This window comes from Protopterus annectens, chromosome 6.part0 (assembly GCF_019279795.1).
Source record: "Protopterus annectens isolate FY-2018-M chromosome 6.part0, PAN1.0, whole genome shotgun sequence".
NCBI classification, from domain to species: Eukaryota; Metazoa; Chordata; order Ceratodontiformes; family Protopteridae; genus Protopterus; species Protopterus annectens.
Genome location: NC_056737.1, coordinates 1,046,831,076 through 1,046,974,143, shown reverse-complemented (window position 1 = coordinate 1,046,974,143; position 143,068 = coordinate 1,046,831,076). Strand labels below are relative to the sequence as shown.

The window sequence follows — 143,068 nt, the reverse complement described above, 5'->3', positions numbered from 1 at the left end:
AGTGGATGTTCCTTTAGCTGGCACCCTAGATGGCCAGATGCATGACAAAACACACACACACACACACACACACACGTGTCTCTTATACACACAGACATTCTGCTTGCTTACACACCAATTCATTCTCTCATGCTCACACACAAGCATAAGACAGTGTTTTCTGCATTCACACAGAGATACATACTGCTATCACGCACGCACTAATTTCTGGATTCAAAACACACACATTCTGCTTTTACGGACACACACTTTTCTACATTTACATATACATATTGCTTTCATCCACGCATTCACTCGCATGCATGCAGACACAAGCACTCTTACACATACATGCATGTACTGTAGCAGGGTAGTTGGACACTGATATCGTACAGCAATTTTACTAAGGAGGCATTGCATACCAAACCCTGACAATAACTAATAATACATTTGCACTAAAAGCCGAAAGACACAACAACATTTGCACAATGCTAAGATAGAGGAGGAGAACAAAAGAAAAAAAAAAGCGGCTTTAAACTTTAGCGGCAGAATTGTGGCCAGATAGTTGTATCCAGTCCAGATAGTTAAATCAACTTACCGAAACAAATATGGAAAAGTATGTATGTTCACCACGTACTTTGCCTGCTATTTTGCTGGTGGAATTACTGGATACAATGCTGTTTTCACTCCTGATGGAAACAGTGGGTGGAATTAAGTTCCGCAACAACTTTTTGAGTAGTTTATAGCAGCTGATAAGCAGATCGGGCTACGTAATGGCGATGTCACAGTGTGGGAGGTTCAGCATGAGAGGGGAACTACTGATTTGACTGTGTCGAAGGTACGTCAGGAAGGTGCAGACCAACTCCACCTGAAAGGATGCGATACCAATGATTGGGGGATGGGCTTTCCTGCCCTACACTAGGGAAAGGCTGAAATGTAGAACTGACATACTTCTTTATCTGTTCACGTAATTGCTGATGGCTGGGACGAGTTAACAGGGAAAGAAAAGGACTCCCGGTTTAGTTACATTGTTGTTGAGCCCGGAGTTTTCCTTTAAGTCCTAGGCTTCAAACCTCAGACACTGTAAGGAGGGAAGAAGAGCTGTCTTACTCCTCAGAGGACTCCCTCTCCTGTTCCTCACAGATCTCCTCTCCCCTGGGATATGGATCGAGGAAGAGTCCATTGAGCCTGACTCCACAGTTGAGGATTTAACCTTTGGGGAAACCATCTGCAAAATGAAAGACCACTTTAAGTGGGAATCCACTAACATAACGGAGGTGCAGAAGATGTTCTATGACTTCATACAAATGGACTCTCCCAGTCCTTCTGCTATCCCTCCTATTCTGCTGGCTTTTCTGGATGCTTTTTCCTCAGCATCCCTCAACCCAGACTACCAACCTCCAGCCCCATGCAGGGCTGACAGATTGTACAAGGTCCCAGAATCAGAGAAATTTCTCCTTAAGTGCCCTCCAGCTGACCCAGCCACTATCTCCATTTCCACTGATAGGGCTTCCAAACTTCTGCCTACTATAACCATTCTTCCAGCTGACAAGGACAGCAAGACAGTGGAATGGCTTGGCAAGAAAATCTACACTTTGGCCACCCTGTCCTTCAGGGCCATAAATTACCAGACTCACATGGCCAAGTACTCCTTAGCCCCATTGGATCAGGTCAATAAGGAATTGGCTGACATCCCAGAATGCACAGCCAAAGCATCCCTATCCTCCCTGCTAGCCAAAACCTCTCAGGGTGAATAGACACTCCATAAGGTGCAGTTATGATGCAGCTGAAGCCTCAGCTAGGTCAGCTGCATCAGGTTCTGCTTTAAGGAGATGCTCTTGGCTACGTCTTCAGCCCCTTCCTGACAACTTCAGGGCTAAGCTTACTGATGCCCCTTTAGATCATTCTGTCCTGTTTGGCTCCAAAGTAGCTGACCTCTTCAAGTCTCTACAGCAAAAGGGCAAAGAAATGCAGGACCTCAAACACCTGCTAGTCATGCCCATCCCTAAGTTCCATAGGAACTACCCTGCCAAAATGCAATTCATTTGGAAACCTTCTCACCCCGTGGCTCCCTCCAGGGCCAGGAGACCTCCTAGGAAACAGCCCCCTCCAGCTAGAGCTTCACCAGCCAGAGGCCTCCCTTTCAAAATAGGGCAGGTAGTGTGTGACTATCTGCCAACCTCTCTACCTTCCCCTTCTACCCCACTACCCCTGTCTGCCCGTCTCTCTCACTTTCTTCCTTTCTCCCTTTGTGGTCCCACATTACCTCAGAAAAATGGGTTCTTTCCGTCATCCAGAATGGTTACCTTATGGCCTGGATCCCCCCCCCCCAGTAGAATTGGACTTTCCACAGCGACCCACCAGTCAGCTGCCCCTCCTGCAACTGGTACTTCAAGCTGTGCTGAAGGCACCATAGAACCAGTGCCTCTGGAATCAAAAGGAAGAGGATTTTACAACAGAATTTTTCTGGTTCCCAAAAAGGATGGACCTTGGAGACCTATGCCAGATCTCTTATGTCTCAACCCTTTCCTAAAAGTGCCTACCTTCTGGATGTTCACTCTCCCCACACTCTTCCCCCTACTCCTGCCTCAAGGGTTCATGGCAACCCTAGATATAAAGGATGCTTATCTGCACATCCCAATAAAACCCAAATTCAAGAAGTACCTGAAGTTTTTGGCAGGCTCATCCGATTTTCAGTTCTGTGCTTTGCCCTTTGGGCTTTCCACTGCACCCACGGTATTCACAAAATGTCTGGCTCCAGTCATCGCTTATTGCAGGATAAAGAGTATCCAAATATTCCCCTACCTAGACGACCTGCTGATTCAGGCAAACAATCAGAAGACCCTCCGTTTTCACACACAGGTCTTTCTGTCCCTCTTGCAGTCTCTAAGATTTCAAATAAATTTCCCAAAATTTCACCTGGAGCCCACTCAGGACATTGTTTTCCTGGGATTCAGGATTTGCACAGACCTCATGAAGGCCTTCCTGCCACCAGGCAAGGTGCTCTCCGTTGACATACCACCTGCTCTGTGTCCTCCTAGCATCGGAACTGACAGCAAAACAGTTCCTGAGACTTCTGGGTTACATGGCAGCCACTATATACCCATGTTCCCTTTAGCAAGACTGCACATGAGGAAACTGCAGTGGCAACTTTCGGTCAGTCTGGACACCACATTCCCATCCCCTGGAATTCAGGGTTCCTCTTCTTTCCTGCTTGAAACAGGAAATTCAGTGGTGGCTGGTACAGGTGGCCAAGAATCCAGGCCTTCCTTTACAACCACACCCACCCACTCAGATCATACATACAGATGCTTCAGATCTGGGCTGGGGAGCAACACTAGGTGCAGGGTTTGTGGCCAAACACAAACTACAGCACATCAGTGTCAGAGAGGTGAGGGTTATCCTCCTGGCTCTATAAGCCTTCCTACCCTGCCTCCAGCAAGGCCCTCTCAAGATGTTCATGGACAACGCCACTGTCCTGTGGTATCTCAGCAAACAGGGAGGGACCAAATCCTACCTCCTATGCAGACTAGCTTTGCTGGTGTGGGAACTGGCCACCTCACAGGGGATTTCCTTGCAGGCATTTTACATCCCCTCTCTTCACAACTCCCAAGCAGATTATCTCAGCAGGACTATCTCAAACAGCCACGAATGGATGCTTCACAGAGATGTATTCCTGGATCTGGTCCACTGGTGGGGTACACCTCAAATAGACCTGTTTGCCTCCTCCACCAACAGGCAACTTCCTGGCTTCTGCAACAGGACACCAGACCCCAAGGCACTGGCAACAGATGCCTTCTCAATTTCTTGGAAGGGGAAATTTCTGTATCCTTCCCCACCCCCTTCCCTTTGATTCAAAGGATGCTGCTGAAAATTCAGCAGGCCACACCAAAAATCTTGCTGGTGACTCCCTGCTGGCCCAAGACAGCACTGGTTCCCCCTTCTTCATTTGTCTAAGGGCAATTACCACAAGTTACCCCTCTCAGTGGACCTCCTCACACAGCACAAGGGATCACAGATACACCCACAGTGTCAGTCACTGCACCTCTCCCTGTGGCTGATGGGATTCTGATCCCCTTTAGTCACCTGTACAATGAGGACATGCTCAATGTCCTGCAGGACGCCAGGAAACCTAACACAAGAAAATCTTACCTCTCAAAGTGGAAAACGTTTTCCATATGGTGTCACAAAAGACAGTTGGACCCACTGGCAAGCGACATCCCTCTTATCCTGTCTTACCTGTGTGAACTATTGCAGGCAGGTCTGGCATAGTCATCCGTAAAAGCAGACTTGTCTGCAATCTCTGACTGTCTCCCTCTGGATCCAGCCCTAGTATCCAGATTTCCTGCCAAACTCTTCCTCAAAGAAGTACTTCACCTGAGACCTCCCAGGAAACTATCCCCTCTTCTGTGGGATCTTAACTATGTAGTGGAAAAACTCACCCTGGCTCCTTCTGAGCCAGCAGACAAAGCCACCCTCTGACCTCAGCCAGGAGAGTCTCAGGGTTACAAGCTCTGATGGCAACACCACCTTTTCTAGTCTTCCACCTTGTCAGGATTACTCTCAGAACTAACCCATCCTTCACACCCAAGATAGCGAATGATCTATCCTTGAACCAGGTCTTACACTTGCCCACCTTTTTACCCAACCCGCAGGGGGAGAGTGAGGGAGTACTTCATTCCCTAGATGTCCACAGACAGCTTAGATTTATCTACATAAAACAAAGTCCATTAGGAAATCAGACCAAATGTTTGACTCCTTCCATCCCAGAGCCCTTGGGAAAGCAGTGACCAAACAGACCATTTCAGCTTGGATCTCCGGGGCCATTTTCTTCTGTTACTTAAATCATGGAAAACCCTTGCAGAGCAATATTAAAGCCCACTCCGCCAGAGCAATGGCCTCTTCTGGAGCCTTTTTTAAGGGGCTAGACAAAAACACAATACTTGAAGCAGCTACTTGGCCCTCAGTGCACACTTTCACCAACCATTACAAGCTGGGCCATATCTCTAGGGCTAGGATGGGATTTGCCAGGGCTATCCTTCACAGATTCCTGGAAACTTCTTCCAGACCACTGCCCCATTCACAGTGAGCTTTGGCACTCACCCACATGTAGAATACTGCAACATTGGAATAGAAGGACATAGAAAAGTTGTGTAAAATCTTACCATAACCATAGATGTCCTTCTCTTCCATGTTGCAATATTCCTTCCCTCCCTCCTTCCCTTCCTGTCAGGTTGTACTTGCTCTTCTGGTTGGCACTGGACGGGCTATGCCATATTAGGACTGGCTTCGACTGGGGCCTTCTGTTCTGAGAGCTGCTACATGCAGACGTCACTTTTATGGCCCACATTCCTGCAGCCATGTCAGATGCACCTTGAGGGACTGAAAAATTTTGGAATACTGGTCAGACGTGTGCTAAAGGAAGAAGGATAAACCCACATGTAGAATACCGCAACATGGAAGAGAAGGACATCTATGATTATGGTAAGATTTTGCACAACTTTTCTTTATTAGGAGAAGGGGGAGAGGGAATTATGCACTTAACTGCTTGTTGGCGGTTGGGTAGGTAGTCTTGAAACCAGAGCAACGAGGGGTTGTTTAGGTTGAGTTCGGCTAAGATAGTAAGTAGTTTGCTGTGGGATACTGTATCAAATGCTTTGGACAGATCAAGGAAGGTAGCAGACAATAGGTTTCCTTGGTTCCTCTATTGATTGACAGTGTTGGTGAAGGATATGAGTGCTGTGGTGGTGCTATGGAATGGGCGAAAGCCGTATTGGGTGTTGATGAGACTGTAAGTAAATGTATCATCAGCTGAGAATGGATAAATTTTTCAAGGACTTTTATACGTGGGATAAGATTGCTATGGGGCAATGGGGATTGGTAAGTTCGGTTGAGGGACCACCTTTGTGTAAGGGTATTATGTAGAAGGTTTTCTAAAGGGTTGGAATTGCATGCTCGTTGATGGATCGATTGATAAGTATCGAGATGGGATACGCTATAGCACTAGTGGCAATTTTGAGGTACTCTGCAAGGAGTTTGTTGATTGCCAAAGTGGTAGGTTTTAGTTTAGTGAGATGCTTGTATATTGTGTTGGTAGGAACTGGTTTGAGAGTGAATGTAGGATATGAGCTTGAGTTGCTGATTGGTTGCGGGAGAGTGCAGGGCTGGCTGTTGCTGGTTAGGTTAAGGATGGAAGAAGTGAAGTAGTTAAATTTGGGTAGCTATCTCTATATTATCTCCTCTGACATTGGGGGAGGGGTAGTGGATTTTCCTGGTTGTAATACTTGGTTCAAAGCTGCCCAGAATTTTTGGGGGTTAGTGGTATCTTTTATTTGTAGCTCTGTGTAGTGATTTTTCTTATCTTGCCTTATCTGTTTTTTTGCTTTATTATGTAGTTTGTAAGACACCAGACAAGTAAAAAGACACCATTTTACACATCAGCGTATTGGAAATGAAGACGGTGCTTTTCACAATTCGTTTTTCTTGATTCCCTACCCCCAGTGCAATAGCTGTCCACTCCAACAACATGGCAGTGGTTTGGTATACCAACAAGCCAGGGAAACTCTGTCCTACCCTCTTTGTCCAACAAGCAAGGGAAACTCTGTCCTACACTCTTTAGCAGGCAGCGAGTAGATGGAAATGTGCTATGTCGACCAACTACTTTCTGACTACAGTCACATACCTGAGGAACTATTTAGTATTAACTAACCATCTGTTTAGTGGACTAGTTCATTTGTTGCTTTCTGTTGTGACATGCATGATGTCTCATTCTATCAGTAATGTAAAAACTGTTCTTTCACAGGGAAACATCTTGCTGCAACCTGTTTGCCTCCTCAGCCAGAACAAAGTCCAAAAACTTCTTTCCTAACACCCATTCCAGGGCTTTTGTTCAGTAAGGGCCCCAGGACTTTCTACACTTTTGTTTCCTGTGTTTCTGATACTTATTCATTAAGTCAAACAACACAAGTCCAGAGTGATTCCCATAAACCCCTTTTTGGCCCTGACAAGTCTGATCCCCCTTGCTCTGGCTTCATTTGTAGGATAAGCCTATCCTCGCTTATTTTTGTAAATATCCTACTTATCCGATCATCTGGCAAGTCTCTCGGTTTATTCATCTATTTGTACTAATGGCCTGAGATGCTAGTCCAGATTCTCAAAAATGCATAAAAGTCCAACAGCAGAAAAAACATGAAAAAGCAAATAGGATACTGTTTTCCATTTTGGCTTGTTGAGTTGCCTAGATCCGTTTACTCCTCCTTTACCATCAGTCTTGGTCTGTTTATCTCACATTTACACAGGCTTCAGCTATTCTTCTGTTAAGGTGCACATTCATCTTATTTGTAATCACCATCAATCCTCAGATGTTGTTTTTAGCTTCTTTGAAATTATGTAAGGCTTTTCTGAAAGGAACACTATACACTGAGGAAAGCTATAAGCTGAAACGGGTCTGGTTCAAATAATAAAATATCTTTGTTTCTATTTCTGCTTCAATCCTTGGTGCTGGCCTTTTTGTTTGTTAATATTCAATAAATCTAGGCCTGCTCCTCCAATTCTGGACGTCTCTCCCGTGGCTGATATTGGTCCGGAGACCATTTTGGACTCGGTAGGTGCACCTTCCACAGGTACCGGTGTGGAGGCCATGAAGGACCCCACTAGCACATCCTCAGGAGATATGCAGGTGTCAATTCCGGATGTAGGGGAGAAACTCTGCTCATTGTAACTGAAGGCCTGTATGGCATTCCACAGATCATTGTCCGAGGAGATGTCCCTTCTAATGTTGTTGAGTGTAGTACAATGTTGGGCCCATCCTCCTTTCACTGCATGGATGTTCCTCAGAAGAAAAAACTGAAAACTAAGCATGCTTCCCCTGCCCCACAGGAACAGCCAGTGGATTGGGACGCTTTTTCCCAATGGCTTTTATATGAGACAATCATCAGCTCTCTCCCTCCCTTCCCCTTCATCCCTCTACGCCACAAAAGAGGATTTCTGAGGAGTTTTCTTCAGTTAAAGAGGATTCTTCTGGAGATGAATCTTTGGCTTATTCTGTCCAAATTTCATCTTCTTTGGGATATGCTTCCCCAGAAAAAGAATTAAATGGAACAGATTCCCCTGGAGAGGATATTTCTTTTGAGGAAACCATTGTAAAAATGAGGGAGTTCTTCAGTCGGGATTGTTCTCGGGATTGTTCTCAGGTGTCAGACATCCAAAAAAGATATGACCTGCTGTAGATGGACTCTTCTTCCTCATCTGCCATACCCCCTGTTCTGCCAGCCTTCCTGGATGCATTCTCTGCAGCTTCTAAGTGCCCTAGCTCTCAACCTCCTGCCCCTAAAAGGCCAGACAGTTTATAGTGCCAGAGGATTCCAAATTTCCATTTAAATGTCCCTCTGCAGTCCCTGCAACTGTTTCACTGTCTGCTTACAAGGCCACCAAGATGCTGCCCTCAACCTCCGTGCTCCCTTCAGACAAGGAGAATAAAGTTATGGATAGACTAGGGGAAATAGTTTATTTATCAGCAACTCTAGCATTCAGAGCTATAAAATACCAGATTCATATGGCTAAGTACTCTTTGGCCCTTCTCTTGGATGCTGGTAAGCTACTTTCAGAGCTACCAGACTCTCCCACTAAGGCTAAGCTATCCTCCATCCTTTTCTCCTCTGCTCAAGTTACATGGCATTCTATAAAGTGTAGCTATGATGCTGTAGAGGCATCAGCCAGAGCAGCTGCAATTGGCTTGGACTTCAACCTTTGCCTGATGTCATTAAGGCAAACATCGTGGATGGCCCCCATGGACAACAAGGCATTATTTGGTACCTCTGCTGCAGAACCGGAAAAAAGTCTAAATTTTCAGATTTGAAGCTCACAAAAAGGGATTCATTGCAGTCAACCTCAACACCGGATCCAAAGCAAAAGAAAAAAGACATAGCGGATCAGATTTCTTCAGATCTGATGCATAAGACTAGTGATCCAGCTATACTCCATCCAGTATTGTTTACCTGCCAAAGACTAGATACTCCCCATCACTAGATCCAGTTCCCTTCAGGGGTCCCTCTCACTTTTTGGAGAGACCTAGATCCACTTCTGGATTTTCCACGAACTCTTCCAGGAGCTTAAAAGAAGAAGATGTGGAGAGGGTGGTGAGAAGAATTATCGTGGCCCAGACTCTGATGGGTGCCCCATCAGCTCCTACCCTTTCGAGTCAGGTGGTTCGATCATCTGCCACACCCCCTCTTCCTGTTCCAACTTTGATGCATCCTGCTGTCTCAGATTTGTCTGGCTCTGTCTGACTCTGATCTACATTTACCTTTGTCCTCTGATTCAACGTTTGCTCTGAGGACTTTGGTTCAGTCAGGCACGAATTGCTGTCGGAGCTGAGGCTTCCCTGTTGGATCCGAGGTGTTGGAGTCAACTCCAAAGTTTTTGGGTCCATCTCTACTCCTCTGAGCCTCAGCATGGGTTAGCTTGGCTCCAGCTTCTGCCTCAGGAGGATTGTGCTCTGAGCTGGGAGGGACAGCTGTCCAGAAGCTTGCCTTTTTGGAGCCGATGTCCTCTCCCTGTCTGGGGAGGTCTGCCTATGAGGCTATGGAGAGAGCGTTGTCTGTCTGAGCTACACAGTTGGTTCCTACCTCCCTGGAGCCTCAGTCTACAACCTTGACATCTTTGAGCTCAGAGTCTCAACCCTTTTTTCCACAGAGGCTACCAGTAGTGAAACCCCCATGCTTTCCAACTGGGTATCCCAACTTATTCTGATATCTCCCCAGAATATCCCATTGAGGAGGTCCCTAAGAAGAAGGCATGCAACAGGAAGCATTTGGACTCCCTAGAGGAGTCTTATCACAGAAGATACAGACTTCAATGAGGGTGAAGGGTCCCCACGGTCACCTCCTGAAGATGTCTTATTTGGAGACATCCTTAAAATCTTAAAACAGGGAGGTGGCTGGATGTCCAGCAACCTTTCGTCCAAGGAGTCTGTATTCCTGGACACTTTCGGTACTGGCCTGTCTACTACCTGGGTGACTCAGCCAGCTGATGAGTTCATTGAGTTGATCTCTCAGCAGGCATGGAAGGATCCTGACACAATTGAACCAATACCTCAGAGACCTGACAGAATTATGGCGCCACTGGACAACAAGCAATTTTGGGGAAAAGGAGTTCCTGTTATGGTGACGGCCACTAAAAAAAACTTGCCAAGGAGAGTTCCACTGTTCATCCCCCCAACAAGGAGTTTCAGGAAATGGACGGGTTTGGAAAGCATGTCTGTGCTGCAGCGACCTTCGCTTTAAGGTCACTGAATTATTTGGCACATTTCACAAGGTTACAGAGGGTTTAATTAAGGAGCTTTCAAATACCCTCTCAGGACCCATTTCTGAGGAAGTACAGTCTGTCACTTCTTAGTTTGCTACCCTGCAATCTATTTCCAATTCGTCCATGAGGCTCATTTCACATGTAGCCAAAGGAACTGCAAGGGCAGCAGGTTCAGGCATTTCCATCAGGAGGCATGCCTGGATGCCCTTATGTGATTTTGCAGAGCCCTTCAAGTCTTCATTTGTCAATCCTCCTTTTGACGGCACGTCTTTGTTTGGCCTGAAAGTGAAGGACACATTATGGAGGTGTGAGGATAGAAAGACCCTGTCTGCCATGGGCGTATGTCTTTTGAAACCTCAAAGATCTTTTTCCAGGAGTCAGTGAGGTAGTCGAAAGGTGTGGTTCAAAAAGTCCCAGGCACCTTTCCAGGACACAGGTAGAGAAGTTCCCTCAGGGGTAGAGGGGGGAACTCTTAATGGTAGATGCCACCCCCATGGCAGAGTTGGCCCACAAAACCAGTGGTCCAAAGATTCATTCTTTGACAGACCCTTCGAGCATTCCTGTAAGGAGGCCTAATTGCTCTCCTCTGAATGCAGTTGGGTGTCTACTATCCTTCCACCAGAGAGCCTGTCTGGAAATAACCGATACTTGGGTGCAGAGGAGTAATTCCAGAGGTTATATAATACCATTTTCCATTCCTCTTCCAATTTCAAGAAAAATCAGCGATGTTCCATCCAGCAGAGGGAACAATTAGCAATTCAGGTACAAAAGCTGCTAAAGAGTCATCCAAGAATCCCAACCAGACCAGTTAAGAGTCCAGATCTTACTCAAAATTTTTTTTTAGTGCCAAGGAAAATGGGACTGGAGACCAATGTTGGATCTCAGCAGCTTGAACAAGTCAGTTTAACACACCAAGTTCCGGAATGTCACGGTTTAGTCCATTCTCTCTTTTCTGAGCAAGGATGACTGGATGTGCTCAATAGACCTTTAGGATGCGTATTATCATATAAAGATGAACAGGCGATCCAGAAGGTATTTACACTTCTGGCTGGTAGTCGGTCATTACCAGTTCAGAGTTCTGCCCTTTGGTCGTACCACAGACCTCAGGGTGTTTACCAAATGTATTGCAGTAGTAACAGCTCACTTGAGACTGCAAGGAATCTGGGTGTTTCCATATCTAGATAACTGTCTCATTACCACCCTGACTAGGCTTTAATTAACAAGAGCAAGAGATCAGGTTCTCCAGACATGTTTTCATCTGGTGATGACCATAAACTACGCAAAGTCTCAACTAGAGCTAACCAAAAATTTGGAGTTTGTAGGAGCACTGTTCAACACAAAGTCAATGATAGCCTCACTCCCTCCTTCAGAGGTTCATACTGTAAGGTCAGAGGTCAGAAAAATAATCTGCATTACCAGGATTTCAGCCCGTTTGGTCCTTCAATTTCTAGGATCCTTGTCAGTGGCTAAAGCAATAGTACCTTTAGCCAGATTTTACTTGAGGATCCTTCAGTGGTTGCTAGCAACACAATGGTCAAGAAGGATCTTGAATGGTGAATTCAAGCAGACCAGGTTCTACTAGGCCCTCCATTCATTCCCCCTCAACCCAAGGCCATAGTGATCACGTACGCTTCCCAGTTGAGGTGGGGTAGGGGCATTTTCTCAGGAAAGCAGTTCAAGGCACTTGGACCCCCGAAGAGGCCAACTTGCATTATCAGTGTCCTAGAGATGCGAGCAATGCTTTGTGTTACTACCCCTTAGGAATGCTGTCCATCTGGGGACCATTGCAGTTAAAATGGACAATATGTGAATAGTTTGGTACATCAACAAACATGGAGGAACAAGATCTTATCTCTTGTGTTGAGAAGCGCTCAGAGTGTGGCAGTGGTACCTGACAAGTGGTCTCGCAGCAGTGTTGGGTGGAAGTGAATACATTTTCTTAAAGATAATCAATGAGCTGCTTTTGTACACATTTTTCTAGTATTTTGGAAATGGGAGACAGAATGGCTATAGGACGGTAGTTTTGAGAGTTCAGTGGAGTGACCTCCCTTGTGAATTGGAATAGTATAAAATTGTTTCCAGATTGTGGGAAAAATAGATTCATGTATACACTGATTAAGTCTATATTATATAAGCGAAAGCAATTCATTGCAAATGCTATATAATCGACCCAGAATCCCCAAAAACCCAAAATGTCGAACACACAGATCAGCGATTTTTTTCCCAGGGAAACAAAATCGCTGATCCGTACCAAAAAAAAAAAAAAATCAAAACACAAAATAAAGTGAGGGGCTCCACCTCCACACCCTCCCATACTTAAATATACCAACTCCAAGATCGCACCACAGTGAAGGAAATGGCAAAGTCACAAAAACGTCCCAGTGATTTTTTTTCCCCTAGGAAAAAAATCGCTGTTCTGTGCTTTCGGTATTTTGCCATTTCGCATAATGATGTTCGACTAAACAGCATTCGCAAATCATTGCATTTGCTAAAATAATAGGGGACCCACACCGATTAATAAGAATAGAGGTAGGGTATGCAAGAGTTGGCGGCAACCTTAAGGAAGTGGGGAGGAAGATTATCAGCAGAGAGAGAGAGCATAGTTTTAATTTGCTAAGTACAGTTTTTATATAGCTAGTGGGAAAAGGCTTAAGTGAGAGAGTGATTTTTGTCTAGAAGGAAGAGGGAGGTCAGGGTGGTTAGAAGAGTTAACAAGAAATGAAACAAAAAAGTCCAAAAACCACAAAATCCAAGAAAACGCTCAGCAAATGGGTTCCTCTCAAAATATTTATTGCAGATAATCCAAATCACATGGAAAGCAAACAAAAACTCCAAGTGACGATTAAGCCACCATAAGCGCTTTCGTTCCCAAAAGTACACATTAACATTGAACTTCATCATATGGCAGCAAAAAGACATCATATCCTTTAAATACATTTGTTGTGTGACATCACTTCCCCCAGAAAGACAGATAAAGAAAAAAAACACAACTCATGCATTTTAAAAGTCAGCAATTATGAATAATCAGACCATAAAAATATATATGTATATATGTATGCATCCTATAAAGCAACATTTTTTTAAAAGTATATGTTAAAAAATGTATAATAGAAAGTAAAAATAAAAAGTTAATAAAAAATACATCCTACAGGCAACATGTGTAGCACTGCCGTTTAAAGCAGCTTAAACAGCACTGTGCCTTGCATTTGCTCAAATAAAACCGGGGGAAAACCAGAATAGAAAACCTATGTTAATCATCTATGCAGTGCTTTTAGTTTTAGTAAACTAGAAATAGAAACACCATCATTGAGACCCAGCCAGCATGTAGCATTCAAACGGAGCTGTTACACTAGCCCCACTTTTTCTAATAAGTACTGCTACACCCCCCCTCTTTCTGAACAAGGTATTATATCCAAAATAAAGAATTTAAATGTGTGGTCTTGGTGTTGTGTAGTATGCCTAGCAAGGGCATTGAATTCAAACTTGTCCCTGATGTTCCTTACATGCTCACTTATTCTGACTTTAAGTTTACGTTCGTTTTTTCCTATATAAAAACAAGGGATTGTATCGCATATTGCACCATGCACACCTTCTCAGTATCACATGAGCCCTTAAATCACAACCTTAATTTAATATTATTGATTTTAACTTCATTATTCTTAAAAATAAAGGGACAAAATTTGCATCTCCCACATTTGTGAGTGAAACCAAATCCTGTACTATTCACATTACACTCCAATATATTCTTTAGATTTCAACCCCTTTTATACACACAAATATGTTTAGCACCTGTGGAACCCCTAATGGCACTATCACTCATTAGAAGTTCCCAGTTTTTAGTCAAAATGTTAAGAACATTTTTGGAGTCATAAGCAAAGGTAGTAAAAAACACACTTTTGATGAACCCTGACTAAAGGCCATATTAAAATTACAAATAGCTTCTGTGGGTGTGGCAGTATGGACCCCACCTGTAACACCCTGATGTGGTGTTGAGTATCAAGATTTGATGGAGAAGTACTGGTCTGTGGATCTAAAATAGGCCGAAAGTGGCCATTCCTTTTTTTTTCAACTACTTCACCCATGATATTTCGGAAAGTGATGTCACACAACAAATGTATTTAAAGGATATGATGTCTTTTTGCTGCCATCTGGTGAAGTTCCATGTTAATGTGTACTTTTGGGGAGGAAAGCGCTTATGGTGGCTTAATCCTCACTTGGTAGAATTTTTGTTTGCTTTCCATGTGATTTGGATTATCTGCAATAAATATTTTTGGAGAGGAACCCGTTTGCTGAGCGTTTTCTTGGATTTTGAGGTTAGAAGACTTGCAGTTTTGAATTAAATTATTGAATCAGTGAAGCAGGAGTTTAATATAGTAGCAGTTTTAAGGGGATTGTTGTTGGGGCAAGGGTTATGTATAGTGTGTTTACCAGGATGGAGGATCTTGTTTATAGTTTTCCAGAATTTTTTCGGGTTGCTGTGGAGGTTTATCAGACAGTTTTGGTGGTAATTTTTCTTGTCCATGTTGACGTGTTTTCATGTGATTTCAAAGTTCTTTATAGGTTTGTAGATGAAAGGGGGGTTTTGAAGATGACCAGTTTTTCCAAGTATTGTCTCTCAGGATCACAAGTAATCAAACAGATTTTGTAAGCCAGGGTGCAAAGTGTGATTTAACTCTAATTTTTCTAAGGCGAGCAAGGGAGTTAAGGATATCAAGAAAAATATGATTGAATTTGTTTACGGCATCATCAAGGGATAAGTGAAAAGGGAAGGACCAGTTAATGGAGGAGATATCTGTTATTAAATTCAACAGGATTGAAATCTGAAAGACAGTCTTCGTATTTATGTGGTTTAATTTGTTAAACAGAATATCTTTGAATGCAGGTTGGAGAGTGATCACTAATGAAATCAGGATTGATTTTTGGGTGGTGGTATAGGTCTGGATTTGATGCAAGGATCCAGTCTAATATAGAGTAAGAGTTATGTAGCTTGCTAAAGTAGGTAGGAGATAAGTTGTGTAAAACCGTGAAGATTAATAGTCATGTTAGGAAAATTAGAGGTAAGGGTTTGGCAATCAGTGTCGACATCCCCTAGTTCAATGGTTTCATTAGTAATGTTGTGTAATCCAGGAAAGAATATGTTCCAAAATGGGAGTATTATTACCTGGGGGAATGTATATATTGACAGTTGTAAGTTTTTTGTGATTATTGAGTTTGCAGTTAAAAGTTAGGAGTTCTGCAGGGAGAAAATTTGAAAGAGTAATGGTCAAAGGGGATAAAATGAGATGATCAGAGAAAATTAAGGCTACTCCACCACCCTTTTTATGAATTCAGTCTAAGCGGATGATGATGTAACCGGGGGGAGGGGGTTCATTATCAGAGATGTGGTATTTGAGCTATATTTCTGTCAAGAGTTATGTCAGGAGAATAATGGGCCATCAAAGCATGGAATTCAAAAACTTTATTAATATGGGGAGAGAGAAGCTCTTTTGTGCAAGAGCTGTGTCTTCAGAAGACTAGGGATTTCAGCAGGTAATTCTGTATATTGTTCAGAGATTAAACAACAGATGCAAAGAAGTCATTTTGTGGTTTTCCTTACAAAGAGCCCAATACAGAATTCAGAAAAAAAAATGGTAGGTAGAAATTCTGTAGGAAGAAGGCTTGAGTGCCATTCAGGGAAAACAAAGTGCACTTATTTTGTTAACTCGGTATTCACCGTTTCTAGAAGATTTGACCAGAATCCTTAAAACAGATTGGTATATAGTTACTGCTGATAATGTCTTAGGAGGTATTCTGAATGTTGTTGTTGTTTGTCTTTCGGCTTTTCCCGGTTAGGGGTTGGCACAGCAGAACTCCGGTCTGCTAATGATTGGCAGTTGGTTTTTATGATGTCAAATTGCCGGACCGATGCCCAACCTTCAACGAAGGCACGCCCATTCAACACATGTCTTTCGAACGCCCACTCGACCGTGGGGAGGACATTCAGACTCCATGCAGAAGGCACTCCCAACCCAAGCAGAGAATCAAACAGGAGAGCCTCTTGCTGTGAGGCAACAATGCTACCGCTGCACCATCGCAGAATTTAGGAGGTATTCTGAATAATGCCCATAAAATCTCCTATAGACATTCCTCAAGTATTGTGGATAGGTATACTCTGGCACTTTGATTGGCTAGCTGAAGATAGATGTCTAGCAAAGGATTACAGAGGTTGTTCTGGTAAATATTTAGATTATACTGTGCACCATATTAGTAATGGTCACCATTTTAAATCCCCTAGAAATTTTGGGATTGAGAAGGTTGTGGTATATGCTTGAAGCTGGCACTGTGATCATTATTATATTGGACAAGACAGCTTGACATGTTAGGTTTAGGGGCAGGAGCAGGAACATATTAGCATTCGTGAGATTGCCTCTCCATTCAGCCCTGTTGTAATTCATTTTAACTAAAACACAATCAGAATGCTGAATTGAGTTTTTATCATATATTGTTGCTGTAATTGAATGTGTACTTAATGCCTCAGACATGTTGTTACTGAAAGAAGCATAATTAATATTTCTTCATGAAATCTTAAGACTGAAGGGCTTGAACAATGAGTATGTAATATTTAGTATGTTTTATTAAGATTCTTATTATGATTATTTATTTATTTATGGTTGTATAGTTGTTCATCTGCTTAAATTTAAGGATATGGAATTGTTTAATTATATAATTGATGGAAGTCCTGTTTGATTGATTCCTCAAGCATTATTTAACTTTGATTTGTAGATCAATTTTTTTGAAGGTGTTGAAGTTGAAATGGTGAAGTGCTAGTTCTGAGTTTTACTGAGCTTAATAAAAGTGATGCTTTCATTCCTAAAGGCTACAGGTCTTTATTTCCAGTGACTATATGAGCCGGCCTGAGCCCAGACCACTTGCTTTATGTACTTAGTCTTAGAAGTACTGGAATATGCATTTATCAGTGCATTAGTGATGCCTGACTTCCTATCCCCTGTTCCTAAGAGCAAGGTCCAGAATTTCTACATATTTTTATACTAAAGCTGTTTAGCTGTTCAGGTGTTGTGTCCCTGGGTTCTAGCGAAAAAACTTATCCAGGTCTGTCCAGTAATGCTGTGCCCGATGACAAAGAGTAGGGTGCTCAACCACTTTGATTAGAAGGTGTTCACCTCTGCTGCCCAGCTTTTAAGGTTTTTAACTAACAGACTCACATGCTTAAGTTTCAAGAGTCCATACTAGCTCAGTTGAAGTCTATAATCGAGGGGATCAGGGGCAGACCTGAAAAGGAGAGATGTATAAGCTGTGCAGCCTCAGAACACAGGTGGCCAAGCACTACATAAATGTGGCTGTAAAGCAGTAGATGCCTCATGCAAGATAGCAGCTTTTTGGGGTGGTGATTTAGTGATATACCTGCCTGAGGACCCAGCCCCTTGTAGGCCATGTGAGGGAGGAACCATTAGGCAAGGATCTTCTCTTCGGATTCCAAGTTGAAATGATGTCAAAGGGCTGGAGGAGAAACGAGAGAAAAACATTCAGTCTTTCAAACAACTCTTTAATTTCCAAGCTCCTGAACATAACAGAAACTACAGGACCAAAGACTGGCCTTTTACTCTAAACAGGAAAATGGTAGATCTCACAAAGGAAGGAGGGTACACAACAGGAAAATATTGCAAGCAGAGCAGAATAAAATATCTGGTTGTCACTCTCTATTCCCTAAATAATCCCTACCCAACTGTTTGACCCTTTTCTTCTTCCACAAGTAGTCTCTTCCCTCATAAAAATAAGGGGTCCTTTGCGCTTCTTTGTGAAGTAATGGGAAGTAATCATTACTGCCTTCCTGTTTTCTTTTTTTTCTTCTTTTGTGAATTATTTCATCCTGGCAGTACTTGCAAGTGGGTGTGATCAGTGTATTACCCTGGTAAACAAATGTAGAATAAAATAAGAACCAATATATCTGCAGAATTTGGATACAGGAGTACACATTTTTAAAGTCCTGTTTTTAAAAATACCCAAATTGTCAGGAATTTCTCTGGGTCCCAAAGAGCAATGTTCCTAGTCCTATGACTTCTAGATGACCTCCTAGTTGAGAGTGCTGTAGAGAGAATGTGCCAAAAGAGGAAGCAAGCATGTCACTTAAGGCTTTGTCTAACAATAAAAAAGAAGCTACTTGGAGACTTGTTTTAGATGCTTCAGGGTTAATCGAGTTCTTAAGCTTTCAAAATGCTTATACTTAAGTGCATTCTGTCTCTTCTGTTCTCTCAGACCATTCTAGTCACCTTGGATCTAAAGAATGCCTACCTTCACATCCCCATTGAAAATGTATTCAGAAGCTTTTTATGATTTGAAGCAAGGAGCTCATTATTAATTTACCTCCATATCCTTTAGTTTGTCTCCTTCACCCAAGATATTCAAAAATGTCTGTTCCCAATAATATTTTTTTGAAGAACCAAGGGCTTTCACATCTGTTTCCTACCCAGCCGACAGCCTAATAGAATCAGTCTCTTTCGAAGAAATATAGTTCGCTCCACACTTCACACTGGCATGTTTCAAAAACCTAGGCATCTCCCTAAACCTGTCACAGAATTGTTTCTAAAGGGGAGGAGTTTGGCCACCTGCGAACGTTTTAGGTGCTGAGCTGCCCAGACCTTGCTTGCCTTTAGTTCTAGAAATACAGAGAGATGGACTGGTTCTATCACATCTAAATTTAATGAAAATAAACCTCTTGGACATGAAAAGTTGACAAAGGTAATGTTTCTTAAGCACCACCCTGTCTTAGCTTTATGATGCTGCACCTTGGCTTATGTTTCTGAATAAAGAGACTGAAAAGACATTTTTTAGGTGGTGTGGCATCTGAGATAACAGGAGATTCCTACTTAGTAAGACTGCATAAGTCGACTGTGTTCTATTTCATTTCACACAAGCTGCACAATATTCAACTACACTGTTGTTCTAGGAAAGCAGAAATTAAATCCTACTGCTGTAGTATCTTGAGGAAACCCAGGCATAAGCAATCAAGAATGCTGATGAATGGATACCCTAAAATCTGTGGCATAAGCTTCTTTGTCTGCAATTTGCAATGTCTGAAGAAGATTACTGTATATACTGTGAGGAAAAGTAGCACATGGTAAGGTCATTTGTGCTCTGACGTTTTGTAAAGTTTGGCTGTCACTCAAATTCTACCATGGAAATAAAGCATGTGTAATCACATGTAAGTATGAAACTATGCAAGTCTCAGATTAGTTGCTAAAGTAATTGTAGCTGTTCCATGTCTTCAGCTTTGTAAACTTTTTAAACAGAGCACACACACGTGCAGCAGAATGAATGCACTCATTACAGCTTGGAATACCAGAGGAGAACATTCTAGCTTCAGTAAGAGAAACTGTGGCTAAGTGGACATACTTGCATTGTAGATAGTTGGAACTAGTGAAAAAAATTGACACTGAGGGAAGTTGAAATTCTCAGTAAATTCATTGCATCTTAATTCCAAAAGTCCTGTCCAGCTGAAATGTCTGCGAGTCTGACAGGCCCTTCCTTGTAGCACACCTAATGCAGTGACAGTACATCTTTCAGTAGGGAACTGACACGAGAACAGAACATTTGGATTAAACTACTGGAAGATGGTACTAGATAAGTCAAGAGATACTGAAGAAAGGGGGGGGGGGCATTTTCAGGTTCTTCACCAGGGAAAATCATAACTCATCTTTTCTGGTGATACTTCTGGACTGCTGCCATTATCAGAAATAGTAAAGACAGAAATGTTAATGGCATCTCAGATGCTGATATATGAGAAGCACCATCAAGGGGTGATGATCTAGTTGTTAACAGAGCAGAAGGACCAGGCACAACTAAGTGTGGACATACAGGAGCCTAATCTAGTCTGTCCTGTGTGAGGGTACTCCTAGCATTATGCAGAGAAAGGTGTATCCTGGATGACTGGAGAATAAACATACTAATGCCAGTGTACATGAACAGAGGAGACTTCCACAGTTGAGGGTTGTGGGCAGTACAGAGGTATCAAATTCCTGTCGCACTGCATGAAAGTTCTGCAGAAGGGTGATTGTTAAACAAATATGCAGAGCAACAGAAAGTAAGATTGGAGATGAGGAGTTTAGGTTCAGATCAGGATGCAGCATAACCGACTTGATATTTGCAGCAAGACAGATACTTGAGAAAAAGCTACAGATGAGGAAAGAGTCCAACTGGGCATTCCTAGAGTTAGAGAAACATATGACAAAGTACCAAGAAAACTGATTTGGGCAGTCCTGCTGTGGTTTAAGTCCCAGAAACATTGTTAGAATTTGTGCAGATTATGTACAAAGACCTAATCACTCAAATACGAACAGTGTTCGGTGTCACAGGGGGATTCCCAGTAGTAGTGGGTGTGCATCAGGGTTCAGTTCTGAGCCCACTTGATGTTCATATCAGTGATGGCCACATTAGCAAACAGGTCAGAGGGGACAGATCAACAAGTTGCTGTATGCAGACAATGTGGCATTACAAGCAGATTGTGAGAAAGAATTTCAGCAAAGGATTGGGGAATGGAAAGCAAAACTGAGGGCACATGGAGTGATACTGAACACAGCTAAGACAGTTGTAATGGCACCAAATGGGGGAAATCAAAAAAAGCTGAGAATTGAGTTAGAAGGAAAAGTAGTGGAACAGGTAAACAGCTTCACGTATTAGAGGTGGCTGAGGATAAAGGAGGTCTGAATGAGGAGGTCAAAGAGATTCAGAAGGGCTGCAGACATCTGTCACAAATCAGCAGGGGTATTGCGTGGCAGAATGTCAGACATGATGAAAATTAATGTGTCGTATGGAAACCTGTGCAGTAAAGGCAGAGTAGTTGTGGAACCTGGAGGTGATTGAGATGACGTGCCTGGGATTGATGGTTGGATTCACACTGTGGGACAGACAAAGAAATGAAGGCATCAGAGCAGAAGCCAAGTAGCTCCAATTACAGAGACTGTTAAAGAGAACGGACTACAGTAGTTTGGGTACATGTGCAGAAAAGCAAAAGACTGGTGATACAGACAGGAAGAAGATGAGGAAATCAGGGCATCCAGCCAAGAGATGGATTGTGTGAGAGAAAACCTGCGACAATCAGGCATGACTGTCAAAGAAGGTTCGAGAGGGGAACCGAATCGAGAGAGACAGTGGCAGTCAATACAGTGTAGAAAATGGGGAAAAATGGGGGGTGATGACTATGACAACAAATTGAGTCTGGTTTAATCAAAATTAAGGTGCTTGATGAAGCTGAAAAGGCTGAAAAAATGGTAACTGTACGACAAAAAGTGTTATCTGCTGCTCAACCCACCAAAGCTTCCCTTACCAGAGCCAGTGACACAGTCTTAACTAGTAGTTTAAGTGACAAGGTGAGATAAGACATTACCGGTGGAACTAAGAATCAAAGCTGAATATGAACTAAGAAAGACATACCTAGAGTTTAAAAGATTCCAGAAGAAATTTTCAGATCTCACAGTCTGCAGTAATAGAAACCTGCAGAATGTGTGACCTGGATGCCACACACACATTGGATGGAATGTCCTGAAGAAGTTTCTCTGAATCTTTATGTATCTTTCATTTTAGGAAGCATCCTTTGTAAGTGCTCTTTGAAGCTGGATACTTCTAAAAGATAAAGAAGTAAGGACTGAATTATTCTTTCTAAAGACATAATTAGTTCAAAGCTGATAATTATGTTTGCAAGGAAGATGAAATAAATAAAAATTGTTGAGAAACAATATTGAGTACAACTTAGAGAAGGATTTCTCATGGACTTCCAGTCAAAGATTTACTGCCAAAGAGGATTTATTTTCTCATACACATTCAAGAGATTTATACATTACCAGTGCACCACATAGGTTCGTTGTTATATACTAGGCTAATGGCCACCAGGGCCTTTATAAATCTAGCCGTGCAATCCAACCCCATTATGTCCCTGTGTATCATGGGTGTCTATTAGGAGGAGATATGCTGTTCAGGAAGTTTCTAGAGGTTTTGCAGGGGGTGGAGGGAGAGGTATATTAGCTTGGACATTACTGTCTACCTCTGTATATCAGAGACATGGGGGCCAGACCCACAGTGAATTTCAGATTTCCCATCCATTGGTCAAGGTTACAGTTAAAATAGGGTTGGGGATGGACTCAGCTTCACGTGATTGATACAGACATTATGAACTGACAAAATTATTAGAAATATAATTCATATTGATACATACATTATGTATTCACACACTTGGCTATAGTAAGGAGATTAGGTGCTCATTTTCTCTTAAGGAATTTCATATGCAGAGTCATCGTTTCTGAGAAGAACTAATTAATTTTTCTCTTTGTTTCATTTTTCTTCTCCGAAGGCTCCAGGTCATGAAGCTGTTTTCATGAATGAACCAAGACTTTCTGATTTCAAGCAGGTCCTTTTACGAGAAGGAATCCAGGCAGAGTTTGTTGGAGGAGTACTTGTCTGCAATAATTTGGTGGCTGTTCGCAGGGTTAGTATTGTGTTGTTTTAGTATTTTAATTTCATACTGTCCGACTGTCAACTTCCATTCTGTTTCCTTTGTTATCCATTATGTTAAGCAGTTGAATGGTTACTCTGCTGGATAAAGTGATCACAGTTTGTAAAACAGCTGGACTACTGCATCTGTATTAGAGGTGAGAGAATCGAAGAGTAAAACAAAGATCGCAGGTAGATCCAATGCAGGTTCAGTAAAACGTGAGGTGTTTAACAAGAAAATGATTGTTTAGATATTAATGTCAAAACAAGATGTATAAATCTCTAATGCCTCGGTTTCTTGCAGATAAACTTTGTAGCAAAAAGCAAACATGATACGAGTCCATGAACAGAAGCATTGTGCTTTGTGGAAGAATGCAGAGTAATTCACAAACATGATATTTATCAGCAATGTGTTCTGAGGTTTAATTTTTCACTCTAGTGTGTCATTTGAATTCAACAGATGCAGTATTTTTTTATCTATATTGCACTGGAACAGGTGACTTGGCACTGCAGTTTTTTTTTTTTTTTTTAAAGATGTTTGCTTGAGTTGTCATTCGTCAATTTTTTTTTAATGATGATGATCATATTATATTTTGGAAGAACATTGTATAAGAGCTTGTCCTGAAAAATGATCAAACATAATGAGAAAATCAGAGCTAAAGGGAAAATAAGGAAGTATTTAGATAATGTGTATGAGTTCAGAAAGGTTGCTGTTCAGGATTTGATAATTGCAGAGCAGAGAAATCTTTAGCACAGTGACTTTAGCAACAGAAAGTAAAAAAAAAAAAGGGTGTCGCCAAACCTAGGGAGCCTATGGCAAGATCCTTCAGAGGTATTAGATATATTTTGAAACTTTTATGGAATTTGGTATAATGCAGAGAAATGTGGAAACCAAAAAAAAAAAACAAAGACACATACGGAAATGTTTATGGAAGCGTTAATTATGCCAAGGTCAGAGAAAGATAAGTCTCAACAATAGCTGAGATAGTAAAACATAAAAAAAAACACTGTGATGTATAATCAATCAACACGGAAGTCTGCAGTGTTTATGTTAGTTTCCTTTATGTTTGTGAGACATTTATAGGGCAGATATTTCCATTTCTGGTCTGTCTTAGATATATTTGTCTTTGGAGACAATATTCACTAGAATTCATCCAGCAGGTTATGCCTGGGGACCAGCGTCCATTAAGTAGAGGAAGATAAAACAGTGCCATCTTGTGTAAAAGTTGTGTGTTTATAATAATAGTAGATTCATAGGACCCTGACCAGTCTTCTTTTATAACCCCACTCTTATCCACTTGCCTGTTTTTCGTTGTCATTATAAAATTTGCTTTTATACCTTTTACCTCCTTCCAGGGTTTCTCCCCTTCTTGTCTCTGCTTTCCATGGGCAAACGGAGATCTAAACAGGAGGATTTTCATGCCCAGAATTGTTGGTGAAGGGAAGGAGTTTAGTGATCCTGATAAATGTTTGCTGCCAAGTAGAGGAAAATAAACTTAGTCATGTATGTTTGTCAGTCCCATCTGTTCAGCTCTATCCCAGTCTAGTGTCATTAGCTCATTCTACCTAATACAGAGAAAACATTTGAGTAGGCCAACCCTCTTAGGCCCTTAACCTGGAATTATCTTCTGTTTCTCCTTTCCACTTTACTTTGTGTTCTGACTGAGTGTGCTTCTCAGCTGATAAGTGTATTTTTGGCACTTCTTAACTGTTCAGAGTTGAATTAAACAATAATTGAATTTAGTTCAGAATACAGTTTGAATAAATTGCTTTAATATTGCTACATACTCGTGTGCTAGCTTGCACTGCACTTGAATAGTTTTTAGTGCTGGTCCAGAAATTGTAGTTTATTGGCTGTTTGAGCACTTTTTTCCATCTCCTTCAACTTTCTGGTTTAAAAGCTCGCATTTGCACTTGTTTCCCACCTTTCCTGTAACTAGTCTAGTCCAGATACAGATTTTATGTATCCAAGACTGTTTGTAAGCTTCTGAGCCCCCCAAGCCTCTCTGTGTTGGAGGGAAGCCTTCTAGCTTGTCAGTGGGAGTGGTAAGCACTAAGTAGCCTATCTACCACAAGAGGAGCAGTTTCTGGCCCAGAAATTGTAATGTATTGGCCGTTTGGGCAGTTTTTTCCATCTCCTTCAACTTTATTGTGTAAAAGCCTGCATTTGCACTTTTCCCGCCTTTCCTGTAACTGGTCTAGTCCAGACACAGATTTGATGTATCCAGGGCTATTTGTAAGCTTCTGAGAGGTGCCAAATCCTGCTCTTCAAATTTTCCCTTAGATCTGCTAGTTCTCTTCTCTCCTGCACTTTTACTAGCTTATAAGACTAGCACTTTACCATACCAGACTTCTTGTAGCAATTATTGTAGCACACAAAAGTGCTACCAGCACTAAACATTCTACAAGGAAACGTCCATCCCTCCAGGCATGTCTAAAGGCCAGTTCACTGTGCTTTCTCCTATTAACCTGGTGAACTTGGGCATCCTGAGGCAATGTAGCAACTGCCTCATGTACACTGACAACCATCTACTCTTACCTCCCAACACTTAGTTGTGAGCGATGCACTTGTATATCCAAATTGGAAGCCATGCACTCTCCAGCCAAGATCAGAATAGCTGGTCAGGAGGAGGAGGTCAACACTTGCACCACACTACATGGAACACATAGCTCTCCAGAACACACACACCAGCACTGCCTTCACATAAAAACACAAACCACACACCCTCCTTCGTGGAGGCTCTCAAAAGTCTACCCAAACTGCAGAGACCTCCAAGGCAGAAACACACTCGATCACAACACAACACTAATCACGAGACACATAACTCTCCTAAACAGTATGGCACTCAACCAAAGCTGCTAAGGCAAAACAGCATGCCCAGTACATTAGTCATAGGTGACTTGATAGTGAGGCACACTGATGTAACATTCACTAGGTTGAATAAGGAGAAAGTAACAGTCAGCTGCCTGTCAGGTGCCAGGATCTGCCATATAACGCATGCACTAAGGTCCTTCAACAACAGGTACAAATATGACTCTGTCAGTGTACATATGGGTATGAATGACCTGAGACGTACCTCCATGGACTACATCAAAAGAGACATGGAGGAGCTCTCGGATTATATAGCCCAGGCGAGTACAACCGTAGCCCTGAGCAGCATCCTACCATCACCCAGAATGATACCGCAGTGCAAGCAGGAAGTGATTGATTTCAACAGTTGGCTAATTTTCTGGTGTGATTCTAAGGGGTTCCAGTATCTGTCTGCCTGGGATGACATGATTGACAGACCTTGATACTTTGCCAGAGATGCCCTGCATCTGTCTCCCCTGGGCTTCTGGATACTGACCAAGGCTCTTGCCACCCCTGTATTGCCTTTTGTAGGTGGTGTTCTAAAGACCAAATTACCACCATAACAGCTATAAACAAATGCAATCTGAGGGTCATGCTGCTCAATGCTAGAAGACTAAATTTCAAAATGCACTCACTCAAAGCACTCCTTAAAATGGAGAACATCGACATTTGTGCTGTAACAGAGGGCCTGGTTCAAGGCAGCAGAAAGCACCCCTGCACTACCAAGCTATAACTCATTCCACATCTTTCAGCCCCAGAACTTGGACCGAAGCTCCAAAGGCAGTGGTGTTTCCATATTCATAAAAGATACACACCTCCATTTTGGTAGCCCAACATAACGTATCAGAGATACTTCAGTGCAGCTAACACTGAGTAAGACAGCGAGTCAGGTCGTAGCCTATTATAGGTCCCCAACCATGTCCCAAGACACTCACTCCGTGTTCCTAAGCACCCTGGAGAATATTAGGGTCCAACCTAACACTCTAATACTGAGCAACTTCATCTACCCCTCCATTAACTGGGAAAACTACTCGTGTACCAATACACTTGCCCAACATTTCCTGTGGCTAACTTAACGGCACCCATGCAAATGGAGAATAGTTGCATGACCGCCGAATCATACACCAGTGCACTGTATGAACACGTTCACAAATGCATGGATCTCGCTATACCCAATAGAACCAAGAAGCTCTCCTCCAAAAAAGGGAAGCCAATCTGGTGGTCCCCTGCCGTAAACAAACTCTACAACAGAAGGAGGAAACTGATGCAGAATAAGGTGAAGTCCCAAGACTGGAAAAACTCCTTTATCAACCTTAACAAAAAGTTCAGATCCCTCATCAAATCCTCTAAAGCTAGCTATGAAAAGAGAATTGCAGCAGATAGTAAAGACAACCACAAGGCCTTCTATAATTGTGTAAAGAACCACCACTGCAGTACCCAGATTTGTTCTGAGGTACTGTACAATGGTACCTCCTATACCGAGCCAACAGATATTGCCAATATACTCACCTACAGATTCATTGCCAACTTTACCCCCCCCCCCCAAAAGGACCAATCGCAAAACTAGTAGACTGCCAGGCACCCAGTATTACTACTGCACAGGTTAAAACAGCACTGCCCAAGATTGCAGCTTCTATTGGATCTGACAATATCTTTGGCTGCGTTCTGCATGAACTACAGAGTGAACTGGCACCTCACCTGTGTGCCCTGTTCAATCACAGCCTCACCTCAAGCTTTTTCCCCACTGAATGGTGCACTGCTATAGTTATCCCTCTCCACAAAGGTGGAATGACTACAGACCCTAAGAACTATCTCCCCATTATCCTGGCAAGTCTGATATGCAAAGCTATGGAGCACATCATCATGGACCTAATAAACAAGGATATAGGGAAGCTCCATATTCTGGATCCCACACAGTTTGGTTTTATGAAGGGTAGATCATGCCTGCTCAACTTGGTCGACTTCTTTGAGTTATTCACCAGAGCTGTAGATGAAAGCAAGGTGGTTCATACAGCCTATCTTGATCTGGCCAAGACCTTTGATATCATTCCTCACTCAGGAATCATAGAAAAAGTCACTAAGCTAGGTGTCAACCCCTATATCACTAGATGGGTTACAAACTGACTCACAGAACCCACAGTGTGAAAGTAGCTGACTCCAAGTCAGACTGCCGACCAGTCACGAGTGGAGTCCCACAGGGATCGGTCCTGGGTTCTCTCCTGTTTGGTGTCTCCTTTGCAGAAGTCCAGGCCAATGCAAAGGGACTCTGGCTGACGGAGTTTGCAGATGATTGCAAGTTGGAAGTCATTATAACTCCCCAAGTTATGTTCACATACTACAGAAAGGCCTCACTGAGACCAGCGACTAGTGTCAAAACCATGAACTTAAGCTCAATGCCAAAAAAATGTGTCGTCATCCCCTTTGGGAAAAACTCAGTTCCCATGAACTACCACATCAGTGGTAGTCCACTGTACACAGAAGGCTTTATAAGAGATCTGGGAACACAGGTTGACAACAACCTCTCTTTTGACCACCACACTGCCACTGTGGTCAGAAAGTCCTTCTATGTGGCACATCTCATTACTAAGGGTTTTGCATCCAGAAAGAAAGAGGTCATTGTCTCCCTCTATTCTTCCCTCATTAGGCCAGGCATCTCGTACAGTGCCCTATTTGGCATGTACCACACACTAGACATCTGCAACAACTGGAAGGCTGCAAAAGTACCTCACAAAGGGGATCCTAGGCCTTAAATACTTGTTCTATATAGACAGACTCAAAAAAAACTCCAGCTATTCTCTGTCTCATATCGTCTACTTGGAGGTGATCTCTGGTTGGCTTACAAAGCCATGTGTGACCCAGCTCTATTAGAAATGCTACATCTAAAGAAATCCCAATCCCTTCGCAACACGCTTCAGAGACCTCAACCTCCTTACCACAAACAGAATGTGCTGGAGGGAAAGGTTCATAACCCAGAGCCTGCCCATGCTATGGAATAGACTTCCCATACATGTCAAACAGAGCATCTCACTGGCCCTCTTCAAGAGAAATCTTGATGAGTGGATGGGAAATAGAAAATTCAGCCCGGCATCACTCCAGTGACTCTACTCGACAGAGGCACTGGAAACTAAGGTCAGGTGGCACGATGCCTGGGTAATCCTATGGGCTAGACATGTAAAGGCTCCAGGGCCATTAGCCTAGTGTACACCTACAAACCTTAAGTGTATAACTGTTAATCTGATGTCAGTCTTCATTTATCTTTGGTGTATGGGACTCTTCCGAAATCTCTCTTGAGCCAAGTGCAATTAAGTCTTTTTTACTTAAATCTTCGTAAAACCTGTCTGGAAATCTTTCCTAAGTCTTTAAGTCTTTTTAATCTACCCGCTCAATATTTTTCCTACTTTGTGTTTTTCTTCTATTATCCCTTTCCTTTTTACACTTCAATGTTCTTTCCTATCATTGCCGGTAGTTTTTTCCTGTTAAAAAAAAAAAAAAAAAAGTTTAGGTTGTTTCTAAGTTTTCTTTCTGTGAATGTGACTCCTGTGAAGCTTTCGTACCTTGTGGGTACCTTTCCTACAGTCTTTGTAGCTCCTGTCCCTTTTTCTCTCTACCTCCTGGTAGTTCTGGAGTGCCATTGTTGGTAGCCCCTCCTCCTTTCCCCTCTTTACTATGTGTGTGGCTCCGTGTGTGTTTGTGCAAGTTTGACTTGGTGTCTAGCTAATGTGGCAGATAAAGGTAAAGGCACTACAGGTTTCAAGCAGTGCCGTGATTGTGGGAGAAAAATGCCCAGTTCAGACTGGCATATGATGTGTGTCTATTGCTTGGGCCCAGTGCACTTGCAAGAGGATTGGGCTGTTTGTCATGCTTTTAGCCACCAAGCCCTCGTAGAAAGAAAGAATAAACTTATCCTTAAAGGACTAATTAAAACAACTTTTGATGAGGCTTTGTCTGGTCAGCCAGAGAAATCAAAGTCCAACATTTCCTCGATCATGGGAAGAAGAGGAGTCTCTCTGTGTCAGTGTCCCCTTTGGCTTTATCGAAGAGATCTAACTCTTCAGTTCCCTTGCACTTAGCGGAACCAAAGCTAAGCACTACAATGGCTATGGTGCTGACTTTGGCACCGATCATGACGACCAGTACCCACCAAAGGTTTCAGTGCCGACAATTATGGGGCCAATGCCCCAGGTGCCAGCCTTTTCCTCAGAGCCGGCCCCTTCCACAATGCCATTGGTATCCTTGGAAACAGAACTATCTTTTATACCCAAGACCAGGTACTCCACCTCAGTGGATCCCTTTGTGGGGCATCTCGCAAGCCCCTTCATAGACAGAACTGAATCCCCATCACCTCTTTCTGTTCGTTCCTCCAGAAGTCTGACAGAAGTCAGTGTTGTGAGGTTGGTGGATTAGCTTCTCGTGGCTAGGAGTCTTACAGGTTCTTCCCAGGTTTCATTCCCTCCTGGAGATGGGACCTTCTCTCCAAGGACGCCACCGGACATTCCTCCTCTAACCACCTCCAAGGCTTTAGAGACCATGACTGTGATCCCCCTGGTTCCAGCCATCTCTGCACTGACAGCTTCTATGCCTTTAGCACCATTGTCTGCCCTGAGTTCCTCACTTCTTTTGGATCCGGAGGACTCCCAGGGTCATAGTTCCGCTGCCAGGTCCAAGGGGCATGGTTCAGCTCTAGTTTTCTCAGAGCCGCCCTTGCTTCATGGAGCCACGGAACGTGTGGGCTCTTCCCCGGCTTCAGTGGTGGTCTCATTGGAGCAGTGTGAGACCATGGTTCCGGTGTTGTCCTTCCTGGTTCTAGGCCCCCTTCCCTCTTCAGGGGGGCCTGCCTTCCATGTCATGGAGAGGGCCTTGATCTCTGCAGGTTCTCAGGTGGTTCCTTCCCTATTGGAGCATTTACCCGGGACTCCCTTTCACGCAGAGCTTCCTCTAACCTCAATGCCCAGACAGGGAGCACCAAAGTTGAAGGATATCTCTGACCAGGAGATTACCTCTTCTGAATCCTCCACAGAGCTTCCCACTGAGAAGGTGCCCAAGAAGAACACATGTAAGAGGAAACTCCTAGATTCCCCAGAGGAATCTGTCACAGAGGACATGGAGTTCGATGAAGTGGAGGATTATTCCAGTCTCCCCCAAAAGATGTCTCCTGTGGAGACATTCTTGAGTTATTAAAGCAGAGGGTGGCTGGAAGCCCAAAGACACTTCCTCAGAGAAGTCTGTGTACCTGCAAGCTTTCAGTGCTTATCCATCTACCTCTTGGGTGACTCTGCCAGCTGATGATCTTATTATGGTGATCACACAGCGGGCATGGAAGGTCCCTGATTCTGTAGAGCCAATACTTTGGAGACCAGACAAAATTCTCATTGTACCAGAGGACCACCGGTTTTTAGCAAAGGGATTAGCAGTAGATGCCATGGTGGTTGTGGCAGCCACAAAGAAGGAACAAGCATAGGAGAGTTTCATTGTTCATCCTCATAACTGAGAGTTCAGGGCAATGGACAGGTTTGGGAAGTGGTTGTGCACTTCATCAACCTTCACCGTATGGTCTTTGAACTTCATGGCACACTTTACTAGACCCCAAAGGGATCTGATCAAGGAGCTGTCAGATACCTTTGCAGGAGCCATGTCTAAGGAGCTACAAGATAAAGTAGCGTCCCAGCTGGCCACCCTGGCATCTATTTCCATCTTGTGCATGAGGCTCCTTGCCCACGCAGCTGAAGTGACGGCTAGGGCAGCGGGTTCCAGCATTGCCATAAGGAGGCACACCTGGATACGCTTGTGTGAGTTTGCGGAGCCATTTAAGTCTTCGTTAGTCAATGCTCCATTTGACGGTTCATCCCTGTTTGGCCCCGAAGTCAGAGAGACCTTGGTCAGGTGTGAAAAAGATGGAAAGACCCTGTCTGCAGTGGACATACATTTTCTGCTCCTCAGTGGTCCTTCTCCAGGAACCAGGGGTGTGGAAAAATGTGGTTCAGGAAATCCCAAGGACCTTTTCAGGACACATGTGGCAGTGGATCCAATCAGGGCAGAGGGGGAAGCTCCACTGGAAGGCGCCAGCCTCACAGCAGAAATGGCCCACAAAATCAGGGTTCCAGGGATTCTTTCTTAGGAAACTGTACCGGCACTCCTGAAGGGAGGGCTCAATTGCTTGCCTCTGAAGGCAGTTGGGGGAAGATTGTCCTTATACCCACTAGTCTGGCAACAAATAACCACCGATACTTGGGTGCGAAGGATCATTACCAGAGGATACTACATTCCCTTCATTCTCACCCCAAGAATAGGCAGAAGAATCTCCAATGTTCCACCTAGTCAGAGGGATCAAGCAGCTCTGGAAATTCAAAAGCTGCTAGAAAAGAGAGTCAGCCAAGAAGTCCCACTATTCCAAATTGGATTATACTCGGGGTTCTTTTTGGTGCCAAAAAAAGACGGGACTGGAGACCAGTTTTGGATCTCAGCCTGTTGAACACGTTTGTTCAGCAGGCAAAATTCCAGATGGGCACAGTTCAGTCTGTTTTACCCTTCCTAGGGAAAGATGATTGGATATGCTCTATAGACCTGCAGGATGCGTATTGCCACATAAAAATGGGCAAGCACTCCAAGAAGGTTCCTCCGCTTTTGGCTAGGAACCAGTCATTATCGGTTCAGAGCTCTGCCCTTTGGTCTCACCACAGTCCCCAGGTGGTTCAGAGCTCTGCCCTTTGGTCTCAACACAGTCCACAGGATATTCACCAAGTGTATGGCAGGAGTAGGAGCTCACTTGAGACCGCATGGATTAAGTGTTTCCATATTTAGATGACTGGCTCGTCACTGCTCCCACCAGGCATCTACTAGAGCAGTCAAGAGATTTTATTCCACACACTTGCACTCGTCTAGGTATTATGGTGAATCACATTGTTTGGCTCAAGAACTGGAGTTTATAGGGGCTTGCCTGAATAGCACCTCTTGCATAGCTTCCCTTCCTTCTCACAGATTGCAAAAGATAAGGTCCCAGGTGGAAGCTGTTCTCTCCAGCGACATGGTACATGCTTTATTAGTTCTACAAGCTTTAGGATCCATGGCAGCAGCCATCACGCTAGTTCTGCTAGCAAGATTTCACATGAAACTTCTGCAGTGGCTTGTAGCATCACAGTGTCCATTCTCAGTCATTGCCTGATGGATCTCATTCGGGTCACCAATCACTGCAAGAAAGACTTATCCTGGTGCATGGAATCAGAGGAAATTCTCTTAGGCCAACCCTTCATTCCTCTTCGGCCCAAGGCCATAGTGACCACGGACGCCTCCCAGATGAGGTGGGGGGACATCTGGGCAGAACAGTCCCCAATAGAGGTCAATTTGGATATCAGTTTTCTGAAGTTGATGGCAGTGCTTTTAATGTTGCAAGCCTTCCAAGCTGCCCTCCCTCTGGGAACAGTTGCGATTCAATCAGAAAATATGTCAGTAGTCTGGTACATCAACAAACAGGGCGGAACAAAGTCTTACCCCCTGTGTTGAGAAGCTCTCAGAGTATGGCAATGGGCGAGCTCTTCTAACCGCTTGCTGATAGCAATACACATCCCGGGGAGCTCAAACGTCATAGTGGACAAGCTGAGCAGATGCATTCTCCTGCCTCAGAAGTGGTCTTTCAATCTCAGAATGGTGAAGGAGATTTTCCATCGCTGGGTCCCGCCTGGCTGCGACCTATTTGCATCACCCCTGAACAACAAGTGAAGCAGCTACTTTGCCCTAATCCCCCCTCAGGGGGAGTCCCTGAGAGATGCTCTCTTTCAAGACTGGCCCTTGGGACTGCTGTATGCCTTCCCCCTGTTCCACTAATACCTGTTTTCTTGAAGAAAGCCATCAGGTTGAAGAGGAAGGTGATCCTCATTGCTCCCTTCTGGCCTCAACAAGTCTGGTTCCCCTTCTTTGGCCTTACCTAATTCACCGTCCATGGACTCTGTAACCAGATCCAGACCTCCTGTCCCATCCACAGGGAGTAATTCACCCAAATCTCCAAAATTTCAATCTTACAGCTTGGTTCCTCCAAATCCGTTGATTGCCAAGCAAGATAACGTGCCCTCCCTGGTCCGAAATATTTTGTTAGCTTCCCATAAGCCTTCCACTAGGAGACTTTACTATAGTAAGTGGAAAAGATTCTTATTTTGGGCACGTGATAATGATATTGACCCTATCTCTGCACCAGTTGAAAAGGTATTGGAATTTTTAGCTATGCTTTTCGAGCAGGGAGTTTCTTCTACTATTAAAGTCCAACTAGCTGCTATTTTCACCTTCCATGACAGCTTCGAAGAGCACTCGTTAATCTCTCATAGATTATGCAAAGTGTTTATGAAAGGAACCTTGAGGTTAAAAAAAACTCCTTATAAGGATCCTGTTGTTCCTTGGGATCTTAATATGGTTCTACAGTCATTGGTGCATTCCCCTTTTGAGCCAACGGCTCGTTGTGACCTGAAGTTCCTTTCATGGAAAACTATTTTTCTGGTAGCCATTATGTCCACCAGAAGAATTTCAAAGATTTAAGCATTGCCTTCAAAACCTTCATTTTTAATTTTTCATAAAGACGGTTTCACTAAGAACCAACCCATCCTTTCTTCCTAAGGTAGTATCTGAAGCAAACATTAATCAATCTATTAATTTACCAGGCTTCTTCCCTAATTTTTTAACAAGGGAGAATATATTTTACAATTGTCAGATGTTCACAGGCAGTTGCATTTTTATCTCCACAGAAAAAAGGACTTTCAAAAGTTAGATCAGTTATTCGTCTCCTTTTCGAGTCCATCCATGGGTAAAATAGCTTCAAGGGTTACTTTATCTGAGTGGTTAAGGGAATGCATAACTTTCATCTGCAATAAGAAAAACATCCAGTTACCTGCACCACTGAGGGCACATTCTACTAGGGTGATAGCCACTTCTGCTGTTTTTCACTCAAAGGCTTTCTGCTGTTTTTCATTCAAAGGCTTTCACGGATGAAATGTATGCAGCAACAGCCTGGTCTACTCCACAAACCTTTATCACTCATTACAAATTGGATCTGGTCTCCAGGGGAAAAGCGTCCTTTGGCTCTATGGTGCTCAGGAATATCCTTCCATAAGGCCTTCCAAAATATAAGGTAGCTGGGGACTCTGTCCCATGCATCAAGGATAAATGAAGATTGACAACATCAGATAAAGAAGTTATATACTCACTATAATGTTCCATCTGTGTTGTCGATCTTTATTTATCTTTGACACCCCAGCCACCTTCCCCCACCTTCAGGCTTCTTGGAGGTATGAGCTCTAGTCCTGGTTATCTGTTATTTTTGTATGACCTTAGACATAGTCTCTACATTTGGAATGCAGTTGTCCTTCCTTTCTCCTTTTATAGCTGCAAACTCAAATCTGAGGTAATCTAAAGAGGGGCATTCTGGGTAGGGACATAGCTTGAGAGATTTTTGGTTATCGCGATCTGTTATAAGAGCCGAACCGGTTCCAAGGGTCTGAACCGAGTCCTGTACGTCAAGGATAAATGGAGATCAACAGCACAGATGGCATGTTATGGTGAGTACATAACTTCTTTTTTTAGGAAACCTGACTTGGCCAAGTAGAATAGATTTCCAATGTGGTGGAAATCTAAGGAGATTTCACCAAGGGCACAAGTGTATATCAAGCTGTTCTCTGGATTTCTGCTTTTTTGCTTTGCATCAGTTAGTGTGTATTTATCTGACATTTCTAGCCTGTTTGGGTGCAGTGCCCCTGTAAAGCAATTTTGAATGAAATGTTACATTTGAGACCACCCCAGAAACCAGTGCCTCTGCCATGGAATCTAAATTTCATTTTAGAAAATTTTGACCGCGGTTCCCTTTGAATTGGCAACTACTGTACATTTGGCAGGTAACTTTTGATATATAGTCTGTCATGTTCAAAATGCCTTACATTTCCTTTCTCAGAGAGGTTGTGGCCCTAAGGACCAGCCTGTTATTTATGCCTAAAGTGGTTTCAGAGGTGGCTCTCAATCAGGCCATCCAGCTTGTAGTTTCTTTCCATACCTCTGAAACAGTGAGAGAGATTCTTTCACCTTTAGGACATGCATGGACAGCTCAGGTCTGCCTTGCTAAATAGGACCACAAATGTTCAGCAGACTGACGAACTTGTTTTGCAGTTTCTTGCTAGGTTAGTAAGGGAGACCTATTTTCAAACAAACTCCTTACAGATGTAGGTTGTATTGCCTTTTGCTATGATCACCATGGAGCAGTTTTAGAAGGATAGTCAATACTACTGCAGCCTTTTTCAGGAATATTTCTATACAAAGCATTTGTAAGGCAAGTGCGTAGACCTCCATTAATGTTTTTTCCTACACTGCAAGCTGGACATCTCCAGATGTTGGGCAGGCTTTGCAACTGAAGTCCTTCAGGACCTTATGCTCCTTATTCCTGAAGTTATGTTGTGGTCTTTGGTTTTATTCCTCAATTTAATTCCTTTTGTTTACTGCCCAAATGGAGGAGGATTTCCATTTCCTCTTCATGGAGGTGCCTTAATTTCCTACTTGTCAGATTTTACTGAAGATTAGGAAGTACTCTAGGGCCCACAGAGTTGGTATATGTAGCACACTTGGTGGTGGCTTTACTATAGTCTCAAAAAATACACATATCAATCAATATCAAATACCCAATTCACAAAAAAACACTGAAAATGGTGTGGACGCCTCTTTTCTTTATATAGTACATCCTAGTGAAGTCTGTGGCACAAGGAGAATGGCTGTTTTTGTGAACATCTGAAAACTTATGACCGGATGGTCAGAAATTTGCCTGTGGCTTAATTCTGTTTGTGAATGAAACACACATCAGCTGTAATCATAAACATCTGTGGTTATGATGAGTATGCTTAAACAGTTGTATGTGGTCACTACTATTCACTGTTGTAATCTTCACTTCTTCAGATATCCTGCAACTGGTCGGTCTTGCAGAGATTTACCATCTACCAGTGCTTTGGCTGAAGTTCTATCAAACAGATGTTAGTGATATAAAAGGTACATCAGCTGCTCCATCTTCAGATCTTTCTTGCCATGCAGTACGAGTTGCATTGTATGCCTTCTAAGGGGAGTGTATTCTCAGTCTGACTTCCTCCAAGGAGTCAGATAAGTATCCCTTATTTTGTACTGTTTGGTTGTTATTTCTAATGTATTTGGAATCTGATACCAGTTCTGAAAAGGTCTGCCTGCTTTGGAGTCTGATACTAGTTCTGAAAAATGTATTGTTTAGGTCAGTAATTGTGTAGTTTGTGGAAAACAAATTCCACACAAAGATTTCCATAGGAAGTGTCTGTTGCCTTAGCTCTAAAACAGCGTGTGTGGACTCCTGTTCATACCACACTTTGTTCATCCCAAGGACAGTCAAGTATCAAAAGGCATCTCTCTCGGAGTTCACTTACAAAAATGGATGCATGCCTAGTTTGGAGCCATCATGGCATTTACTAAGGCCTCTAGGCATCTTCCTCCAAAGAAAAAGTACCCAGAAAAGAGATGAGCATATGCAACCCAAAGGCAGTTTCCTAAAGTCTGCAAACTCCATGCAAGGTGAAATGGTTTCACAGCACCCAAGGCCTTTGGTGAGACTGCTTCAAGGGAACGTATGCCATCAGTTGTTTGCATGTCCTCCCAGACCAACATATCTTTGACCCCTATGGCATACAGAGAACCTTCAGCAGAGGGGGGCACATTGTAATTTCAGGAAGGGAGTGTGCATTCTCCAGGGATTTTTGTTCATGAGGAGGATCCAGGCAGTCACATTAAAATCTTAGTTCCACATTCATGGCTCAAGACATCAGACAGATGTTTCCAGTTGTGAGAGATGCTAGGCATCTAACATTAAACAGGTGCAGCTCAAATGGCCTAGGCTGTATAGTGCTTTACTCAGTCCCCCACCAGAACTTCTGCTTCTGATTTAGTGATCCAGCTGGCTGAAAGCTTCATTTCCTTCATTAATTCTAAGAGGTCTGATCTGAAAACACATTTTGTGTCCGGACCTCCTTCAAAGGAAATAAGGGTGGCTATTCCCCTAGAGCAGTCTGACACCACTGACTTAGAAGCTGATAAATTGGCTTATGTGGACACGTTTCCATCAGCAGCAAACCTGAACCTTTGTTTTCCCACCAAAGGACTTTTCCTTTGGAGATACCCTTCATAGAGTGAAGGATTATTTCCAGTGAAAATCCAAGGAGTACTCTGAAGCCCTACAGAGATGTAGGGCCTCCGTGGGTTTCCCTGGGCATAGGCTACTAGCTGTTCCTCTGGTGCTGGATGATCTGTAAGATGTTTCAAAATACATTTTTGAATCCTAACTTCCCTTTCCCCTGCTGCCAGGAAACCTGACCATTTTTACAGCATCAGGGGTTCTCACATATACCTGTATAGGAACTTGTCGATTGATCCAGATGTGGTGTCACTGGATCCTGGCAAAGGAGCAGGCTGGAACCATATCCTAACTCACAAGGAGAGCAGAGGCATTGATAGATTTGGTAAGAAGCTCTGTACTACTGCTACTCTTTCCTTCAGGGCTTTAAACTTCTTTCTCACATGTTTTCTTATTAATAAACCCTGTTGGAGCAAATGAGAAATAATGCAGAGGGGATTGAAGATGAAGGCCTGAGACAAGAGTTGCTTGACTTATGTGAGCTGCATTTCCAAGTTGATAAGCAGTCTAAGAAATGTAGGTGTGATGCTGTGGACATATTCATATAGGGCATCAACTACGAGGTCAGACATTAGGAGACCTGCCTGGCTGAAGACCAGCCACTTCCTGATAAAAGACTTAGATCTTCAGTGCGCATTAAGTTAGGATCTCCTCTTGGTAATCCCCAGCTTGTGAGGTGTATAAGCAACTTGAGGAGAATGATAAGAGTGCACAGTCATTCAGAAGGATATTTCAGAACTTTGTACCACATATAACAAAAATTTTCAAGTAAAGATATGGTCTTCCAACCCCAGGTTGGAGCCCATCAGGTTTGGCAAGGGGGGGCATGCAAAAAGGAATGACAAGCAAATTCCAGAGGGAAGCCTGGAGGCCCTAAGGGTAAGCACCCCCAGGAGGATCAGCTATGACTCATAAGGCTGCCCCTTTCCCTTTTCTCCGAACCTTTTCTCTCCTCCTGCACCAAAACCCTGTGGTGCTTGTTATCATTTGTATAAAGATGAGAAGGACAGAAGGGTGCTAAACATTATAAGAAATGAGTGCATGTTTCAAGTCTTAAAAAACAAAATCTGTTCATGGCAATCCCTCCATTTCCCAAAGACTATTATGTCTCATGTTAATAGGGGAAAAGCATTCTGGACTCAAGGATCTTAGAAAAGTTATAGGAGGAAGGTCAAGCATTTTTACTCCAGGCTTTTCCTTGTGTCAAGAAAAGACGGTTATTGGAAGTACATTCTGCACCTTTCATTCTTAAACAAGTTCCTAAGTGTTCCCAAGTTCAAGTTGTTCACCCTGCAAGGACTTCTGCCACTCATTCCTGAAGGGGCCTCCATGATGAGCCTAGATTTTAAAGAGGCATACCTCTATGTTCTCATAACAAAAAGTCACAGACAGTGTCTACGATTTTCAGCATGGAAAGAACATTACCAGTTCATCGTCTCACTCTGTGACTTGTCCGCTGCACCCATTGCATTTACAAAATGCTCCAGTTATAGCCTATTTTTCAGCAAAGGGCCTTCAGATTTATCTGTACCTTGATAATTGTCTAACCCTAGCACAGTCCTTCCAGATTACCTAGAGTGCTCTTAATATCACCATGAGTTGCTTCAGGGAACTGGGACAGACTGTGAATAAGGATAAATACTTTCTGATTCCTACTCACAAATTGATTTTCCTTGGAGCACGTCTGGACACCTGTCAGTGTAGAGCCTCCCTCCCCTGTGGAGAAACTGGAGATGTTGAAAAAAAGCTTTGACATTTCCATTCAGAAAGTAGAGATCACAGCTAGGGAATATCTCAGACTTTTAGGGTATATGGCAACATGCATTTTAATGGACCCCCGTACAAAGCCAGTATATGAGGAACTCCATAGGTGCTGAAAAACACGTGATTTCAATACTCACACTAACTGGAGACCAGGGGTTGCCCTTCTGCCATGTAATGGGGCAAGAAAAGGGGGATGCAGTTCCAGTCCTAAAAAACACATTGACAACTCTAACAACAGACTCGGCAGATGTAGCAAGGGGAATTTCCAGGTGCAAGTGACATTGGTGGGGGTCACAATAAGGAAGAAGGACGCACACTTCAAAGAAATAATGGTGCTCATCCTAGCCATAAAAGCCTTTCTCCCTACCATTTAGTCAGGAGTGTTACAAGTGCTGAAAGACAACACCACAGTCCTGTGGTACATAAACAGGGAGGGACTTACTCCTTTTTACGCTGCAGGGTAGCCTTACAGGCCTGGGAGATGGCAGCAGGAGTAAGACATTCTCTGGTGATCTCATAGATTCCTTTAGTATAGAATGTGATAGAAGACCGACTAAATAGGTCCTTATCAGAGCTTCATGAAAAGAATATTACACAGGGACAACTTCCTAGGTTTGACAGTGGCTGGGGTGTACCAGATGTAGATCTATTTACCTGACATCTAAACAGGCAGCTGAGACAGGTTTGCTCATGGTTAGCAACTCCAGCAGCCTGGATGACAGATGCCTTCCCCCTGAATTGCACAATTTACTTTCTGTGAACCTTTTATAACCAAGGTACTGACAAAAGTGAAGAAAGACAGACCAGGACCGATTTTTGTAGCCCCCTTTTTGGCAAAGCCAACACTGGTTCCATTTCCTGTACATTTTGGCAATAGGGGAACACAAGGTGTTGCCTCAGCAAGCATTCCTACTGACACAGAGCAGAGAATCCCTGCTACATCTCATTGTGGCCACACTAAGGCTGACAGCCTGGGGTGATCTTGCCTTAATCCCAGGTGTGCACATATTTTTGGAGTGGGTGCTGTGTATTATGAAGGGACTAGGAAACCCAGTACAAGGAAATGTTACCTTGCTAAGTATAAGCATTTCTGTTTCTGCTACTAGTTCAGGGACCTTGAACCCAGGAAGGGCTACACTGGGATTTGTCCCTAATTACGTGTTATAGGGTTACAAAATCGGTTTATTTTACACATCTGTAGAAGTGCATGCATCTGCTGTCCTAGCCTGTCTGCCAATGGGAAACCCATCATATTCTAGACCTTCAGTTAAGTAATTATTGAGGGGAGTCCTCCATCTCAAACCTCATAGAAATCAGATTGCTCCATCATAGGAATTGACCTGTGTACTACAGAAATTACCCTTGCTCCCATTTGAACCAGAAGCCTCGCCCGTTATTCAGTTCTTCTGTTGGAAGAGACTCTTCTTGGTGGTGGTAACCTCCCCTAAATGAGACTCAGAACTTAAAGCTCTGATATGCAAAGAACCTTCAGTGGTGGTCCAGCAGTTCAGAGTTGTACTGTATACTAACCTCTCCTTTATCCTTAAGATGGTTTCTGAACTGACATTTAATTAGATTTTCCACTTCCAATCTTTTTATTAAAAGCCTCAGAACTCAAGTGAGAGAACCTTGCCATTCCCTTGATATGCAGAGAGAGTGGAGCTATATCTTAATGTAACCAAAACCTTGTGAAAAAATGATTAGGTATTTGTCTCGTGCATAGAAGAAAGAATCAAGTCAACAAGCAGACCATTTTCTAGTTGTTTGCACATTGCATTGCCTTTTGCTGCCAGCATCATGGAAAACCACACCCTCATTACATTAGAGTGCAATATCCTAGTGCTACAGCTGCTACCACAGCCTTCCTTAGAGGGGTAACAACCCAGGTCATTGTTGAAGCAGCTATGTATTCTTCTGTGCACACCTTTTCCAAACATTATAACCCGGGAGCTGCATCTAGAACCATGGCATGATTTGTATCTGCCATCCTAATTCCCTAATAACCAGTCCTCCTCCCAAAATATCTCACTGCTTTTCCACTCTTCAAAAGAATTGAGGACTGCAGTAGTTAATACTACAGTAAACACAGTACAGTTTTGTTATGAATTTGCAGTGAATGTAGATGTCCAAGTAGTTTCACTTTTGCAGTCCAAGCAACCTCCCTTCATTCCCCTGTTTTGGTTCTCTGAACTGTTCAGATCAGTTTTGGGGTTGGGGTGGCAACCTTATCCCTACATCTTACCTTGCCCATATCTACTCTGCCAGACCCCCATCCATACTTTGTCGGCTACCTTCTTGGGTAATTGGGATTGCAGTATCTTGTGATGAATGTGGGTTCTAACTGTTCCACCAGGTTTTGGTGCTGGGGACTTTTTCTCCCTGGATGTTGCTAGGGCAAGAAAGCTCTGAAGATGGCATCAGCCATTGCACCCTTTATTCCACCAATGTGCTAATGCTTGTTTGGGAGGGCTTGGCCAGAACACTGTGAAGGTAAAGCTCTGGTGGACTGACTAGCTCTGGGGCTACCTTGCAGGTAGGATACCCCAAGTGAGGAATGCAGCAGTGAAACCACTCAGACATTTACATTTGTTTGATTCCTAATACAACTATTCTTTCTTCTCCATGTATGCATGGATTTTCTTCTGCTGTTCCAGTTTCCAAAAACATGCTGGTTGATTGATTGCTCTGTGCTCTCCATATATATTTTATTTACCCTACCCTTCTTGGCTTGTATTGCTGTTGAAAAATGGCAGAGAGACACCAGGCACTTCTATTAAAAAAATAAATTAAAGTTATGTAATCTCTGCAATTTTCAAGAAATTTCAGTGATGGTATCTTCATGTCCCTCTAAATCTGGGACTCTTACATTACCCAGTGCCAGACCAGAGGCTGAAGAGAGATACCTCACATTTGGCTTGGGGGTTCCACTAGAAGTAGTTTCAAATTGCTGTAGGGAACATAAGAGAAAACACACAAGTCTGAAAAAATCAAAGATAAATGGAATGTCAACCAGATGCTCTAGATAGATATTTTTGAAGTTGGAACCTTGTGAATAGTGACAGACCATACTGTAGTGATGTGACGCATCAAAATATGGAGGCATTCCTCCCCATCCTCATATGATGACTTAGAAATTAACAGAGAACGTCAACCTTTGACCCCAGGCATTTTGCATAACCTGCTGGTAGAATATTTTGGCAGAGTCTTTCAGAGGAGAACATTTGACTCTGTACAAGTGAATGCTTCTCTTAAGGAAATTGTAAATAAGTCGTACTATTGAAGGAGATTATCTTTTCGCACCCCAAATGAAATGGCAGGCCTCGTCCTCCTGCAGAAAGGTTCCATGCAAAGGTGGCAGTGGCTACACAGTCTCAATCACCTAAATCCCAGACCTTCTCTGATCTTTCTTTCTGGTTCCCCTCATTCCAGTGGTGGTTCAGACAGCAAGAAGAGAAAAGCACTTAGCTTATCTTTGCAGTACCAAACTGGCCATGATGATTCTTAGATGTTAGCAGCGTGGCCAGTGGCTCTCCCTGTATACTGTGAGCTAGCTGTCCCCAGCATCAAGGTAGAGGACTGACTTTACTCCTTGTTACCGCTACCTTAACAGCGGGGACAGCAGTCGCCTCACATCTCTGTTGAGGTTTTCATACTTGTTCATCCTATGACTCACCTTTTGTGATGCACAGGGTTTCTGGGCGTGAGGCCGATTTACCAGAGCCTTTGGTGATCTTTGTCATTTGATCTTCCTGCATACTGCAGACTTCCCACTCATCATGATGGGAAAATGAGAAGTGGATCGACCCCATTTCCTGTCCCTATCCACAAGTCCTTCAGTATGATTTGGACTCATTAAATCAAGTCTTGCTGCTGCTATATTAGTGTACACCTGCTATCCATGTGTAAATTCCTAAATGGTACCTTTTATCTTTGGTCACTTGTACAACTCATTCCCACTGCCTGGGATCTGTACTTTGTCACAGTAAAGGTGATCCTGTCAGCCCAGCAAAGTCACATACTTATCCTGGGTGATGTTTCATGATTCATTTCTCATTTGCTAATATTTATGCAAAGAGATGTGATTTTTGCCCTCAGATTTAGTCTTGTTCATCCTAGGCTTCCTGACAGTTTTCATGAAGTTAGATATTTTTAAGTTTGCGTGCATTACTAAATAATTGTACAGGTTAATTCCTTGCCACTAATTGTATGGAGTCTAGTACCTAGGACCCTATATTCTTTTAGAAATCTGCAATGACTTTTATATGCAGAAGTTGAGAATTATTCTTCTCAGTAGAGTTAACTTCAATCAGAAGGATTTCTGAGCCATAGTCTGCAATATGCAGGGAGTATTTTGCAATCTTCTACAAGGTATCCTTGTAGTCTAGAAAGTTCCTTCAGGTCCATGCAATGCCAACAAATCCATCTGCTTAGTGGTCTTTTGCCCAAATCCTGAAAACAAGCATGGAGAGAATTTTGCTTGTCCTGGGTGTGTAACATTAACTAGGATGGTGGAAAAGTAGAACCAAGGATACATGCATACAGATAATTTGTTTGTTCATTTTATGGCAAAGAAATAACACCTAGTCGTTAAACAGACACCTTCCACATGGGTGCAGGGCTTCATAACTTTCTGCTGTGACAAGTATTAAAGGACTAACTTAGCAGGCAGACTTAGGGCCCCTTTCTTTAGTAATATCTCTGGCCAGGATATTTTGGGAGTCTGTCATCTGAACTTTATGTAAACACTACAAACTACATTCTTAGTCCAGGAGATGGGAGGGGCTCACCAGTACATTCTTGCAGGGCATGTTGTAGGCTTGCCACTCATGTTCTCTAATTAAAATCCATCAGCAGTGATCCTTATTATGCTCTTAGTACACTTCTGAGAGACTACTTTGCAAGATCATAGCTGTTTACCTAAAAGTGTTATTGCTGCACCTGGAGTTCAACCCTTCATTCCCTTGGTGTACCCACCTGTAGGTTACCAAACTATACCTGGCATTAATTACAGCTGTGTGAGAGTGGCAGAGCATGTAGGTTAATAAGTTTTGATTGTCAAGCTTACATCCTAATAACATTTAAGAAACTTGATTACTGCAACCACATTCTCCGTTTTCCTATATGTCCATTTATCTATATAAATGAATCAGGATTATTTTCAAATGGATCACCGATTGGCTTCTGAGTGTAAGAGGCAGCTTAGTCCATAATCTTGGATGGTGTTGAAAAGTATCTGCTAAGTGTTATATATTAATATTTAGTTTGGTTGGTATGTTCCCCAGTCTGGCGTTAGCCCCCCAGAAGTGCATTCCAAGCACAGACTTTCAAATAGGACTGACTAAGACATTGCCTTATAGATCAGGCAAAGGTCACTTCTGAAAAACAGAATGTGATAGCAATTTCTGAAGTCTTTTTGAATAGTTTAAGTTTTCTAACCCTGTGAGTTCTCCAATAAAAAATGTACTTTCAAATTTGTTTCTGGACTGTATTTAATAATTGGTTTGATTTCTGAGGTAAAAAGTAGTGTGGTGATCAGGAGGCATGCTGTTCATTGATTCCGGTTTCACCAAATCAAGAATCAGCTGCTGCTTTTCATCAATTCATTTTTATCAAAACCTATGCATTTAAAGCAGTGCCACTGCAGAACAGTGGAGGTAGGAAGTTTCACTTTTAACCCCAGTGTTGTGTGACCACGTTACTAAATTATGATATGTCAGGGTAGAATAGACCACTTGGTGAACAATATCAGCAGCCTCACTGAAGGATAAAAACTTACATATCACTGGCTCCTCTGTCAAAATGACCCTTTGAGGTTGAAGAAAGTAGCAAACAAGGGGTTTAAATACCTTCCATAATAGGCATAGTAAATCATTAACCAATGAGTTAGGACTATTAGATAAAGCATTATTGCGTACTATCAAAATAGTTACAGGTTTAAGGAATGAATGCCATGAAGAATGTAAATCTTGCATTATCCAATCCATCATGTTAGCAGTGTGAATAGTTGCCTTTTTCACCTTTAAGCTTTCCAAGGCTGTAGCTTCTCCCTTAGCTCCCGCAATGCCTTGCACCTCTCTGGTTCTCCACATCTTAATTGCCTCCTTCAGCTTTATATCACTGAGCAGCCATAGGCTTTTATTTTTGCATGCAGATAATGCTTTTTTTCTTTCCATTATTTTTGTGACGTCATTTGCGTGCGTTATCCAAGACGTATCTTTTCATTGTATTTTTTTTTTGTCCAGCTTGGTAGCTTTTCCATTCATTCCCTGCTCTCCAGCACAAGTCTTCAGTTTTTTTTGTAGATGTGGAAGAGTTTCTACCTTTGCTGCAGTTCCTGTCACTGACATAGTGATTCAGTGTATTTTCCTTGATTAATGAATGTTTTTGTGAATTATATGTAAGATGAATAAGCATGACTAATCGGAAATGCATTTTCAAAAAATGCTAGAAATGGGACACAAGATCCCACCAGGACAAGCATAGTCTGTATATAATGTGTTTAGGAATGAATCATTTGAGTGCTCAGCATACCTTTTGTGTTGCTTTTGAGCCCTGCACTATGCTACCTAGGAAGTCTTTTGCTGAACAACAGTGTGTTCATAGACTGAAGATGGAACATAAAGATGAAAGTGGTTCAAAGTTTGCTTCCAAGGTTTCGCCTGTTTTTTTTAATTTATATTTTTATTTTACCTTTATATTGACTGGGTAAGCCTACTGGACAAATCATCCCTTTCCAGGGGCAACCAGAAAGCCCTGTCTAGTTAAGTGATTTTGCTCACTGTCGGAGTATGGAAATTAATTTAGGAATAATTAAACTCTGTACTGTGGGCACAGGAATCGGCTTATTAACAGCTTATAAATTTCGTCTTTTGTGTTAACTGTGACACCCGTGCCCTGGCCCAGCAATCAAGGAGCCACAATCCTCACTACTAACACCAGAGAGGGCGTCTCATATATGAGGAAAGGATAACAAATACACACAGTAAAGTGCAATTTCCCTTAAGAGCACACACATATCACAGTCAGTCCTAGGCTGGTTGCTCCCTTGCTTTCCAGGTCCCCAGTAAGACTCCCCACTGGCACAGCTATAGGATCTAGATCTCAGCCTAGTGGGCAAACTAAAACCTCTAGCACCCTTTCTGTCCAACCAGTGCTTCATGTCCCTGCCCAAGTAGCTGACGCACACACACACACACACACACACACACACACACACATGTGCACTTTGAGATAAAACCACACAGACACTCCTGGGGAAGGCTGGCACATGTTCTCCAGCTGTGCTCCTTTCTCCCAGACTATACGGTAGTACCAGCTGCCACCACCCACTAATATTTATCAGCTACTCAAAGGCCCTTAAAAGTGTGTCCATTTATTACTGTGCAATATTATTATCCAATTGGTAGTATAGCCCAGGACTAAAGCTATTAGAGTAGCTTTGTACAATTTAATCAAAGGCATGCAAGTACTCCAAAGAGTTTAAATTATCTGTACAAAAACAGCCACATTTGAAAGGTTTAAAAATATTTAATAATAAATATTAAAACCCAAGACAATACTTCTTACTACACAGTGCTAATCAAGAGTTCAGAGATCACAGAGAAATACTGAAAATAACTCAGTAGTACAGTTCTGACTTCACAGAAAAACACTTAATGTTCTTTGTGTTTCACTGTTGCAGTCATTACATTTGGGTAATGTGCTAGCAGGTTGCCCTCAGTCGGCCTGAATTCCAAAGTCTTGGGTCCTGCATCGGTTGCTGTCTTCTCTTCCATGACGTCAGGTCGTCAGGGGTATAAAACATGCAGCTGGCGCCATTTTCTTTAGTCTTTCTTGCTGCACGGTGCTCGAAGCAGAAGCATTTTGCTAGTGCCGGTCAGCCGACTACTGAAATATTCGAGTTGAGTTTCAGAACCAAAGTCTTCATTAAATTGTAGTACCCCATTGGGGAAACTTTTTTCTTGCTTTTTACCGATGTCAGAAAAAGTTAATAATTGCATTACTTGTGGGAAGCAAATACCTCATAAGGATTTCCATTTATACTGTATTCCTTGCCTAGGCCCTGATCACAACATGCCTAGCTGTCAGTTTTGTGCTAGATTTAACCAACGCACTAGTAAGTGTCGGTATATTTTTACATCAGAGTATTTTGGAAACAGATTTAACTACCCAGAAATGTCGTCAGATAGCAGTCCTACTACCGGAGTACATAAAAAATGCAAAGAAAAGGACAGAGAAAGGCAGTCGAGATCCAAAACCGACGAAGCTTCTCCTAAGCCGGTTCGCCGGTACTCAGTGAGGTGCTTTTGCAGCCCCTGATACCCACTACCTTCGAGTTGCAGGCCTCTACCGACACCCATGTGGAGTCCGGCATGCGGCAAGATACTCAAAGTATTGGACCGACGGATGTATCTCCCTCAGATGGGCCGGAGCCGCTGAGCAGGCACCGGCTTCTGAGGGTGTATTCAGACCTCAACATTTGCATATCAAACCAACGACAGCTGCAAAATCAAAGACAAAAGCAACTTCTAAAACTAAAAAAAAATGACGCATGAGCTACGTGCACAGGCCTCTATACCTAAAAAACAGATGATCAAAATGGCTGAAGACCTTATTACCTTGATCAGGGATACCCATCTCCCTCCAGATAAGAGGCCTAGGCAAGACACTGATTATGAATCTTCGGATCAGGTTTCTCTTTCTTCTGATTCCTCTTCTGATCAGGAATAATCTTTGCCTCCCTATGAGGATTCTGATGCTGAGGAGTCTATTCCATCTGCATTTCCACTTGAGGATTATTCATTTGGAGAAAACTTGCATACTTTGAGGGAGCATTTTCACTGGGAGAGTCAAGACTTCTCAGAATCAAAAAAGAGGCTCAGGGATTTCCTCCTCCTCCCTCAGCACAAGCCTTTAGCCATTCCCCCTGTTTTAGACATTGTGGATGATGTGTTTTCGGAATCAAGCTTGACCCCTGACTCCTTACCTCCGGCTCCCAGTAAGCCTGACAGATATTACAGGGTGCCTGACTCAAATACATTTTTTATTTAGAAACCCTGCTGCTGATCCTGAAACTATTTCACAGGGTCCAAAGGGAGTTAAGGCCTCAACAGCAAAAAATCCTACCCCCTCTGACAGAGATTCAAGGGCACTGGACAGATGGGGAAAAAAAGGTTTATACATCTGCAACCTTGGCAATCAGGGCCTTAAACTGTCAATTTCATATGCTTAAGTACCAACAACATGTTATGGGATTGCTGAAACAGAAAATTATGTTGATTTCAGAATGTGGAGAAAATAAAAAATTGCAGGAATTATTGCATGAAACTGAACAAGTGGGAAAGCATACTTTGCGATGTGGTTTTGATTCTTTAGAGGCCTCCTGCAGGGCCGCAGTTACTGGATCTGTGATTAGGAGGCATGCCTGGTTAAAGGAACAAAATTTGCCTGATCATGTTAAAGCTAAATTGCTAGCTGCACCTTTACAGCATGATTCTCTGTTTGGTATTAAGGCAGAAGAGGTTTTAAAGCAAATGGAAGACAAAGCTAAGTCTATGCAAACTGTTAGACTTCTTACAAGTGCAGCCACCAAGATTCAGTAGACACTGGCCTACAAAAAAATTGGTCCTTTCCAGTGTCAGACAGAGCTCAAAGGGGCAAATCCAGATGCCCTAAGGGCTCCAGATACCAAGCGCAAGACTCATGCAGGTCAAAGCAGTGGGGCGCATCATCCTCCAAATCTGGAGGAGATAAAGCGCAAACCTACAGAAAGCAATCCCAATGACTTCCCTCTGCCTACACCAAGCACTTATCTTTTGGCAGCACCCATAGGAGGAAAATTAGCACTTTTTGCTCAAAATTGGCAGTTAATAACCCAGGACAAGTGGGTACTAAACATCGTATCACAGGGATACAGATTCCACTTCCACACACTGCCAATGGCAAATGGTTGGCCAGATCTGCCAAAAAATCAATGGGCAGAGGCACAGAAACAGGTTACGTCCCTCATGGATATGGGGGCCATTCAGACAGTACCAGAACAGGAAAAAGGACAAGGTGTTTACTCAAGACTGTTCTTGGTACCCAGAAAGGACAGGGCCTGGCGGCCAAAACTGGATTTATCGATTTTGAACACATACCTGGACATTCCAAAATTCAAAATGCTGACTTTGCAGCAGCTTCTGCCCATGCTGGGAAATAATGCTTGGCTGGTGACTTTAGACCTAAAAGAGACATACCTGCATGTCCCAATAAGACAGTCATGCAGAAGATACTTCAGATTCAAGGCTGGCTTAATGCATTACCAATTATCTGCACTGCTGTTTGGCTTATCTACTGCGCCCAAGCTTTTACAAATTGCCTGGCACCAGTAATTGCATTTTGCAGACAAAGAAGTATACAATATACCCTTACTTGGACGACTGTCTCATTCAAGCAGAGAACAAGGACTCTGTTCGAGACTTGGTGTTTGTGAAAAGGCTTCTAACATGCCTAGGGTACACAATAAACGAAAATAAATCACAACTGGTACCCTCTCAAAAGATAACATTCCTGGGTGCAAGCTTGAGTACAACTGCCCAGATGGCCTACCTCACGCCAGACAAACAAAGGCAACTGACTACTTACTTCAAACTAATGGCAACAAAAACCCAGTCTTCTGCAAGACAGATTCTGCAGGCTCAGGGCTTCATGGCATCCTGAATCCTACTAATTCCATATGCAAGACTGCATATGAGGAAACGTCAGTGGTACCTAAAAAGTTTATGGAGTCAACATTCACACAGTCTGGAAACAATGATTCCTCTCATTCCCTGCCTGCAACAGGAGTTTCTATGGTGGGCAATGGCCTGTCACCAAAACATGGGATGGCCCTTCACTCTACCCCCTGCCAGCCAAACCTTAACAGATGCATCAGATTATGCCTGGGGGGCCCACATGGCAGGAAGATGCATTCAAGACATATGGGCACCAAAACAATTGCATCTACATATCAACCAGAAAGAGATGCTAGCTGTTCAGAATGCCCTAACAGCCTTCAAGGACTTACTTCATCCAGGACAACTACTGATAAAGACGGACAACACCACAGTCATGTGGTATGTAAACAAGCAAGGGGGCACACACTCATACCCCCTTTGCAGATTAGCCATGGCACTGTAGGACACAGCTTTGACCTACCAAATACAGCTTCAAGCTCAGTTCCTGCCAGGAAAACAAAACACTCTGGCAGACGATTTAAGCAGAAACCTAATGGATCCTCACGAGTGGAAACTAAATCCACAAGTCTTCAGTATGATAACAGAGAAATGGGGGAGCCCAGACATAGATCTGTTTGCCTCTCCTCAAAATTATCAGTTGAAAAGATTCTGCACAAGGAATTATCCCAGGCAAGCATGGAAAGTGGACGCCCTATTCTTCAGTTGGAAAAAAACTATCAGTTTATGCCTTTCCTCCTCTGCCTCTTCTACCCAAGGTCCTCCTAAAAGTCAGACAAGAGAAGCCAAAGAGGATATTAATTGCCCCGGACTGGCCCCACCAATACTGGTATCCATTACTAGTGTCATATGCTGCAGGATCAGAAGGAAGGGCTATTTCAAAGCAGACAATTTCAAAGTGGATAAGCCACTGCATCCATTTCTGCTACTTACACCATAGTAAACCTGTGCCCAAGGGCATTAGGTCTCATTCCACCAGAGCTGCATCTACTTCAGCAGCCTTTCTCAGAGGAGTACCAACCAAAGACATTCTAGAGGCTGCTACTTGGGGTTCTGTTCACAACTTTACAAAGCATTACCATTTGCCTCTCTACTCTAAGTCCAGGGCAGGCTTTGCCACTGCAGTGCTGCAGGGCCTTATAGCCGCACCTAATGCTGTTTAGCTCCAGCCTCCCAACCATAGCTTTGGGATTCTACCCAAATGTAATGACTGCAACAGTGAAACACGAAGAACATAGTACAGTTGTGTACACTTACCATAAATGTAGATGTTCGAGTGTATTCACTGTTGCAGTCCAGGTTACCCTACCGCCATCCCTCTGTCATTCTACAGTTTATCTTTCTTTCTCTATCTTCTACAACCTATGTGGTGCATTTACTTGTAGATAAAAGTAAAATTTATATTGATGCATGTGTATATATATATATATATATATATATATATATATATATATATATCATAATATTGCTACTTTTTTGGGGGCACCTGACATCGGGGGCAAGAAAAACTAAAGAAAATGGCGTCTGCTGCATGTTTTATACCCCTGACGACCTAACATCATGGAAGAGAAGACCGCAACCGACGCAGGACCCAAGACTGTGGAATTCAGGCTGACTGAGGGCAACCTGCCAGCAGATTACCCAAATGTAATGACTGCAACAGTGAATACACTCGAACATCTACATTTATGGTAAGTGTACACAACTGTACTGTCTAATCTTTCTAGTTTTTAGCTATTTCTAAAAGAAAACCCAAGTCTAAAATAACTTGTATATGAGTAAGACAGTGCTGTGAGTTGGATGTTCAAGACAAAAATGTTTAATAATCTCTGGTTCTCTCTGTTTAAATTGCAGTTCTGATAAACATTGCATCATTCTTTTACACTTTCCTGGAGTTCCCAGGCCAACAGAAACTGCATCTCCATTCTTTTGCACCTAGGCAGAAACCAGAGCAATAAAGGACATTTATGCATGCAAATTCTGGTCATTAACTTTAGCCTTAAAGCAATAGGCAGAAAGCCTTCATCTAGCCCGGCCGGAGCCAAATTGTAAACATCAAAGACAGTCATGAAATGCTTGACTTAGCTTTCTTACAGTACAGTGCACTGTTGTCACATTTATTTCCAGTTCCACATTTCACAGCATAGTCTTTCATTTAAGAAAACAAGCCTGTATTTCAACATTCATATTTACAAATGACAGAATTATGTACCAAATTTTATTTGACTAGGCTGGCAGCCTTCACCCATCTCTACCAGTCTTCACCCCCCCCCCCCCCGGAGAACTCAAGCTAGTTTTTCAAGTGACCCTTGAGAAACGCTGCTTGAGAGGGTTAGGTCTATCTGAGTATACCTACCCCATTCCCTGTCTTGAAACCCCATCTGCATTGGCATTCCTTCTCCCACTGCTGTACTGCACTAACATGTATGCTTGTAACCCTAGGCTCCATCTTAGCAACTTGGCATTTTGCTGGCTGGCTCTGTTTAACCATATTAAGGGATCTGTCATAACAGTGAATTTTCTTCCATAAAGATAAGGCTGAAGTTTCCGCAGTGCCCACACTATGGCTAGGCATTCCTTTTCTACAGCTGCATAGCTTTCTTCCCTGGGTTGGAGCCTACAACTGAGATAAACCACTGGGTGCTATTCTCCCTGTGAAGAAACCTGGCTAAGTACAGCCCCCACCCCATGGTTTGAAGCATCCACCTGCACAACAAATTATTTGCTGTAATCTGGACCGGCTAACACAGGGGGTCCTCCATAAGTTTCTTTAAGCTTCTGGAATGCCTGTTCACATGCTGGGGTCCACACTACCTTATCTGGCCTGTTCTTCCTTGTCAGGTCTGTGAGGGGAGCAGCTATGGTACTATAACTGGGGAAAAACTTTCTGTAGTACCCTGCTGTCCCTACAAATGCCATCACCTGCTTTGTAGTAACAGGTGCAGGCCATGCCTGAATGGCTTCCACTTTGGCAGGTTCTGGCCTTATCTTACCACTCCCCACTCTATGTCTTAGGTAGGAGATCTCTGCCATACCCAGCTGACATTTGCTCGGCTTAATGGTCAACCCTGCCCTCTGTAGTCTGCCCAACACCTCCCTGACTTGCAGAAGGTGCTCTGGCCAGGAATGGTTGTAGATGGCAATATCATCTAGGTAAGCAAGGGCAAACCCTCCTACTAGGATATGATCTTCCAGCCTCTGGAAAGTTGCTGGGGCATTCTTCATCCCAAAGGGCATCTTTGTGAACTCATACAAGCCAAAAGGAGTCACAAAGACTGACTTCTGTCTAGCACTGGGAGTCAAGGGCCCCTGCCTGTAACTCTTAGTAATATCAATGGTTGTAAGATACTTAGCCCCACCCAGCTGCTCTAGGGCTTCATCAGTCCTAGGCATGGGGTAAGCGTCCAACTCTGTGCGACTATTTAATTTCCTGTAGTCTATACAGAACCTGGTGCTACCATCCTTCTTTGGCACCAGTACCACTGGGGAGGCCCAGGGACTGTTGGACTCTTGAATCACCCCTAGTTCCAATATCGCCTGTATCTCCTCCCTCAGAGTCTGATTGACTCTCTCAGGCACTCTATAAGGTCCTGCCTAATAGGCCTTTGAGGTACTATATCCACCTGGTGCTGCCCCAGGTGGGTGCACCCTGGATTGCCAATGAACATGCCCCCAGATTCCTGCAACACTGCTCGGATTTCTCAAAGCTGGGTAGGAGATAGCCGCTGGGGCATTGCTACCCCTTCCACTGAGGTGTCAGCCCGAGTTTCAATGAGATCAGTCCCCAGATTTCCCTCAGACTCCTCCTGCAATCCACTGCAAATGCTCAGCACAAGGGCCTCCTTCTCATGGTAAGGTTCCATCATATTAACATGGTACAATTTGTGCCCCTGCCTTCTGCCTAGCAGTTCCACAGTGTAGTTAACATCACTTACCTTTCTTATCACCTTGTAGGGTCCCTCCCAAGCTGCTTGCAGCTTGTTGTGTCTGACAGGAATGAGAATCATTGCCTGCTGCCCCACAGCATACTCTCTAGCTCGAGCATTCCTGTCGTACCACACCTTTTTCTGTTGGGCTTCTGCCAGGTCCATCTGGGCCATGCCCATGAGTTCCCTGAGCCTTGTCCTGAGGTTTAGGACGTATGCCACAACAGACTCCTTGTGAGACTCACACTCACCTTCCCACTTCATCTCAAATTATATCTAGTAGTCCCCTCACCCTATGCCCATACAGCAACTCAAAGGGTGAAAAACCTGTGGATTTCTGGGGAGCCTCTCTGTAAGCAAACAACAGATGGGGCAAATATTTGTCCCACTCCCTCTTCATCTGCTCTGCAAATGACCATAGCATGGACTTGATTGTAGAGTTTAACCTCTCAACAAAACTATTAGTCTGGGGATGGTAGGGGTGGTCTTCATGTGCTTCACCCCACAGGACATCCACAGACAAGCCAGCAGGTCTGACATGAAATTGGCACCTCTGTCAGTCAGTATTTCTTTTGGGAAACCTACCCTGCTGAAAATCTCTAACAAAGCATTTGCCACCTTCTCTGCCTCAATGGAGGACAAAGCCACTGCCTCAGGGTACCGTGTAGCATAATCCACTACCACTAGGATATACTTTTTCCCTGTGGAACTTGGGGTACTCGGAGGACCCACAATATCCATAGCTACCCTCTGAAATGACTCCTCAATCGCAGGCAAAGGCATCACCTTGTCTCCTGCCTTGCCTACCTTTTGGCACGGCTCACAGATCCTGCAGTACCCTGTTACGTCTCTGGAAATTCCAGGCCAGTAGAAGTTCTGCATAATACGCCTCTTTGTAAATTTTATGCCCATATGACCTGTAAAGGGAATATCATGGGCTATGGGTTGAAGCGCCAGATGGTAGGCTCTAGGCACTACCAACTGCTGTACTCTCTCACCTTTTAGCCCTCCCTCAGGAGTCCACTCTCTGTATAGTAACCCTTTGTCCCAGTATACAGATTCCCCCTTTCCTTGAGAATCAGGTGTCTCCCTAGCTACCTGCCTCAGGCCTTGTAATGTAGGGTCTGAGAGCTGAGCCTGTCTCAACTGTCTCCTTGTAACCCTTCTCATCTCCCCTTCCACTGGAAGTCTGGCATCCTCTGACAGTGGTGCCTCACTGTCAACCTGGGTACTACTACTCACCTTTACCTTTGTAGTCACTCTATTCAAGGGACCATCAGTACCCACAAGCAGCTGTGGCTCACCTTCAGTTTCACTGCTACAGAGTAGCTCCCTCCCTGAAGTAACCACCTCACCAGTCCTGGCTGCAAGTATGCAGTCTGTCTGGGTCTCCCCCAGGGTACCAGAGCCACATGCTTGTCTCCTAGCCTGGCCACGTGTAACTGCATAGGTACATGGTACTGCCTCATCTAAATCCTTCCCTATCAGGACATCTGCAGGGTGGAAGTTCGGTACATCTGTTGTCTCAAGACAACCTACTATTGGCATTTTATCTTTCCCACTTACTGGCTCTCTCACCGTTGGTTCCCCACCTTGCCTCTGTGGACACCTGAATGCCACATGGCCCGACTGGTTGCATTCAAAACATTTAACCCTAACTCCTGGACATGTACCTGGACTAGTGGCTTCCCCTGCTACTTGCAGATTCTGTTGGGGCAGTCTGTGCTGCCCACTATGAGTTCCTTTAGACCCATGAGCAATACTGGGGTCCCCTTCATGTGCAGGGCTGCCCTGCTTGCCAGGTATAGGTCTCCCTTCTTCCCCAACTCATCTGAAGTAGCACATTGTCTATCAGCTAACCAGATCCTCATGTCCTCAGGCAAAGTGCTAAGGGCTTGTTCCCTTACCAAAAGGTCTGCCAGGCCTTCAGAAGTGGTGACCTGACATCCACTCACCCACCTATGGAAATAAGTGCTCAATGCAGCAACATATTCACACACACTTTCATCTGCCTTGCGTCTATGCTCACAAAGCTGTTTCCTATACGTTTCAGGTGTTAGCTTAAAAAACTCTAATAGGCAGATGTGCATCGTGCATACAGCTGCAGTCATAACAGATGGGTTCTCCTGCCGTCAGGTGGGTCCTCGGTCGGCCGAATTCCAAAGTCTAGTTGTCGGTTGTCGTTGCCTCTTCCCTGACGTCAGTGCGCCAGGGGTATAAAAGAACCAGCTGACACCATTTTCTTCAGTCTTTCTTGCCGCGCGGTGCCCGAAGCAGAAGCAGTTCGCAAGTGCCGGTCGGCCAGCTCCTGAAATTACGAAAATTTTGCAAACAAAGTCTTCTTGAAAGCTAAGTACCCTGTTGGGGAAACTTTTCTTGCCTCAGACCGATGTCAGACAAAGTTAATAATTGTATTTCATGTGGGAAGCAAATACCGCATAAGGATTTCCATTCCCTCTGTATTCCTTGTTTAGGCCCAGACCACGACGTCTCGGTCTGTCGCTTTTGTGCTACATTCAACAAACGCACCATTAAGCGTCGGGCGGAGTTCGCCCAGCATTATTTTGGCAAAAAATTTAACTATATTATGTCGTTGGATACTCCGACTCCAGTTTTGTCTAAAAAAAAACGCAAAGATAAGGACCGACACACGAGGTCCGCGGCCTCTACCGACACCATGCCAAAGCTGACTACATGTGGTCCGGTTCTTAGCGAGGCGCCCACGCAGCCCCTGACTACCGACGACACTACATTAGCGGTGTCTCCTGTGCCCGAGGTCGCAGGCTCTTCGGCCCACACCCCGACTACAGATACCGAAGCCACTCTTGGCGGTGAATCTCAAAATGTGGACAGGTCTACCTCTTCTCAAGGTGTCTTCAGACCTTCCTCTTCTTTTTCCATCAAGGCTTTCACTAAGTCTAAAGCAGCCATGCATTCTGAGAGACAAGCTACACAGGGCCCATCTCCAGGCCCCATGCCTAAAAAACAGATGCTTAAGATGGCTGAGGATCTAATTACTCTTATCAGGGGTTCTCAACCCCCCCCCCCGGACAAAAGGCTCATAGTGGAGGAAGAATCCCCCTCCTCTGATCAGGGCTCCATTATATCAGAGCACTCTGATGAACAGGAACATTCTTACTCCCCTTTTGAAGACTCTGATGCAGAGGAGTCCATTCCCTCTGTATCCCCCCCCAGAGGATTACTCATTTGGGGAAACTTTGCATACCTTAAGGGAACACTTCCACTGGGAAGGCCAAGATTATTCAGATTCCAAGAAAAGGCTTAGGGAATTTCTCTTGCTACCTCAGCACAGGCTTCTAGCTATACCTCCTGTCTTGGACATACTAGATGATGTGTACTCGGAGGCCTGCCTTAACCCGGATTCTCTACCTCCAGCTCCAGTCAAGCCTGACCGGTACTACAGGGTTCCTGACTCACACCAATTTCTATACAAAAGCCATGCTGCTGACCCAGAAACTATCTCACAGGGCCCCAAGGGAATTGAGGCCTCCACTGCTAAAAATCCATTACCTTCCGAAAGAGATTCCAGATCCTTAGAAAGGTGGGAAAAAAAGGTATATACCTCGGCCACCTTAACCATGAGGGCATTAAACTGTCAGTTCCATATGCTAAAGTACCAACAGTTTTTGTTATCACAATTGAAAAGTAAAATGTCACAACCTGAACAACCAGACTTGAAGGAGTTGCAGGATTTGATGCATAGTGCAGAACAAGTGGGTAAACATACCTTACAATGTGGTTTTGATGTTCTAGAGGCCTCATGTAGAGCTGCTGTTACAGGATCAGTCATACGTGGACATGCCTGGCTCAAGGAACAAACCTTACCAGATCATGTCAAAGCTAAATTACTAGATGCTCCTCTACAAAAGGATGTATTATTTGGTGCTAATGCTGAGGAGGTGTTAAGGAAAATGGAGGAAAAGGCTAAATCAATGCAAACAGGGAAAGATTTTCTACAGGTACAACCCCCCCCACGTTTTAGTAGAAATTGGCCTTCCAAAAATTGGTCCTTTCCAGCCACAGACAGACCCCAAAGAGGTAGATACAGGTGCCCGAGGGGCAGAGGGCAATCCCAAGGATCGTTTAGAGGCAGACAATGGCAAGCTCCTACACAAAGAGGTGGTGAGGATAACTCGCAACCATTCAGAAAGCAAGCCCAATGACTTTCCCCTTTGCATGCCAAGCAAGACTCAAATGGCAGCACCCTTAGGCGGAAAACTGGCATTATTTTCAAAAAAATGGCATATTGTCACAAAAGACAAATGGATCCTGGACATTATAAACAGAGGCTACAGATTCCATTTTCACACCCTTCCAAAAATGAGAGGCATTCCAAACCTGCCACACAATCAAAGGGTAGAGGCACAAAGACAAATTTCAGATCTCATAGACATGAAAGCTATTCAAGAGGTACCTACGCACGAACAAGGTCAAGGTTTTTGTTCCAGACTATTCCTGGTACCAAGGAAGGGAAAAGATTGGAGACCTATTTTGGACCTATCCATACTAAACACTTTTCTATTCGTACCAAAATTCAAGATGCTCACTCTACAGCAGCTTCTTCCCATGCTGGGCAAGGAGTCTTGGCTGGTAACATTGGACCTCAAGGAGGCATACCTGCATGTCCCAATCAGACAAAATTGCAGAAGATACCTCAGATTTCTTGCAGGTTCAACCCATTATCAATTCTGTGCATTGCCCTTTGGCTTATCTACTGCGCCCAGAGTATTCACGAAATTCCTGGCATCAGTAATTGCCTACTGCAGACTTCAAGGGATACAAATATACCCCTATTTGGACGACTGCCTGATCCAAGCGGACAGCAAGCACATTCTTCTGAAACATCTGGCTTATGTAATAACGTTGTTGAATTCTCTGGGATACACAGTCAACAAAAAGAAATCAAGGCTAATACCATCTCGGAAAATAATTTTCCTGGGTGCCAACTTGGACACAAACACCCAGATGGCCTACCTCACGCCAGAGAAGCAGGGGCAACTAACTCAATACTTCAGAACACTAGCAAATTGTACCAGGCTGACTGCAAGGAAATTCCTGCAGGCTCTGGGATTCATGGCATCTTGCATCTTACTAATCCCATGTGCAAAGCTGCATATGAGGAAACTTCAATGGTACCTGAAAAACCTATGGTCTCAACACAGCCACAGTTTGGAAACAATAATACCACTAATTCCATGTCTTCAAAAGGAATTTCTGTGGTGGGCTCAAGCGTGCCAAACAAACACAGGTCTCCCATTCAGCAAGCCGCAAGCAAATCAAGTAATCACAACAGACGCCTCGGACTACGCCTTGGGGGGGGCGCACATGACAGATCGGTGCATTCAGGGCAAATGGTCCCAAAAAGAAAAGCACCTACACATCAATCAAAAGGAAATGCTAGCAGTAATAAATGCAATTATAGCTTTCAAAGACCTTCTGCAACCAGGTCAACTATTGATAAGGACGGACAACACCACAGTAATGTGATACATAAACAAACAGGGAGGAACTCATTCATACCCCCTATGCAGACTGGCCATGTCACTTTGGAACATGGCCCTGGACTTACAAATCGAACTAGGAAAACACGCTGGCAGACAACCTAAGCAGAAATATGACAGATCCACACGAATGGAAGTTGCATCCTCAAGTTTTTACAGAGATAATTCAAGCATGGGGAAGGCCAGACATAGATCTCTTTGCCTCCCACAAAAATCACCAATTGACAAAATTCTGCTCAAGGATTTTTCATCCAAAGGCCTGGAGAGTGGACGCTCTCTCTTTCAGTTGGACTTCAATGACAGTTTATGCCTTCCCGCCTCTTCCTCTGCTGCCCAAAGTTCTATTAAAAACCAGAGCAGACAGACCAAAGATGATTCTCATTGCTCCAGACTGGCCAAGACAACACTGGTACCCACTCCTGAGGAGCCTGATGCATTCCCCACCATGGACCCTGCCTCTAATGCCTCTTCTTCTGACTCAGCACAGCTTCAAAACTCTTCACAGTCTGCTAAAAACACTCAATCTAGCCGCATGGAAGATTCCTTAGCATCACAACAGATCCTACTCTCCAAGGAGGTGCAGGATGTCATTTTGGATGCCAGAAGGCCGTCTACTAGAAAAGCTTACTCCGCAAAATGGAAACGGTTTTGTGTCTGGAATGAGAAAAAGGGCCAGGATCCTGGAAAACTGAATTTACCTCAAATATTACAGTATCTAGCTGAGCTGCTAAGCAGTGGACTTTCTTTCTCCTCCATCAAAATCCATGCCTCAGCCATTTCTGCAGAATACAACACTGATCTACCCTTATTCTCTCACCCCCTCTTAAGACAGTTCCTCAGAGGGGGCTAAGAATCTAAAACCCCCCAAGGAAACAACCCATACCTGCTTGGGATCTCAATTTCATTCTAGAAAAGCTGACCTTGCCTCCTTTTGAGCCAGCTGCCTCATCAGATTTGCAATATTTGTCCTGGAAAACAGCTTTCCTTCTGGCTATTACCTCAGCTCGTAGGGTATCGGACCTACAAGCTCTCATGGCTGTGCAGCCTTTCATCATCTTCCATCAGGACAGAGTTTCCTTACGAACCAACCCGTCCTTTATGCCAAAAGTGGTATCCAGGGTAGGTTTGAATCAGGCTATACACTTACCTACCTTTTATCCTAATCCTCAAAACAAAGGGGAGAGATTACTACATTCCTTGGACATCCACAGGCAACTGCGTTATTATTTGGACAGAACAAAGCCTTTCAGAAAATCAGAACAGCCATTTGTGTCCTATGCTACAGGAGCTCAAGGAAAGCCAATTTCCAAACAGACTATCTCAAAATGGATAGCCCACTGCATATGCTTTTGCTATTCTTTTCATGGCAAAACTGTACCTACAGGCATCAGATCTCACTCCACAAGGGCCACGGCTACCTCTGCAGCTTTTCTCAGAGGAGATCCTACTAAAGATATTTTGGAAGCAGCCACTTGGAGTTCTGTGCATACCTTCTCCAAGCACTACCACCTTCCATTATACTCCAAATCTAGAGCAGGCTTTGCCACTGCAGTCTTGCAGGGCATTCTGGCCCCTCCTAGTTCCACCTAGTGCCTACCACCCCTTTCTTAGCTTTGGGATTCTACCCATCTGTTATGACTGCAGCTGTATGCACGATGAACATAGTACAGTTTTGTACCTACCATAAATGTAGATGTTCGAGTGCTAATACAGCTGAAGTCCAGGTTTCCCTCCCTCCTTCCCCTTGGGACAGGCCTATTGGCTAACATCTCCTCATGCAACCTGATTGGGATATTCATTCTTGATGTATTTGCTTGCACTACTGTATTTTGATTATATTGCATTGCTTTATCCCACAAATTTATGTATTGCCTTCCTTCTGGGGGCACCTGATATCTGGGGCAAGAAAAACTGAAGAAAATGGCGTCGGCTGGTTCTTTTATACCCCTGGTTCACTGACGTCAGGGAAGAGGCGACAACAACCGACGCCAGACCTAGAGTTTGGAATTCGGCCGACCGAGGACCTGCCTGACGGCAGGAGAACCCATCTGTTATGACTGCAGCTGTATTAGCATTCGAACATCTACATTTATGGTAGGTACAAAACTGTACTTTTTTTTACAGCAGTATAATCAAAACATGCAACGTCCGACATTTTAGGTAATACAGTTGCAGCTTTACCATGGAGTAAGGGGGTCAGGAACCATACCCAGAGCCCTTGGTCAACTTCATATTGTTTACGTACCCTCTCAAACATTTGAATGAAACTATCAAAATGATCCCCCTCTTTAAACTGCAGAAGAAATTTACTGACCTTTTGTGCTTCTGGGGTCCAGTTACTCCCTTCCCCATTACCTTCATGACTCTGGCGAAGAGTCGTCATCTCCTTCTCATGCTGCCTCTATTTTTCTTCAGCTTCTAGGCATAGCAGTTTCTCATTCTTCTCACTCTCTAGAGGCCTCAGTTTCTCAGCTGCTTCTGATTCCACACACCTGGCCTCCAACTCAAGTCTCTTTAGCTCCAGCTGGATTTTTAAGTCCACTGCAGAACGGTCGAGCTGTCCATTCTCCCAGGGTATTATATCTCCACTGCCAGTCTGATAGTCCTCCTGGCTGCTGTTTTCTGATGCAGCTGGTAACCAGTGTTGCAGTCAAGTCTGCCTTAGTCAGGTTTCCATGTACCAGGCCCCTTGCCTGGTACATCTCTGCCAGCTGGCTCCTTGTCAGCTTTTCACACTCTTCTGCTGACATGCTGCCTGCTCACCCTGACTAACTAAGCTAACAAAAGAAATAAAACAGTTGTGATCTGAACTCTGAGTATTCACTGTGTGGTTGTTTGAGTACAAAAACAACTTCAAAGCTCACTGTACACAAGCTACAGGATTCACTCTACCCACACCACTACAAGCCAATTAGTATTTGCCAGCTAATTAATATGTGATGTGGATATCCCACCACTGCCAAACAATTAATATGCGAGTATATCCCAACCACTGCCACCAGTTAATATGCGACACCCGTGCCCTGGCCAAGCAATCAAGGAGCCTCGATCCTCGCCACTAACACCAGAGATGGCGTCTCATATATGAGTAAAGGATAACAAATACACACATTAAAGTGCAATTTCCCTTAAGAGCACACAGAGATCACAGTCAGTCTGGGGCTGGTCGCTCCCTTGCTCTCCATGTCCCCAATAAGACTCCCCACTGGCACAGCTATAGGGTCCAGATCTCAGCCTAGTGGGCAAGTTAAAACCTCTAGCACCCTCTCTGTCCAACCAGTGCTTCGTGTCCCTGCCCAAGTAGCTGACACACACACATGCACTTTGAGATAAAAGTTTATATAACCACACAGACACTCCTGGGGAAGGCTGGCATAGGTTCTCCAGATGTGCCCCTTTCTCCCAGACTATGTGGTAGTACCAGCTGCCACCACCCACTAATATTTATCAGCTACTAAAAGTGTGTCCTGTTATTACTGTGCAATATTATTATCCAGTTGGTAGTATAGCACAGGGCTAAAGCTATTAGAGTGGCTTTGTACAATTTAACCAAAGGCATGCAAATACTCTAAAGAGTTTAAATTATCTCTAGAAAAACAGCCACAATTGAAAGGTTTAAAAACATTTAATAATAAATATCAGAACACAAGATAATACTTCTTACTACACAGTGCTAGTCAAGAGTTCAGAGATCACAGAGAAATAGTTCTGACATCACAGAAAAACACTTAGTCTAATCTTTCAAGTTTCTAGCTATTTCTAAAAGAAAACACAAGTCTAAGATAACTTGCATATGAGCAAGACAGTGCTGTGAGTTGGATGTTCAAGACAAAAATGCTTAATAATGTCTGGTTCTCTCTGTTTAAATTGAAATTGCCATTCTGATAAACATTATATCATTCTTTTATACATTCCTGGTGTCCCCAGTCCAACAGAAACTGCATCTCCATTCTTTTACACCTAGGCAGAAACCCGAGCAATAAAGGACATTTATGCATGCAAATTCTGGTCATTAACTTTAGCCTTAAAACAATAGGCAGGAAGCCTTCATCTAACCTGGCCAGAGCCGAATTGTAAACATCAAAGACAGTCATAAAATGCTTGACTTAGCTTTCTTACAGTAGAGTGCACTGTTGTCACATTTATTTCCAGTTCCACATTTCACAGCATTGTCTTTCATTTAAGAAAACAAGCCTGTATTTCCACATTCATATTTACAAATGACAGAATTATGTACCAATTTTTATTTGACTAGGCTGGCAGCCTTCACCCATCTCTACCAGTCTTCACATTAACTACCTCTAAACAAGTTTCTTCCTGCTGTGCTTTTGACCTCATTATCAGCAAATCATAGGGCCAGGTTAGATGTGGTGGTTATGGTTGCCACTTGGGTCTCCAACTTTCTTCTTAGGTCACCAGATGACACTTCCTTAAAAGCTCTGTAGTGAATGAGGTCCATGGCATGTCAGAAAGGATGTCGGTGGTGTTTCAGGATTCAGCCTTTTGATTTGGATGTCTTCCAGTGCCATCCCCATCTTGGAGTTCTTTCTATTGATAGACTTACGGTGGACAATCCCCATGTATCAGTTGCAACCAATGCTACATTGCTTGATACTAGGCCATCTAGAGCAGTAGCAATGCAGTAATATATCTGTTCTTTTAGTGCAACACATGTTACGAATTCATATATTAACCGTAGTGCAATACTTTAAGGTCCATAATGCAATACTCTAATGTTCACAAATACTCTAAGGTCCACAGTGCAATACTTAAATGTCTCTTTCTGTGCAAGGATCAATGCAGTGTCTTAACCAAATACCTGTGCAGTACTAAAGTCTCATGCAAGTATGTGTTCACTGCGAAAAGTGTTAAAATGTGTTTCTAATTATGTGCAGTATTAGTCTGTTTACCTGCATATATGTGATGTAACAGCTAGGTGTTATATGTGTAAATGTCTGTGAAAATAGTGTATGTGTTGTCTGCACATTGAGTCCGGATACATGGACTTTGGTTCACGTTTTGCACTTGTGTGATTTCTGAATGACAATAAAGTTTACTTTGACTTGGCTTTATATTTATATATATATATATATATATATATATATATATATATATATATATATTATATATATACACACACACACACACACACACACACACACACACACACACACACACACACACACACACACACACACACACACACACACACACACACACACTCTTGCTGGGTTCCAGCCCCCTGGTGGTGGCACTTGGATTCCCCACTAATTGGACTGTTGTATATTAAAAATCTTTGTACAGTGTAGGTTTCCATTGATGTGTTTCTTGTTTACAGGAATGTGCTTGCTTAGAGGTTGGGTGCACACTGGCAGTTTCATTGGTGGGGGTATGTTCTGTTAGTGGCATTGCTGATGGGAGAGGTTTGTGCCCAGGTGCAAGAGCTTCAGAGAAAGATAATAAAATTAAGAGAACACTGAAGGCTATCATAGCCATGTCTCCTCTGAGGAGGTCCTCTTCACAGATCACTCAACAAGGTAAAATATATCTCTTACCTTTGTTTCGTTCAGCATTTTCAGGATTCTCCAACAAATAGACCTTTTACGCTTCTAGACATACTCTAAAACACTTCCTTTCTAACTCCTGGCTCTGCTCTTGCACAAACCCAGGTTGAACCCTTCCTATCAAAGTTTCCCTTTCCCTACCACCCGTACCTTTTATCCTGTCCATCTCTACTCTGTCATTCTTATCTGCCATTCTTATAATAGCTATTTTGACATATAAAGTAACTCTTCTCAATGTTGAACTACTTTGTGATCTTTCCTGTATCAGTGTAATAATGTTTTACCACATTTCTGGTATCTACTTTTACTCTACTATACATCCAGAGTTTTATGTATGGACAGACATCCTTCTTAATCCCTCCTATCCATCTCTGTTATTTTGGATTCACTTTTCATACTGAAAATGTTTTTGATACTGTATAACATTTGTCTTATGTAACACCTTATAAGTTCATAAGGGCCATTTTAAGCCCTTAATCATTATGCCAAACACCCACCCATTAATATACAAGGTAATCCAGCTGCAGACTGTTACATGCCTAGCCAGTAACCAGTCAGTGACTTGAGGTGAGAATCAAACTGTGTGTGTTGTACCTATGTGTTAAAAATGTTAACCACAATGTAAAAACTGTTTTATTACTATATTATGTTTAATGTAGTATGTCTAGAGGAGTTTGTAGACAACATCTTTTGTAATAATTTTGTGATGTATTATATTTGTAAAATATTTTTAGTGATGTAACCTGGAACTTCTGTCCCCAGACCTCTGTTGAAAATGGGTGCCCTGTGGGCTCAGTCAGACTTTCCTGGTAAACAGGAATCAATCAATAAATATATAAATATTTTTCTAAGTAGCTTGACACCATGTCCTGTCAGTACTTATCTTTCCCTTATTTGTTTGCTATGTAGTCCTTCTTTACTTGCTTGCTGCATCCTTACTTGTGGCCACTGCTTTTTTAGCACACCCTGGCATGACCTATTTCCGGGCTGTGTTCCATCCCTCTGAAAGTAGAGAGATTATTGGCTCTTCTGGCATTGGTGTTTCATAAGTGAGGAATGGAGCAGACAGGAGGAGGCTGTCATACTGTGGTTGGTCAGCTAAGGAGTGTCAACGAGGAAGCTGTGCCCCCCAAGCATGCTGATATACTATGTATGGCCATACACTGGAGCATTATGATGTGCATGCTGCCTCTGCAGTGATTTGTTCCCCAGCAAATCCCTATCCATGTGCTTCTGTGAGAAGTGCTAATCTCCTGAATTCCCAGGCTTCAGCACAAGCAGAGAACAGCATGCTCTGTCAGCACTTATTTTCCTCCTACTTCCCCAGGAGAAGAGATCACTTAATGCCTCATCATTCCTCTGCTTCCCTTAAGGCTTTTGTAGCACTTACAGTGGTAGTACAAGCCTAAAATAACCCGTGACATGGGACAGAAGAACTAGGACACAGAGATAGATTTTCCCCACATAGACCAACATTTTTATTTACATGTAGATGGGTGGGTAGGTAGCTAGCTAGAAAGATAAACATATAGACAGCATGACAGATAAGCATGTAGAGAGACATGCTAGATAGATGGATCATCAGAATAGATTGATCATTAATTCCATTAAGACGAGAGAGCTGATTCCTCTGCCTGTGTGGTGTTTTTTTTAACAATGGAGAGTTGGGGAATTGATGAGGACACCAACAACCCCCCTACAAGCAGTTTCTTGAGTATTATCTGTCAGACCGCACTGCTGGTATGCAGTCATGGCAGGTGTATGAGAGACTGATGTTCATCATTACATCATTGTTGTAGTGCTGACCTGTGGGATATATCCTGACAGAGATAGCATACATCTAGCCAGTGTGGCAAAGCTTAAGCTCTCCTTCCTCACGTGCTTTTTATCCAACCTGAAACCTGGGCACAAGGACTATGTGCTGATACATAAAGTACATACAGGTGTCAAAATCCTCGGACCTTTTTTGTCACCAGTCTAAGAAGCAGGATTTTGACATTTCCTCAGTCAGATTGTTCAAAAGGAACCAGATTGTTTTTGCCAGTGAAAGCTTAATACCTCATTTGGGATCCTTGCTCCTTTTTCTATGTTGAATTTTATATTTTTTTAAAGTCATCAGAGAGTGGCAAATGCATCTGTGTTAGGCAAATTTCCTACAAAGATACATTTTCAGTCTCTCTTGCATAGGATCTAAGCATAAAATTAGGGAGTGTGTCATTTGTCAGGCTTTCATCCCCAAAACTTGTGCAGCTGTCTTTTATCTCTCTTGATTTATTTAGAGAATAAACTGCTTAAAGCTTTAGCACAAAGTCATCATGTCTGCCAAAGCACCAGTCTTAGACGCCCCCTCACAGCTGAAAAACAAATCCAAGGAAGATGACACTCCCTTGGCCTCCTTCGCTTAGTCAAACTGTCAGGTGTGCCCATTGCAGTTGAAATCTCCGTGGGTTTTAATATTCACAGAATGAATGCTTTTAAAAACAATATATTGACATCACTTTATGAACAAAGAGAAACTAAATACATTAGATTATACTTTGAATAAATTCAGTATACATAAAGAAATGTGGTTAGATGTTCAAAATTATAGGTCACATATAGAGAAAATAATAAACCTAATGAATACATCAATTAAAGAAAATATACCAACAGTTGTAGAATTATTAATAATACTGATACACCAAGACATTACAGATAAAGGAATCTTATCTAAAATAAATCAGGTTAATAAAATAAATACACGTGATTGTAAAGATACTTATTGGAATTACTTTAGGACAGTTAACAGTTATTCCCTAGTAGTAGTGACAAGATCATAATGATATCAACTTCAGCTCAAACCACAATGTCTTTAAAATGGAAATTATTTTCCTGGAAATTCTTGCATAAAACTTTCATTACCCCACATAAAGTTGAACTTTTGTATAACAGGAAAATTAAATGTTGGAGATGTGGTCTGGAATTTAAAGCTGATTGGCAGCACATGATTTGTGATTGTAAAGTAATTAAACCATTTTGGAAAGATGTTAATTTTTTTACAAGCTTTATTCTCTGATAACTTCACGTTAAATAACTCCATAATCCTTTTCAATGTACCAGTTCCGACATGTGTCAAGGAAAATGGTTATCCTCTTCTTTGGAGTCTTTTGACTTTTGCAAGGAAAGCAGTCGCAAAAAATTGGAAGAACATCTTGACACCCATCAATGAAAGAATTCATGAACATAGCAACTGAAACCTGTCAATTAGAAATATTGTCAATCAAAGGAAGAACCACCAAAACAACTCCTGCATTAAATTCATGGATTAAACTCAAGAACTTGTTGACTAAACATATCAAATTAACACCAAGAAATTCAAAATGGGAACAATACTTAACATAGTTAATATAATGGACAACTACCTCATTCATGTAGACACCTTGGAAATAGTTGATGTTACTGTATTTGGTTGTTAATGAAATGTTTTTTATCGATTTAAAGTTAATACTTATGCTCATCAATTTACTTATCTAATTTATATTTTTCAATAAAACATTTTTTGAGAAAACTCTGTGGGCTTTCCATTCTCCACACCTTTTCCTTCTGTCTTGACTCCATTGGCGCTCAGAACACCCTTTAGGAGCATCCTGCTCAGTTTGTCCAGTGACCGCTAAGGCCTCAGAGGGGGAGCCATGACTAGTGATTTCAGATTGTCCAGATGGAATACATCAGATTTTAGCTTGCGAGGACATCTCTGGTTCTGATGGATGTACATCTTGGGTCAGGTCCTACACGTGTATCTCATTTGGATACCTCAAGGAAAAAGAAGCAAAAATATAAGCATCTCTCTACTCCAGCCACTATAGTTTCAAAAGATGGTGAGAGTTTTCTCAGGGATTATTTAATACCACTGATGTCTCTTAAACCCTTGATTTATTCCTCTCCAGCTAACCCAGCTAAAAATAAAGGGGCCTTGTCTTCAGAATCTTCAGAAGCATATTCCTCCTTGTAATCAAAATATGAAAATTTAGATTATTCCTCTCTGATTCACTTCTGTTCAGAATATGAATCTGAACCTGATAACACCTTGTCCTCTGATTCTCCTCAGGAAGAGCTCTCCTTTGTAAAGATTATTTAGAAAATAATGCAGTTTTTCAGTTGGGATGTTGAGTAAATCTCTGATTCACAAAAGAGATGTTATGATCTGCTTATAGACATTCTCAAGCCATCACCAGTTCCTCCAGTTCTTAAGGTTTTGGAGGAAACCTTCCTTTCTGCTTCATTAATTCTTAAGTTGAACCAAGTTTCAAAAAAAGCGCTCCAATAAACAAACCACTTTATTCAATATACGTCTTGAAGTGCGAAACATAAACATACACTTTTTGTTGCAAACATCAAGCTAACTTCCTCAGAAGACAAATGAACACTATACACAAGGGACTTAAATAGTAGCCTTGTATCCTATTAATCACTCAGTCAATCTAAAATAAGTTAAATTAAGTTAATTGATTCACAAAACACAAGGAAAGATCAGACTCTCTAAAAAATAGTCGCTATAGCAACGATTCACTCTGATAAAACATTATTTTAAAGGTGTATATATGAGTAAATTACTGTAGAACCATACTCAAGAAATTGAGGAATAAGTTAGAAACACATAGGCACAATCATAGAACATTGCAGTCATTTGTTTAAACATGCAGAAATCCGAGAGGAACCAAAATTAAGGTAGAAAGGGTATAGTATAGTATATAGTATAGTGTATATATACATACTTTATTTATTCATAATTTTATACTTGTGGTTACTTTGTTTGGTGATAGGATATACCCTTTATACCCCTTTATACCTTAACCTTAATTTTGGTTCCTCTCAGAGTGAATCGTTGCTATAGCGACTATTTTTTAGAGAGTCTGATCTTTCCTTGTGTTTTGTGAATCAATTAACTTGTGTTAAATTAACTTAATTTAACTTATTTTAGATTGACTGAGTGATTAATAGGATACAAGGCTACTATTTAAGTCCCTTGTGTATCGTGTTTATTTGTCTTCTGAGGAAGTTAGCTTGATGTTTGCAACGAAAAGTGTATGTTTATGTTTCGCACTTCAAGACGTATATTGAATAAAGTGGTTTGTTTATTGGAGCGCTTTTTTTGAAACTTGGTTCACCTTTCGCTGGTTTGTGTGTTTGGGAATTGTGTTTTATTAATTCTTAAGTCCCAACTACCTGCACCTTGAAAGCCTGACATGTAGTATAACATTCCAGATTTTTACAAATACTTGTACAAAAGTCCATCCTCTGACCCTATTTTTATTTCCTCTGATGTTGACTAGTCATCTAAACTTTTTCCTTCTTCTAGTGCACTTTCCAGGGATAAGGACAGTTGAGCCATGGATAGATACAGAAAAAAGGTATATACATCAGTTATATTATCCTTTCATTACTGTTAAATATCAGATCCGTATGCTTAGATATCTCGTATTTTTCACAACATGAGCAAAATTATGCCAATCATCCCTGACAATGATGCAAAATCTGCAGTGCAGTCTGTAATTTCTTCTGCTACTCGAGTTTCACGATATTCTGTAAAAATGTGCCTGTGATGTGGTGGATGCTGCTTCTGATCAGTGCTGAGAAGGTACTTCTGGTTAAAACAGCAATGTCTCTCAAAAAATAAGACAAAGCTTTTGGATGTTCTTTCTTTTTGATCCCCCTTCTGCAGAAATATTTTAAAAAGGTTAAAAGAACGGGTCAAAATTATGTAGATGTTTAAACAACTTTTTCTTTCCCATCCAAAATTTTCAGTACCCCTTCAAGTCTACTTTATCTAAAAAGGAATGGAAAGACAGGCCTAGAAGTAATTTCAGGGGAGCAAAAGGCCCCTTCCAGGACAAATGTTCCAGTTTGACTACAGTGCCCCCCCCCCCCCCCAAACATCAGCATTCCAAACAAACTTTTATCAGTCTTCCACTTTGGAAAGAAATTGCAACAGGCATCTGGCTTTTGAAAGTCATTCAGGAAAGTCTTCATTGTAACTGTCTTCTTTTTCAACGCCCAGTCCTTTAAGTTCAACAAAATCAAGAGCAATTTGTACCTCCAGTCTTATCAGATCTGTTGCTACAAGGAGTAATTGAACCAGTTCCCCCTTGATCAAAGAGGAAAAGGCTTCTACTCAAGATTTTTTCTTGGTCCCAAGGAAGGGAGGCAGTCAGAGACCTGAACCAGACCTGTCAGTTTTGTACACTTCCGTCAACATTCTTAAGTTCAAAATGCTCACAATGCATAGCTTTTTCCCTTCATTGTGCCAAGCACATTTTTAGCTACCCTGGACCTCAAGGATGCCTATCTTCACATTCCAGCCCATATTCTTCACAGGAAATGTCAGGATTATGTGTCTTTAGATTACATTGTTTGCCTGCTTTATTATTTGCACTTTCTACTGCTCCAAGGACGTTTACAAAGTGCATTTTAGCTGGTAGTAGCATTCTACAGGCTCCAGGGTATTCATATTTATCCTTACTGGGATGATTTTCTAATTCAGGCCTTTTTTCAACACAGAATTCTTCAGGACTTGCAGTTCAAAGTCAGTCTGTTCCAGAATATGTGATTCATTTTTAACTTTCAACAATTTCTCAGCCTTCTTTCTTTCCATCCTCAGGTGTTCCCAGATTGCCATCTTGAATCACCTCAGTTGATGGATTTCCTCCCTCTAGATAAGATTATTTTCTTAACAGACTACTTTCCATTCATGACGAGCTGGTCTCTGACCTCTGCAAGGGAAATTTGAGAGCCCTAGAGTATATGGTATCACTGTTCAAATGATCATTTTCCCAGGCTACACATGAGGAAAATCCAGTGGTACTAAGTCCATACTAGGCCAGTGCTGTCATCCTGTTTCATATTACACACTTGCCATTCATTGAGTTTCAGTGGTTGCTGACTTGGATAAAGCAGAGTCCAGAAATTACATTTCACATTACACCTCCCCTTCACAGTATCTCAATAGAAGCTTCATACAGAGCCTGGGAAGCTTGATCAAATGGTTTCAAAGTGCAGGGGCTTAGGTCAAAAAAGGGGAAAAAAGCCAACACATTAAACATCAAAGAGATGAAAGCCTTGATTCTGGTACTGCCATCCTTCCATCATATCTGGTCTCTAGGTACCCTCCAATTCCTGATGGACAATACAGCTGTTATGTGGTACATCAGCAAACAAGGGGGTGCAAAGTCTTACCTTGTCTGCGGACTTGGGAGTGCTATTTATCACAACCTCTTTCTGCAAGCAGTGTACATACCATCAGACCAGAACTGCGTAGCAGATTACCTGAGCAGGTCAAAGGCAGAACCCCATGAATGGATGCTGAACCTGAAGCTGTTCCTTTACATTGTCCACTAATGGGGTGGTCCACAAATAGATCTAGTCACCTCTAGTCTGAGCTATCAGCTCAAACATTTTTGTACCAGGACACTTGCAAGGAAGCCTGGGCAGTGGACCCTTTCTACTTCACTTTGAAAGGGAAATTCCTATATGCCTTAGCCCCTTTCCTCTCATACAACCCAAAATGTTTTTGGTGACCCCCTTTTGGCCCATACAGTACTGTTTCTCCCTTTTCCTTATAGGCTCATAAGAGGTTACTATCTATATTTGCAGTACAAGTCTATGATCAGCACTGACTGCCCTTATCCAGGAAGGATATAGGGGACACCCCCAGGGTAAATATACAGTCTCCCATCCAGTTGTCTAAGTTATGCCGTAAGTCACATCTGGCCAAGGGTGGTCACCAGTCTTTACCATACAGGATGAACTTGCTCATGCAACACAACGGTTCTTTCATCTACCCCAGTCTAAAGACTCAACTTCACTGTTTGGATGAATATATTTTGAATTCCACTAAGCCACCTGTATTTCGAGGATGTATTTCAGGTAGTAAAAGAGGCTAGAAAACCAACTACCAGAACATCATATATATCTAAATAAAAGAGATTTTCTGTTTGATGCTGTACTTGATGATGGGATCTGTATCATATAAAGATGCTTTTTATCCTCTGATACTATGAGCTGCTCAGTTCAATGCTGGCTTGCACCACCATTAAGCTCAATCTGTCAACCAATCTATTCACATTCCTGCTTTTTTCCTAAACCTCTAAACAAAGGTAAAAAGTTTATATAAGTATTTCATATACACAGACAATTGTGATTTTATTTGCACAGGATAGAGAAATTTAGAAAATCCGATCCGCTGTTCATTTCCTTTGAATGAAAAAAAAAAAAAAAAAGGTTCTCCAGCTTTCAAACAAACTATTCCTATATGGATATCCCTTGCTATCTCCTTCAGCTATTCCTTTCATTGCAAATCTCTCTTCGGTAACATCAAAGCTCATTCTGCAGGTGCTATGGCATCCTAAGGATTTTTTTTTCAAAATCCTTAACTCCAAAGTCTGTTTTAGGATCAATTACGTGGTCCTCAATTCATATCTTTATAAAACATTACAAAATTGTTTTTTTTTTTTTTTCTTGAGCTAGAACTGGGTTTGCCTGAACTGTAAACCAGGGTTTGTTAGACTGTAGTTCAGTGCCTATTTCCTCCTCCCCTAATACATAAAAAGCTTTACTTTATCAGCATTACTGCAGCAGTGATCTATTATAGCAGTAACCCATGGCTGGGTGTGGATAATGCTGGAATTACCCATGGTTGGCTTTGTTTGTTCATTACCCGCACCTAGCCATGGGTTATTGCTATCCTACGTTATTTAAGAAAGAAATTCCTTACTTTTCTTAAGTAATATTTTTAATATTTTTGTATAACAGTGTCATGGTGTTCTTCCGCAGCATTATTTCCGGATTCTGCCCTTTGATGGTGAACTGCACATGTGTATGTGACTTATGTTCCCACGCTTACACAGTACATCAGTGCTTTAGAAAGAAATTAACGGAAAAAGGACAATCTCCATTGCTGTGTTTTTTTTTTTTTTTTTTTTTTTTAAAAGAAAAAAAACTGTAACCTGTGGATAGTTTAGAGGTATGAGATGGGAAAAATACAAGGAAAATCATGTATGTTTCTTTAGCTTTGCAGAACTTAGCCAATTTTCCTTGTATTTTCTCTGTTCTCTTGCATACCTCTTGACCTCTTATTTCAAGAAATATGGACAAAACATATATAAAGGAGGGGTCTGATTGTTCATAGGTAGGTACTAGGCTATTGGCCCTAGGGCCTATATAAGCCTAGCCAAAAAGGTACCCTGGCTTTCGCCACCCAAGAAAATTATTTTCCTGTGCCCCTGTTGAGCAGAGCCACAGAGGTGATCCCCGGGGTGAAATTCCTATTTCCCATCCAGTCATCAAGATTTTTCTTGAAGAGTGCTAATGAGGAGCTTTGTTTGAAATAGGTAGTTTGTTCCAGAGTATGGGAAGTCTCTGGGACAGGAATCTATCCATCCAGCATGTTCTGTTTATTGTGGTGACAAGGTTTAGGTCCCTAGAGCATGTAGCTCAGAGGGATTAGGATTTCTTTAAGTGGAGCATGTCCAACAGCTCTGGGTTTGACATAGCTTTGTATGTTCAGAGATCGCCTCTGAGTAGGCGATATGCGACGGAGTAAAGCTGGAGTTTTTTGAGATGTTCTGCATAGGGCATCTGTTTGAGGCCGGTAATCCTCTATGTGAGGTATTTCTGTGACCTTTCCAGTTGTTGTAGATGTCTTGTGAGGTACATGCCAAAAGGGGCATTGTACTCTATAACGGGTCTAATGAGTGACGAGTAGAGGGGAACAATGACCTCTTTTTTCCTGGATGACAGACTTTTTGTGATGAGGTGTGCCACATAGAAGGATTTCCTGACTACTGTGGTGATGTGATTATCAAAGGAGAGACTACTGTCCACCTGTGTTCCAAGGTCTCTTATCACACTTTCGGTGTTAAGTAGACTACCACCTGTGTGGTAGCTCATGGGTACAGAGTTTTTACCAAAGGGGATGGCACTGCACTTTTTGGCATTAAGCATGAGACCATGGCTTTGACACCAGGCATCTGTCTCAGTGAGGCCCTTTTTGTAGGATGTCCACATCGTTAGGAATTTTGATTATGGCTCTTAGTTTGCAGTCATCTGCGAACTTCGTTAGCCAAAGACCTTCTGTGTTGGCCTGTACTTCAGAAAAGTAGATACCAAACAGGAGAGGACCCAGGACTGGACCCTGTGGTACTCCACTTGTCACTGGTCTGAAGTCGGATTTGGAGTCTGCTACCTTTACAGTGTGGGTTCTGTCATTGAGCCAGTTGGCAAACCATCTTGTGACATAGGGATTTATACCTAGTTTAGTGAGATTATCTATAATTCTAGAATGGAGGATGGTGTCAAAAGCCTTGGCGAGATCTAGATAGGCTGTGTGAACCACCTTACCCTCGTCAACGGCTTAGGTGACTGCTTCAAAGAAGTCTATCAGGTCTAGGAGACATGATCTGGGGTTGGGTCCAGAGTTTGGAGATTACCAATGTCTTTGTTTATACGTTCCATGATGATACGTTTCATGGCCTTGCAGACCAGGCTCATTAGGCTAATGGGGCGGTAGTTCCCAGGGTCCGTGTTGGCTCCCCCTTTGTGGAGTGGGATAACCGTCGCTGTGAGCCATTCAGTGGGCACAAAGCCTGATGTGAGACTATGATTGAACTTGGTGCTTAGATGGGTTGCTAGTTCATTCTATAGTTCGTGTAGAAAGCAGCCTGGTTTGTTTTCAGGTCCCATGGATGCTGTATTCTTGGCTTTGGAGTGTGTGGATGTTCTTCATGTTTCATTGTTGCAGTCATTACATTAGGGTTGTCCTGCTGGCAGGTTGCCCTCAGTCGGCCTGAATTCCAAAGTCTTGGGTCCTGCGTCGGTTGCTGTCGCCCCTTCCCTGATGTCAGGTCATCAGGGGTATAAAAGATGCAGCCAACACCATTTTACCCAGTCTTTCTTGCCGAGCGGTGCCCGAAACCGAAGCAGTTTGCAAGTGCCGGTCGGCCGACTCCTGAGATTTTCGTGTTCAAGCTTCAGATCCGAAGACTTCATTAAAAGCTAAGTACCCCATTGGGGAAACTTTTTTCTTGCTCCAGACCGATGTCAGAAAAAGTTAATAATTGTATTTCTTGTGGGAAGCAAATACCTCATAAGGACTTTCATTCTTATTGTATGTTCATCGTGTTACACTGCTGCAGTCATTACACTTGGGTTATCCTGCCATCAGGCGGTTCCCCATTCGGCATATCCTGCCGTCAGGCGGTTCCCCAGTCGGCCTGAGTTCCAAAGTCTTGGTCTGGCGTCTGTTGCTGTCGCCTCCTCCCTGACGTCAGTGCGACAGGGGTATATAAGATGCAGCCAACGCCATTTTCTTCAGTCTTTCTTGCCGTGCGATGCCCGAAGCAAAAGCAGTTCGCAAGTGCCGGTCGGCCGACTCGATTTTCATTCCGAATCCAGAACCAAAGTCTTCTACAAAGCTAAGTACCCCGTTGGGGAAACTTTTTCTTGCCTCAGACTGATGTCAGTAAAAGTTAATAACTGTATTTCTTGTGGGAAGCAAATACCTCATAAGGATTTCCATTCCTATTGTATCCCATGCCCAGATCACAACGTCACTGGTTGTCGGTTTTGTGCTAGGTTTAACTAGCACACTATAAAACATCGGTTTGATTTTGCCGACATTATTTTGGCAGAAAATTCAATTACACCATGCCGTCGGAACTTCCGATGGCTGGAATACATAAAAAGTGCGAAGACAAAGACAGGCATCCGAGGCACAAAACTGACGACGAGGCGTCTTCTAGGCCGGTCGCCGGTTCTCCGGTTTTCAGCGAGGCGCCTTTGCAGCCCCTGACGACCGCTTCCACAGAAACACAGACCACCTCAGACTCCCACATGGAGCTGGCTGGACCTTTGGACGCACAAGTTTTTCAGCCTACCGAAACTAACCCTTCAGAGGGAACCGAAGTAGCTGAGCAATCCACAGCTTCAGAGGGTGTTTTCAGACCTACCCAGTTAACCATTAAACCCTCTGCTAAGTCTACCCCCCCCCTTAAAAACAAAGAAACAGATACAGCATTATCCAGGACAGGCCTCCATGCCTAAGAAACAAATGCTCAAAATGGCCGAAGACCTAATCGCCCTGATCAGGGGGTCCCATCCCCCACCTGATAAAAGGCCCAGACAGGATGCAGACTATGAATCGTCCGACCAGGTGTCCATTTCTTCAGATTCATCCTCAGACCTAGGATATTCTTTACCCCCTTATTAGGATTCTGATGCTGAGGAATCAGTTCCATCAGCCTCTCCGCCTGAGGACTACTCCTTTGGGGAAACCTTACATACCATGAGGGAACATTTCCATTGGGAAGGCCAGGATTACTCAGAATCCAAGAAAAGGCTCAGAGACTTCCTTTTATTACCTCAACACAGACCCCTTGCTATTCCGCCAGTGTTAGATATTGTGGATGATGTGTATACTGAATCCAGCTTAAATCCTGACTCCTTGCCTCCAGCCCCAGTTAAACCTGATAGATATTACAGAGTCCCTGACTCTCACAAATTTCTGTATAAAAGCCCTGTTGCTAAAATGCCCCAACCCAGCTCTTTTGGGTTTAAACAATGGGGCTTTGGGTAAAACCCAGAGTTTCCAATTTTTTGGAGTAGGCGATATGCACTTGAGTAAAGCTGGAGTTTTTTTAGATGTTCTGCATAGGGCATCTGTTTGAGGCCGGTAATCCTCTATGTGAGGTATTTCTGTGACCTTTCCAGTTGTTGTAGATGTCTTGTGAGGTACATGCCAAAAGGGGCATTGTACTCTATAACGGGTCTAATGAGTGACGAGTAGAGGGGAACAATGACCTCTTTTTTCCTGGATGACAGACTTTTTGTGATGAGGTGTGCCACATAGAAGGATTTCCTGACTACTGTGGTGATGTGATTATCAAAGGAGAGACTACTGTCCACCTGTGTTCCAAGGTCTCTTATCACACTTTCGGTGTTAAGTAGACTACCACCTGTGTGGTAGCTCATGGGTACAGAGTTTTTACCAAAGGGGATGGCACTGCACTTTTTGGCATTAAGCATGAGACCATGGCTTTGACACCAGGCATCTGTCTCAGTGAGGCCCTTTTTGTAGGATGTCCACATCGTTAGGAATTTTGATTATGGCTCTTAGTTTGCAGTCATCTGCGAACTTCGTTAGCCAAAGACCTTCTGTGTTGGCTTGTACTTCAGAAAAGTAGATACCAAACAGGAGAGGACCCAGGACTGGACCCTGTGGTACTCCACTTGTCACTGGTCTGAAGTCGGATTTGGAGTCTGCTACCTTTACAGTGTGGGTTCTGTCATTGAGCCAGTTAGCAAACCATCTTGTGACATAGGGATTTATACCTAGTTTAGTGAGATTATCTATAATTCTAGAATGGAGGATGGTGTCAAAAGCCTTGGCGAGATCTAGATAGGCTGTGTGAACCACCTTACCCTCGTCAACGGCTTAGGTGACTGCTTCAAAGAAGTCTATCAGGTCTAGGAGACATGATCTGGGGTTGGGTCCAGAGTTTGGAGATTACCAATGTCTTTGTTTATACGTTCCATGATGATACGTTTCATGGCCTTGCAGACCAGGCTCATTAGGCTAATGGGGCGGTAGTTCCCAGGGTCCGTGTTGGCTCCCTTTGTGGAGTGGGATAACCGTCGCTGTGAGCCATTCAGTGGGCACAAAGCCTGATGTGAGACTATGATTGAACTTGGTGCTTAGATGGGTTGCTAGTTCATTCTATAGTTCGTGTAGAAAGCAGCCTGGTTTGTTTTCAGGTCCCATGGATGCTGTATTCTTGGCTTTGGAGTGTGTGGATGTTCTTCATGTTTCATTGTTGCAGTCATTACATTAGGGTTGTCCTGCTGGCAGGTTGCCCTCAGTCGGCCTGAATTCCAAAGTCTTGGGTCCTGCGTCGGTTGCTGTCGCCCCTTCTCTGATGTCAGGTCATCAGGGGTATAAAAGATGCAGCCAACACCATTTTACCCAGTCTTTCTTGCCGCGCGGTGCCCGAAACCGAAGCAGTTTGCAAGTGCCGGTCGGCCGACTCCTGAGATTTTCGTGTTCGAGCTTCAGATCCGAAGACTTCATTAAAAGCTAAGTATCCCATTGGGGAAACTTTTTTCTTGCTCCAGACCGATGTCAGAAAAATTTAATAATTGTATTTCTTGTGGGAAGCAAATACCTCATAAGGACTTTCATTCTTATTGTATGTTCATCGTGTTACACTGCTGCAGTCATTACACTTGGGTTATCCTGCCATCAGGCGGTTCCCCATTCGGCATATCCTGCCGTCAGGCGGTTCCCCAGTCGGCCTGAGTTCCAAAGTCTTGGTCTGGCGTCTGTTGCTGTCGCCTCCTCCCTGACGTCAGTGCGACAGGGGTATATAAGATGCAGCCAACGCCATTTTCTTCAGTCTTTCTTGCCGTGCGATGCCCGAAGCAAAAGCAGTTCGCAAGTGCCGGTCGGCCGACTCGATTTTCATTCCGAATCCAGAACCAAAGTCTTCTACAAAGCTAAGTACCCCATTGGGGAAACTTTTTCTTGCCTCAGACTGATGTCAGTAAAAGTTAATAACTGTATTTCTTGTGGGAAGCAAATACCTCATAAGGATTTCCATTCCTATTATATCCCATGCCCAGATCACAACGTCACTGGTTGTCGGTTTTGTGCTAGGTTTAACTAGCACACTATAAAACATCGGTTTGATTTTGCTGACATTATTTTGGCAGAAAATTCAATTACACCATGCCGTCGGAACTTCCGATGGCTGGAATACATAAAAAGCGCGAAGACAAAGACAGGCATCCGAGGCACAAAACTGACGACGAGGCATCTTCTAGGCCGGTCGCCGGTTCTCCGGTTTTCAGCGAGGCGCCTTTGCAGCCCCTGACGACCGCTTCCACAGAAACACAGACCACCTCAGACTCCCACATGGAGCTGGCTGGACCTTTGAACGCACAAGTTTTTCAGCCTACCGAAACTAACCCTTCAGAGGGAACCGAAGTAGCTGAGCAATCCACAGCTTCAGAGGGTGTTTTCAGACCTACCCAGTTAACCATTAAACCCTCTGCTAAGTCTACCCCACCCTTAAAAACAAAGAAACAGATACAGCATTATCCAGGACAGGCCTCCATGCCTAAGAAACAAATGCTCAAAATGGCCGAAGACCTAATCGCCCTGATCAGGGGGTCCCATCCCCCACCTGATAAAAGGCCCAGATAGGATGCAGACTATGAATCGTCCGACCAGGTGTCCATTTCTTCAGATTCATCCTCAGACCTAGGATATTCTTTACCCCCTTATTAGGATTCTGATGCTGAGGAATCAGTTCCATCAGCCTCTCCGCCTGAGGACTACTCCTTTGGGGAAACCTTACATACCATGAGGGAACATTTCCATTGGGAAGGCCAGGATTACTCAGAATCCAAGAAAAGGCTCAGAGACTTCCTTTTATTACCTCAACACAGACCCCTTGCTATTCCGCCAGTGTTAGATATTGTGGATGATGTGTATACTGAATCCAGCTTAAATCCTGACTCCTTGCCTCCAGCCCCAGTTAAACCTGATAGATATTACAGAGTCCCTGACTCTCACAAATTTCTGTATAAAAGCCCTGTTGCTGACCCTAAAATTATTTATCAGGGACCCAAAGGGATTAAGGCCTCATCAGCAAAAAACCCAGTTCCCTCTGACAGAGATTCCAGAGCTTAGACAGATGGGGAAAGAAAGTATATACGTCTGCAACTTTAGCAATGAGAGCCTTAAATTGCCAGTTTCACATGCTAAAATATCAGCAATTTTTGATGTCTCAGTTGAAACAAAAGATGCTTCCAGATTCAGATCCTCCTAATTTTAAAGAAATGCAGGATTTATTGCATGCAGCTGAACAAGTGGGAAAACATACTTTGCAATGTGGTTTTGATTCCTTAGAGGACTCCTGTAGAGCAGCAGTTACAGGCTCTGTCATTAGAAGACATGCTTGGTTAAAAGAACATACGTTAACAGATCATGTTAAGGCAAAATTATTGGATGCACCCTTGCAGAGGGATGTGTTGTTTGGAGTTAAGGCAGAGGAGGTATTAAAGAAGATGGAGGATAAGGCAAAAATCTATGAAAACGGTGAAGGATTTCTTACAGGTTCAGCCTCTTCGTTTTAGCAGAAATTGGCCAACAAAGAATTGGTCCTTTCCAGTTACAGACAGACCTCAAAGGGACAGATACAGACTTCCAAGAGGTAGAGGTCAACCACAAGGTCCTTACAGGCCTCGGCAATGGGGTACACCAGGCCAGAAAGAAGGGGAAGACAGGCCCCAACCATATAAAAAACAGCCTCAATAACTTCCCACTACAGCTGCCAAACAGCTGTCTCTTGGCAGCCCCCTTAGAAGGAAAACTGGCACTTTTCTATCACAATTGGCATTGGATCACCAAAGACAAATGGGTTCTCAACATTGTATCTCAAGGTTACGTTTTCCACTTTCACACTCTACCAAGGTTAAAAGGACTGCCAAATCTGCCACCAAAAAAATGGGCAGAGGCTCAAAAACAAATTACAGCACTCATGGACATGAGAGCTATTCAGAAGGTACCACCACAGGAGCAAGGACAAGGATTTTACTCAAGACTCTTTCTGGTTCCCAGAAAGGACAAAGCCTGAAGGCCCATTCTGGATCTTTCTTCTCTAAACACTTACCTGGATGTTCCGAAATTCAGAATGTTGACACTACTACAGCAGCTTCTTCCCATGCTGGGCAAGAAAGCTTGGCTCGTGACTTTGGACCTCAAGGAGGCATACCTGCATGTCCCTATCAGACAAAACTGCAGAAGATACCTCAGATTCATAGCTGGTTCAATGCACTATCAATTCTCTGCACTGCCCTTTGGCTTATCTACTGCGTCCAGGATCTTCACAAAGTGCCTGGCACCAGTAATTGCATTTTGCAGACAAAAAGGAATTCAAATTTATCCGTACCTGGACGACTGCCTAATTCAAGCAGAGAGCAAGGACATTCTTCTAAAGCATCTGGCGTTCATAAAAAAGTTAAGTTGCCCGGGGTACACAGTAAACGAAAAGAAATCAAAACTAGTGCCCTCACAAGAGATAATATTCCTGGGTGCCAGCTTGAACACAATGGCCCAGATGGCTTATCTCACGCCAGACAAGCAAGGACAGCTAACTCAATACTTTCAATTGATGGCAACAAAGACCCAACTCCCTGCAAGAAAAATTCTGCAGGCCTTGGGCTACATGGCATCTTGCATACTACTAATTCCATATGCCAGACTGCATATGAGGAAACTACAGTGGTACCTAAAGAGTGTATGGTCTCAACACTGTCAAAGTTTGGAAACAGTTATACCACTAATTCCTTGCCTTCAACAGGAGTTTCGATGGTGGGCTCAAGCTTGTCACCTCAACAAGGGACAGCCTTTTACTCAACCCACAGCCAGGCAAACACTGACAACAGATGCATCGGATTACGCCTGGGGAGCACACATGGCAGAAAAATGTATTCAGGGCGAGTTGCCCACAGAGCAAAGGCATCTTCACATCAATCAAAAAGAGATGCTAGCTGTACAAAATGCCCTTATAGCTTTCAAGGACCTGCTGCATCCAGGACAACTACTACTAAAGACAGACAACACCACAGTTATGTGGTACATAAACAAGCAAGGGGGCACACACTCCTACCCCCTCTGCAGACAAGCCATGACCTTGTGGAACATAGCTCTAGACTACCAAGTTCATCTGCAAGCACAATTCCCGCCAGGAGAGAAAAACACTCTGGCAGACGACTTAAGCAGAAACATCATGGATCCCCATGAATGGGAATTGAATCCACAAATATTCAGAATGATAACACAAAAATGGTGGAGCCCGGATAGATCTGTTTGCATCCCCAATGAACTGCTAGCTACAGAAATTCTGCACAAGGAGTTACCATCCACAAGCATGGAAAGTGGATGCCCTCTCATTCAGCTGGAAAAACCTACAAGTATATGCTTTCCCACCTTTACCTCTCCTTCCAAAGGTACTCATAAAAGCCAGGCAAGACGAGCCAAAGATGATCCTGATTGCACCAGACTGGCCACGCCAGCACTGGTATCCAATCTTAAAGAACTTAGCACAAGAACCACCCTGGATTTTGCTTCAAATCCCACATTTGCTGACACAGCACAACAATCAGATACTTCACAGCCAGCTAAAGACCTTAAACCTAGCTGCATGGAAAATTCCTTAGTCAAGCAAGCAGTGCCTGTCTCCAAAGCTGTTATGGATGTCATTCTGGTGGCCAGAAGGCCTAGTACCAGAAAAGCCTATTCGGATAAATGGAAGAGATTCTGTGCCTGGAACCAGGCGCACAGCCTTGACCCTCTTGTCCCAAACTTTCCTCAGATACTTCAATATTTAACTGAGATGCTGGACAAGGGCCTCTCCTTCTCATCCATCAAGATCCACGCCTCTGCCATTTCTGCTCATTACAACACGGATCCACCAATTTTCTCTAATCCTTTGCTCAAACAGTACCTCAGAGGGGCTAAAAACATAAGACCGCCCCGTAGAGCACCTACTCCAACTTGGGACCTCAACCTTTGTTTTGGAAAAATTGACTTTACCTCCTTTTGAGCCAGCTAACACAGCAGAATTAAAATATATCTCTTGGAAAACTGCTCTGCAACTGGCAATAATATCAGCATGAAGAGTTTCAGAATTACAGGCACTAATGGCAGTGGAACCTTATTTTCCACCAGGGCAGGGTGTCTTTAAGAACTAACCCTACGTTTATGCCAAAGGTGGTATCCAGTGTGGCTGTAAAGCAAACTATTCACTTGCCATCTTTTTATCCAAAAACACAGAATAAAGGGGAGAGACTACTACATTCTCTGGACATTCACAGACAGTTATGCTTCTACTTGGACAAAACCAAAGCTTTCAAAAAATCTGAGCAATTATTGGTAGCATATGCTGCAGGAGCACAGGGAAGAGCCATTTCAAAACAGACTATTTCAAAATGGATAGGACATTGTATACGTTTCTGCTATACACACCATGGGAAACCTGTACCTAGCAGCATTAGATCTCACTCCACCAGGACAACAGCCACTTCAACTGTCTGCCTCAGAGGAGTACCTACCAAGGATATTTTGGAAGCAGCAACATGGAGTTCTGTGTATACTTTCACCAAGCATTACCATTTGCCTTTATACTCCATATCCAGAACTGGCTTCACCACTGCTATGCTGCAGGGCCTTATAGCCACCCCTAATGCCTTATAGAACCAGCCACCCTACCTCAGCTTTGGGATTCCACCCAAGTGTAATGACTGCAGCAGTGTAACACGATGAACATAGTACAGTTTTGTACCTACCATAAATGTAGATGTTCGAGTGTAAACACTGCTGCAGTCCAGGTTACCCTCCCTCCTTCCCGTCTTACTTGCTGGTACGTACCTAGGTCTTTTACCCTTTACTAACTATGGGGAGTATTTGCTGGTAACTGACAATTGTTGTTTGCTTTTCTTTTGTATACTTTACTAGCAATTTGAATAGCCTACCTATTTGGGGGCACCTGACATCTGGGGCAAGAAAAACTGAAGAAAATAGTGTCGGCTGCATCTTATATACCCCTGTCGCACTGACGTCAGGGAGGAGGCGACAGCAACCGACACCAGACCAAGACTTTGGAACTCAGGCCGACTGGGGAACCGCCTGATGGCAGGATATGCCGACTGGTGAACCGCCTGATGGCAGGATAACCCAAGTGTAATGACTGCAGCAGTGTTTACACTCAAACATCTATATTTATGGTAGGTACAAAACTGTACTATTCCTTGCCTAGGAACTGACCACGACATTGCTAGTTGTTGGTTTTGTGCTAGATTTAACTAACGCACTATTAAGCGTCGGTATGATTTTGCATTAAGCTATTTTGGGTGAAGATTTAATTATACAATGTCGTCAGATAGCCATCCGACTACCGGAGTTTACAAAAAACGAAAAGAAAAAGACAGGCAACCGAGGTCCAAAACCGACGATGAAGCTTCTCCTAAGCAAGTCGCCAGTTCGCCGGTCCTCAGTGAGGCACTTTCGCAGCCCCTGACGCCCGCTGCTTTAGAGTCACAGGCCGCTACCGACTCCCACATGGAGTCGGCCAGGCCGCAGGAAACTCAAGTTATTGGAGCCTCAGAGATAATTCCCTCAGATGCGTCCTGAGCCACTGAGCAGGCATCAGCTTCTGAGGGTGTATTCAGACCCAAACAATTATATATTAATCCGACATCAAAGACAAAGGCTAAAACACCTTTAAAGGCAAAGAAACAAGTCCACCAGCCACAAGAACAGGCCTCCATGCCCAAAAAACAGATGCTGAAAATGGCCGAAGACTTAATTACCTTGATCAGGGGTTCCCATCCCCTTCCTGATAAGGGGCCTAGGCAAGAGACAGACTATGAATCTTCAGATCAGGTTTCCATTTCTTCTGATTCCTCTTCTGATCAGGAATATTCTCCCCCCCCCCCCCATGAGGATTCTGATGCTGAAGAGTCAATTCCTTCAGCTTCTCCACCTGAGGACTACTCTTTTGGGAAAACCTTGCATACCATGAGGGAGCACTTCCACTGGGAGAGCTAAGATTTTTCAGAATCTAAGAAAAGGCTCAGAGACTTCTTTTTACTACCTCAACACAGGCCTCTAGCTATTCCACTTGTGTTAAACATTGTAGGTCATGTGTTCTCGGAGTCTAGTCTGACCCCTGACTCTTTACCTCCAGCTCCTGTTAAACCGGACAGATACTACAGGGTCCCTGACTCTCATAAATTCCTTTTCAAAAACCCTACTGCTGACCCAGAAACTATTTCACAGGGTCCGAAAGGGGTCAAGGCTTCTACTGCAATAAACCCTACCCCCTCTGACAGGAATTCTAGGGCACTGGATAGATGGTTGAAAAAGATTTACACATCTGCTACTTTGGCTATAAGGACTTTAAACTGCCAGTTTCATATGCTTAAACATCAGCAATATATCATGACACTGCTTAAACAGAAAATGATGGCTAATTCTTAATGTGCAGAAAACAAAGAAATGCAGGATTTATTGCATGCAGCTGAACAAGTTGGAAAGCATACTTTGCAATGTGGGTTCGATTCTCTGGAGGCCTCCTGCAGGGCCGCTGTTATGGGTTCTGTCATTAGGAGGCATGCTTGGTTAAAGGAACAAACTCTGCTTGACCATGTTAAAGCAAAATTATTAGATGCTCCTTTACAGCATGATGCCATGTTTGGTGTTAAGGCAGAAGAGGTGTTGAAGAAAATGGAGAACAAAGTTAAATCTATGCAAACGGTCAAGGATTTCTTACAGGTACAGCCACCTAGATTTAGCAGACATTGGCCTACAAAGAATTGGTCCTTTCCAGTCTCGGACAGACCTGAAAGGAGCAGATCCAGATGCCCTAGAGGCAGAACGCAGCCGCAATGGTCCTACTGGTCTAAGCAGTGGAGTGCCTCTACCTCCAAAGGTGGAGAAGACAAATCACAACCATACAGGAAACAGTCCCAATGACTTCCCCCTGCCTGCACCAAGCACTTATCTTCTGGCAGCACCCTTAGGGGAAAATTAGCACTTTTTTCTCAAAATTGGCACATTATAACCCAGGACAAATGGGTTCTAGACATAGTGTCACAAGGCTACAAGTTTCATTTCCATACCCTGCCAAGAGCAAACAGTTGGCCAGACCTGCCAAAAAATCAATGGGCAGAGGCTCAGAAACAAGTCGCTGCTGTCATGGACATGAGGGCAATATAACAAGTGCCACAGCAAGAGCAGGGACAAGGATTTTACTCAAGACTGTTCTTGATACCCAGAAAGGACAAAGCATGGAGACCAATACTAGGCCTATCTACTCTAAACACTTACCTGGATATACCAAAATTCAAGATGTTAACCTTACAGCAGCTTCTGCCCATGCTGGACAGCAAGGCTTGGCTCGTGACTTTAGACCTAAGAGAGGCATACCTGCATGTCCCAATCAGACAATCATGCAGAAGATACCTCAGATTCAAGGCTGGCTCAAAGCATTACCAATTCTCTGCACTGCCCTTTGGCTTATCTACTGTGCCCAGGGTATTCACAAAGTGCCTGGCACCAGTAATTGCTTACTGCAGACAGAGAGGAATACAGATATATCCTTATTTGGACGACTGCCTCATACAAGCAGAGAACAAGGGCATTCTACTACAGCATCTGACTTTTGTGATAAGACTTTTAACATGCCTAAGGTACACAGTCAACAAAAAGAAATCAAAACTAGTACCCTCTCAAGAGATAATATTTGTGGGTGCAAGCTTAAATACAACTGCCGAGATGGCTTATCTCACTCCAGACAAACAAAGGCAACTGACTAACTATTTCAAGGAAATGGCAACAAAGACCCAGTTATCTGCAAGAAAAATTCTGCAGGCTTTTTGCTTCATGGCATCCTGCATCTTACTAATTCCATATGCAAGATTGCATATGAGGAAAATTCAATGGTACCTAAAGAGTGTCTGGACACAACATTGCTGCAGTCTGGAAACAATGATTATTCTAATACCCTGCCTGCAACAGGAATTTCAGTGGTGGGCAAAGGCTTGTCACCAAAACAAGGGACAGCCATTCACACTACCCCCAGCCAGGCAGAGCCTAATGACGGATGCATTGGATTATGCCTGGGGGGCACACATGGCAGGAAGAGGCATTCAGGGCACCTGGTCCACAAACCAAAAGCATCTACATATCATTCAAAAAGAGATGCTAGCTGTTCAAAATGCCCTGACAGCCTTCAAGGACCTACTTCATCCGGGACAACTACTGATAAAGACAGACAACACCACGGTCATGTGGTACATAAACAAGCATGGGGGAACTTATTTTTACCCCCTATGCAGACTAGCCATGACTTTATGGGACACAGCATTGACTTAACCAGGTTCATCTGCAGGCTCAATTCCAGTCAGGAAAGGAAAATACTCTGGCATACGAACTAAGCAGAAACCTCATGGATCCCCATGAGTGGCACCTGGATCCACAAGTATTCAGCATGATAACAAGGGAGTGGGGACGCCTGGACATAGATCTATTTGCCTCCCCTCAAAACAATCAACTAAGAAGACTCTGCACAAGGACTTATCACAGACAAGCTTGGAAAGTGGATGTTTTATCTTTTAACTGGGCAAACCTATCAGTATATGCCTTTCCTCCACTGCCTCTCCTCCCCAAAGTACTCCTAAAGGTCAGGCAGGAGAGACCAAAAATGATTCTGATTGCCCCAGACTGGCCGCGCCAGTACTGGTATCCGATCCTAAGGAACTTGTCCCAATGCCCAGCCTGGACCTTACTTCAAATACCTCATCTACTGTCCCAACAAAACAATCAGATTCTGCACAGCCAACTCAGGACTCTAAACCTGGCAGCATGGCGAATAATGTAGCCATAGAAACCACACCTCTCAGTAAAGCTGTGATGGATGTCATTCTAGAAGCCAGAGGGCCTAGTATTAGAGAATCCTATGCTGGGAAATGGAAGAGATTTTGCACTTGGAACCAAGCTCAAGGAACTGATACAGCTGTCCCAAATATTCCTCAGATTTTGCAATATTTAACTGAGATGCTGGACAAAGGCCTATCTTTTTCATCAATTAAAATCCATGCCTTTGCCATTCTGGCTCGTTACAATACAGAGCCACCACTCTTTTCTCATCCTTTATTAAGGCAGTACCTCAGAGGAGCCAAAAACTTAAGGCCTCCAAGGAGAACACCAACACCTGCATGGGACCTCAATTATGTCTTGGAAAAACTCACCTTACCTCCTTTTGAGCCAGCTGCCACTGCGGACATAAAGTTTTTATCTTGGAAAACAGCTCTGCTCCTAGCAATTACTTCTGCAAGGCGAGTTTCAGAGCTACAGGCTCTCATGGCTGTGGAACCCTTTATCATGTTCTATCCAGACAGGGTCTCTCTGACAACAAACCCTACATTTTTGCCTAAGGTGGTATCCAGTGTAGCCCTTAACCAAACAATTCGTTTGCCAACTTTTTATCCAAATTCACAAAACAATGGGGAGAACATTTTGCATTCTTTGGACGTACACAGATTCTACTTGGACAAAACTAAAGTTTTCAGAAAGACAGAGCAATTACTAGTGGCATATGCCACAGCATCACAAGGAAAGGCTATCCAAGCAGACTATTTCAAAGTGGATAGGTCACTGCATTAGTTTCTGCTACTCACAACATCGCAAACCAGTGCCTAAGGGCATTAGGCCACATTCAACCAGAGTTGCAGCCACTTCTGCAGCCTTTCTCAGGGGAGTACCAACCAAAGACATTTTGGAGGCTGCTACTTGGAGTTCTGTGCATACCTTTACAAAACATTACAATCTGCCTCTTTACTCTAAATCTAGGGCAGGCTTTGCAACTGCAGTTCTGCAGGGCCTCATAGCCGCTCCTAATGCTGTTTAGCTCCAGCCCCCCAACCATAGCTTTGGGACTCAACCCAAATGTAATGACTGCAACAGTGAAACACGAAGAACATAGTACAGTTGTGTACACTTACCATAAATGTAGATGTTCGAGTGTATTCACTGTTGCAGTCCAGGTTACCCACCCACCATCCCCCTTATTTTTGCTGGAACTTATCTTTACTTCTCTAATCTATACAACCTAGATGGTGTATTTGCTTATAGAGGAAGGTAAAAAATTATTTTGTTGCATGTATGTTTTATTTACCTAATTTTAGCCTACCCTTTTGGGGGCACCTGACATCTGGGGCAAGGAAAAACTAAATAAAATGCCGTTGGCTGCATCTTTTATACCCCTAATGACCTGATGTCAGGGAAGAGGGGACCGTAACTGACGCAGGACCCAAGACTTTGGAATTCAGGCCGACTGAGGGCAACCTGCCAGCAGGATAACCCAAATGTAATGACTGCAACAGTGGTAAGTGTACACAACTGTACTTTTTTACCTGTACAGCTGCGATGACAGGAACTTTGCATTCTTCTGGTATAGAGATGTGCCCTTTAGAGAGTAAGAGGGGAGTAAAGATAGCACCGAACCTATCTGCCAGGATGTTGGCAATATCAGTTGGTTGTGTATATTTAGCGCCATTGTGTTGTAACTCAGAGCAGTTCTGAGTGTTGCCATTGAGATTCTTGACATAGTTATAGAATGCTTTGTGGTGGTCTTTAGAATCAGTGGCGATTGTGTATATTTAGCACCATTGTGTTGTAACTCAGAGCAGATCTGAGTGTTGCCATTGAGATTCTTGACATAGTTATAGAATGCTTTGTGGTTGTCTTTAGAATCAGTGGCGATTTTGTTTTCGTAACTAGCTTTAGAGGATTTTATGAGGGATCTCAGCTTCTTACTGAGGCTGACCAGGTAGTTCCTCCAATCAAGGGATTTTACTCTTTTTTTTTGCAGCAGTTTCTTTCTTCTGTTGTAGAGTGTGTTTATGGCAGGGGACCACCATATGCTTCATTTTTTTGGAGGATAGCATCTTAGTTCTGTTAGGGATAGCACGATCCATGCACTCGTGTAAGTGCTTATAAAGTGCATTTGTGCAGGATTCAGCAGTCATACCTCTGTTGTCCGTCTGCATGGGTGTCTTGAAGTTTGCCACCTCTGTCTTAAGAAGTGTGAAGTTGGCTTTGGAGAGATTTTTTACGGTGGTTTCCCTAATGGGGGTGGGGGCAGGATGTGGATGTCTAGGGTGATTAGCTTGTGGTCGGATTTGACCAATGAGGAATTGACCTCTGGTGTGGAACACCAGTCGCTCATGTTGGTAATGGCCAGGTCTAGGATATTGCTGCCCCTGGAGGGGGTGTGGATAAGTTGATCCAAGGTATTGGAATTTATGAATTCAGAAAACGTTGAGCAAAAGAGTTGGTACATGAGTAGTTTTCCCAGTTAATGGTGTGGTAGTTGAAATTGCCCATTATTAGGGTGTTGGGTTGTACCCTAATATTTTCCAGTGTATCAAGAAATGAGGAGTGGGAATCCTGGGGCATGGTGGGGGATCTGTAGCAAGTTACAGTTTGTATTGCGGTCTTGCCCAGAGTTAGTTGCACTTTGATAATCTCGGATGCGTTATGCTGAGCAACTAGCCTGGAGGTGTGAATATCCTTAATGAATATGGACACGCCTCCGCCTATAGTGTTTTGGTCCAGGTTAGGTGGCCAAAAGGTGTGGTATGAATAATAGTCTGGTAATGCAGGGGTGGTCTCTGGAGCCTTGAACCAGGTCTTTGTCACTGTACAGATGTCGATGTTCTCCATTTTAAGGAGTGCCTCGAATGAATGTATTTTGAGGTTTAGACTTCTAGCATTGAGAAGGATTACCCTCAGATTTATATTTTATTTATTGATTTACATTTGTTTACTGGGAAATTCCGAGTGGACGCAGGTCCTTTTTCAGCGGATGCCCAGGAAGAAAAGCTCCACATCATGTACATGATAAATAGAGATACAAAGTTGCAGCAATAGGAAACAACATTACAGGTTGTTGGCTTTAATACAATAACAAGATATTGATTATCAACTGTATATGCAGTAAATGTTGCAACTTAAGATAGTTTCTTGTTGTTTATAATACCAGTAACAAAGTTGTCATATAATACCAGTAACAAAGTTGTCAGACAAGATTTTAAAGTATGTAAAGACAACTAGCTAATTCTGACTGGTTAGTAGTGGCGGTAGTATAGTTTGGTTAAGAGTCTAGGTGCTTGTACCTGTTACGTTGGTGAATTTGTCATTTGAACCTTGCCTAAAAAACGCACTATAGGGGTGACAAGAGCCTTAGCCAGTATCCGGAATCCCAAGGGTGACAGGTGCAGGCCATCTCTGGCAAAGCATCGTGGTCTGTCGATCATGTCATCCCAGGCAGACAGATACTGGATCCCCTTAGAATGACACCAGAAGCTTAGCCAATTGTCAAAGTCAATCATTTTGGCCTTGTACTGTGGTATCATTCTGGGTTTTGGCAGGAAGTTACGCAGGGCTAGGGTCATACCTGCCTGGGCTACAAAATCGGAGGGCTCCTCCATGTCTCTTTTCATGTAGTCTAGAGAGGTACATCTCAGGTCATTCACACCGACATGGACAATGACAGAGTCATATTTGTACTTGTGAAGTGACCTGAGTGCGTGCGTTATGTGGCGGATCCTGGCACACAACAGGCAGCCGACAGCAACTTTCTCGTTGTTTAGCCTGGTGAGTGGAAGATCAGTGTGCCTGACTATGGAGTCACCTATGACTAGAGTGTTGGGTACGTTGTTATGCCTTATAGACTGTGGTTGAGTGGCACACTGACTTTGTGGCCAATCTGTCATTTGGGTTGTGTTGGAGGTTGCTTGCTTTTCTGCTTTGGAGGGCTCTGTTGCTTGAGCAGATTTTTATTGAGAGCCTCTGTGAATGTAGGTGTGTGTTTTATGCTTCTGTGTGTGTGTTTTGGTGGTGTAGGTTTTGAGGGACTATGTGATGAGTGTGGTGTGGTGCAAGTATTTACCTTTTCCTCTTGACTGTCTAGTCCAGTTTTGGGTGAAGAGAGCTTTGCTTCCAGTTTGGCTATATAAGTGCATCTCTCACAGGTTGTAGTGTTCGGTAATAGGAGGAGAGGGTTGTCTGTGTACATGAGACTATTGCTGCATTGCCCCAAGATGCCCAGATTCATCAGGTAGACAGGTGAAAACACCAGGAGCTGATCCTTAGACATGCCTGGATAGGTACTTATTATTAAGTACTAAAAAATGTTTTCCTCTAGACAAGTGAGGAAAGTTGAGTGCTGTAGTAATTTGTAGCTTATTTAGTGCTTACAACGAGTTCTGAACAGGTGCTGAGCTCAAAGAAACAGATTCGAGTGCTAAAACTAAAAAAACTGGCTAGTTCTAAGGGAAAATTTGAAAAGCAGACTTTGCAGCGCTGGAAATAGTTTAACCCTAGCTAAGCGGCGATGCATAAAGTGTCATTTTTTTAATATATTAGTAGCAAATGAGCAGACTGATTTAAACACTTTAACCAATAAAAAGCTAAAAACTAAGCCCCGTTCCAGCAGTCTTCGATCAGTCAAGTTCTAACTGCACACTCCTGCCACTAGGGTGCAGGGAAACCTTCTCCAAAAAAAAGATGGCCTGGATTAGTGCTCAAGTTATACAAACAAAGCTAGATTCAGCAGGTCTGAATTTAGTCTATGTTACAGCAAACAAGGCATACCAATTTCAGAAAGAAACAATTCAAATAAGCAGGCACAATATGTCTTTAACCAGAAACTCCCAGCTCCGAAGGGCAGAATCTACCCTCTCCTCCCACGAGTGCAGACCACACCTTCTTAATGTAAAATAACTGGCCCGAAGCCCAAGTGCTTAAACCAGAAGTAATACACTTTTAGAATAACAGACACTAAGCCTTCAATCAGCAACTCCCAACTTAGAAGGCTGTAAGCTACCTGTCCTACCACAAAAGTGCAGACCACAACCTTCTTAACGTAAAATTGGTCTGCAGCCCAAGTGTTTCAACCAAAGGTTTAGAAGAACAGGTACAGCAAAAGCAAGATAAATTGGGAAGAAACAAATACAGTAAAAGCAGATGAATAAAGTGCAATTTTTATATATAACAATAGAAAACGAGCAAACTGATTTAAACAAATTACCCAATTAACCAGTAAAAAAGTTCAAGGCTGAGCCCTGTTCCAGTAGTCTTCAATCAGACAAGTTCTAACTGCACACTCCTGCCACTAGGGTGCAGGGGAACCTTCTCCAAAGAATATGGCCTGAATTAGTGCTCAAGTTATGCAAACAAAACTAGATTCAGCAGGCCTGAATCTAGTCTCTGCTACAGCAAACATGGTGCACCAGTTTCAGAAAGAAACAGTTTAAATAAGCAGGCACAATAAGCCTTTAACCAGAAATTCCTAGCTCAGAAGGGCAGAATCTAGCCTCTCCTCCCACAAGAGTGCAGACCACAAACCTTAATGTAAAATAACTGGCCTGAAGCCCAAGTGCTTTAACCAAAACTAACACACTTTTAGAATAACAGACTCTGAGCCTTCAATCAATTCCCAACCAAGAAGGATGTAAGCTACCTGTCCTGCCGCAACAGTGCAGACCACAAACCTTAATGTAAAACAACTGGTCTGGAGCCCAAGTGCTTAAACCAAAAGGCTTAGAATAACCATTACAATTTAATCAGGCTACTATCAAGCATTAATAAATGGAGCAGAATAAATACAATTGAGTACTTTTAAGAAGATGATAAAGCAAAATAAAGTGTTTTTTTTTTTTTTTAGGAAAGTGCAAGGAGAGAGGAGGAAGGAGCAGAAAAATTCAAGGTTAAGAACCTAAGTGGGGTTGGCCTTCTCAAATGTTCTCTCTGTATTCAGTAGAGTGAACACCAGACTAGGAGGTGTGTCCCAGATCAAATTTACAGTAGGGGCGGGCAACTGCAAAGCCACCAACTATAACAACACTACAAGAATAGGATGGGAGGGAGGGAGGATAAAACAGTTTCAGGACAGATGAGAAACATAAAACAATGACAGAAATTATATAAAATAATTCAGTCAAGCAAACAATAATTCAGTCAGGCAAAATTATGACAATGCAGAACTCTGAAAGGCTAAAATGCCAAGAAATATGCTTATCAATCAGCAGTATATTTCCAGATTGTTTGAGAATCACACTCCAGCCAGAACACCAGGTGTTGCCAGCAGTGTATCTGATGCTGTTATAAACTTAGAAATCTACAAGAGTAATTGTGCATTGTCTGAAGGAAAGCAAGTCTGAAACTGAAATGTGTGTCATTATTTAGTGACTTTGTTCCTCAGTGATTTGTCAGAAAGTTACAAATTTTATGAGAAATGAAGTCACTAAATAATATGTTTTTCAGTTTCAGACTTTCCTTCCTTCAAACTAATGCTTGTCTACCATATACCAATAGAAAAAAAAGTCTGGCCAATTTTTCTGTTGATATATGCTCTATTTACAACTGGCATGTTGGTTGGGCTGTCCAATCAGTGTGCTAGTTTTTGAATATTAATGGTCAATCATTGTTTAATGATGAATATATTACAGTTGTGTAAGAACTTAAGCACAATAGTAGATGTTTGAATAGATCATTGTTGCATTATATGTACCCATCCTCCACCCCACCCCCATTCTTCTTCTTTTTCTATTGTCCAAAGTGGAATCCTTATATGTTCATAATATTGATCACTGCTGCCATAGCCCTAGCTAAGGATATAACAGCCAGCCAGCTTCCAAATCTTCAGGGCACCCTCTGTGCACCCAGACTGTTAGGCAGCTTGAGGTCAGCTGAGTAAAAGACAAGTTGGGGCACGAAGACGTTTAGAGCTTTATTGAAGCTGAAGAGTACACTCCTCCAAGGCTTTCGAAGACCAACAGTCGGCTTGTGCTTTCCTTTGCTGGGCAGATAGGAAAAAAAACCTTCCATTTTTTTTTAATTTTCTTAACTTTGTTGATGTTTTATTTCTTTTCTCTTCAGGAAAGTTATTTTAAAGCTAGAAGTGTTTTAACTGAATGTCTGGAGGTTGTAATATACTTTTAAATGGAGCGCTTTTTTCTGTCAGTTTAAACGTAGTATAAAGTAAATGAAAACATTTTTTTCATAGGTTCATAGGTGTTTACTAGGCTAAAGACCACAAGGGCCTTTTTAAGCCTAGCCATGCACCCCATATCTCTGACAAGTTCTCTTACCCTTGATAAGTGTAAGCAGGGGCTTGGGAGATGAAACATTTACAAGCTAAGGCCTGGGAGATGAACCATTTACAGGCTGCCTCTCTCCATTAGAGATGCAGGTGCCAAACCAAGGATGAATTTTCTGTTCCCCATCCAATTATCCAAGTCATACTTGAATTGGGTTAGGGAGAAACTCTGTTTCACATGGATGGGGAGCCTGTTCAGAAAAGGGATAGTATCTGGGATGATGCATCCCTGTCTCTCCAGCAGGTCCTATTTATATCACAAGCAAGGTTAGTCTTTAGAATGGGTAATTCTGGTCCTGTTTGTTTTGCAGATATGCAGGAGGTGTGTCAATGTGAGGTCTGACAATACCTTGTATTCCAGGCATAGATCTCCCCTCAACAGCCTGTAGGAGACAGAATACAGGGTTAGGGTCTTGAAAAGGTCTACATAGGACATGCTACTTACACCCTGTATTCTTTTAGTGAGGAACCTCTGTTGACTTTCCAGTTGCTGGATATGCCTGGTTAGATACATACCAAAGGGGGCATCGTACTCTATGATTGGTCTGCTGAATGCTGAAAACAGTGGACCTAGATGCCGTACCTTTGTTTATAAGTTGCACAACACAGAATGATTTTCTCACTACTGTAGACACATGATGGTCAAAGACCAGATTACTTTCTATGTATGTTCCCAAGTCCATGACTACTGGGTCTATTCTTGGGGGTGTGTTGTCAGTATGATAGTTACCATGGCTGGATGACTTCCTGAATGATACTCTTATGCATTTCTTGGCATTTAGTTTTAGTCCATTGTTCTGACACCAGTTATTTGTCTGTGTCAGCCCTTCCTGGAGAACATCAGCGTCTGGGGGGGGGAAATTCTATGACTGCTCCTAAATTGCAATCACTCATTTGCAAATTTAGTCAGCCAGAGACCATTGACATTGGCCTTGACTTCAGAGAAGTAAATGCCAAAAAGGAGCAGTCCCAGAACCGATCCCCGAAGGACTCCACTTGTGACTGGCCTCTTTGTGGAAGTGGACTGCCCAATTCTAACTTTCTGGATCCTGTTTGCCAGCTGGGTATCCACTGGGTGATATAAGGGTTTGTACCTAACCTCTTGTGTATGTCAACGATGCCAGCATGATGTATTGTGTCATATGCCTTGGCCAGGTCAAGGTAGACAGTGTGAACCATTTTGCCATCATCCATTGCTTTGGTGACAGTCTCAAAGAAGTCCACCAGGTTGATTAGGCATGACCTGTCTTTGACAAAACCAAACTGGATATGTTCCAGTGTCTGGAAGTTTCCTATGTCATTATTGATTATTTCCATGATAATTCTTTCTATGGCTTTGTATATGAGACAAGTAAGACTTATGGGTCTGTAGATGACCCGCCTATGTGCAAAGGGATGACTGTTGATGTTCTTCGTGTTTCACTGTTGCAGTCATTACATTTGGGTAATCTGCTGGCATGTTGCCCTCAGTCGGCCTGATTAACAAAGTCTTGGGTCCTGCGTCTGTTGCTTTCCCTTCTTCCATGACGTCAGGTTGTCAGGGGTATAAAACATGCAGCCAACGCCATTACATCAGTCTTTCTTGCCGCGCGGTGCCCGAAGCAGAAGCAGTTCGCAAGTGCTGGTCGGCCGACTCCTGAAATGTTTGTTTTCGAGTTTCAGAACCGAAGTCTTCAACTAAAAGCTAAGTACCCCATTGGGGAGTCTTTTTCTTGGTCCTTACCGATGTCAGTAAAAGTTAATAATTGCATTACTTGTGGGAAGCAAATACCTCATAAGGATTTTCATTTGTACTGTATTCCTTGCCTAGGCCCTGACCACAACATGCCTTGCTGTTGGTTTTGTGCTAAATTTAATCAATGCAGTATTAAACGGCAGTATATTTTTGCTTCTAAATATTTTGGCTCATGATTTAATTATCCAGAAATGTCGTCAGTTAGCAATCCGACTATCGGAATACCTAAAAAATGCAAAGAAAAAGACAGAGACAGGCCGTCAAGGTCCAAAACTGACAATGCTTCTCCTAAGCCAGTCACCAGTTCGCCGATACTCAGTGAGGTGCTTTCACAGCCCCTGATACCCGCTACTTCTGATTCGCAGGCCTCTACTGAGACCCATTCGGAGTCCTGCATGCAGCGAGATGTTTCAATTATGGAACCCGTGGATGTCTCTACCTTAGATGGTTCTGGAGCCGCTTGTGCAGGCACCGGCTTCTGAGGGTGTTTTCAGGCCTACAGATTTGTATATTAGACCGACGCCATCTTCAAAACTAAGGCCAAAATCTAAATCTATGTCTAAAAAACCGATGCCTGGGCCACATGTGCAGGCCCCTATGCCTAAAAAACAAATTATCAAAATGGCTGAAGATTTAATTACTCTGATCAGGGGTAGCCAACCCCCCCCCCCCCTTCTAAGAGGCCTAGGCAAGACATTGATTATGAATCTTCTGAACAGGATTCTATTTCTTCTGACTCTTCTAATGAACAGGATTTGTCTGTACCTACTTATGAGGATTCTGATGCAGAAGATTCCATTCCTTCTGCTTCTCCCCCTGAGGATTTTTCTTTTGGGGAAACTTTACATACCTTAAGGGAACATTTCCTCTGGGAAAGTCAGGACTTCTCTGAATCTAAAAAGAGACTTGGGGATTTTCTTCTTCTTCCTCAGCATAGGCCTTTAGCTATACCTTCTGTTCTAGACATTGTTGATGATGTTTTTTCAGAATCTAGTATGGCTCCTGATTCTCTGCCTCCGGCTCCTTGTAAGCCAAACAGATGCTACAGGGTTCCTGACTCCCACAAATTCCTTTTCAAAAATCCTATTGCAGATCCTGAAACCATTTCTCAGGGTCCCAAGGGCATTAAGGCCTCTTCTGCTAAAAATCCTACCCCTTCTGATAGAGATTCCAGGGCGCTGGATAGATGGGGTAAGAAAGTTTACACTTCTGCAACCTCGGCAATCAGGGCTTTAAACTGTCAATTTCTTATGCTTAAATATCAACAGCATATAATGAGGCTGCTTAAACAGAAAATTATGTTAATTTCTGACTGTGTGGAAAATAATGATTTACAGGATTTATTGCATTCAGCTGAACAAGTTGGAAAACATACTTTGCAATGTGGTTTTGATTCTTTGGAGGCCTCTTGCAGGGCTGCTGTAACTGGGTCTGTGCTAAGAAGGCATGCTTGGCTCAAAGAGCAAACTGTGCCTGATCATGTTAAAGCAAAATTGTTGGATGCTCATTTACAACAGGACCGTCATTTTGGTAATAAGGCTGAAGAAGTTTTAAATATGGAAGATAAAGCTAAATCTATGCAAACTGTGAAAGATTTCTTACAAGTGCAACCTCCAAGATTTAGTAGGCACTGGCCTACTAAGAACTGGTCCTTTCCAGTTCCTTCGAGAGCCACTCAAGTCTCAAACCCAGACATTCCAAGGGTTCCAAGTGTCAGTCACAAGGGACTTTTAGAACAAAACAATGGGGTGCCTCTTCCTCCAAATCTGGAAACAACAAGGCACCTCCCTATGGTAAACAGTCTCAATGACTTTCCTTTACACTTACCAAGCACTTACATTTTAGCCACCCCTTTGGGGGGAAAACTGGCACTTCATGCAAGAAACTAGCAACTTGTAACCCAGGACAAATGGGTTTTAAATATAGTATCTCAGGGATACAGATTTCATTTCCACATGTTGCCAATCCCAAACGGATGGCCAGACCTGCCACCAAATCAGTGGGCAGAGGCCCAGAAACAAGTACTGTCCCTCATGAACATAGGGGCTATTCAGCCAGTACCAGAAGAGGAAAAGGGACAAGGTTTCTATTCAAGACTATTCCTGGTACCCAGAAAAGACAAATCATGGCGTCCAATTCTGGACTTATCTACTCTAAACACATTTCTGGACATTCCAAAATTCATGATGCTGACTCTTCAACAGTTACTACCTATGCTAGGCAAAGATGCCTGGTTGGTAACTCTAGACTTAAAAGAGGCTTACCTGCATATCCCAATCAGGGAATCTTGCGTAAGATACCTCCGCTTCAAGGCAGGCTACTTGCATTACCAGTTCTTTGCACTGCCTTTGGCTTATCTACTGAGCCTAGGGTCTTCACAAAGTGCCTGGCCCCAGTAATTGAATTTTGCAGGCAAAGAAATTTTCAGATATATCCATACCTGGACGATTGTCTAATTCAGGCAGACAAAACAGGGACAATCTTCTAAAACATCTGGTGTTTGTAAAAAGGTTTCTAACTTGTCTAGGGTACACCATAAACGAAAATAAATCACAACTGGTGCCCTCTCAAAAAATTACATTCCTGGGTGCAAGCTTGAATACAACTGCACCAGATGGCTTACCTTGCACCAGAAAAGCAAATTCATTTGGTAACTTATTTCAAACAAGTGGCCACAAAAACCCTGCTATCTGCAAGACAAATTCTGCAAGCCTTGGGGTTCATGGCCTCCTGCATTCTTCTAATTCCATATGCAAGACTGCCTATGAGGAAACTTCAGAGGTTCTTAAAAAGTTTATGGAGTCAGCATTGTCACAGCCTGGAAACAATGATTCCTATCATACCTTGCCTGCAACTAGAATTTCTATGGTGGGCAGTGGCCTGCCACCAAAACAAGGGACAGCCATTCACTCCACCCCCTGCCGCCCAAACCCTAACTACAGACGCATCAGACTATGCTTGGGGGGGCTCATCTGGCAGGGAAGTGCATTCAGGGCAAATGGAGCCCAAATCAAATGCACCTTCATATCAGTCAATAAGAGATGCTAGCTGTACAGAATTCACCGACAGCCTTCAAGGGCTACCTTCATTCAGGACAATTAATGATAAAGACAAGACAACACCACAGTTATGTGGTATATAAGCAAGCAGGGGGGTACACACTCCTACCCCCTTTGCAGACTAGCCATGGCATTGTGGAACACGGCTTTGACCTATCAAATACAACTACAAGCTCAATTCCTGCCAGGAAAGCTGAATACTCTGGCAGACGAACTAAGCAGAAATCTCATGGACCCACACGAATGGAAACTGGAACCACGGATTTTCAACATGTTGACACGCAAATGGGGGAGTCCAAACATAGATCTTTTTGCCTCACCCCAGAACTATTGGACTAATTCTGCACAAGAACTCATCACAAAAAAGCCTGGAAAGTGGATGCTCTGTCATTCAGCTGGAAAAACCTATCAGTCTATGCTTTACCCCCTCTGCCTCTGCTCTCCAAAGTTCTACTAAAAATCAAACAGGACAAACCAAAAATTATTCTGATTGCTCCAGACTGGCCTCGCCAACACTGGTATCCACTCCTGCGCAATGTGTCACACCTTCCACCATGGCACCTGCCTCAGACACCTTACTTACTGTCTCAGCAGAACAACCAAATTCTGCACACTCGGCTCCAAACTTTGAATCTTGCAGTGTGGCTAATCACCTAAATTCATCCTTAGCATCCCTCAGCAAATATGTGATGGATGACATTTTGGAGGCGAGAAGGCCTAGTACTAGAAAATCTTATGCTGGCAAATGGAAAAGACCGTGTGCCTGGAATCGGTCACAAGGAATAAGCACAGCAGTGCCCAATATTCCTCAGATTTTACAATACTTAACTGAGATGCTTCACAAGGGCCTGTCCTTTTCTTCCATAAAAATCCATGCCTCAGCCATTTCAGCTCATTGCAACACAGAACCTCCCCTCTTCTCTCATTCTCTGCTAAAGCAGTATCTCAGAGGGGCCAAAAACTTAAGACCACCCAGGAGACCCCAACCCCTGCCTGTGACCTCAATTTTGTATTGGAAAAACTCACTCTCCCTCCTTTCGAGCCAGCCGCTACTGCAGACTTAAAATTTCTCTCCTGGAAAGCAGCTTTCCTTTTAGCAGTCACTTCAGCTAGAAGGATTTCTGAATTACAGGCTTTTGTGGCAGTGGAGCCTTTCATTATTTTTCATGCGGACATGGTGTCTCTCAGGACCAATCCATCCTTCATGCCTAAGGTGGTATCCAGTGTGGTTCTTAATCAGACCATTCATTTGCCAACTTTCTTTCCCAATACTCAGAACAAGGGGGAGCAGATTCTGCATTCATTGGATGTACACAGACAACTTAGATTTTACTTAAACAGGACAAAATCTGTAAGAAAATATGAACAACTACTGGTGGCATTTGCTGCTGGGGCAGAGGGAAAGGCTATTTCAAAGCAGACTATTTCCAAATGGATAAGCCATTGTATTTGTTTCTGCTATATGCACCATGGTAAAAACTATCCCCCAGGGCTGCATCTACTTCTACAGCCTTTCTCAGAGGTGTTCCTACCAGAGATATTCTAGAAGCTGCTACCTGGAGCTCAGTTCATATGTTCACCAAACATTACCATTTACCTTTCTTCTCTAAATCCAGAGCTGGTTTTGCCACTGCTGTCCTGCAGGGTCTTATAGCTGGTCCTAATGCTGTATAAATCCATCCTCCCCAACCATAGCTTTGGGAATCTACCCAAATGTATTGACTGCAACAGTGAAACACGAAGAACATAATACAGTTGTGTACACTTACCATAAATGTAGATGTTCGAGTGTATTCACTGTTGCAGTCCTGGTTACCCTCCGTACAGCCCCCTGTTTTTCTCTTAATATTCACCTACTTTCTTTTACTATACTTAAAAGCCTTTTTGGTGTATTTGCTTTTGTTTGGAGGTATATTTTTTGTGTTTTTTTAATTATATATATATATATATATATATATATATATATATATATATATATATATATATATTGCTCCCCATTCGGGGGGCACCTGACATCTGGGGCAAGAAAAACTGATGTAATGGTGTCGGCTGCATGTTTTATACCCCTGACAACCTGACGTCATGGAAGAAGGGACAGCAACCGATGAACCGATGCAGGACCCAAGAATGTATTAATCAGGCCGACTGAGGGCAACCTGCCAGCAGATTACCCAAATGTAATGACTGCAACAGTGAATACACTTGAACATCTACATTTATGGTAAGTGTACACAACACAACTGTACTTTCTCCATTCATGAGGCATGAAGCCTGTTTGGAGACTGCAGTTAAATGGCCATCCAGAGGGCCTGATAGGTCATGTTTCATGTTATTTAGAAGGCATCATAGAATATTGTCTGGGCCCATTGATGAGGCCTCAGAGAGACCATTAAGGGACCTGTTCCCTAGAGATAGCAGAGGGAGTTATATTTAATGGTATTTCCTGAGGGAAGGTTGAAGATAAAGTTGGAGCTGAATTTGTCATCCAGTATCTTCTGTCTCAGTATGGGTGGCTCCACTAGCATTGAGCTCTGCACATTTCTCTGTGGACAAAATTGTTTATTTTTCTTTTGTGGGGCTAGCATAGTTTTCTAAAGTACTTTTTACTGTCAAAAAAGTAAGTTTTCTGGACTGGTATTGTGTACTGACAATTGTTGCTTGTCTTCCCCAGGAAAGAGACACTGTTTTGGGCTTGACCATAGAACAGACTACTGGGTCCCATGGTTATTCCTTCTTCCATCCACAAAAAAGGAAAGGTTAAGCAAGCAGCTTTTGCCACCACAGCGGGCTAGCAATTTGCCTCAGTTGCAGGTGGTGACTCTGCTGTGGCCATTTGTTGCACCTCAGACAGCTCATGTTTTACTTAGAATCTGTCTGGTGTGGCACCTACAGCCAATATGGACTGGGGGGTAGCCAGGTCCTCTGCAGCTGTTGGGGTCCCCTCAGTGGGCAAGGGAGAGGGAACAGGTTTGAACATCTGGTATTATGGTGAAGTTCAACTTCCTTAACTGTACTTAGTGCAATCTAAGAATAAATCTATCGTAAGAGGTTCCTCTCACAAAAAGCAAGCCAGATGGATTCCTTGGTTAAGACTAACCTAGAGGTCCTGTTCTTCCACTTATGTTATTTATGGATAAGCATTATTATCCTGTATTATTTTCTTCTTTTAAGCTTTCTTGTTCCTTCATTTTGTAATGTTTTTACTGTGTTGCAGTTGACAATTGAGGTCACAGACAAGAGATTTTTATACATAATCCTTTTTAAGGCAATTATGTAAATATGGCTTGAGGAATATTGTAATTAATGACTGAATGTTGCTTCATTAATAACCGTTATAAAAGTATTGAGTGTTGCTGTCTCAAGAGCAGGCTGATGTTTATACTTTGGTAATAGACAAATATGAAATGATAGTTAAGCAAATGCATAGAAGAGTTCTGTGTTATAAAAATACTGAAAATGTATGTCTCTACTTCTAGACTGAAGCTGGTCGCATTGGATTAGAAGGCAGCATCTGTGAAGATTACTATAGAATAAGACAACTTTTGTATGAACAGTATGCCATCGTATAGCAGAATGCGAAAAGAATTCAGAGATAGAATCCTGATAAAAGTTGATCTTCTTGTGAACTTTATAAAGAAAGCTCCATTTTTTATTTTTACAAGCTGAACTTTTTAGTAAACTTTGGAAAGTACAGGCATTGCAGTGAATGCTACCAAGTGCAAGTGTTCCACTGTTAAGCATGTTGATTTGTAAACATACTCATAAAATGAGTTCAAACTGCATTCCATTCTTCAAAGTGATTGTTACTCAGCATAGTTTATTTAATTTCACTGCACAGTGAAGAACCATCTGACTGTATTTTTGGCTTTCTTTTAATTCTTGTATGAATATGTCTGCAGAAATATATGCTGGCTTCATCTGCATACAAATGTATGAAAGTTGCTTTGGGTTCTGCAGCAGGAACACAGTGGGCAGATCTGTAATGCCAAATGCCAGTTTGACCTCCAGTGCAGTGGACTGCCAGCCTGCTGTGTATGTCCTCTTTAAAACTAGGGACCTGAGTGACCTTAAGTGTACCAGCATGAACACTGTGTCATCCTTATAAAAGTCATCAAGGACCTGAAGTTGTAGTAAATTGTAACTTATTTGAGACCATATTAGTCTGTTATAAGTAAACCAGTATGAATGTACATAGAAAATGTGACAAGGAATATGCTTTCCTGACTGTGGAATTTATACTTTCCTTTAAGGATGCCTTTTTATATCTCCTTACTTGTACTGTGTTGATTCAGCATTCCACCTTTGTTGGATTTAACGTTCCACAGATGATGATGATCATGTTACAGTCAAGTTGCATTGATGGATGTCATTTTTGTCTTAATCATCAATGAAATTATAGTGGGCTTCATTTTCCAGATGTTAACATTTTGTAGTTCATGCTTGAAGAGTTTAAAAACAAAAAACATTTTAGCAGTTTATTTTTCCCTTGTTTTATGTAAATGCTGTTTTTTTGATAGACTTGGATAGGACATAAACATACCACTTAAGTGGACTCTGTAAACTGTAAGTCATTGTCCTAGCTTGTCTTTTCATGTTTTAATAAGCGACATACCAAAAACATGCCCCCCCCCATGAGGTACTAAGTTTATTTTCAGACCACAGTGTTAACGGATGCAATTTGAATTTACTATAAAAATGAAATAGCACATGCCTAATTGGTTTTCTTTCTTAAAATTGTTGTATTTAAAAAAAAAAGTTAGAGAACAGTCTGTATTTTTTTTGTTTATTTTCACTGGTATTTGAGGAGATAGAATGTAGTAGTTAGGAATCCTTTTATGATGATCTTTAGGAATCCTTTTATGATGATCGTGTGACTTTATAAAAATTTTAAGCGTTGTAGCTCCTTGTAAAAAGATGTTAAAAGCACAGTGTTGTAGCTGCTTGTATAAACATGCCAAAAGCGCAGAGTGTATCAGAGAAGCGGAAACAGCAGGAGCCATTTGTAAGCTATTGGTTGCATTTTAATTTGTAAAGCATATTGCTCTTTACTGATGAACAGCACAGTGATGCAGCAGCTAGCATTATTGCATCATAATATTTGGTTCTTTAGTTTCACGCTCAGCTGTAGTGCCTTCTTTGCAGAGTCTGCACATAGTCTCTGCGTGCCCATGGGTTTTCGCCAAGTGCTCTCTTTCCCTCCCACATCTCAAATACTGGTGTGTAGGTGTGTATGTAGTATGTCAGCATGTGTGATGCGTGTCCTGCAATGGGCATCTCAAAGATTGGTGTGTAGGTGTGTGTGTCCTGCGTGTCCTGCAATGGGCATCTCAAAGATTGGTGTGTAGGTGTGTGTGCAGTATGTGAGTGAGTGTGCTGTGTGTCCTGCAATGGGCATTTCAAAGATTGGTGTGTAGGTGTGTGCGCAATATGTGAGTGAGTGTGCTTTGTGTCCTGCAATGGGCATCTCAAAGATTGGTGTGCATGCAGTATGTGAACGAGTGTGCTGTGTGTCCTGCAATGGGCATTTCAAAGATTGGTATGTAGGTGTGTGCGCAATATGTGAGTGAGTGTGCTTTGTGTCCTGCAATGGGCATCTCAAAGATTGGTGTGTAGGTGTGTGTGCAGTATGTGAGTGAGTGTGCTGTGTGTCCTGCAATGGGCTGCCCCCCCTCCCCCCATTTAGGATTAATTCCTTAGCTTTGCAGTCAGTGAATGCAGGAATAGTTAAATTCCTCAGAGACATCTAAAAAGGAGATTGAATGAATCTGTCCATGTTCGTGTTGTTTGGAAGAAGTGAGAGATGTTCTGACTTCTCTTCAATCTGGTAGGATGACAAGGCAGTTAAGCATAACTTTGTACTGCTTTTTTGTCAGGATGAGAATGCAAGAATGAGTCAGTTTCATCTGTTAGCACTTATTTGATCACAATACCTGTGAAATTCTACTTTTTTAGACTAAGATCACTGACATCAGCTTGTGTTTGCTGTCCAGAACAAGAAGAAACTAAGTTCTTAAACCACCTTTTGGAAGTAAATGGAAGTCTTCACAGTGCTTGGCACATTGAAATATGACGATGTAATATTAAACTACAGTGAAGTTTAAAATAACCTTTTGTTGTAGTTGCAGGAATCAATTTTTGTGCACAGTATGCACTGTATTGTAGTGATTAACTTATTACATACAGTTGTTTAAAGAAGAACTGTTCTAATGCCTGCCAGCATTTCAGCTTTTCTGATTCTTCTTCTGCACCAGTAATACAGACTAGAGCTATAATTAACTCACCATCTGTCTGTAGTTCTCTTTACAAATATAAAAGAGGGTCTTCTCTCAAGTGCAGTGGACAGATGAGAGTTGTGCAGTTTATCTGGTAGCTTTTTGATTCTGCTAGTGACTTGCCTCTTTGTGAAGGTAGACTCCCCTATCCTAACTTCTTGGGTCCTATCTGTAATAGCTGTCTTGATAACCGTTGAGTGACATAGGAGTTTATACCATGGTTTGTCTACAATGCCTGAGTCGGGTATTGTATTGAATGCTTTGGCCAGATCAAGGTAAGTAGTATATACCCTTTTGCCCTCATCCATTTCTGTGTTGACCTTCATGAAGAAGTCCACCAGGTTAATTAGGCATGATCTGCCCTTGACAAAACCAAACTGGGATGGATCCAATGTCTGGAGGTTTCCTATTTCATTATTTATCATTTCTATGGCTTGTGGGTCTGTAGTTACCAAAATTTACATATGTCCTGCCTTTGTGCAGAAGGATGACAGTTGCAGTTGTCCATTCACTTGGTACAAAGTCTGTTTTAATGCTGCTGTTAAATAGTCAGTCTGATGTCATTTTCATTCATTCCTCAACCTGTGGGTCTCACTTCTGACTCGGCTGCTTTCCAAAGCTTCTGACCACGTTGAAGCAGAGTGGCTTTTGGAGCCGAAGCCTAGACATCCAGGGGATTGACTTCGACTCCAAAGTTTTCAAAGCCGTTGCTTCCCCTCAGAGTCTTGGCATTCTACAGATGTCAACTCCCCCTTCAGAGCGGACAGCTGGTGAAGATCGAGTGTGTTCTGCCCTGACAGCTTCCGCTCCAGGGAAAACATCGTCATTGTCTCCGGGCCCATATGCCTTCGACGTGGTGAAGAGGGTTCTGTCCTTATCAAGGAGATCCTCTGCTCCAGTACTTTTGGATCCACCCCTTACCGCCTTGGATACGGTGTCTGCGACCCCATGTCTGCCACCTCCGGGACAGCCAGCCCAGCAAAGTCTCCAAGCCATTCCAGTCTTGGAGCTCCAGGCCTCTTTCGATACCTTCCCCAGAGCATCCCCCAAGGAGGTACCCCAGAAGAAAAGGTGCAAGAGGAAGCACCTGGATTCTCCACAAGAATCCATCATTGAAGACACCGATTTCGGGGAAGGGGAAGGGTCCCCGAGTTCTCTACCTGAGGATGTCTCCTTTGGAGACAAATTAGAAACTTTTGCTAAAAAGGTGGCTAGTCTACCCAAAACCCTACCCAGGAGGAAAAGGTGTTCTTGGAGGCATTTGAGTCCAGTTCATCTACATCTTGGGTGTCCCCCTCCCCGCTGATGCACTCGTCAACCTAGTATCAACCAGGGAGTGGAAGGAGCCGGGCACTGTAGAATCTATCCCCAGATGTGCAGATAGGATTCGTAGTGCCCATTCACACTGACCACATTGATCAAAGGGATCCCAGTCTATGCCATGGTTGTTGTAGCAGCCACCAAAAAGGAGCTTGCTCAGGAAAGCTTCAGTGGCCATCCCCCTAACAGACAATCTAGGGCATGGACAGATTTGGCAAGAGAGTTTGCACTTCGGCCCTTTTCACCCTACAAGCACTAGACTATCTTTCTCATTTTTACTAGGCTACAGAGGGACTTATGAGGTAATTCCTCCAGACACAGCTCCAGACAGAGGTTTTACCAGCTCTGTCCCCCACTAGGTCTGTGATTCAACTTTCTCCTTTCAGGCTGGTTGCTCCTTCTCTGATCTGACCTCCTGCTTCCAAAGACATGCATCTGGACTGTTTTTCCCTGGACCTCCACTGAAAATAGGCTCTGTCCTAGTCAGACTTTCCCAGTAAACATATGTTAAATAAATAAATAAATGAAAATAATTTAATCAAATAACTCTGTAGCTCTTCCCCAGAGTCCATATCTGATGAGGAACGGAAGGTCTTTTCCTTCAGAATGGTCACTCTACAATCAATTTTCAACACATCCATGAGGTTAATTTCCCATGCTGCAGAGGGCTAGTCAAGGGCTGCTGGTTCAGGTATTGCCATTAGCCATCATGTCTGGCTGCGGCTGTGTGACTTTGCAGAACCTTTCAAGGGGTTATTCATCAATACATCCTTTGATGGATCATCATTGTTTGGGCCCACTGTCAGAAGACACATTCCCATAGCAAGATAGATTTATTTATTTATTTATTTTACATTTATTAACCAGGGGTGTCTGACTGGGCCAAAGGCCCTTTTTCAGCAGAGGCCCAGGGAGAGAAGCTCCACACAGAAAGACAATTACAGATACATTTAGATGTTTAAACTGCATCACAGTACATATAAATTTACAATAGACATGTTTTTACAGTAGTATGAAGACAGCACAATACAGGGGAATCAAAAAACATGTATTAATAATAAGAATAATTAATAAATTTCATGGTATCCAGTTGTGGTTTGGAACACAATACAAATGCATGCATAGTACATTAGATCATTTTTGCAGTAGTATGAAGACAGCCCAATACAGGGAAATAAACTTTCATTAATAGTATAAATCATTGCATAGTTTCATGGTAACCATTTGTAATTAGAACAGTGGTAGCACTAGTTAATGTCTTTGTTTAAAAGTAGTAATTATTTAACTTGATGGGGTCAGTGTATGTGAGTGAGAATTTGATAAGGAAGATGGGCATAGTGTATGTTCCTTGTCTGATTGCTCTAGCCTGGGGAGCAGTCATAGCACAGCCAGCTTTGCTGCAGGTGTTGCCTGATAAGGTTTTTAAAGGAGGCTTTAGAGGATGTGTTTTGTATGCTAATGGGGGATAGAAAGACCTTGGCAGCCATTGGAATCCGATATTCTACCCCACAAAGATCCTTCTCCAGGAATCAGAGTGGTGGTAAAACATTGTGGTTCAAGAAGCCTCAAGGTCCTTTTCAGGAATCCCAGGGAGACCTTTCCCCCAGGGGCAGAGGGAGAAACAGTAATAATGGTAGATGCCGCCCACGCGGCAGAGGGGGTCCGCAAAATCAAGGGTCTTGAGATTTGTTCACAGACAGACCCTTTCAGCACTCTGAAGGATTGTGCAAGTGTCCCTTTCTGGAGGCAGTTGAGGAGGGCTTATCCTTGCACCCAGAAGCCTTGATAGCAATCACAAATGATATGTGGGTGCAAAGGATCAATCATATCCAGAGGCTATTCCATTCCCTTTTTAAAACATCCCAAACCAAACAGATCCCTCCCAGAGTCCCTTTTGGAATGTACCTTACAAGACATCTACAGCAGCTGGAAAGGCCACAGAAGTACCTCACAAAGAGGATTACTGGCCTCAAACAAATGCCCTACTCTGACCACCTCAAAAACCTCCAGCTTTACTCCGTAGCATATCGTCTACTCCGAGGTGATCTCTGCCTAACATATAAAGCTATGTCAAACCCAGAGCTGTTGGACATGCTACACCTAAAGAAATCCCAATCCCTCCGAGCGACATGCTCTAGGGACCTAAACCTTGTCACCACAATAAGCAGGACACGCTGGAGGGATAGATTCCTGTCCCAGAGACTTCCTATACTCTGGAACAAGCTACCCATCTATGTCAAGCAAAGTTCTTCATTAGCACTCTTCAAGAAAAATTTTGATGAGTGGATGGGAAATAGGAAATACACCCCGGGGATCACTTCTGTGTCTCTGCTGGACAGTGGCACAGGAAAATAACTTTCTTGGGTGGCATAAGCTATGGAACCTTTCTGGCTAGGCTTACATAGGCCCTTGGGCCGATCGCCTAGTACCTACCTATGAACCTATAAGATGTTCCACCCAATCAGAGGGAATCAGCAGCTTTGGAGACTGCAAAGCTACTACACAAAAGAGTCATCCAGAAGTTCCTCCCAGATCGGATCAGGGATTTACTCAAGATTCTTTTTAGTACCAAAAAAAAAGAGAGGGGATCTGAGGCCAGTATTAGCCCTGACATCCTTGAACAAGTCAGTAAAAAACTCAAAATTCAGGATGGTTATGGTCCAGTCCATTCAGAAGGTATCTCCACTTTAGGCTGGGAGCCACTCCCTTTTGGTCTCACCACAGCCCCCAGGGTGTTAACCAAATGCATGGCTGTAGTCGCAGCTCACTTGAGACTACAGGGATTCCATGTGTTTCCTTTCCTGGATGATTAGCAACTCAATGCTCCAGCCAGGCATCTATTCACCTAATCCAGGGTTTATTTGTTACACACAGCTGCTACTTAAGGCATAACCATCAACATGCAAAAATCACAATTGAACCCTGTCCCAAGTAATAGACTTCATAGGAGCACGTCTGGACACATCCCAAACCCTGGCCTTCCTTGCCCCAGACAGAATTTCTACTCTTAAGACTACATATCTGACAGATTTTGTCAGTACCGAATCTGTCAGCGAAATTAATTCTCAGAGCATTGGAGTCTGTGGTTGCCATGATTACCCTGTTGCCTACAGCAAGACTACACATGAGAATTCTGCAATGGACATTAGCAATTCATTGGTCCTTGCACCAACATCCTGTAAGCTATCCCTTCAAACTTTCAAGAGTGTGCAAAGATTTGCTTCTATAGTGGCTTCATTCTTCAAATATTGAGTAAGGACATTCCTTTGCCCCCCCCCCCCCAACACCACATTGACCACAGATACCTCACAGATAGGGTGGATGATCCAAGGAGACCAATCTGCATATCAACATCCTAGAGATGAGGTCCTTCTAGCATTGCAAGCCCTGCACAATTTTCTTCCTCTAGGGACTGTTGTGATACAAATAGACAATATGTCAATTGTGTGGTACATCAACAAGCAAGGAGGAACCAGGTCTTACCCCCCCATGTCGAGAAGCAATAAGAGTGTGTCAGTGGTTGATCTGTACCATCCACTATCTAATTGCAACGCACATTCTAGGGAAGTGAAACATTCTAGCGAAAAGGCTGAGCCGAGTCTTGCTGATGCCTCACAAGTGGTCTCTAAAGCAATCAGTGGCAAACATGACATTTCACTAATGGGATCAACCCTGCTGCGATCTCTTTGCGTCCTCTCACAACAGATGCAGCAGGTTCTTTGTCCTGATCCCTCCTCAGGGACAGTTCCCAGGAGAGCCTGTAATTCATGCTTGGCCTCCCCGGTCTACTTTACACATTGTCACCTCTACCACTAATTCCCAGGTTTCCAGGTTTCTTCAGAAAGGACACAGACTGAAAAGCAGAATAATCCTCATTGCTCCTTTCTGGCCGTGACATGTCTGGTTCACCTTCCTGTGGTCTCATCTCATCTGCTGTCCATGGACATTGGAACCAGTTCCAGATCTACCGTCCCATCCATCAGGGCAGATTCACCCAGATCTCCTGGGCCTAAAAATAACAGCATGGTTTCTCCAGTTCCAATGATGGCTAGACATTCCAGGCTTTCTTCCACCATCCAAAAGATTTTGATTTCATCCCACAAATCATCCACTAGGAAAATTTATAAGAGCAAATGAAAAAGATTCTCCATATGGGCTCAACAGAAGCAGTTGGATCTCTTTACTGCTCCAATTCCTCCAGTCTTAGACTTCCTGGCTTATAGCTTCCAAAATATGACAGCTTACTCCACTGTAAAAGTCCAACTGGCAGCCATTTCAAATTATCACATCGGAGAAAATTCTTCATCACTGATTTCTTCAAAATTGTGCACAGACTCTCTTAGAGGTACCTTCTTGGCTTCACCCTCCTGTCAAGGATCCCACTCCTCCTTGGGGTCTGACTTTGATTCTTAGGTTCATAGGTTCATACTAGGCTATCTGCCCTAGGGCATTTATAAGCCTAGCCAGAATGTGTTTGGCTTTCGCCACCCATTTTAAATTTATTTTGCTATGCCCTTTTTCGAGGTTAGTATACTGTGCCTCTGTCTAACAGTGACACAGAAGTGATACCCGGGGTAAAGCTACGATCTCCCATCCACTCATCAAGATTCCTCTTGAAGAGAGTCAATGAGGGGGACTCTGCCTAACCTGGACTGGGATTTTATTCCAGAGTGAAGGGAGCCACTGGGTTATGAATCTGTCCCTCCAGCATGTCCTATTTATTTCAGTGCTGAGGTTCAAGTCTCTCTAGCGCGTAGCTCGATGGGATTTGGATTTTCTGAGGTGCCGCATGTCCATTAATTCCGGGTTGGACATGGCTTTATACGTTAGGCACAGATCGCCTCTGAACAGGCGGTATGCCACTGAGTAGAGCTGGAGTTTCTTTAACCAGGCAGCATATGGCATCTGTTTGAGCCCTTTGATCCTCTTGGTGAGGTACTTTTGGGGTCTTTCCAGTTGCTGCAGGTGTCTGGTAAGGTACATCCCAAAAGGGGCATTGTACTCAATTATGGACCTGATGAGGGATGAGTAAAGAGGCACGATGACCTCCCCTGATCTAGATGTGAATCCCTTCATGATTAGGTGGGCTATATAAAATGTTTTTCTAACCACTTTGGCCACGTGGTTGTCAAATGAGAGATTGCTATCAACTTGGGTCCCCAGGTCCCTAATTACTTCTTCTGTACTTAATGGATTACCACCTATGTGGTAATTTGTGGGCACTTTGTTTTGCCAAAGGGATGACTATACACTTTTGGCATTTAGCTTGAGGCCATGGCTCTGGCACCAGTTGTCTGTTTCTATGAGGCCCTTTTGGAGGATGCTTGTGTCGGCTGGAGAGTCGATTATGGCCCAGTTTGCAGTCATCTGCGAACTTGGTCAGCCACAGTCCTTCCGTGTTGGCCTGTACCTCCGATAAATATATACCGAACAAGAGAGGTCCCAGGACTGAGCCTTGTGGGACACCACTTGTAACTGGTTTGGTGTCTGACATGGCTCCAGCAATTCTAACCATGTGGGTTCTGTCCTTGAGCCAGTTTGCAATCCATCTAGTGACATAGGGGTTTATATTTAAGCTGGTGAGCTTATCTATAATGCCCGAGTGGGGTATTGTATCGAAGGCTTTGCGAGGTCCAGGTAGGATGTGTGGACCACCTTCCCTCGTCAATGGCCTTGGTGACTGTTTCAAAGAAATCAACCAGGTTTAAGAGGCAGGATCTGCCCTTAACAAAGCCGAACTGGGTAGGATCCAGTGTTTGTAGGTCCCCAATATCTTTATTTATGAGGTCCATGATGATCCTTTCCATAGCTTTGCAGACCAAGCTAGTCAGGCTTATGGGGCGATAGTTTCCAGGATCCGTTGAGGCATCACCTTTATGGAGAGGGACCACTGTTGCTGTACGCCACTCTTTGGGCACATATCCTGTAGTAAGGCTGAGATTGAACAGTAGTTTTATGTTTGGGTTTAGCTCTTCTTGGAGTTTATGTAGGATGCAGCCCGGGACACCATCTGGTCCCATTGTTGCTGGTTTTTTTTGCTTTGGAGAGGGCGGCTCTTACCTGAGCATCTGAGATGTCAGGGGGGCAGCACTCTGCTGGTATAGATATTTGCCCTTTTGGTGGGGGGGGGGGTTTGCACTGAATTGTCAGCTAGGATGTTGGCAATGTCTGTGGGTTCGGTGTATTTTTTGTCATTTTGGACTAATTCTGAGCATATCTGGGAATTACTCAGGCACTAGTCCATCCTTTTTTTGAACCTTCAGCCAAAGTAGATTTGAAATTCCTTTCTTGTAAAACTGTTTTTGGTGGCCATCACTTATGCAAGAAGGGTTTCTGAGTTATGAGCACTTTCTTCCAAACCACCTTATTTGATTTCCCATAAAGACAGTCACTTTACGTACCAACCCTTCCTTTTTGCATATAGTTGCTAAAGGGAACAATATTAACCAGTCCATCAACCTTCCAGTTTTCTTTACCAATTTTCAAAACAAGGGAGAGTATATCCTTCATCTATTAGATGTTCATAGACAACTGTATTTTTATATGAACAGGACAAAATCATTCAGGAAGTCTGATCAATTGTTCATATCCTTTACGAATATCAGAAAAGGGAAACCAGTTTCTAAAACCAAGTTAGCCAAATGGTTAAGAGATTGCATTTATTTTGTGTATGTATCTAAGGGTATATCCTTACCCAAACAAGTTAAAGCCCATTCTACTAGATCTACGTCAACATCCCAAGCTTTTTTGTCTCAAGTCTCGTTGCTGATAGTTGTGCACCAGCTTAATGGTCAAACTCTCATACCTTTATTTCACACTATAAGGTAGATATTACCTTCAGAAATAGAGTTGCCTTTGGTACTGCAGTTCTCCGGAATATTCTTCCATGAGGGCCACCCAAGGTTACTGTAGCTGAGGACTCTGTCCCACAAGTTAAGGAATGAATGAAAATGACATCAGTTAAAGCAGTTATGTACTTGCCATAACATTCTATCTGTGTTGTCCATTTTAATTCTTCCTCAACCTTCCCACCCTCCTTCCCCTTGCCCATGGCTGTGAAAGACCTGATGGATATTCTTATAGGAACCAAAGTTCCTGTTTGAACTCCTGAACCTTGTTCTGTCTCTTTCTAGTAGTTCACTAATTAAATGTATACCTATGTATATAATCTGCAATATGTTAGAAGCAAACTCAACCTGAGATAATCTGGGGGAATGATGCATTATGGGTAGGGGAGGAGCTTGAGCTTCGGAGCCTAAAGCATTGGAAAGCAGCTGAGTCAGATCCGAAGATCAGATCTAACACCCACAGGTTGAGGAAAAATTTAAATGGACAACACAGATGGAACATTATGGTGAGTACATAACTTCTTTTTCTAGTGGTATTGATGGGTTCTGTTTCATGCTATTAAGGAGGCATCCTGAGATGATATTGGTGCCCATTAATGCAGTGTTCTTGTCCTTGAAGAGTCCATTGAAGACCAGTACCCTAGTGATAGTTGGGGGAATTATCATTGAGGGTATTTCCTGAGGTATGTTGGGGATAAAATTGGAACTAAATTCGTCAGTCAGGAGATTTGCTATGTCTTCCGGCTCAGTTTAAGTTGTTCCATTTACAGTTAGTTCAGAGCATTATTGTTTATTTTGTTTGAGGTTGCAGATATAACTGAAGAATGTCTTGTGAGTGTCCTTGGCATGGGACACTATATTTGCTTCAAATTTGGGTTTGGTAGACTTGATTAGCCTCCTGCGTTGCTTATTTAAATTGATGATGGAGCTTTTCACTTGCTGGCTGTAATTTTTTGCTATGATTTTATTCCTTTTGTTATGCAACATATTGATGTTGGATTCCACTAAGGTGACTTCTTTTCTGAGTTTGTCTTGTGCTTATTCCAGATAGAGCTGTCTTTATGTCGCCCTTTACTTGACTGTACGGGATTTCCGTTAGCAATTCTTCATACGTAGTAGTGTTCTTAGGATTTGCAGGAGCTTGAAATTTTGCCAGGGTGTCATTTAATGGTAGAAAGTTTGACTTAGAGTAATTCCTAAAAGTTTCAGGGTTAGCCGTAGTCCTGGATTTTATTTCAAAACATACAGCTTTATGGTACAAGCTGACCAGTGAGGACATAACATGGTGAGGGTGAGAAATGCTACCATGCTTGTGAAGACCAGGTCAGAGATCTTAGCACCCCTATTGGATGTACAAACCAGCTGGTCCAGGATGTTTTTGTTTACAACACCAGGAATGTCTGGGTCTGCATGTTTGGGATCATTTACGATTGCCAGTTTATAGTTGGGGTAGTTAGTCTCCCACGAATATGGTGCCACAATGAATGAGAATCTCCAGTGCATTTATATGTTATGGGTTTTCTGGGTCATAGAGGGGAACCTGATATGAGACTTTGCCCACTGTAATTTGGACATGGAGATGTTCAAGCATGTCATACTCTTTTGACCAGCCTTGATGTGTTTTTGGTTTTGATGCAAGTTAAAACATATCTACCTTTTGTCCCTTTCTCTGCAGCAGCTGGCCAAATATGTGGAAAGTCATTTAGCCTTGCATTACTGGTGCTCTCAGTGGGTTTAAAGCATCCATATGTCAATGCATTCCATGATAGAGTGTGTATATGGAGTGGAATTTGTTATTAAGGCTCCTAGTGTCTAATAGCAATACCTTTATGCCATTTGTATTCTGTTTTGTTATATTGGAAGGTTTTGAAGACTGAGATCGCCTAAAATAGACTTTGGAGGGACGGACAAGGTTTTGGCTAATATACAAAAGTAGAAAGAGTGCATCACAATGCTAGGCTCATACCAGCCTGCACATATAGTTTGAGAGCTCCATCATCTCTCTCTGCATATAACCCAGGCTGTCTCAGGTCATTTACATCTACATGGACTGTGACTGAGGCATCTTTGCAGTTGTGGTTCAATAAACTGAGTGCATGCATTGCAGATCTTGGTCCCTGATATTAGCTGACTGTGACTGTCTTCTTACACAGTGTGCTGAGTGGGATATCTATGCATCTCACACTGGAGTTTGCCTTATGGGCTTAAAAGTTGAGACTTCTTGAGATGTGGCTGTAAGTGTCATGGTGAGTATTGTTTTGATAGTGTGTTTTTGAGGTTTCTGAGGTTACTTATTGTAAAATAGTGTTTGGGAAGCCTTTGAAGTTTAGGGAGATTACATTTAAGAGTGTCAGAATATATGGGTCTGTGTCTCTGGTCCATGCTATGAGTGGTGTTTGTAGTGCATGCGTCTGGCAATCTGTTTTGTGTGATCTGATTTGACTAAGGAGTGGGTTACATGGAGCAGAGCAGTCCCATATTGGTAAAGACCAAGTCTAGGATTTTGTTACCCCTGCTTTGGCTGTAGACTGGTCCACAGAGTTTGTATTAATGAAGTCTAGAAATGTTAGAGATGTAGAAATCTTCCAATTTATATAGAGGTACAGATTCCCAGGGGATTGGTGTTTCGCTTAATGTTTAGGGACTGCATGCTTGTTATGTAGGAGGTGTGGGACAAGGAGGACATACAAGGGGTCCTGGAGTTTGACTGATGTGATGAGATTTTCTTAATCACAAGTTGGATGTAGAGGAGTTCCAGCTAATATATCCTTTTAATGAGTCAGGAGGTGGCACTGGTCAGCAAGTATAGAAATGCCTCCACCTTCTAAATTCCTCTGTCATGTACTTTCATCTAGTGCAGTGGGCTTGAATTCTTGTTACGTGTTGAAACCTTGCACTGTTGGGGTACTCTCAATGTGCTTTAACTGGATCTCCTTGACAATCCATATATCAATGCATTCCATGATAAGGAATGCCTATAGGAAGTGGAGTTTGTTGTTATGGCTCGTAGCATTGAACAGCAAAATCTGTATGTTGTCTATATTCTATTTTGTTATGTTGGAAGGTTTTGGAGACTGAGATTTCCTAAAATAGGTACTATAGGGGTGGATAGAATTTTATCCCATATACAAGAGTGTTTGGGAGATAGGTGCAGAAAATCTCGGGCAAAGCAGGAATGACTACCCTGTCCTCACAGGCTGATATTTATTGGATCCTTTAGAATGACACCAGAAACTAAGCTAATAGTTGAAATCAATAACTTTTTGTCCATATTGCAACATCATTCTCTGTGAAGGTTAAATGCTGCTCATGGGTAGATTCATACATGTCCTTTATTCATATTCCCAGAGCTCCATCATGTCTCCCTTCATGTAGCCCAGAGAGGTACATATTGAGTCATTTAGTCCCACATATGTGTATACTTGTCATTGCAAGGACTTGAATGATGTGCTAGGTCCTGACTCATGACAGGCAACTGACTTGTGACCCCATCCTTGTTCAACTTGCTGAACTGTGCACAAGTGTTTCTCAGTATAGAATCACTTATAACTAGGATGTTAGATGGCATAGAGGTTTGCCTTGAGAGCTTTTGTGCTGAGACACTGTGAGTCTTAGTTCCATGTTTCATGATAGGTGATACCCAAGTGGAGTGTTTGCTAGGTATACATACATAGATGCAGACACACATGTGCGTACACACATGTGTATGTACTCATCTGTGTGTATTGCATCTGAGTGTATCTATAGATCGCTACATCTTTGGTGTGTGTATCTATATCAATATAGGTATAGATTTACAAACCACGTCAAAGGGTAAGAAGGATGCTAGACATTCACTAAACCACTAGTTGCCACAATCCGTTACAAACAGTGGTCAGAGAAGGCTCTATGGTAAACAGAGACTGAAGACCTAGAAGTTGAATGAACACAAAGCACAAGAATTCAGGGAAATAGGGCTCTAGCACCTCAGGAAGAAGAGAAAGTAGGTAAAGTTGAAGATGAATGGCAGCTCCTCAAATCAGCATGCCTGAGGACTATAGAACAGATTCTTGGCAGAGCCAGGGATGGAAATAAGGTATGTAAGGAAATCTGGTAGTGAAATGCAGAAGTACCTGAAGTCATCAAAAGAAACTAAGAGTGTAGGAAAAAGTGTGAGGTAGAAAAGACAGACCAGGCTAAGGATACTGGTTAGCTAACAAAGTGGCTAAGACAGATGTTAAAATAGCAAAGTGCAAGACATCAGTGATGCTGTGCAGTGGTGTAACCAGTAATACTCAGGCACCCTTCATAATGGATGCCAGCAACGATCTGCTCATCAGTCTACAGGGCATTAAAGGTAGCTGGAAGGAATACTTCAAGCAGCTTCTGAATGAAGATGATCCCACAGAAACTGTATTGCCCCAGACACAGCGTATGATGAGAGAAGAGGAAGAGCCCACTGCAGAAAAAGTAAGAACAATGCTAAGGAAAATGAAATCAGGGAAAGCAGCAAATGAGTTCACGGCAGATATCAAAATGTTGGGTGAAGTAAAGGAGAAATGGCTTTTGTGGGTACTTGTAGCAGTCTGGACGGAAAAGAACTTCCCAAATAACTGGCAAAAAAGCATACTAATGCCAGTGTACAAGACAAACGGGACATTCACAACCATGTACGGTATAGAGGTATAAAACTCCTGCATAAAAGTTCTGGAGAGGATGTTTGATAAATTAATATACAGAGAAGTAGAAAGTAAGATGGGAAATGAGCAGTTTGGATTCATATCAGAATGCAACACAACCAACCCTGTGTTTGTAATGAAGCACATAGTTAAGAAGCTAGAGGTGAGGAAAGCATCCAACTATGTATTCCTGAATTTGGAGAAAGCATATGAGAAGATCCTATGAAAGCTGATTTGGGTAGTTCTGTGGTGGTTTGAAGTCTGAGAAACATTGATAGAATTAGTGCAGGCTATGTACAAGGACCCAGTGACTCAAGTTAGAACAGTGTTTGGTCTCACAAAGGAGTTAGGAGTTGCCATTGGGAGTGGTTGTGTATTAGGGTTCAGTTCTTAAGCCCACTGATGTTCATACTGGTGATGGACTATATTAGCAAACAGGTCAAAAGGGACAAATGAGCAAAGTTGCTGTATGCAGACAGTGTGGTAGTACAAACTGTTGATGAGAACTTCAGCAAATAATAAGGGAACAGAATGTAAAACTGAAGGCACACTGGATGAAACTGAGTAAAGATAAGGCTGTGGTAGTTGCAGCAAATGGGGAAAGTAAAAGAAGCTGAGAATTGAGAGAAGGGAAAATAGTGGAACAGGTTAACAGCTTCAGGTAACTAAGAAGTGTGGTTGAGGGAAAGGGAAGTCTGAATGAGGAGGCTAAAGCAAATCTTAGAGAGGCTGCAGCCAACTGGCACAAAGTGTCAGGGGTAGTGTATGACCAAATGATACTAAAGAAGCTGAAAAGTAAGATGTGGAAAGTGGTGTGACCAGTACAACTGTATGGTACAGAAACATGGGCAGTTGAGGAAACTAGAGATTATTGAGATGAAGTGCCTGAGAGGATGCATACTCTGGAACAGATAAAGAAATGAGGACATCTAAGCAGAAGTCCAAGTAGCTCCAGTTGCAGAGAACGTTAAAGAGAACAGATTACATTGGTTTGGGAACTTGTGCAGGAAATCGGAGGACATTGAAGATGATTTGGGACAGACAAGCAGGAGACAAGAAGAAACTATGGCATCCAGCAAAAAGATGGATGGATGAATTGTGTGAGAAGACCAGCAACAGTCAGGCATAACTATCAAACAAGGAAGGAGAGTGGCATTGAATAGAAAGAGATGGCAACAGTTGACATGACAGCCTGAACCCATGTAAATAAAAGTGGGGAAAAGTGGGTTGATGAGGAGAGGTTCTGGTAGGGCCTAAGAGCAAACAGTGGCCAGAGAGACATAACTTTGTCTGATCCTAGCTCTGACATCTGTCTCTCACTTTCCCAGCTGTTTTATCTACATCACAGCTGGATGCTGGTGCCCAAGTATTTGCAGAGGACCAGCTGATGGTATGCCTCACTAAAAAGTGCTTCCCTTTTTCAGATTTTCTCACTTGGTTTATTCGGGGATTTCTGGCTGCATTACAAGTAGCAGTTTATAAAAAAAAAGAAAGAAAGAAACAAGTTCATTGTGCCTCTGACACTAGACCCTTTGGAGCAAATGATTTGCTTAGGGATGTCCCCAACTCTGTACACCTACACTGAGCAACAGCCATTTTCAGGTGTAGGCATTTTTGCAGAGGAATTTCTGACAATATGACAGTGTGTGCAGGCTGTGCAACTCCCCATACTGCAGAACCCTTAACCTCTGGTAAGGAACCTCTCTAGAACAAACATCTCCTGATTGGTCATCTGGCTCAAACATCAGTGAAAGTGGGGCTCAGGCTCTTGCATATTCTTGCCAACTTTCCTCCTTACAGAGTACAGTATAGATAATGAAGAATCAATTTTTTCTCTCTTTCTGCTTTAGGAAATTTCCTTGAGAGAGAGATTAACTTTGATGTGGGTATATATTAAATGGAAAAGAAAAGTTATTTGACAACTATAAAAGATATTTAGATCTATGGTACATTCATGACCCAAAGACCACTGTCATTCCTCCATTCTTCAAGACTTTGAAGATGCATTTGCTATTGCTCTTCTGTAAATGTAGTCAGAGCTACCAGTTTCCAGAAATCATGAGTTATTCTACAGGGTAAAAGAGAAATCAGGTAATTTTACAGGACTCCTTTTGTAAATCCAACATTTATTTCAGTAAATGCTGCCAGAGGATCTAAACAGGCACCTGCTGGTAATATCGTTTTCAAAAATGAAAAAGGTTACATATTAAACAGATTTGTGAAGGAGGGTTAATAAATCCTCCTTCTTTAGTGTCAGAGTCACTTTACATTATCAGGGCAGTATTTTATGTCAGAGGGTGAACATGATGGAGTCACTGGTTTTCCCAAACAGTAGTAAATCTCAGTAAGTATGCAGTGATTTGTGTGGAGTAGGTGCATCAAGTATGGTTATCTTTTCAGATCCATCCTCCTCTTGCCCTGGAGTCTGAAGGGGAGGATTAACTTTTTCCTGACTCTCTTCTAGAAAAGTTATCCTTTGGGGATATAGTGACTTGTATGATGGAACTCTTTAAGTTAACTGTTCCCAGGTTTCTGACATTCAAAAAAGGTACTATGAACTCTTGCACCTATATTCTCCTTGACCTTCGTCACTCTCTCCAGTGCTGGATGCCCATTTGGATACTTTCATTGCAGCTTCTCAAGCCCCTGATTCTCAGACACCTGCTCATAAGAAATTGGACATGTTCTATAAAGTTCCTGAAAAGCCCTTCCTCTGATCCTGCTATTATTTCTGTATCCACTAATAAACCATTCAAGTTGCTGTCATCTTCTAAGCTTTTACCTTCTGATAAGAACAGCTGTGCCGTGGGTAGGTATATGGTTAAAAAAGTATAAACTGTTGCTACCTTAGCTTTCAGAACTATTAATTTCAAGACCCATATGACTAGGTATGTCGTGGCACTTATGTCCCAACTTGGGGGCATTCTGGCTGATATGCCTGATTCAGCGAGTAATACTTCTGCCATTTCCCTTTTGCGCTCTTCTTCTCAGATGGCTCATCTTAAATGTCAGTGCTGATGATGCCTCCTCTAGGGCAACTGCATCGAGATCTGTTATGAAGAGGTATTCTTGGTTGTGCCTCCAGGCTCTACTTGAAGACATCAAGGCCAAATGATTAGACTCCCCATTAGACAACCAGAACCTCTTTGGCACTGCTTCTGATGAATTGTAAAAGACCCTTCAGGAAAAGGGTAAAGTTATGCAGGATTTGTCTCTCTCATTCCTAAGTTTCAGAGAAATTATTTATCTAAGCCTTAATTTGTTTATAAGCAGCCTAGACAGCCTTCTAGGGGTAAGTGGGCTTCTAGGAGTGTTTTTTCCTGGACAAGCCTTCTCAGGGTTCTAATGGTCAAAAACCTCCTTTTCCTGAGAAATCTGCTTCTATTTGACATTCAGCCACTCCTACCTCTCAACTAAATTACTCTTTCTTTCAAGTTGAATCATTCTTTTTCTGTTTTGCAATGGATAACCTTTGACTCTTGGGTCTTTTCCATTACCCAAAATGGTTATTTTTTTGGTCTGGAAGTCCATTCCTCCATTCTTTTGCCTTTCTCAGCCTCCTCCTTGTCAGCTGTTACATTTTCCTTTAATTCTTCAGGATCTGGTGGTCCAGAGAACCATACAACCTGTCCTATTGTCTCAGCAGGGAGTAGGTTTTTATTCCATGATGTTTCTGGCTCCCATTCTAGACCTGTCCTTTCTCAATGTTCCCACTTTCAGGATGTTGTCTCTTCAGACACACACTGTTGCTTCATCAAGCTTTTCTGAATCACTGGGTTTGAAGGACACTTACCTTTACATTCCTATTCACCCTCTCTTCATGAAGTTTTTATGTTTCTTTATTTCTTCCTTTCATTTTCAGCCTTCTGCTTTGCCTTTAGGTCTTTTTACAGCTCCAAGGATCTTTACCAAATGTCTGGCCTGTGTGGTATCCTTCTGTAGACTTCGAAGAATTCAAATATTCCCTTACTTGGATGACCTTTTGATTCAAGTCCCCTCTCAGCAGCTCCTGCTTCAGAATCTGCACTTCACTGTGCTTCTATGCAGTGTGGTATTTCCCCTCAGTCTGAAGTCTATGTTTACTCCCTGTCAAGACCAAGTATTCCTAGGTTGCAGATTTCAAACCATTCCAAAGTTGGCTTGCCTCCTGCTTCCCAAGGTCCTTTCTTTGCTTACTATCAGTCCCTTCTAACTCATTCCATCCTTCCTGCAAGGGAATTTCTCCAAGCTCTGGGGTACATAGCATCCACCATTCCCATAGTTCCCTTTGCTATATTCCACATGAGGAAATTTCAGTGGTATCTCAAGGCTTTCTGGCTCCAGCACTGCCATCCTCTGGAGTATCTGGTTCCTCTCTTGCCTTGTCTCAAGCTCAAGCTCTGTTGGTGGATTCACCATATTTCCCTGAATCCAGGTCTGCCTTTTCAGGTTCCTCTCCCTATTCAAGAGCTGTACACTGATACATCCAACCACCTCAAAGTCCTGAGTCCTTGGTCCCATCAGCAACTGGTAAGGAGATGAAGGCTGTACTTCTAGCTTTCCAGGCTTTTCACTCCCTTTTGGTTCCACCTCCTCTAAAGGTTTTTTACATACAATACCACAGTCATGTGGTACATCAACAAACAGAGGAAGCTCAAAATTAATACTTTCTTTTCAGAATGGCTCTTTGGGTTTGGGATTTTGCAGTCAGTCATTACTTGTTTCTTTAGATGGTTTACATTCCTTCAGAGCACAATCTTATGGCAGACTCTTTGACCAGATCCAGGATAAATCCTCACAAATTAGTGCTTCACTAGGAGGTGTTTTGTACATTGTATAGCAATGAGGGTACTTCTCAAGTAGATCTTTTTGTCTCCCCTTAGAACAGATAGCTTACCCAGTTCTGTTTGAGTGCTATGTCCTCTGATTTGGAAAGTGGACACCATGTCTTTTTCTTTGAAGGAAACATTTCTCTATACCTCCACTTCCTCTACTGCCAAAGATCCTGGACAAAATCATATGGGACAGGGCCAAAATCTTACTAACGACTCCTTTTTGGCCCAGACAGAATTGATTCCCCCTGTCTGCCTGGGGTAATCATCACAGGTTACCTAACAGGATGGATCTTGTGACATAAGACAATAGTTGTCTCACTTGCTTTACCCTTTGCATGACACTTTCAGTGATAGGGTTTTGATTCCTTTTAGATAACAGTTTTCTGAGGATGTGCTTCGGGTTTAGCAGGAAGCCAGATAACCCACTACTGAAAAATTTTGTGACTAAATGGAAGAGGTTTTCTATTTGGTGTCTCAAGCATGACCCAGACCCTTTTTCTGTGGGTATTCCTACAGTTCTTTCCCATTTGTGTGTGTTGCTCAATTCTAGCTTGACATATTCATCTGTTAAAGTTTGTCAGCCATTTCCACTTGTCTGCCTCTAACTCCACCTCTGGTTTCCAGGTTTGAAGTCAAACAATTTCTGAAAGGTGTTGCTCATATATGACCTAAAAAAAAGCCTATTCCTCCTCCTTGGAACCTTAATTTTGTTCTTGAGAAATGACTCGGTCCACTTTTGAACCTGCAGTTTCCTCTTCAACATTGTACTTGGAAGACTGTATTGTTGGTGGCTATTACTTCTGACAAGGGGGGGGGGGTCTCTGAAATTCAAGCACTCATGGCAGTCTCTTTGTACCAATCTTTCTTTTATCTCCAAGTGGTTAATGATTTGTCCTTGAATCAGTTCACTCATCTTCCTTCTTTTCTCCCTTCTCCACAGAATCCTAGTGAGAGGGCTCTTCACACCTTGGATTTACATAGACAGCTCAGATATTACCTGTACAAGGCTAAACATTTCAGGAAATCTGAGCAGCTTTTTGTTTCTTTCCATGCCAGGAAATCAGGTCTGATGGTATCTAAGTAAACCATCTCTTCCTAAGGCCATTTAATTTTGATATTTTTATCACGGCAAGCAGCTTTCTTCTTATGTTCGTGCTCATTCAACCAGGGCAGTGACCTCTGGTACTTTTTTTCAAGGGTCTGGATGTTTGATCTATCTTGGAAACTGCTACTTGGTCTTCTTTTCCCACTTTTACCAAGCATTACAAGTTGGATGTAATTTCTAGGGCCAATGTAAGTTTTGTCAGGGCCATCCGTCATGGGTTTTTGGAGAAAACTGCTGTGGCTTCCTCTTCCCCTACTTTACAGTAGCTCTCGTACTCACCCAAGCGTGAAAACTATTGCAACAGTGATAAGGAAGGACATAGTACAGTTGTGTAAGATCTTACCATAACAGTAGATGTCTTACTACTGTGTTGCAGTATTCTGTCCCTCTTTCCTATCCCGTTACTTTCTGTTGCTTTCCTTCTGTCCAAGGGATCTTTCTTAAACCCTTTTCTCCTCTCTCCTCCTCCCCTTCCTGGATGTACATGTTATTGCTTTCCTCTGGCTCTTTCTGGGGTACTTCAGTTCTGAGGATTAGGCACTTGAACATTACATATGTACCTTACGCCTTGCACATAGTATGTGTGTCTGATGTACAGTCCCTGGAAGGTGTAAAGGTTTTAGTATGCTGGTCCAGAGGTTCAGTTATCCTCAGCAGGATATCCCAATAGGGAAATATACTGCAACAGTGAGCTGCAGGATGTCTACTGTTATAAGATCTTACACAGCTGTACTATCTACATTGTACATTAAAATTAAAACCTAGACTAAAGCTTTTTTGTGCCTTTTTCAAGTAATGGTTTTAAAGATGTAGCATCATTAAGCCCTAGTTCCTTTGTGCTGTTCAGACATAATTGCCAGTCTAATTTTGCACAAAGCAGTTCATTTCTTACATTTCAACCTCTTGTGGAACATTTAGCTACCTGCAAAACCTGGAATTTAAATTCTACACATTGATCTGCATGTTTGATATGTGTATAAACTGTATTTGTCTGTGTTTTAATATCTAAAAATATGTTCTTTTATTCTGAATTTAAAAAATATGCTATTTTCCTTGCACAGAGACTGCCACCGTTGCATTTTGCTAAGTAAACCAGCCCCTCCATCTCACATGTTGCAAGATAATTAAAATCATACAGTTTCTCTGTAATAAGATGAATAAAAACATTACCAGTCTTCACTTTTTCTTGGTCTTGCCACATTGTTATGCCTTTCATATAGAAACCATCAGCCATGAGTGTATCACAACCAGCCAGATGTGCAACTGTTCATAGTACTATACTACAAAGCCTTCGTTTTACTGTGTGTCGCACTTTTTCTATAGACTTCGTAAGCCAGCATGTACATAGTCTGCTACCTTGATCTGCCATTATTATCCATGTTCTAGTCACTTCTCTATAGTTTCTACTGTAGTCGTGGGCTTTTTTCCTTCTTGTTTTTGGCACTTTCTGTTGCTACCTTTTTGTCTAGCTCTGATTTAATGTCCAGTCCATCCCCTTTCCAAAATGCTAATGTGAGCAAAGATGCCATCTTAAACTTGCTTTCTTTTTGGTTTCGAGTTTTCATTATATTTGGATCTGATCATGTCAGCAAATATGCGTGCAGTATGACAATTGCAGACCACTGCATATAGTCAACGTCTAAAAGGCCCACTTCTCCTTCAGTCTGTGGGATGTATCCCTCCATAAAGGAAAAAATCAGCGTAATATTAGGTTGATCAGCAGTGGTATGCACTAACATGGTTTTAGTCTCTAGATTAAGAATGAGATGTCTATGGGTCATTCAGTCAAAATAGAATCCAAACAATCCTCTAAGGGGATAAAGTCCAAAACAGGATCTTAAGAAAAGGAATGGTATAACTTCAACTAATGAAAACATGGTACAAAATGTATGTCAATGCAGTGACCTCCCGAAGCAGCAGCATATACATTATAAACACTAAGTAAGCCAAGAATTATCTCTGATGTACAATGCAGGTCAGTAGGTAAGATCTTGAAAAATTCAATCCTGAAACTACTCAAGCAAAAATGGGATGATGCCAGATAACCAGAAATCAGCCTTCAGCTTTCTGTGGTTCATGTTATCAGGTGCCACAGAGATCAAGTAAGACCAAGATGTAGTATTGTCTTGGGTTTATTAATATTGTGGATCTAAACGTAGAGTGACAAGAACAGTAGGCCATGATATGACTAGGCCACTTTTCCTATTACCTTCCCAATAAATTGGAGGTTTGAGACAGTATTGTAACCCTCCAAAATTCCTTCATACAAATATGGGTTCTTTAGGGTCAAGGTAATCAATTCTTGTTTTAATACTGTTGGAAAACTCACACTCAAGTATGAGCAGACCGTTTTGAAAAAGAATTTGACCTAACAAATCAAACGGCCAGGATCCAAAACACACACGATTGGCTGTATAGTCAAAATAATATACATAAGCTTATCGTAGATGGCATAATCAAACTCTACCTAGCATAAGTTCTAATCCCCTGAAGTGCTCAGGGAATGTGTCCTAGGGAAGTGTACTGCTAATCTTGGCACAATCATCATTCACCAGTGTCACTGTTCCCCATTTTCTATGTGGGGTTCAGGTGTCATCTCTTACTATAGTGCTACCTTCAAAAGCAGTCATGCCTGACTATTGCAGACCTTCTCTCATGCATTCCAGCCATCTTTTGATCATCCTCATCTCCTCTTGCCTTCTTGTCTTTCTCAAACTTTCTTCTGCCTTTCTATATATATATATATATATAAATGAACCACCAGAATGTATTCTCCTTGACCTCTTCCTGAATTAGGGCTACTGTGGCTTCTGCTCTGATATCCTCATTTCTTAATCAGTCTCAGTGTGCATCCTACCATCCATTTTAGACACTTCTATCTCCATCAACTCAAACTTCTCAGCTTTCATTGCCCAGGTGTCTGTGCCATACAGAAGCGCTGGTCCTACCACCATTTTGTACACCTTCCTTTTCAGCTTCTTTGACATTCTTCTGTCACATACTACCCATAAAACACTGTTCCAGGTAGCTGCAGCATCTCTGATTCTCTAGCTTTGACCTCCTCATTCAGACTCTTCTGTTCAACCATCCCTCCCAGATATTTGAAGCTATTGACTTGTTCCACTAGTTTCCTTTCTGTCTCAGTTTCATCTGATTTCGACCATTTGCTGCCAGAAGAATTGTCTTGTTTGTACCCATCTTCATCCTATACCTCAATTTTGTACTTCAGTCCCCTATCATTCACTGAAGTTCCTGCTCAGAGTATGCTTGTCATATCATGTCATGTACATACAGCAGCTTTGCTGATCTGTTCCCTCTGACCTGTTTACTAAAGTTGTCCATTGCCAGCGTGAACAGCAGTGGGCTGAAAGCTGAGCTCTGATGCACCCCCACTCTCACTTCAAACCCCTCTGTGAGTCTGAAGTCTGTCTGTACTTGTGTTAGTAGGCTGTTGTACATAACCTGTACTAATTCTACCAATGTTTCCAGGACTTTGAATCATCACATGACTGTCCAAATCAGCTTTCTTAGGACCTTGTCATACACTTTATCCAAGTCTAGGAAAGCCCTGGTAGACACATTCATTTCCAGCTTCTTCTTTGCTGTCTCACTATAAACACAAAGTCAGGTGTACTGCATCCTAATCTGAATCCAAACTGTTCATCTTTCTTTCTACTATTCTGCATATTTTTTTTAAATCACCTTTTCTAGAACTTTCACACAATGTAGCAGGAGTCTGATTTTTGAGCTGTAAAATAGACGAGAGAAGGTAGGCATGGGAATAAAAATCCTGTACCTGTGCAGTCTACCAGTATTAGCTATTCATGATATACTTATACTAGCAACAACCCAAGCTGTTCAACTTACTTTCTTCTACTGTAAACCTCTAAATAAGGGAGAAGGGCTTCTACACCTGATAGACATGCACAGACAGACAAGGTACTATACAGACAGGGAATGACATCAGGTAAGCAGAACAAGCCTTTACATCCTTTATCAGGAAAATGAGGTAAACCAGTCTCTGTTACTGAATGATTAACTATAATTTATTGCTATGACCCCCTTGGAATGAACTTGCAGGTTCAGATTATGGCACACTTCATCAAGGCAGCAGCTACCAGATCAGACTTCATAAGAAATGTCTTTGCTCATGTACTCTACTCTCCCAAGACAGTACACATCAGGGATATACTCACGAAGCAGAGCAGTATTTGCCATTGTAATCTTTTAGGCCATAAGTGTTGCTTCTCAGCTGAATGCATTAAGCTGTTTATCAGATTAGGCTGTGGCTACAGTTTGGTGCCCAGAAACCAACCTTGTTTAAAGATTTCTTATCTATGGATGACTTAAATTGTATAGCTCTTCATACGAGGAGTTGAAAGCACAGCTGCAAACTGATACAATTTTTCAAATGATGTAAGAATGACATTTGGTCTTTTCAAATGATGTAAGAATGACATTTGGTCTTGATACAATTTTGCAAATGATGTAAGAATGACATTTGGTCTTGATAAGATACAGCACCAAAAAAAATGAACCTAGGACAGGCTGTGATATAAATGAACTTGAGCAGGAGGGAGTGTCTAAATATTTGGGACTAGATGAAGGGTTGGTAAGAAACCATAAGCAAATGAGAATAAAGTTCAGTAAGGAATATTTCAGAAGGATAAGATTAATATTAAAAACTGCCTTGACATCTAGGAATGAAGTCCAAGCTATACATCAATTTGCTGCTCTTGTTCTACGTTAGAGCTGTGATTGATTGGTCCTAAAAAGTACTGAATCATTTGGACACAAAAACAAGAAAAATGCTTCATGCTTATCAAATGATAAAGAAAAATCAGCATATAAGAAGATTGTATATACCTCACACTGAAGAAGGTATGGGTCTCCTTGAAAATGACTACATATATATAGGTCAAAAACTGTGGAACTGTATACATATCTGGTGACCTCATCAGATCCAAATGTAGTAATGAGAAGTCTAAGGGTGGAATAATGGTTAAGGTGTTTGCCTTAGAAATCATAGGTACAGGGTTTGATTCTCACATGGGGTAATTGGCTAGGCTTAAAATGGCCCACAAAGGCAGTTAGCCTAGTACTAATCTATGAACCCATATGACATCTTTGCGTAGTTTAGAAGCAGCATTTTGGAATAAGGTGAGAAATTAGATCAAACCAGCAATAATAAAAAAAAACAGACAGCAACTGAATTTGTGAAAAGCAAAAAGAATATAAAGAAAATGATCACTTGAGACGGAAGACAATTGGAAAGTCCACAACTATAGTGGCAAGTACTGAGATGTTCTGGAAAAATTTCATGTTGACCAAGGTTCAACACAAATCATTAAGGAGAGCTGAAATGAAACCAAAAGATGAAAGGCTAATAGGGGTGGCCCAGGATAGTGGACTACATACTCGTTAGTTTTCAAAGTAAATTGAAAATGGAGAAAAAGACAATTGCAGGTTCTGTAAAACAGAAATGGAAGTAGTTGCAACTCTTGTTGGGTGATACACTCATGGCAAAGGGTCTGTATACTGAAAGGCATGATAATGTGTCAAGATTGTTGCCTAGAGGTAGCCCAGAAGCATTATAAACATGAACCTCAAAACATTACAGAGAATGATGAAGTTTCTCTCACATAGGATCACCCATTACCAACAGTTCAAAAATAGATGCAAAAAACTAGATGTAGTAGTCCATGAAAAAAAGACAAAAAGAAACATTGAGCATTGAAATTGCTATAACTAGTGATTACAGTGTTGTGTACAGAGAGATTGAGACACGAGGCATAAAATACCAGGATTTGCAAGCAGAAATGAGAGCAATCTGGAAGTTAAGATACCCAGTAATAGGTATAATAAAAAAAAATCCTTTGCAATTGTACTTAAATATGCCACCAATACATGTAACCCCATATAAACTACAGAAGGAGGTAATTCAGGGCACATTGCAGGTGCTGAGAAGAGCACTATTGGCTAACATCAAAGAACAAAACAATACTAATTTCATGAATTGTAATCATACCCTGACTTAGAAATGGGTTCTATTCCCATCATGGTAGTACAAACAAAACATTTGGAGAAATTAAACCTAGGTCTGCTGACAAAGCAGTTACTGTTTGCCTTCTTATCACACACTATATACATTATAAATGATATATTGCAGTTATCCTTAAGATGAATGTGCTGTTTGTGTGAACATTATTCACCATAACACTAGATGTTTGAATGAAAAGATCACTACTACAGTGGAAAAGCCCTCTTACCATCTTTCTGGGACCTTCTTTAATCTCATCTGCTGCACTCAGGAAGTAAGGAAAAGTTTGAAGATACAGTGGAGCATACTCCTCACTCATTAGCCCATAACAGAGTACAATGCCCCATTTGGGATGTACCTCACTAGACACCTGCAACAACTAGAAAAACCACAGAAGTACCTCACTAAGAGGATTAAGGGCCTTAAACAATTACCCTATGAAGTACGACTAAAAAAGCTCCAGCTCTTCTCAGTCGCTTACCGTCTGCTCAGAGGTGACCTATAGGACCCTGTCAAACCCTGAACTAATGGACATGCTTCACCTCAAAAAAACGAGATCCCTCAGAACCACTCGTTCTAGCGACTTGAACCTATGTACAACAATAAACAGGACATGCTGGAGGGATAGATTCCTGTCCCAGTGACTCCCCTCACTCTGGAATAGAATCCCAATCCATATTCAGCAGAGCTCCTCTCTGACCCTCTTCAAGAGAAAGATGGGTAATCATTAAGTTCTACCCTGGGATCACTTCAGGAGCCCTGTTGACAGAGGCCCAGGCTACTAATCTAATGGGGAGGCGAAAGCCATCACTCTGTGTCTAGGCTTATAAATGCTCATGGGCAGATAGCCTAGTACTTACCTATGAACCTATATATTCTTCATGTTTCATAGGTTCATAGATTAGTACTAAGCTAACTGCCCTTGCGAGCCATTTTAAGCCTAGCCAATTATCCCTTGTGAGACTCAAACCCTGCACCTTGTGTTTGTAAGGCAAACAACTTAACCGTTAGGCCACCTTCCCAACCCCTGTTGCAGTCATTACATTTGGGTTATCTGCTTGCAGGTAGCCCTCATTTGGCCTGATTAACAAAGTCTTGGGTCCTGCGTCAGTTGCTGTTCCTTCTTCCATGATGTCAGGTCATCAGGGGTATGAAACATGCAGCCGATACCATTACCCCAGTCTTTCTTGCTGTGCGGTGCCCAAAGCAGAAGCAGTTCGCAAGTGCCGGTCGGCCGACTCCTGAAAATTTCATTTTTGAGTTTCAGAACCGAAGTCTTCAACTAATGCTAAGTACCCCATTGGGGAAACTTTTTCTTGCTCTTTACCGATGTCAGTAAATGTTAATTGCATTACTTGTGGAAAGCAAATACCTCATAAAGATTTTCATTCATACTGTATTCCTTGCTTAGGTCCTGACCACGACATACCTTGCTGTTGGATTTGTGCTTTATTTAATCAGTGCACTATCCATCGACTGTATATTTTCACCTCTAAATATTTCGGTTCTCGGTTTAATTATCCAGAAATGCCAGTTAGCCAGCCGTCTACTGGGATTCCGAAAAAACGCAAAGATAAAGACAGAGACAGGCTGCCGAGGTCCAAAACTGTCAACGACGCTTCTCCTAAGCCAGTTCACCAGTACTCAGTGAGGCGCTTTTGCAGCACCTGATACCCGCTACTTCTGATTCGCAGGCCTCTACTGAGACCCATTTGGAGTCTGGTATGCCGCGAGATGCTTCAACTATGGAACCCGCGGATGTCTCTACCTTGGATGGGTCCAGAGCGGCTGTGCAGTCACCGGCTTCTGAGGGTGTATTCAGGCCAACAGACTTTAGGCCTAAATCTTGATCTATGCCTAAAAAAACAATGCCCAGGCCACATGCTCAGGCCTTTATGCCTAAAAGACAAATGATAAGAATGGCTGAAGATCTAATAACTCTAATCAGGAGTAGCCAACCCCCCTCTTCTAAGAGGCCTAGGACTGAAATTGATTATGAATCTTCTGTTAGGGATTCTGTTTTTTTCTGATTCTTCTGATCATCTGGATTTGCCCTTATCTACTTATGAGGATTCTGATGCAGAGGACACCATTCCCTCTGCTTCCCCTCCTGAGGATTTTTCTTTTGGGGAACCGTACATACTCTAAGGGGAGCATTTCCACTGGGAAAGCGAAGATTTTTCTGATTCAGAAAAGAGGCTTAGGGATTTCTTACTCCTGCCTCAGCATATGCCTTTAGCTATTCCTCCTGTACTAGACATTGTTGATGATGGTTTTTTGGAATCTTGTTTGGCTCCTCATTCCCTGCCTCCTACTCCCAGAAACCCTGACAGATACTATAGGGTCCCTGAGTCCCACAGGTTCCTTTTTAAACATCCTATTGCAGATCCAGAGACTATTTCACAGGGGCCCAAGGGCATTAAGGCTTCTACTGCTAAAAATCCTACCCCTTCTGATAGAGACTCCAGGGCACTGGATAGATGGGGAAAGAAGGTTTACACTTCTGCAACCTTGGCCATTAGGGCTTTAAACTGTCAGTTTCATATGTTAAAGTATCAGCAACATGTTAGACTGCTTAAACAGAAAATGATGTTGATTTCTGAATGTGTGGAAAATAAAGAATTACAGGATTTAATGCACTCTGCTGAACAAGTTGGAAAACATACTTTGCAATGTGGTTTTGACTCATTAGAGGCCTCTTGGAGGGCTGTTGTTACTGGGTCTGTGCTCAGAAGGCATGCTTGGCTCAAGGAGCAATCTTTGCCTGATCATGTTAAAGGTAAATTATTGGATGCTCCTTTAAATCAGGACCGCCTATTTGGCAACAAGGCTGAGGAAGTTCTTAAAAAGATGGAAGATAAAGCTAAATCTATGCAAACTGTTAACGTTTTTTACAAGTTCAGCATCCTAGATTTAGTAGGCACTGGCCCTCTAAGAATTGGTCCCTTCCAGCCCCTTCCAGGTCAAGCCAAACCCAGAAACAGCAAAAACCACAGGTTTCAGTCCCAGGGGACACACAAAACTAAGTAGTGGGGGGCCTCCACTTCCAAATCTGGGAATAATAAGACTCCCCCCCCCCATGGTAAACTGTCTCAATGACTTCCTTTTAAAATTTCTGAGCACTTATCAACTGACTGCCCCTTTGGGGGGAAAGATTACTCTTCATGCAAAGAATTGGGAACTCATTACTCAGGACAAATGGGTTTTAAATATAGTGTCCCAGAGATACAGATTTCACTTCCACATGTTGCCAACACCAAGCGGGTGGCCGGACCTTCCCCCAAATCAGTGGGCAGAGGCCCAAAAATAAGTACTTTCTCTTTCAAGCAAGGGGGCTATTCAACTGGTACCAGAAGAGGAAAAGGGACAAGGTTTCTACTCGAGACTTTTCCTGGTACCCAGAAAAGACAATTCATGGTGTCCTATCCTGGACCTGTCTACGCTAAACACCTATTTGGAGATTTCAAAATTCAAGATGCAGACTCTTCACCAATTACTTCCTATGCTAGGCAAAGATGCCTGGTTGGCAACATTAGATTTAAAAGAAGCATACCTGCACATCCCAATCAGGGAATCTTGCAGAAGATACCTACGCTTCAAAGCAGGCTACACACACTATCAGTTCTCTGCACTGCCCTTTGGCTTATCTACTGCACCCAGGGTGTTCACAAAGTACCTAGCTCCAGTTATTGCATTTTGCAGGCAAAGAAATATTCAAATATACCCATACCGGGATGATTGTCTAATTCAGGCAGAAAGCCAGGGCATACTTTTGAATCATCTGGCCTTTGTACAAAGGGTTCTAACTTGTCTAGGGTACACCATAAACGAAAAGAAATAACACCTGGTACCCTGTCAACAAATTATATTCCTGGGAGCAAGCTTGAATACAACTTCCCAGATGGCCTACCTCATGCCAGAGAAACAAATTAATTTGACAAACTACTTCAAACAAGTGGCCTCAAAAACCCTGATATCTGCAAGACAAATACTGCAAGCCTTGGGGTTCATGGCCTCCTGCATTCTTCTAATTCCATATGCAAGGCCTCATATGAGGAAACTACAGTGGTATTTAAAAAGCCTATGGTGTCAACATTCTCAAGACCTGGAAACAACGACTCCTATCATACCTTGCCAACGCCTAGAGTTCCTTTGGTGGGCAGAGGCCTGCCACCAAAACAAGGGACTACCTTTCAAACCACCCCCTGCCACCCAAACCCTAACAACAGATGCATCAGACTATGCATGGGGGGCTCACCTGGCAGGGAATTGCATTCAGGGAAAATGGAGCCCAAGTCAAATGCACCTGCATATCAATCAAAAAGAAATGTTAGCTATACAGAATGCTCTGACAGCCTTCAAGGACCACATTCTTCCAGGACAACTAATGGTAAAGACAGACAAACACCACTGTTATGTGATACATAAACAAGCAGGGGGGTACACATTCTTACCCCCCTCTGCAGACTAGCCATGGCATTGTGGAACACAGCCTTCAGCTACCAAGTGCACCTACAAGCTCAATTCCTGCCAGGAAAATTAAATACACTGGCAGACGAACTAAGCAGAAACCTCATGGACCCACACGAGTGGAAACTTGAACCACGGATTTTCAACATGTTGACAAGCAAATGGGGGAGCCCAGACCTGTTTGCCTCTCCCCAGAACTACCAATTGGACAAATTTTGCACAAGGACTCCCCACAAACAAGCCTGGAAAGTGGATGCTCTGTCCTTCAACTGGAAAAAACTATCAGTCTATGCCTTCCCCCCTCTGCCTCTGCTCTCCAAGGTACTACTAAAAATCAAACAGGACAAACCAAGGATGATTTTGATTGCTCCAGACTGGCCACACCAACTCTGGTACCCCCTACTGCGCAGTGTGTCATGGTTATCTCCATGGCACCTGCCTCAGACTCCTTCCCTGCTGTCGCAGCAGGAGAACCAGATTCTGCACCCTCAGCTTCTAACACTGAACCTTGCAGCCTGGTTAATTACTTGATCTCTCCGTTACCACCCCTCAGCAAACCTGTGATGGATATAATTTTAGAGGCAAGGAGGCCTAGTACTAGAAAATCTTATGCTGAAAAATGGAAAAGATTCTGTGCCTGGAACCGATTTACCTCAGATTTTACAATACTTAACTGAGATGCTTCACAAGGGCCTGTCTTTTTCCTCCATTAAAATCCACGCCTCAGCCATTTCAGCTCATTATAACACAGAACCACCCCTCTTCTCTCATCCACTGCTCAAGTAGTTCCTCAGAGGAGCCAGAAATTTGAGACCACCAAGGAGAGCTCCAACCCCAGCCTGGGACCTTAACTTTGTCTTGGAGAAACTCACTCTACCTCCTTTCGAGCCAGCTGCTATTGCAGACTTAAAATTTCTTTCTTGGAAAACAGCTTTCCTTTTAGCAATCACTTCAGCTAGAAGGGTATCTGAATTACAGGCCCTTATGGCAGAGGAGCCTTTCATCATCTTTCATGCGGACAGGGTGTCCCTCAGAACCAATCCATCCTTCATGCGCAAGGTGGTATCCAGTGTGGCTCAATCAGTCCATTCATTTACCAACCTTCTTTCCCAATCCACAGAATAAAGTGGAATGGATACTGCATTCCTTAGATGTGCACAGACAGCTTAGATTCTACTTGGACAGGACTAAACCTCAAAGGAAATCTGAACAACTGCTGGTGGCATTTGCTGCAGGGGCAGAGGAGAAGGCTATTTCAAAGCAAACCATTTCTAAATGGATAAGCCATTGCATTAATTTCTGCTATAAACACCATGGAAAACCTATCCCCCAGGGGATCAGACCTCACTCCACCAGGGCTGCATCTACCTCTACAACCTTTCTCAGAGGCGTCCCTACCAGGGACATCCTAGAAGCTGCTACCTGGAGTTCTGTACATACTTTCACCAAGCATTATCATTTGCCAATTTTCTCTAAATCCAGAGCTGGCTTTGCCACTGCAGTCTTGCAGGGCCTTATAGCTGGCCCTAATGGTATCTAAATTCCTCCTCCCAACCATAGCTTTGGGAATCTACCCAAATGTAATGACTGCAACAGTGAAACATGAAGAACATAGTATAGTTGTGTACACTTACCATAAATGTAGATGTTCAAGTGTATTCACTGTTGCAGTCCTGGTTACCCTCCCTCCAGCCCCCTAACTTCTTTTGGCTATACCTCTGCTTTCCTTTACTATGCTTAAAAGCCTTTTTGGTGTATTTGCTTTTTTGTTGGAGGTATATCTTTTTGCTTTTATATTTAATTGCTTCCCATTAGGGGGGTACCTGACATCTGGGGCAAGAAAAGCTGTTGTAATGGCGTCAGCTGCATGTTTTATACCCCTGACGACCTGACGTCATGGAAGAAGGGACAGCAACTGATTCAGGACCCAAGACTTTGTTAATCAGGCCGACTGAGGGCTACCTGCAAGCAGATAACCCAAATGTAATGACTGCAACAGTGAATACACTCTAACATCTACATTTATGGTAAGTGTACACAACTGTGCTTTCTCAGCTCTCATTTATTAGGAAGACTTCTTTTGGCATGCGTCTCATAGAAAGGCTCTACAGGCATACCTGGTTACTATCTTCTCATACAAAAAGAACTAAAGGTGATGTAGGCTGTTCTCCCTTTTATACAAAATATCCTTCTGATGTTAGCATAGAGAGAATAGTAGTGCTTCTCTGGGAAAGGCTGAAGCTCTGAAATTCAGACTGGATTGATGAGGGCATTATTAATAATACTGCAGTACAAATCCTGGTGCTCAAGCACCTACTGTTATGAGCGCACTTACACAACTGTACTTGTATGATCTCCTGCAGTTTTCAAAGGTTCACTAGGTGTTTGTGATTTGATTATTTCAGAACACTCCAGAGTGAAAATATCTGCCAGAGACAGCAAAAGGGCTATCACTGTGTCAGATGAAATTTTAAGTAAAGGAAGAGGTACACTTTTGGCAGCCTTGATACAGGCAAAATATCCATAGATGTCCTACATCAGATCACTGTTGCAGCTCTATTAGGTGTCCCATCCATCTAGACAGTCTTCAGAGCTTAGGTTCCATCCCCTTCCTCAGCATATGCATGCCCCTATACATGAAAGAGCATGCTGGTATGCAAAACATATATGCCTGTTCCATCTTCAGAACATTCATACTACAGTTCATGCATGCAGATGCCTTCCTTATCAGTGCCACAACCAATCCTTTCACATCCATGTAGTTAGGTTTCAGAGCTTAGGTAGATGAGTATCCCTTTAGGGAACTTTTTCTTCTCAATGTTGTCCTTTTTGATTTTATTTAATTGGTTATGTATTTCAGGAAAAGGGCAAATGTGACTGTGGTGGGCAGAGATCCTACAAAGACTGCCAGACTAGTTGTGTTTTTTGCCTTGGAGCCAAAATAATGTCCAGACCTGAGGTACATCCAAAGGTTTTCACTAAAGACTGTAGCCATCTATGTCTGTTAGGTGTTATCTAAAAAAAGTATTTTGAGGTATTGGTGCTTTCCAGCATATTCTTAGTGGGTCCTTTCTCCTCTCTCTCAGCCTCTGGGTTAAGATAAATTAGAGGGCTAAGTCTAACAGGAAAGGGGAGGACATGGTTCTTTCCTCCTTTATTTCAACTCAGTCCAAAGTGGCCATCTGGAGTAAGGCTTGGTCTCAGCACCCAGAGTGGCTGTCCACCTTCCCTTGGCCCCTTTGGAGGCTGCTGTGGAAGAGAAACAATGCACCTCTCTACAGGCAATGCTGTATAAAAGGTCATCCCTGTTATCTGACCCAAGGCTAATAGGTAAGAGCCCTGTATTAGTACTGCCAGTGGAGAGGGAGAAGTCAACCATTTATTGATGTGTAAAGAAGTAGGATGTTTTGGTTTGGAGGTACAGCCATCTGAATCACATCTTCAATCCATCTGAGCAGACGTACCTCTAAAGTACTCGCAGGAATCTAATCATGTCACTTGGCTTCCTCCTCCTCCTCCTCACCAAATAGTAAAAAAAAAAAAAAAATAGTTAGTTTCGATAGCTAGTTCCACCTGACCCAAGGCTTGCTTAAGGTCTTGTTGGTCCTCCAGCCCCCTCACTCTTATATGAAAAGAAAGAGACCCTTCCTCATATGGAGAAGATGATCCACAGGATCCTGATTAGGAGGACCTAGAGTGGTTCTTTAAAATTTCTTCTCCTAATGGTTATGAATATGATTTGGAGGACATTCTCTCCTCAGATTCTACCTCTGAAGAAATTTTGTTTGGAGAAATTCTCTCCAGAATTAATTTTTTTTCATATGGGAGGGTAAAGACGCTTCTAACACTCCAAAATAAGAAAGAAAAGATATTTTGAATTGAGGTAGATGGACGCCCTTAAACCTGTGGCCATTACCCAGCATTAATGGCGATGGAGAATGCTTTTACAGCTGCCTCTCAGGCCCCTAAAATTCAACAAGTACCTGTATAAAATACAGGGGCAGGTACTGCTGTTATTTCAGTAGTCACTGAAAAAGGGCTAAGATTATCCTAGTCCCTAATTTCCTCCCTAATAACAGAGAGAGTCAAGCCACGAGCAGATTTGTTAAAAAGATTTATTACATAGTCACCCTTACCTTCACAGCGATCAGTTGTCGCACTCATGTATTAAAGCCTTTCTTGACCACACGGTTCAGGAAATGTGGTTACAATGCTGTTGATGCAGTATCCTTGGCTTCTGCTTCCATGGTCTCCACTACCCTGATGATTCCCCTGGACAGGCTCCACATGCCAAGACTGCAGCGGTGCTTGAGATCTGTTCGAGTCCAACACTTCCACTTATTAGACTAAACAATTCCTGTTCTGCCCTTCTTAGCAAAGTATGGGGTGCAGGTAGGCTTTGTCCCCTATGATCACAGATGTGTGGGGAGATCACATTGAGTTGATAGCTTGTCATGGAAGTGGGCATTCAATACCATAAGCAAAGATGTGCTGATACCATCCATGACTCTGAATGCAGTGGAGCCCCAGATATGCTGGGAAGGCTGCTGTCAGAGACACCTGAAAGGACTGCGCTTATTAAATGGTACACAGTGCAGTACATCAAATAGAAGAGCTGTTATGGCAACTGTTTTAATTTTTGAGGTTAATGAGTATGCAGTCTCAGACTGATGCCTGGAATATTGGAAGGCTACAGGTTCTATCCCTACACTGGGTGCATGGGCTCATATTCCAATACCAGTGCTGAGGTGCTGTCTGATGGAGCGTTGCACTACTGGGGTACTATGTTTCCCAATGAAGTATTACACTGACGTCACAGCTATATGAATCTTTTCAGTTTCCTGAGAAAATTTCTGTACTACAGCAACATGCGCCTCCCCAATGAAAATTGATAAAAGAATGGAATGCAGACATCACATCCATGTGCAACAAACGATGAAGTTACCATTAGTGTCTAGGGATAGAGTCAGCATTTTTTGTTTTGATTCTTTACTGTTTATATACATCTAGTGACCTGTATATATATTTGAACATGCTCCACTTTGATGGGTAGTGGGGTAGAGAGGGGGTACCTACAGGATGTTTCAGCACTTTAGCTAGAGCCCATATTATTTATCAGCTGCATTCATAACAGTTCTCTGTTTGGGCTATCCATTAGATTACCTTATGTATTTTATCCTTAGAAAAAAATAGTCTAATTCCTTTATGACCTGAGTGCTATTACATCTGTAGAAAGCATTGCAAAAGTTTAATTTAGGCACTCCATAGGATGCACAGTAGCAAACCACACCCCTTCCTTTCTGCTAAACTTGCCCTCTACTGATATCTTTGCAATGTCTATGTCCAGTAAGGAACAAAAGGTGCACACAACCAGTGATGTATGAATCAATGTTACATTTATTTATGTAATACATTATCACAAAAGGAAATGAAGGGTAATATTCATAGTCATTATGCAAATTAATTAAGCCAATTGGTGTGATTTGTTTGTAAGCACAACTGTGGTGTGATTCATTTGGTGAGATTCATAGAGGTTATTTACCGCTAAATAGCTACCTTGGGATAACCCTGGATTGGTATATAAAAAGAGTAAGAATGTTAAATCATTTCTTGAAAATGACCATGGAAGATATGACGGAGGGGGAACATCAGGCGGGAAAATGAGTAAAAGTAGTCAGTGTGTACAATGTAAATATATGCTTGTGGGGAACTAGCAGAGAGTTGTTTCTATAAATGGCAAACACAATTGCAATACAAGCAGTGTTGTGTACATTGCTACTTGTTCAGCTTTCTATGTGGGTAAGACAGAACTTGCCCTTTGAAAGCAGATTTACCAACACTACTGCGGTGGTGGTGCTGCGGTAGCGTTGTCACCTCACAGTAAGATGTTGTCCTGTTTGATTCTCAGTTAGAGCATCTTCTGTGTGGAGACATGTGTGAATGGGCATACCTTCAGTGAAGGCTGTGTGTCAGGGCTGGCAACTCGGCACGTAAAAATCTACTGCTAATCATTAGCGGACCGGAGTTCCGCTGTGGCGACCCCTAACCGGGAAAAGCCGAAAGACACAACAACTAAGCAATAAAGAAAAGAGATGACAGGAATGCGCTTAGTAAACATGCCATGAAATGTATTGGTTTTAAGAAGTTCCTCCTTTATGTCTTAGAGAGGGTTTCAAGAAATGAAAGGGGTGGTAATTCGGAGGCTCACTTGGAATATAGGGAAATTCATTGGTAATTATTTTTGAATGCTACACAATTTCCAGGTAGTAACAAATACAATTCCATATGTACTGCTCTAACAATGACAGCTGATAGAATATCATATTGATTTTATATGGTGTTATGGTCATATCTGTAGTATAATCAAAATACCGGGAAAACGAGTCTACTTCACTTCACCTAAAACTCATTTGACTGACATTCATTTCACTGAGACCAAATCACCTAAAGTTCACTTCACCTAAATCTCATTTCACTGGCAATTAGTACTGGCAGTGTGTAGAGTACGGTAAGGCAAGTAAAAGGTATATGTCCTTTTCTCCGCTGTAGTGCGATCCTGGAGTTAGTATATATAGTTAGGTGGGCATGGGGGGCACAGCCCCCCACACTGGGGGGTGTGCGGGCGTAGGCCCGGGCCTAGTTTGGTTTTATATTGTTTAGTAAAACCAAACTAGGTGGGGGGGTTGTACCCCCATCTCCTAACTATATATGCTAACT

At 42.7% G+C, this 143,068-nt stretch overlaps 1 long non-coding RNA gene across 1 annotated transcript; it reads left to right on the top strand.

Annotated features, from left to right (window-relative positions):
* The first annotated feature begins 22,622 nt into the window (after positions 1–22,622).
* LOC122804670 lies at positions 22,623–106,930 on the top strand. Its single transcript, XR_006365234.1, has 3 exons — positions 22,623–22,759; positions 104,301–106,117; positions 106,239–106,930. It is a non-coding gene; the product is annotated as an uncharacterized LOC122804670 (long non-coding RNA).
* Positions 106,931–143,068: the final 36,138 nt, after the last annotated feature.